This window comes from Dermacentor variabilis, unplaced genomic scaffold (assembly GCF_050947875.1).
Source record: "Dermacentor variabilis isolate Ectoservices unplaced genomic scaffold, ASM5094787v1 scaffold_12, whole genome shotgun sequence".
Lineage (NCBI taxonomy): Eukaryota > Metazoa > Arthropoda > Arachnida > Ixodida > Ixodidae > Dermacentor > Dermacentor variabilis.
The window spans coordinates 50,853,064-50,971,357 of record NW_027460280.1 but is presented as its reverse complement, the minus strand read 5'-3'; the positions used below and the strand labels follow the sequence as shown (position 1 = coordinate 50,971,357).

The 118,294-nt window shown below is 44.8% G+C and overlaps 2 protein-coding genes across 2 annotated transcripts; one reads left to right on the top strand and one right to left on the bottom strand.

Annotated features, from left to right (window-relative positions):
- Positions 1 to 19,026: 19,026 nt before the first annotated feature.
- Positions 19,027 to 69,088, bottom strand: nst (phosphoglucomutase 3-like protein nst). Its single transcript, XM_075676552.1, has 16 exons — positions 68,949 to 69,088; positions 67,905 to 67,975; positions 62,397 to 62,526; positions 58,236 to 58,405; positions 54,441 to 54,565; positions 40,831 to 40,983; positions 40,710 to 40,752; positions 40,517 to 40,641; positions 40,333 to 40,446; positions 32,314 to 32,415; positions 32,177 to 32,232; positions 32,044 to 32,107; positions 27,761 to 27,883; positions 27,549 to 27,670; positions 24,844 to 24,895; positions 19,027 to 24,433 (listed from the first exon to the last, which is right to left on the bottom strand). The coding sequence occupies exons 1-16, from the start codon at positions 69,047 to 69,049 to the stop codon at positions 24,344 to 24,346; spliced, it is 1,641 nt and encodes a 546-aa protein (XP_075532667.1). The 5' UTR covers positions 69,050 to 69,088; the 3' UTR covers positions 19,027 to 24,343.
- Positions 69,089 to 69,303: 215 nt separating this feature from the next.
- Positions 69,304 to 85,156, top strand: LOC142565931 (uncharacterized). Its single transcript, XM_075676553.1, has 8 exons — positions 69,304 to 69,638; positions 71,388 to 71,483; positions 73,715 to 73,787; positions 75,155 to 75,202; positions 77,385 to 77,452; positions 77,537 to 77,616; positions 83,360 to 83,421; positions 85,019 to 85,156. Exons 1-8 carry the CDS (start codon positions 69,602 to 69,604, stop codon positions 85,071 to 85,073), a joined length of 519 nt encoding a protein of 172 aa, XP_075532668.1. The 5' UTR covers positions 69,304 to 69,601; the 3' UTR covers positions 85,074 to 85,156.
- Positions 85,157 to 118,294: the final 33,138 nt, after the last annotated feature.

Genomic DNA, 118,294 nt, shown 5'->3' with positions numbered 1-118,294 from the left:
ATAAGCGGAAAGTTTTCATTTTTCCGGAGGGAGCTGGGGCCCGACCACTCGCACCATAAAGCAGCGCCCTCAAATAAGCTGATTGAAAGCAACTGCATTGCCCGACGCAAATCCGAAGATACAGCGCGTCACCTTGATAATGGCACGGAAGGAGCACTAACAGCAGGTTTCGCGGCTTCGAAGCTATTCCTCTCTTAAAGCCTACTGATCACATTGATCACGAAAGCCCTTGATAAGGCGACTGAAGCGCCACTCTGACCACACAAGAAGCGCGAAAAGCAATGGAATAGGGATAGAATGTTTCAAAATCCCGGCTGTGCTCGTACCGCGTCGAAAGAGCCCAGCTATAATTCGCGCCATAAACTTGCTTCGTAGCAAAGCCAAATTGAAGTGAGTTTTATTTTTCAAGAGAGTATATACGATCTGCAAAAGTAGGTTCGTGGCAAAAAAATAAAAGCGAAACAAATAGACCGAGTAGCGACCCACGTGTAGAGAAAAGACAAAACCGATGCGTTCAAGAAAGTAAATATACGACTTCTAAATGAGCCGAATTGGTAGTCGGGATGTCTGCACAAAAAAAAAAAACGAAGAAAGAAAAACAGATTTCAGTGTTCCCTTATTATCTATGATTTCGTAAGCGCCGTTCAACACCAGCTGCTGCCCAGAGGACGTGTTCGAATAGGTCTCCTTCTGAAGCTAATGCTAATGCTTAGAGGTCTAATGCTAATGCTCGCAGAGGTCAGGCAACCTAGCCGGCCAATTTACAGGCCGTGCCTTCCAATCTATTGCTCATGAGAAGTCGCATCCAGACAGTTTCGAGTGCCCCATCTTACTGATACCACAGAAGTGGACGATGTGACAGCGGGACTTCGCTGAGAAACTCATCCACCACTCCTTCAAGGATTTCGTCCACGTAATGTTGTCCAGTCTGTGTGTGGGACCAATTATAGCACCGCCGTAAATTTTGCACCACACATTGAACAACCACTGGTGTTGGTGCCGATTGCGCTTTACCCAGTGTGGACTGGAGTTACTCCAATAGTGTGCATTATGGAAATTTACCTTGACGTTTCTGGGAAAATTGGCTTCATCTGTGCACGTGATGTTGCTCAAAAAGTCCGGTGACTCATCGGCTCTTGTGAGGACCCATTAAAACTTCTTTCTGTGCGAGTTGGTGCATACTTGACTTAAGCATTGTGACAGCGCAAACATATGCATCCACAAAGTAACCAGGACGAGACAGAAGCGCTTCATCAAGCAGCCCTTCTGTCTCGTCCTTGTTACTTTGTGGATGCATGTGTTTGCGCTGTCACAATCTTTAAGTCATGTGAGGACCCAGTTCGAGAAATCTAGACGATTCTGCAGGCCCCTATCCTTTAAGCATTGGTGCTTGTTAAGGTGGTATGGGTGAAATGCCGAGTCAGATAGAATCTTCCAAACTGATGACTTGGAAATTGGTACCTGGGCGGCCACGCCCCCGCACACTAGCATGAGGATTTGAAGCCATAAATGCTAGAACATCCGTGCGTAGGCTAGGACTCAAAGATGAAGTCCTCCTCCGCTGCTTCTTCAAGCTGGCAGTTTATCTCAGGTTTTCATAATTTTTTACGATAGTCGATGCGTTTGGTCTACGATCACACTTCCATGACTGATGTATATTTGCGGCCTCCCTCTTCTTTCCATTTGCAGCTCCCAAGGCAAGGATCATTTTTACCTTCTGCTCATTAGATAAAGACATGGTGACTGGGACAAAACAAAACGCACCTTTAAACCTCTGCACTGATGTTGTCAATTCGCTTTTGTGGTGATAGGTTTCGTGGCAAAAAGAAAAAAAACAGAAAAGAACAACCGTGCACATTATCTACGCTAAGACAACAGCTATCACAGCTTGTTTCCAACTAACACCAAATCTGATGTGTTACTTCGGCCAGGGCGCTGGAGATAGGGCACTAACTCGATCACAGTGTTTTTCTTTATTTCCTTTATTTCTCTCTTGTTAACTCAGAGAGAGCCTGTTCGAGGGCGCTGTATTATGATGCGGGTTAAAAGGGACTTTAATGCGGGTGGGTGCGCAGTCACATGGTATTCTCCACATGTCGCGGGGTTTATTTATCAGTCGGAAAAAATTAGTACTTTGACAAAGAAGCAAGACACGGCTGTGGACGACACGAATGAGGCCGACTGGATGATGCAACAGCGTAGGCTTAGCCACTCACGCCAGGAACAACGTCTAGCCCGAGCCCCACTTGCGTAGCGCTGGCGATCCGGCTGCGGAGCTCTGCACGGCGCACTTCTTATTACATGTTCCCCCCTCGCTGAAGACGGAGCCACACAGGTTGCCTAAGGCGTCGTGAGTACGAAGGGCTCGTGATACGGCTTCAGGCGATCTACGTGCACAGTATCGCGGCCGCGGCGACGCAGGTCCGTGTAGGGGTGCCAGGGAAGAATAGAGTCTATGTGAGATGACGGTGAGCAGAAAGAAGGGAGAAAAGCCCGTCTTTGCCCGGTGATCCGTATTGTAGGCGTACGTGGTCCCAGTTGGTGTGGTTGGAGGCGACATACATCGAAAGCATGTCGCCAAGAGTTCAGTTAAAGCGCTCTGTCAAGCCGTTTGTTTGCGGGTGATATGCGGTGGTGCAGCGAAGAATAACGCGGCATTCAGTGAGAAGTTCTTGAATCACATCGGCGAGAAAGACGCGGCCTCGGTCGCTCAGGCGTTCGCGGGGAGCGCCGCGACGTAGAACGAAGCGTTGAAGCAGGAAGGAGGCAACGTCACGAGCTGTCGCGGCTGGCAGACCGGTCGTTTCTGCATACCTCGTGAGGTGGTGTATTGTCACAATGAACCAGCGATTACCAGCAGCTTTAGTACGGCAGAGGCCTGTACAGGTCTGTCCCAACCCAGTCAAAGGGTCGCGAAGGGCACGGCGAAGGTTGCATTGGTCCAGAAGAGCGGCAAGGATCAGGCTTGCGGCGTTCACATTCTGTGCCAGAGCGAATGTACTTTTGCACAAAGGTGTACGTACCACGCCGATAAAACCTATGACGTAGTCTGGTGTCGGTCTTGAGGATACCAGTGAGTGCGCGCTGAGGATGGGCGTGGAAAGCGACGCATACATCAGGGCGGAGATGCCGGGTTATGACTAGCAGTCATTTGCGGCTGTCAGAACGGCAGTTATGGCGATAGACGATTCCGTCACGAATCGTGAAATGCGAAGCTTGTCGGCGTAGCGCTCGGGATGGTGGGCCTGCACTGCTGTGGACGACACGAATGACGCCAACTGGAAGACGCAAAAGTCACACCAGGAACAACGTCTAGCCCGAGCCCCACTTGCGTAGCGCTGGCGATCCGGCTGCAGAGCTCTGCACGGCGCACTTCTTCATAACAGTACGCAATTAGTACATCGTTGGAAATACCTCAGTTAGATGTACCCTCGCTGTGCCTGTAAAAGCCTCATTGACACTTAGATCATTAGGATAGTATGTCTCGAGTTAGATCATTATTTACCATTAGCTACAGTAACGAAAAAGTTACTTGCAGCTACTAAACTGTACTGGAAACAATATGCACTAAGTTTTCTCCGAGCAACGTATTGCTCTTTCTTTTTTTAATCTTGGTGCATGATAGTTAATTGGGACACTCTGTATATATTTATGACCTCTGCATGCAAGTGATGATGTTTCCATCCCTAATAAATGTAGTAAGTTACTAGAAATATTTTTTTCGTGAGTCGTTAGCATTGTTTACTGGCAAGAGAAGCAATACTGAGACAGATATAATTGATGTGCATTTTACACGCCGTTGATAGAAGACTCCGCCGAAGGGGTCACTGAAGTCTATAGGTTTTTGTTTTTTCGGGGTCAAAAAAGCACGCAAAACAATTTGAAGCGAGGTGAATAAACAGTAACATGTTCGTTCTCTATGAATAGGCTATTCATACCTTTAGAAATATATGTTAACTGGCTACCTCCTCTTAAAAATATAACAAAATTTGTCCTGTCTATATATTTAAATATATGTGTATGCACATGGTGTTTATAGTGGAAATTCCAAACAATACTGCAGTGAGAAAATACGAATGAGGCAGCCGCCGCTGGTGCTGCTAATGCGATTGTCCTCCTATTGTCAGGATTTGCAAAAATAAAGCAAAACTATGAATTAAAAGCCGTTCACGTCCGTGCCAACAGTGATGCAGTAAGCTATTAGCCACAATAAAATTTTAAGTGAAAAGGTAGAGGAAAGTCAAACGAAACCTCAAATGATGCGGGTCACAAAACTCTGGTAATGACACTTTAGTTGTGTGGGGGGGGGGGGGGGAGAGACGCGGGGGCGGGGGGTAGGCGTCGGCATCGCCGGGGAGGGGGGCCATGCCGCCCTCCCCAGCTCAGACTGGTTAAGGACTTCAGCCTTTAACCAGTCGGAGAGTAACTTGTGCAGCTCTAGCGACACGTTAAAGATAATATTGAAATACTTAGCCACCCATCCCGCATAAAGCGTTAAAAACTTTTTCAGAAGGTTAACGGGACCAACAGATTTTTTTGCGCTAACCTCAGGCAATAGCGACACTATTTCTTACTCTGAGAAGGCAACATCGGGCATGCCGTCCGGTTCTCGAATACCTCCTGCTTAGGGGGTTGTGGTTTCAACTTGAGTACGTGCAAGCACAGAGTGAAAATACTCATTACACTTGTCAGCGATTGTCATGTAATCGGTAATAAAAAGGCCCTCTAAATCTATGCATTACATGCTCTACAATCTACAGTTCACCCCGACAGTTCGCCCCTAAAGAATGACGAGTGTCTTGGGATTTCTTGGCGTTCCAATTGCTTCTTTAAGAAACAGCTGTTTTATGCACTAAAGCACAAAAGCAACTGGAACACTAATGCATTTCGACGGACACTTTGAAAATTATGATTTCGGAACTGGTGCTGTCCAGAGAATTCATTCCAAGTGGATACGCCGTGCGAACTCAGCGGCTATAATTCGTAAATTGGAATATGTGGCTAAATTAATTAAACCGTTAATCAGCGTAATTACGTTAATTATTCGATTGATCATTTTTATTTCTAATAAAATTAATGGCCGCCTCATCGAGTAATTTAGGTTAAGAGTTAGAATTGTGCCATCTGCTATAGGCAATCATTAAAAAATTTGGTGCAGTTAAAAAAAAAAACACCCTGCATAATGCAGCAAAAGAGTGAATGCATTCTTGAAAAGTGAGGGGAATTTTACTTTTTCAAAGTCGATTTTCTTCTAGTAAATAGGAGCGAACACAAGCGCTGGCTCGAAGTCCGGTTGTTTCGCCGGTTTTGTTTAATGCGAGCTTTTGCGCAAACCATTTTTAGTCTTTGTTTAAAATTAAATTATGGGGTTTTACGTGCCAAAACCACTATCTGATTATGAGGCACGCCGTAGTGAGGGACTCCGGAAATTTGGACCACCTGGGGTTCTTTAACGTGCACCTAAATCTAAGTACACGGGTGTTTTTCGCATTTCGCCCGCATCGGAATGCGGCCGTCAAGGCCGCGACTGTTGGTCATCTATTGCGCTGTCAAGCATTCCCGTTTTCTTTTTTTCTTGAAGGCTGCAGCTTTTACATTCTAACCTACCACAAGTCGTTAACCTTCGTTTTCAGGAACAACAGTTCCTCGTACTCGTAACGTGACCTTCGGCAACTTTCCTTTATCTCCGAATTTTCTACGGACATCCGCCATACATCAGGCAGCTGACGCACTGTCGCGGATCGGCACTGTGCCTGCTGGCGCTGTGGATTTCCAAGTTCTAGCCTCCGCCTAGCAAAACGACTCTGAGCTGCGCCAATTTCGGGGAAAAAGCTCCTCGCTACAGCTTGCGGAGGTGCCGCTTCCTATACACAACAGCATTGGTCACGTGCGACACATCGCAGGCAGCTCCTTGCCCGTTCGTGCCCCATCAGTTTCGGCGGCTAATATTCGATTCACTGCACGGGCTAAGCCATCCCGGCATCAGGGCGACACAGAGGCTTATTATAGACCGCTTCGTCTGGCCAGGGATCAACAAAGATGTTCGAAGCTGGGCAAGAAGCTGCCAAGCCTGTCGAACCGTGAAAGCGACCTGGCACACGCGTTCAGTGGTGCAGCCGTTTCGACCACCAGAGAGCCGTTTCGATAACGTGCATTTAGACTTGGTGGGGCCTCTTCCGCCTTGCCAAGGTTCCAGGTACCTCCTCACCTGTGTCGACCGGTACTCAAGGTGGCCTGAGGCAACGCCTCTACAAGACATCACGGCCGAAACAGTGGCGGAAGCATTTGTTGCTACGTGGGTGTCGCGGTACGGTTGCGCTTTGCGAATAACTACTGATCGAGGCCGACAATTGCAAAGCTCGCTTTTTTTCTGCCCTGGCGAGAGTCCTCGACACGTGCCTTCATAACACCGCGGCTTAGCACCCACAGGGTAACGGCATGGTCGAGCGTCTCCGCTGACAACTGAAGGCGTCATCGACCATCACGCTCGACAGACAGCACTGGGTGGAAAGGCTACCCCTAGTACTACTGGGGCTGCGAACAACAATCAAGGATGAGCACGGAGTCATCGCAGCCGAGATGCCCTATGGTTCAGTAATCCGCGTTCCAGGCAGTTTTTCGGCACCCAGCAAGGCACATCGCCAGCGACAGCGCAGCATTTCGGCTACATTCCTGGCTCGACCAGCTACAACCTACACCCCCACGTATCGCCAACGGGCAGCCTGTGTTTAGTTTCCCGACAATGGACACGACCACGCACGTCTTTTTGCGACGCGACTCTATCAAGCCACCACTGACTCCTTCCTATGAAGGCCCGTTTCGTGTGGTTTCGCGTTCAGAAAAAACCTTGAAGACTGACGTTCGCGGCAAAGAAGAATGTCGTGCGAACGCGTGAAACCAGCCTATCTTCAACATAAACTCTCCATTCCTTCCGCCATTTACACCTAAGCCTCCAGCATTCTAGGAGGGAGGGACTCTTTTAGCGACCGTCCGTCACTTCGTTGTCCCCACCATGGGGGTCATTGCCCCTTGCTCCGGAAATCCAGTTTGCCTCGCCGTGGAGGTCATTGCGCCCTGCTCGAACTGAAACGGCTGCCCGACTGGGGCATCACCACTGCCACTCGGCAAACCTGCTTTTGCTTTTGAATAAAGCCAGTCGACTCCCTGTTCTTGAGCTATCAAAACGTGTGTCACTTGCCTCCACTAAGCCGAGCTCCCAACAGTTCCATCGCTATTTGCGCGGTCCTTAACTTGTTCTCGAGCTTCTTTGTCAACTTCCAAGTTTCTGCCCCATATGTTAGCACCGGTAGAATGCAGCGATTGAGCAACTTTCTTTTCAATGATAGTGGTAAGCTCCCAGTCAGGATCTGGCAATGCCTGTCGTATGCGCTCCAGCGTATTCTTATTCTTCTGTAAATTTGCTTCTCATGATCAGAGTCCCCTGTGAGTAAATGGCCTAGATAAACGTCCCCCTTCCCACACTCTAGAGACTGACTGGCGATCCTAAACTCTTGTTCCCTTGCGAGGCTATTGAACATTATCTTTGTCTTCTGCATACAAATCTTCAACCCCACTCTTACACTTTCTCTGTTAAGGTCCTCTATCCCTTGTTGTAATTCGTTCCCAGTGTTGCTGAACAGTATATGCGAGGTAAATTAATTAAGTTAATTAGTGATATTTCTAATTTATTTAATATGTGCTTCGATTTCTTGGGCTAAGTGTTCACCTATTCGAATAACCTAGCTCAATGAAAAGAATTATGCTATCTTCCACAGACGATGTTTAAAATTTGCGGAAAACTTAAATATGATCACCCCGAATACTTCGTAAGTACTATTGCTATCCATTTGATTTCTGTGGTCCGCGTAAGCTAATCGCTTACTTTGACAATTATCTTCGGTGGTTTCTGCGCTTGTTTTTTTTTTCTTTTTTTTTCATTTCCCCATTCTGCTTTTGCGGTGGATGCGTGGCTTTGCACGGAAGGGGAAAAACGTTCGGATAAAGAAGGGGACGGCCTCTGGAGTGAGTGGCAGTGATCGCGCTCGCCAAGGCATATGAACCACCTCATTCACATCACTTTTTGGTTACATTCAACCGCCAGTTTTCAACACAGAATTTTCACATCATGGACCGTAGTGCCAGACCTTGGTGGCTGGGAGAACCGTTGTATAGATTGCGTAAATGCTGAGCTCCCCCCCCCCCTTTCATTTTCCTTTGTGGGTTCCTCCTGCTGGCCCATTGTAGGGCAGGGACTTCGACCCCTGTGGAAAATGGTTTTGATATTTTGGTTGATATCTTAATTGCTAGTTGCAGCCAAACCCGTCCTTAGTGTGTTTCAAGCTTGGGCTCCCTGTTAGATATGGCAGACTTGGCTAGGGTCGTTCGGGGACCAGTGTCGGCCTTTGCTAGTTTTTACAGCGCGCTGTTAGAGGTTCCCGGGAACCTCTAACGTCAAGGCCTTGACGTTTCGATGTCTGCTGGTGGCAGTCATAAGATTTCCAAAGCATTGCCGACTGAGCGCCGGCCGACCCGTCTTCTCTTGAATTGTGGACTTTCCCGTGGTCTCCATCTCCGGCGAGCCCACCTGGCCGATGAGGCGCATCGCGCACTTTTATTACTTTCAACGCCTCGACAGGTATTGAGTGTCAGAGTCAAATTGCGTATTGCGGAGAGCAGTTGCACGTTTTTAATGCGATTAGCATTCTTAGCCTACTAATCCCACTTTTGTGTGCTGCTATTTAAACGCTTCCGCAGGACCCGAGCGGTACGCCCCGGGCACAACCCGCTGAGCAGCGGCTGTGCTGCGGTTGCCACTCGAGCCGTTCTTTTCTCCGCATCTCGTAGCCGAATGGGGCAAACGTCTGCGCCCGGGGCAACTGGATTGGGCCGATGAAGGGGCTGACGGAACAGCGTGCCCCTGAAGGCAGATGGAACAACGTGCCCATGAAGTGCTGATAGAACAGCGTACGTGGTGCAAGCTTTCACACACTTTATACGTGGCGCGAAACGTTTTTTTACAGAATTTCGCCATAGAGAAATGATTTCGCATTCACTAAACAAAATGTGTGTTAAGAAATAGGAGGAAGTGGCAAGAGGGAGGGGGTGAAATGCCGAGCAGCCGCACCGCGTGCCGGGAAGCCGAGTGACGCCACTGATTGGCAGCGAACCCGAAGCAGTGGAAATCTCAGAATGACCACTACAGATTGTCAATGAAAGTGTCTTCATCAATATGGTGTGTCGCTACGTTGGCCGAATGCTAACCGCATTAACGTCGACCGACAACGCGAGATGGCTTCCGTCAAAACTTCTTTTATTGCGATAGCAACTTTATGGACACACCAGGCGCATTTTCGCCGTCGCTGTCATGTTCTGTATAAAGTGCAAAGGCGATAAGACCATCGCCGCGTACCGTATGCTGCATGTGCGAGTGAAAGCTTTGGACACTCCAGGCGCATTTTTGCCGTCGCCGTCGCTGTGATGTTCCGTAGAAAATGCAAAGGCGATAAGACCGTCGCCGCGCGCTGCATGTGCGCGTGAAAGTTCGCGAGGGTGAGTCGACGATCGCGGCTCAATCTCGCGCGTGCAAGGGAGGAAAGCGGGTAGGAAGCCCACCGTCTTCCGTTGCGCACATGGAACCGGGGGGTGGGGAAGTAAGGGGCAGCGGGCGTTGTTCTTCGGCAGCAACTGCGTGTGGCGCGGGCTCTCTCTTGAAAGCGATCTGCTCTGGGGGCAGAGTCTATAGGTGGGCCGATGGCTCGTGGCTTTGCGCGTGCTGTGTTCTCGCCGCTCAGTTTGCGTTGAAGGGATAGACAGCACGAAGGTCACTTAATTCGCTCGCAAGCTGCTGCTGCCGCGCTTCCCCACGCCAGCGTTTTGACAGCGAGTGCCAGCGGTCATCGAATGTGATGCATGCATGTCTGCCTGTACGCGCATGACACTGTGCTAGTTGATTTAATTACCGTAGTGCGTGAATGTTTACAAGTTTATACGACGGATAAAGCTACTGTCCTTACTTAGTATGACTGTCTGCTAATTCGTTATCGCAATCGATGCCTCACCTTTCGGGCAAAACTGCGACATTTGCTTTTTTTTTCTTTTTGCTCTCCAGAGTTCGCGAGGTGCGCAGGCACTGTTTAAGACGAGACTGCGTATATACTTTCAACGCGTCACGTGCGCCCCGCTGATCGTGGAATTTGCGCGACCACTGTCACCGGGCCATTTATAGTTTTTTTTTCTACATCTCTTGCTATTGTCGACTTCTGACCGGTTGATGCTTCCGTGCACTTTAAATCCAAGCGCTCCTGGAAGGTGTACGTTAGCTACGGGTCCGACTGGGTAAATTCCTTCGCATTCCATTAGGACGTGCTGAGTTGTCCACGGATATTTGCTGTAGCATACACATGCCTCATTTTGGTGCGAATTTGCAGATGTAGAGCCCTAGACGTTAGTGGCACATACCCACTCTGGGGGATTGGCCAAGAACCGGGTAGTTCCACTTAACAATAAGAAAAAATAATTTAAAAATAACTAAACGAAATTGGTGAATAGGTATATGGGAAGTAATAGGTAGATTCTAGCTTATGAATTTAATATAATGTGGGAATAAATGAAAACATAAGTACAGCTAGTGTAAAACTGATTTTGTAAAACTATAACAAAACCTTAAGTTGTCATATATAGTCTAAATCTTTCGGACCCTGCAATAAAATCCTGGATGGTATCGCCAACCTTCCTGTCGCTGTGCCCAAGGGTCGAAGCCCACAAAGATAGTAAATTTTGAACATTTAAAGTCTAATCTAAGAAGACGGAACGGCGTTTCTAATGTTCTTTTTCGCAATTCAGAATACCTTTCATATTCAATGAGAAAATGATCTATTGTTTCATGTTTCCCGCAAGAGGGACAGTTCGGTGAGGGAGCCAGACTAGCTCTGTGTAGGTAAACATTTATAAATTGAATTCGGCAGCGTAGCTCTAGTGATTGCGGTTTCAAGTGCTCGCATTGGACAGATTTTAATATCCGAATAATGTGACAAGTGCTGAAAATCTCTAGAGTTCGTTAAAGAAGGGGCGCGAAATTTACGCAGCGTCGTTTTCCTCTGAAATCTCGCCCCTATGATGAAAGCTGATACGAGAAGGATTTCAATTACTTGGCCATTTAGGGACTCTTTGGCCAGCAAATCTGCCATTTCGTTTAGAATTAGGCCCTCATGTCCTGGTACCCAAACCAATCTAATCAAAGTTAAATGAGAGGGCACTAACAATTTGAAAGTTCGCAAAGCCTGGGAATCATCAGAAGCAGTGAGGGAGGAGCACAGAGACAGAGAATCCGTCACGACCACTGCGGGTCGTGTTGATGTATTTAGTTAACGAAGGGCTAGAATTACAGCTAAAAATTCTACTAGAAAAATCGGTACTAAGTCTGGAGGCGAAAAGAAAATTAGGACTCGAGAATAGAAAATATTCCGATTCCAAACTTTTCCTCATTCTGGGAAGCGTCAGTGGCAATAATTGTCTTGATTGGCGCGTGCAAAGAGTAATCATTTAACGTAGAGCTGAACAATCCAGGGTTCGGCGGAAACTCCTCTGGTCGGGAAAATTCATGGCGGGAAATATCGAGCGCCGACCAACTGTTGAAGACCAAAAAAAAAAAAAGAAAAAGAAGGACGTTTCGGCTTCACTACGGGAATTTTGTCCACAAGCCCAAGCTCAGACACGCAATGGTGACGGTGAAATACAGCTCGCAAAAGTTCCCTGGTGTTGTGTGCACGATTCCTTGCGCTGGTTGTGAACACGTGTACATCGGTGAAACGGGCGATTTCGGAAAGATTAAAAACAGCACAACTATGATGTCAACAGCAAGCACGAGACAACAAATGCGCTGGCCGAACAAGTCGTGTCCACGGGCCACGGCAGCGACTGGGATAGCGCGAAGATGGGTGGATGGATGAATGGAATAACTTTATTGATAGTCCCAAGATACGCGAAAGATAATTGGAAAAGAAGAAGACGGCAAGGCTTTACAGGGAATCCCTTCATATCCAGACGGCATCTCACACGCTCAATCGCAACTCAGGCAGCCTTCCCCCGATATACACCCGATGCTTACGTCACATCATGAAGCGTATATAACCAATCCTCGCTTCATTTCCTTCATTGCGAACAAGGCTCCCGTACTGGGGTCGAAACGCCTTCCTTTTCCTTTTTGTTTTCAACGATTGGTCGGCGCTCGATATTTTCCAGCATAGAGCTTAGCATGCGGCAAGACAGTACCTCTGCATTTTTAGGGAAAATATCATCTCACTGAACTTTAATGGAACTGATGTTGCAACAAACAGGGTCACCTCACGAATTTCGTCGTTTAACTGATCTAGTAGAGTTTGTATAAAAATAATTTGAGGTGTGCGGAATCGCAACCAGTACAAGCCAAAAAAACAAATCCGGCTGGGAGATAACTGTCTGTGAACGTCTTATAGGAGATTCATACGGCTTTAAATATGATTGTACAGCTAATAATCGAAACCGCGTTAAAAGTTACCTTAGCTTCCACATATAAAACTTCATTCGCTACAAATTTGAGTAGTCCTAAACAATGTTTAGAACAATGCCTGTCCAGAAGAACACAGGGCGCGAAGTTTATATGCAGGTGCTCCAGGGTACAATATGCGCCCAAATTCCAATACCGGGTGAATATACATGCAGTAAATTGATAACAGCGTTTTTCTTCGCATTCTTGATCGACTATTGCTCAGCCTACGTAGCAAACCAAGCGCAAGAACACCCTTTGCTGCAATATAGTCCCAGAACGTATCCCTCCAGAACATATCCATAATCTGCTTACTGCAACTAATAAATCCCTGGGATTCATAACACGGTCACTATCATCACCCCCTGCGATCCGTCAACTAACATATGTGACATTCATCCGTACTAAACTGGAATTCGCGTCGGCAATATGGAATCCCCACGAAGCGTACCTTGTTGAGCAACTTGAAGCCATCCAAACCGCGAAGCCCGGTTTATTACATTCCAGTACGACTATCGGCTAAGTGTTACAGGCATCAAATCATCTCTCCACATCGTATCATTAGCACATCGCCGAAAAATATTTCGCTTATGCCTCTTTCAAACGCTCTATTACAATTTTGCACATTTACGAGACACGCTTCTTTTGCCACCAAACCGTACTTCACGCCGTCTCTCAAACGACCTGTGTTCAATGTCTTCACGGCTCTAAATCCTTCAATAATGTTCTTGCCGGTAGCTATTGCACAATGGAATAGTTTACCTGACCGCGTAGTAATCGATCGTAACCCTACCAAGTTTCGAGATTTAATCTTCGTTTTCGATCTTCGTTAATCTTTAATCAATCGTTTTTGCCTAGCGTCATTATAGAGTGGAACAATTTACCGGATAGAGTTATCAATGAGCGCAACCCCATTATCTTCAAGCAGCTGCTTCTTACTGATCACCTTAAACCCTAAACTTATAATGACCGTACTGTGCGTTCATTCTTTGGCGATTGCCGTCTCACATTGTGGCTGTTCTGCCGATTTGCTTTTGCATTCTATTCAGTGCGCCTCCTGGCTTTCTTTTTTCTAATACGAATCCACAGGCTGAGTTTTGTAAAAAATTGTAACCATATCTTTGTTTCTATCCTTAGCTTCTGTAATTCTACCCCCTTATGTAATACCCCGACAGGGGTACTTAAGGAAAATAAATGATGATGATGATGATATGTGCTAACGAACTTTCCGAGTACTGGTGCGTAATGTATTTTGATTTATTTCTGCTGTTTAGCACCTTTTATGATTGCATTGGTTTTTACTTTGCGTGTATGACTGGCATTGCATTTCACCTTCTGTACCCTTGTGAATGTTATTAACGCGATAGCGTTAAGGAGCCCGTGTCGCAAGAAATCCGGCGATGGCGTCTCACGTCGGACGTCATTTCGGCAAAAAGATTTTCGAACCATCCATACCCAGGCCCTCCATATGACGCAAGGGATTTCCTGAACTAATTGACTTGCTTAAGCTAAAATACGTGGAAAAATCGTAAACTACGACTTACACACAACCTACAGACATGATAGCCCTCGAATTGTAATTTGACTATACGAGAAAACCTAATTCTGTTACGCGAAAACTCAAAGAAGCCCCTTCACACAAACAGACCGGCCGCGGCGTCCCCCATTTGCGTGCGCCGGTGTCTTGGGAGCCACGGAGCGGCGCGCCCGGTTCCTTGCAGTACCTCCAGCTGGCGCTCGCCTCCGTCGCATCGCGGCCCACACAAGAGGCCGCGTTTCTACCACAAAGCCCGCCTTCGTGCATAGCGTCGACGGCCAGCGTTTCCTGGCAAACATTACGGTTACATGCGCTCGTTGCCGGGAAGCGTGAGAAGCAGTCAGGGATCTTTGATTGCTATCGCGTGCCACTCTTAAAAACGAAGCTTAAGCGTCCTCCAAATTTTTGTTGTTCTTACTTCAGTTGACTGTTTCAATGAATATTTTCCTTAATTATGCTTCCCCCTTATGTAATACCCAAACAGGGGCTTTAAGGATAAATAAATGATGATGATGATGTGCGTCTTCCAAGACAGAGAACTGTCATATATAATGCCTCGATCCTTGACATTCTCTACTTGTGGGGTGATATAAAGATGATGAGAGAAATATACATGGGGCCCTTTAATGGAAATGCGAGCAATGAGCATTTGTTAACGTTGAGACAGAAATGCATCACATCAACCCAACCCATCTTTCTATAACAGACAAGTATGTCTGTAATATGTTGTAAAGATTTTGGATGTCATTTGCCAACGAGAAATACACTATGTCATCAGCATACACGTAAGTATGTACTGTCGGCCAAAAAATAAATGCACCACGGCTTAGGTGGACGGAGCGGCTGCGGGGCCACACCGGGACGCTGCTATCTCGCTCCGCGCGCTGACTGCGACAGTGCCCCGAGTGACGCCAGACTTCGCCCACACTCTCAAAGGGGTGCCTTATCACGCTTGATAAATTTCTAGTGCGCCGTTCGTTTGCTCTGGTGCTGACGGTTGGGACGAAGGGGACCGTGCATTGCCGATAGTCTAGAACATGACGCTGTGCACAGTAACGGACGGCAGCCGGGCATCAAACCGCGGCACTGAGAAGGAACGAAGACCCGTTCTGATTGTTGTTTTGCTTATATTCACCTTATCTTTCACATTAGTGCATCTCGCCAGCGTCCAACGCTGCGGCATTTTAGGCAACATAACGCAAGTAGCCACAACGGCGGCTACGGTGATGCGCGCTCTTTCACGCCGCTGTGACAAGTTACAGGCGCCAAGCTTCACTGAGGGCACGGCTTTTCTGTCGAGATTGCTTTCCGGCATTGCCTCCAGTAGTTCATTTAATATTTATATCAACGACGCCTCTGAAAACTGCTTTAATTAGCTACTACAATGCCTAAACCGTCATGAAACTTTACAAAAGTAAGGCCAGGAAGAGATAATTGGGACGACGAATCAGAATGACTAGTCAGTCGCGAAAGTTTATTGACGGAAGCATTCCATGGCTTGAAGGGGTGCTCAGTGCGATGAAATGTTGCCGCCGACCGCGATGACTTGGCTTAGTCGTCTTGGCATCGAGAGCGCCGCCGCTATAGCTTCGGACGTCCGTGTGTCCGTGCAGCGCTTCCCGCTCTACATAGCACGCCGACGTGAAAGAGCGCGCGCCACCGTAGCCGCCGTTGTGGCTACTTGCGCGATGTAGCCTAAAATTGAGCAGTGGTGGACGCCGGCGACATGCACTAATATGAAAGACAAGGTGAATATAAGCAAAACAACAATCAGAACGGGTCTTCGTTCCTTCACCGTTTCGCGGTTTGATGCCCTGCGGCCGCCCGCTACTGCACGACAGCGCCATGTCCTGGACTACTAGCGATGCACGGTCCCCTTCATCACGACCGTCAGCACCAGAGCAACCGAACGGTACACTAGAAATTTATCAAGCGTGATGAGGCCGCCCGTGAGAGTGAGGGCGAAGTCTGGAGTCACTCGGGGCACTCTCGCCGTCAGCGCGCCGAGCTTTACGCCGAGCGAGATAGCAGCGCCCCGGTGTGGCCCCGCAGCCGCTCCGGCCACGTGAGCCGCGGTCCGTTTACTATTTTGGCCGTTAGTACATCATCATAACATGGGATGGATATTATCAGAATATTAAATAAGACTGCAGAACGTACTGCCCCTTGTGAAACGCCTCTTGTCTGCGCGTACCTAGCCGAAGAAATGCTGCTTTGGAAGCAGTAACATTTTCTGTTCCTTAAAAATTCTGCAATCCATGCTTGAAGGTATTTTGGATATTCCGAAGCTGATTGAGCATTGTCACATGCTCAACACTATCATATGCTCTTGAGGTGTCTAGAGTGACTAATGCCACATACTGCCTTTGGTGCCATGCCAATTGAATACAGCTTTCAAGGTCAATATGGGCCTGCCATATTGAGCACTGTGATCTGAAACCAATTTGTTTTGGCCTCAAGATCGATTGATCATTAAGAAAATTTGTCACCCGGATATTTATAACTCTTTCAATCAATTTTAGGAAATAAATTTGTAGTTAACGCGATGGGCCTAATATTGTCTAATACATAACCGTGACCAGGATATTTAAGCAAGGGCATGACCTTGGCAATTTTCCACTCCGATGGAAGTCATGCCCTTCTGACTGAATAATTGATAATGTCTAATAAATTATCTCGTGATTCTTTATATAAAATTTTTAACATGGACGAAGCGATTCCACTGCGGCCTGGAGCCGCTGATGGAAAGCTTCGTAAAACTTCTGATAATTCAGAGATTTCCGTAACACCTTCCTCAGTTGGTGATATCAGTGAAGCTAATGGAAGTTGGGAAGAAAAGCGATGTTCTAACCCTCTAGCTATTGCCTCCAATGAATCCTTCATTTCGTCGAGAGACAAAACTGCGGATTCTGCATTTATCGGCCATGGAATCATTTTTTTGGCGTGCAGAAAGCTATACAGTGCACATTAATTTTTTTATTTAGAAAGAAATTCTAAATGCTGTATGTCACACTCATCATTTGCCTTCAACACTATGAATCTAAATGTACCAGCATAGAATTTGTAATCCATCCAGTTTTGAGAGCTCTCATTACGCAAGTTTCTTCCAAGCTGCCTTTTTTCGCCTGTAGTCATGGGAACAATCATCATTCCACCAAGGAAAAGAATTCAATTTAGCCCCTTGATTGTTCCACAAATTCGGATTTTTCCTGAGAATCTTTTAAAACAGAACAAATATTCAATGCTTTTGATTTGGGACAAGCATCAGTCAAAGAAGCCAATGAGGATAAGGAATTTTGAAGTTTACTGTAATGTACGAAAGTGCACACATTAGAAATTGAGAAGGTTAATTGACGTATAATATAAAAAATGACTGGTATGCGGTCACCATTTGTGGCGTAATCAACAGTCAACCAGGCGGACACGGAGAGGCTGGAGCTTTCAAAAGTCTAGGGCAGAGCAGTCCGACCTCAGACTAAAGTACGTCGCCCTGAATTTACACGATTAAGATTGTTGTCCTGGGACCAATTCCAGAAACAAGTGCCCTTCAGGTTTGTTGTTAAACCCCATGTAACATGATGGGAGTTAAAGACAATCAGCTCAGGCCTCAAATAGCAAGGCACTGCCCTTTGTGTTATCGTACATATTCTGCCTGCCAATTTCTTCCCATTCTTGTAGATCTCCATGGTCTTTTTTGTTTTCATTCTTTGCATCCAATTGTTTTTTTCCCTCACTTTCTTTCTGAAGATATCATGGTTGTCTGTCTACACTTTCAATTGACCTGTACTTGGTTGCCCACTTTCATTGACCTCTTTCTCCATTCTGTGTCCACGCTTTTAAAGTACAGATACTTGTGCACTTCAGTCACCCATTTATTTTTACCCATATTCCCGAATCTTTCTTCAAAACGTAATTTTGCTCTGCGCTTCTCCGACTTCAAAAGGGGCCCAAGCCATTTCACCCTGCACTGCCTGATTTGTGATTTTACCGTTGGCTAACAAATCCAACTGGGTCGTCAATCTTTGGTAAACTTCCAATCGCAACAAGGTATCCAATTTGGAGCACACAATGACATTTATGAACGCTGGCACTGGAACCATTACTCCTCTCCAGATTAAATGCACCACCTCTTATTTATTGCAGCCCCGACGTGCTTTGTTTCATTGCTGCATTCCGCTTCCCCTTTTTGGCGGGCCTCATAATCAGCCGGTGATTTTAGCATGTAAAATCCTATAATTTTTTTCCACTTCCCCTTTATTTTCAGGTTATATTGGTGGGTGCTTGAGTAAGTATTTCCTTCGTTTATGTATACGCCAGAGTATTTATATTGCTTGACTATGGGTACGACTTGCTGTTGAATTGACACCATGTAATTACTTGTCTCTTCATTAGAGATCATAATTCCCCATTTCCCGCGCTAAACTTAAGGCTTTAAGGCCCAAGGACACCTAGCTGGCCATTCTGACTATGCTCAGGTCGCCTGCATCTTACCTTCTACCTAACTCCACCAATCATTCCCCTCACTGCCACTCAGACATCAGGACAGCTTGAATTGTACACTAGTACTGGTACTATGGCCTCGGATTACAAACGGTGCAGATCACAGATGGTATCACCGATACCATCATAGCCATCTATCACCAATACACGTTTCTCATAAGGCAATGGGCAACATGGGTTGTAAGAATGATGCAGTAAAAGATGATAATTTGTGTTGTACCATCCTTCGAGTCCCAGGAATGTTTTCCTACTTCAACAAATTAAGTGGCAGAAAGGGTTTGATGAACATAGAAGCCCAGCAAGGGAGCTAAAAATTTGACACACAGTGCCAACTACTACGGACAAAGCAAGATGGCCTGATAGCCAAACGCACACTGCAGAGTTAACTTCAAGCTATTACTGCACTGATACACAGCTTCGTATGCAGTTCAGTGCAGCTATCACATTACTTGAATACACCAGCTCAAAAACTGCAATAAAAGTGTTTATTAATAAATCAAAATGTATAGAAGACATAACAAAGCTGAAATAAAATGTGGCAGAATAGAATGGCCACAATGGCAAGCCAAGTATAACAGGCAAAAATGTGCGCCATAGGAAAATAAATAAAACTATGCACCACCTTTGCCAACCACACAAAAACAGTCACCACATTGTGATTAGACCCCAGGGGATTTGAACACTTTCAATAAAAAGTGTGTCTTGGTATTATTTTTATAGTTAGACACAAACAAAGGGAGTATGCTGGAAGCTCAGTACAGGAGCTTAGTTGCTTGCAGCAGTTGATTTTTGCTCTCCTGTTCATGTTTCATATTCATGCATTTTTGCAGCGTGAAAGAAAAGACTCCAACTCACTCCCCATGCTACTGACAAAAGCAAACTGTAATGGGCAATTTAAAAGAAAACTAATAAATAAGCTTCAAAAGTATTTGCTCTCTATTAGCCCTGAGAATGGAATCCACTGCTAAAATATCACTAAACAGTTCTTTAATCGTACCTAGTTGTGATGCCAAGCTTTAAAACATCCAGCCAGAAATACCGGAGTTGCGGAGAGCAGACACACAGGTTCGTGGAAAACTCTACAAACAACCCCACATGTGCCACTCTGGTACTATTTATCAGAAATGCCCATTAACCTGTCTCCCAGAAAATTATAAAAGAATCTAATGCCCCAACATTTTAGTTAATTTGCATTCTATTTCGGTGGTGTAATTTCACAAATGGTATGATCAAAGAGCTCTATGGTTATTGAATACAGTCCATCAAACTGGACTATGCCATCACAAAACCAGAGGGATAAAAGAGCCTCCAGCAGCTCCACAAGCAAACACAAGAAACAAGGTTGGCACAAGTGAGGTCTGTCAAGAGCCACCACAAAGCATTATCACAGGGAAGGGATACAGGCAAAAATAGACCAATACCACTCTTAAGTATCTGCTTCAACAACCTACCCCCATTAAATATATATATATATATATATACATATACATACATGTATACATATACAACTCTTATTTGCCAAAGATTACTCTTTTGAAAGAAAAAGAAAAACACCTGGTGAATATTACCAAGGTAACATAAATGTCCAGGAGATATCCCACTTAGGTCACTTATGACTAAAGGTCAAGAAGGTATGAAAGCAACTGAAGAAAGACTGCCAAAGCCTACAAAAACCAACCTCAGCACTATATTCATGTACGTGGAAATACTGGAAGAAATGTGTGCATAATAGGACAGCCTCAAATCTCGATATATGTGAATGAAACCAGTGGTTAAGAGATTTCTTCAAGCACAAAAGTGGGCAAGCAGAATTTAGTAAGAGTTTCCACACTAGTTCATGCCTACTGTGCCGGCAATGTCATTATGAAAAAATAGGTTTATAAAAGAAAGAAATCCATTAAAAGTGCCATTTAATACACAGTTTAAGGTCTTGTGGATTGTCAATTCAAATGCTGCTCCTGAAGATTCATTGAAATGCACGTGTATTCAGTACAACAAAATATGTGCACACATTTGCAACACACGAGACCAAGTACTGTATGGTGTGGTGTATCATTAAAGGAACACTAAAGGCAAATATTAAGTCAAGTTAAAGTGATAGATTAGTGCTCGAGAATCTCTAAGGCAACAATATTATGACGAACAGAGCCTCAATAACCGAGAAATTGAGGTAGCTGCAGGACATAATTAGCGACTCCCCCAGGACATTCAAGTATTTGCCCAATGATGATGAAAACACTCCTCAATTAAATCACCCTTTAAAAAAATTGTTGGGTCCCAAAAGTGTGTACTCTGCAATTGTATACGTTATATAAGTTAATTAAACTTTCAAACTCATTGCACAAATTATCCTTGTATTGTATTATAAGACGAAAGAAAATGCTGCTTGTTCGGTTCTATTTCACATTTAGAAAAAAGAACTCATTGAAATCACCCTAATAACGATGCACGCGGTCAAAAGGTTTCGTTTTCGCTCGACTCCGTACCACCCACGCTTTTGCATTTCAGTAGTTATCGCGTAGTGCCGCACTGGTTTTGCTGGCTCGCGAAACTCGCACAAACTGCAAGTAGTGGAGAATTCAACTTCCGTGTGATGTCGCGGATGCCCGAACGGTCTACGTCCCTTGAACAAAAAGCAGCTGCAGCGGCAAATCCACCGCTCTTTCTTGCCTTGGTATCACTGTTTGTCGGGTGCCGTTTTACTCACCGAAGGCAGCAAAGGGTGGTGATGGCATACACTCTAAGAAAAGTTTGCATTCTTTGGGGTGTATATCTGCCACACAACAATTATCATCATCTGCCTTGATGCGTTTCCTTTCTTGAAAACGCCGCGCTCGGTACTTTCCTGTCGGAAATACTATGCTATGCTGATAACACGCATGCCGTTCGTTACTGGAAAGTATCGGGCTTGCAGTGTTACAGAAAGAAAACGCATCAAGGCAGATGACGATTACTGTTGTGTGGCAGATATACACTCCAAACGGTGCAAACATTTTTTAGAGTGTATGCAACGTCACCACTCCCCCGGTTGGGTGGTGGGAGATTTAAATTTCGATGAATATATTCAGGCCCTTCAGATGCAATTTTCTCGTAAATTAAGTATTTTCTTGGCATGGAACAAGCATTGCGAGGTTTCTGAAATGGTACTTGAACAGTCCATGCCGACTTATTAATATTTGCCTTTAGTGTCCCTTTAAGCACTGATAAAAAGACGTACCTCCTTAAACTTGTTTCACTCTGCTTAGCAATAAGAAATCTCACAAAATGTTCAAGTCTACAGTTTTTCTAGCTTTATCATGGCCATGAGTGAAAAATTGAAAATTTTTCTAGCCACTGAAGATTGCGCTGCAGACACTGCCGTGTTATCTGTGAATAGACATCAATCCAAGTGCATAAAGTGCACAGCTTGGTATGCAAGTAGAACAAGAAACTATATAAGTACAATGGAATCTCTTGATGAAAAAGAATATTCATAGTGCCACGAAATACTTCAACTCCCACGGGAATAAGCATCACTAAAACTTGAATTAAGCATCCAATAATCACTGTCTTGAGCCAACCTCATGCGCACTATATGTGATAATTTTCCAAATTTTGTTGCTAATTTTCTGATGCCACTAGCTAAGTCTTTTTTTTTTTCCCCACTTGGTATACACTCTGGCAGTCTACCACTGGTGGAGTGACCTGCCTTAATCTTATGTTCTGAGCATGCCCTCCCCAAAACTATTTATTCCACACTACAAGAGTCAAAGCACTTGTCCAAGTGTTCTCCTCAGCTTTTTTCAACACTTAACTGCTAATGATAAAAGATCAGTGCTAAGTAAAATATAACTCTAAAATAAATTAAGCAACAAATATACAACATTTAAAAACAGTGTACCAAGCTACATGAAGTGCTACTAAGAGTGCCAGACCTCCGAACTACCACTACAGACAAACCACTTTTTACTTTCCTTGCAAGTGAGGCGATTCTAACACGTACCTACCTAGTTCAACACGTGTTCGTCACAGACTTATCATAGGACCTAATCAGAACTTCTGCACTGAGGTTGCTTAACACCAGTAGCATGGCAATGGCATAAGATTCATAACAAACTTCTCCTCCAGCAGACCTTCTGCAATCTGCAATGGGCTGCTTAAGACTTCTGTGTCGTAGCAAGAAGAGGCTTTCCGATTACTTATAGCAAAAAGGGGAGGGCTTAGAATTCCAAGAAGGCCAAGTTGCTTGAGAAACTAGTGTGAAGGTGCTAACAAAGCTCACCAAAAGTTTGGGGACAAAATAGACTCCAAGAAAGTAAAGAGCACACAACACAGATCTGCTCCAACAGAGAGAATGTGAAGACAGCAGACACTTGTGCATTTGCATTCCTCATGCTTTCGTGTGCATTTGCATTCCTCATGCTTTGGTAAACTTAGCTTGAAAGATAGGTAGTGCACAAGGAAAGCAACAATTGGCCAAAGTCAGCAGCTAATGCAGAATTGAAGAGGCACAGCAAAGCAACAAATACGACCAAACAAGGTCACACCCTAAGCAACAAGCAGTTGGAATGACATGCACAACCTTAGTATCAGCACATTTCCAAGCTACTACGTGAGTATAAGAAATACCCAACGCTTGCAGCTGCCTACCTATACAAGTCACATCTATACTTTAGAAGAGATACAGCTGGAGGTAAGAACAAGCTTGACTGGCATTCAGCAAAGACATCACTCAGAGTAAAAATGACAAGATTGTGCTATGCCAAGGTATAAGGGCCTGCCTTTCATTCAGGCAGGTAAAGGTATGTCATGATAAAAGTACAAAAGGCACGCTTCCCGAAGAGGCATGCAATAGATTGGCCCGACAGGGCTGCAGAGCAAAACAGTTACATTAAGTATATCGTGTAAAAACTACTCCTCTACCTGCAACAAAATGTCACTTGTAGCTCGGCACCAGAATGCACCAAGCACCCAATGCGAAGAGCACCTATTACTGGATGAACAGAAAAGTAAAGCCACAAGGACGCAGAGTGCACAAGCTGCTGGCACAAGGGTAATGGAAGGTCGCTGCCACAATGCACAAAACACAAGTGGGACTTGTGTATTGCCTCACCAAAACAATTGCATCAGTGACACCAACAACTACTCAGGTCAGCCTCCCAAGCTAGTACACAGTCTTTTCCTATTACATAGAACAGGTGGTGACTTGCAGGAATACTGTAGCACATTTCATAACAGACATGCACACACACCCTCACACATGCTTACTTATGCTGTGGCAGCAGACCAGCTCAGAAACATCCAGAAGAACAGTTGATTATCACAAAAGCCACCAGCGAAATGCTATTAACTCGAAATGCTGAGTGGAAGCTTAGAACAGGATGAGAGATGGTTCCAATAACATGGCTGACCTCATGACATGTTTCTGGCACACAGACAGAAACAGAAACATGATCCATGGTCCCTTGGGGACAAAAGCTTGTGCAAGCCACAAAAGTAACTCTCTCAAACCAAGCCCGCCTACATCTGGAGGACATCTTGTTCACACTTCACTGAAACCCTCGCAGGAATAGCACAGTGCCAGGCAGAGATAACATAGTAAATGTCTGAGACAGACCACAGTGTGCCATTAAGATCAAATTTTCTTGCCCTTATTGAAAAATTTGCCTCCTCCCATAATTTCAGGTAAAAGTGTAACATTTACACTGATAGAAAAGGTGAACTTGGCTGGAGTGCTGTTGTCACTGTGGCCTCGCACGTGAAGGGCGGGTCCCTTTGAGTTCAATGGCCCCAAAAGTCACACTTCAGGCCAGCAGCTTGGGCTTTTCACCGATACCACCGGCGAGTTCATAAACCTTCATGCCAACTTCGTAGGCGAGCTTGTTGGCTCCGTCCTGAAATAAAGTGCGAACCATGTAAAACTAATTAGCTTACAGTAATGTTTGCCAGCAGTACAAAGGAATAGTAAGCAAAAGTCTGAGCAATACATAATTATTTTTGAATAGGGGAACCAATAAGTAATTCCTAAAAATGGTAAAAGCAGAACATAATCAGCCATCACAATAATAGTATACTATGAGCACTGCTAGAAGGCGTCACAGGATGGCACCACCAGTGCTCAGTACTCGTGTCTACATCTTTGGTAATCAGTGAATGGTAATAAATACGCAAACAGGCTACAACCCTCTCTTGTATTAACTCCAATAGCACTACTTGAATGGCCGATCACATGCAGACTTCACATAGCACAAGTGTACTCAGTGTACTGACAGTGCACCTGTAATAGGAAAGAGGCTAAACTCACCTGAGTGCTAGCCTCTGCATAAACACGGACAATATCTTCAGTTCCAGATGGCCTAGAGAAAGGTCAGAAGAACTCAGCATTCCATAGCAAATGTCAAGGAGTGAAGGATTTCAGAAACCCAATTTCTTAGCATATGTAACACCTAATCCTTTCAGGTCTGAATTCATCTGAATGAGGGAAAAAAATATGTTCGCAGTGAAGTTTTTTGTAATATGTAGAAGCCTTCACATAGCTTGTGACATCTCAAATCCCTAAATTTGCAGTCCTTAGTCTGTGAATTAGGGTCACAAATTATTTGAAGGATGTTTCAAGTAGCCAGTCTTATGTGGCAGGCTCCAGGAATGCGGCACAGAGCCCTAATAACAGTGTGCTGCAATGTGTATATATGTATGTGTATATATACATATCCACATACAATGTGTATATATGGATGCTGTATATAACATGTAAGCCCGTTTCTTGTACATGCAATAACAATAAACTTGAACTTGTGTGGACATTTTCGAAATTTCCATGCCACAAAGTCTAGATAAGTAACCAGAATTGCTAGAAATGTGATTTTTCACATCAGTTTTCACTACGATTTGCTCTTAATCAGACATAGCTCATAAGTCACTGTGACTCCTACAGGAATCATTAAACCAGAAAGAGTTTTAAGCTTGCACATTTTGTAAAGTTCAACCCCAACTTTTAAAATGTCTTTTAGATTCACTATATCTCATCCAGTTTATTTTATAACAGAAGAAGCATAATCACATTTGAAAGGTTTAAAAGATCCTTAAAACTTTCTTAAAATTGCTTCTTAGAGACCATGAATGAATGAATGTGTGGTTTTTATTGGCACAAGGGCCAGGTATGGCCAAAGAGTGCCATGCAAGTGTTAATGATTTTGCAGTGGAGTGATGGGTTCTATGGAGTTGATGTGACGTGGCTGTAAAGGGGCCTAAAATATAGTCGCTGTAAAGTGCGTAAAATGTACGTGTAATAAAATTATGGCGATGACAAATGACGCGTACTATGAGCATTGAGGTGCATTTCAATATAATGATACTGTGGCGACGAGCGACCACGTAGACCGGTCAAGTCTCGGGCTCTCGCAGGAGAGGAAGAACCGACACTCGATCTCTTAGCGTAGCATTCTTTTTAATTAATCTCCTTCGAAACGCTAGCCCGTGCCGGAGCGTGCCAGCCACTCGTGCCTCGTGTAGACGCGAGCGTCTGCGTCATCTCTCGTGCAACGCCGATGCTGCCGCCGCTACAATATGATATTAAACATTGCATAAGTTTCTAAAATTCACTAGAGCTTCTTAGAGACCACAGGGATGATAAAGCATAAAAATGGGCTTCAACCTGTGGCTTCAATAGACGAATTAAACTTTAGAGAAATAATAAAACACACAAACCGAATGTCTTCGTGTTCTTGTTTTACTTCGCACCACAGAGACAGAGATGTACACTTCCGTTTTGTCTGCTTGTTCCCACATCGTGCAGTCGCATGTGCAGACAATCAAAGTAGGTATGTCATTTTCTACCATACTCCAGCATGTGATCATGCACTACGAACCGCTTGTGTCTGCCTCAGTATTCGCGTAGTACTGACTTATACCGCTAGCCACGTATTCTTGTGCACAGCGCGCAAAATCGTGTACTGCGCAAAACAAGACAAAGGCAACAGCTCACATGCAACGTGCAACGCCGTCAGCAGAAATGCGCTGCGCAGCAAAAAAGCAAGGGAAAAAAAATGACGGGGCCCATGACGTATGCGTCCCGCGATCCTCAGGTTCCGGTAAGGGAGAACGCAGGGAAGGAGTTTTGCTTGTGGAGGCTAGACGGGGCAAGTGGAGAGAGCACCTCTCTTGGCAGTGGCCCTTGCCACCTGAAATCCTGGGTTTGCAGTACTGAAATGTTTATATCTCAACTATTAATGAACCAATATAAAAAGTCTTGCAGCAGAACACTCCCTAGAGGGCACGTAACAACTTCTAGCGCATTAGTAATATTTACTATGCCGCCTGATGAGGGGCCCTTCAAAGGGCCCCTACCAAGCCCCATCAGAAATTTTGGTTATACACTATAAATGTAAAATGCCATCTAGGCAGTACTATACCAAACTTTTTCAAACTGGCTCATTATTAGAGGGAATGGAAGAAATTAAAATGTTGCATTGCCATGCTACCAGGAGGAGAGCTTCACTGCCAACATAGACTTTCTCTCCCTTTGCCTCGATTGACGTCTGCAAGTGACGTTTCTTCTCTGCCTTCTCCCATACTGGAGCCCCAAAAAACTATGTGACATTAACATCTAAAGCCCCACTTCGTTTTTTTGCCTTCTCTTCTTTTTTTTTTTTTTTTATGCATGGCATACTTACTGTGGCGGTTCTGAGCATTTTGCAATTGACTGAAATCATATGCCATAATCTGCTACAAGTACAAGCGAGACTTGCTTGAATCTAAGGGCACAGGGGTTGCCATTTGGATTTTAAGCTGTTTTCCCTGCATACATCAGCGCAATAACTTGTAGACGCCACTGTTAACATGTTATCTACAGGCCACATTTGTCTGTGCAATTTCAAAGTCCAAACTTGTTAGGGCCCTTTAAGGTTCTTTTGGACAGTAATAGAAAAGCTTCAAGGTATAACATGGGGAAGAAATGAAAACTAAGAAGAAAAGGAACAGTGCTTAGATTAAGATGCATTATAACCTCACCTGACAAAAGCTCTTCCACTGTGGTAGCCTTGAACTAATTGATCTATTGCAGGCTGCAAGTCACTTGGTGACAGGCACCGGCGCTCTGCATTGGTGGTTGTAATTATGTTCCGATTTGCTACCTGGATAAAGATGACCATGTCTCTGTTAATACAAAGCAAGACTTCACAGGAAACAAAGTAAAGGCACTGTGTGTTTGCACAGTAACTTACATGAATTTTCAGTTGCCTATTCGGAAGTTCAGCGTAAAAGGAGTTCCACTCAGGGGCACAAATGCCCTTGGCATGAAGAACGGTCTCCACTAGTAGCATGTCTGAGATGGCATCCCCCACCGTCTGCATAAAGAATCCCATCCTTCAGTGCTACCTTGAATGCACAGTAAAAAATTAATGCATTCAATTTATTGTTTTTGCATTTAAATAATGTGACCACGAATATGGGTAACACGAGAGGGGACTTTCGGTCTGTTAGAAAAAGAAAAACAAACATTTATTACGAATATTATGAAAGAAAACAGGAAACAATGAACAAAAAAAAAAAACTGACACTCGAAAGACTTTAGTCATCATTACTGCGAACTGCCCTCGCAAAATAATGTGAAAGGACGAGTGCCGACATCTTTGTCACTATTGGCGTAGACGCAGTCATCCTTTGTGACACCTCCTTAAGACTAGTGACAAACGGCACTTTGTAAATGCCTGTGACACAATCAAACATGGCAAAGCCTTTCCCAGATTGGCGCGGGGCGCTGTGATCCACCACGCAATTTCGAAGACCAATCACTCTGCACGCCTGCACAACAGCGTCTAACATCTTGCTCAAAGTTGCAATTAATATGCTGTAACCGCATTGATGCAGCATTAACAGCATTCTAAATCAGAAAAAGAAAGACACTGCAAAATGCAGAGTGGCTACTCCCAGCTCGCCGCTCTTGCGCGAGGTGAAGTGGCTGTGAGCAGAGAGAGCACAGCGAGCAGGTGAAAATGAAATTTTTTAAAATATGAATTACATTGATGACACAAACCCGAATACTATAATGCGAGACACGATTCTGGGGGCAAAAATTTCAAGGAAAGGGGGTGGGGGGACGAAAGAAAGAAACTCGCATTATATTCGTGCAACTATAATAAATCATGTGAACAAGAAAAATGCGACGCTATAGTTGGACGATACAGCTGTGATGAGCTACCGAGTAAAATACAGAGGAACCTCGCTGTGTACACAAAAAACTCACTGTACTGTGCCACTTATGCCCTTTCTCTCAGTATGCTACAGTTCACAGACATTAAAACCTGGAACAGACTCCCAGCGGGAGTCATTAATTCCTCAAACTTCCCCAGTGCCCTGAAACAATATTTTCTTTCCTTGTTAACCCTTTACTGCACCTTGTTGCATTTATGCAACATTCCGATGAACGGCGTTAAAAACAGAAGCAAAGTCCGTTTGGAGCTGCCTGTACACGTTGTTGAATTTCCGCAACATACTTCTAAAAAACAGTGCCTTGTGCTGTCATCTGTGCTCATCCTTCGCATCTTCTAGCGAAACAAACGTGGCAGTGGCTGCACGCGCCCACGAGCACTGATACAAGTTTTGCCAATTGTAAATGCATTTCTCCATAAGATAAAGCGCAAAGAAAATTCTTACACTAAGCTCCACATCCTCCTGACTCTGTAGATTGAAAAAAACTTTATCTCGGAATAGTTTGTTGATCGCGACAGAACGTTGCTATGTTGCGCAAATGCAATGTGTACATGGTTTACTTTCTTCGGAAAAGTGAAATGGCTCCCAAACACTATTATGGCCGAGCAATTCCTCCTGACAGTGAAGGCAGCGACCACTCCACGAGTGACGACAACCAAGGGTGCAAGTCCGTCTTGATTCAATATGTGTGCAAGATGTTTTTTGGTCGAATTTCCGTTTTTTTTTTTTCGAAAGGATGTGGTACATCCGCACGCTGCCGTGTCCCGTTGTCACGGGCAAAACCTTACCTCTGTGCTTCAATGTTCTAAATTTTGACAATAATGCAAAAGCACTGCATTGTTTCCTGGCTGCACAGGGATCTGCATGACATACTGCACGAAGTGTGGGAACCACCTGTGCTGCACAAACAAAAACAATTGCTCCTTTTTATTCCACACTACAACATAAGTGCACCAGTGATCGTCACGTGCAAATAAACATCCGAGTATAAATCACACTAAGCCCACCCTATCTTTCATCTTCAACTTCTTTATTTGCACTTTGTTGCAGATATGCAACATACCCTTTTTCTGCAAATCCCAACCACATAAATTCACTAAAGTTGGTTTCCATGGGAGTGCAGCTACTTTTGTGCTTCCCTACAACTCCATGAATAATATTTTGAGCAAACAAAAAATTGTGCAGTAAAGGGTTAAAGACAGAGTAAATCATCAATTTCGTGATAGATCTGTACAAAGCAAGAATAATTATATTTTTTAGACTATTTTCTGCTTATTCTATGTAATTAGTAGGATGTGATTGCGTTTTGTTACGCGTTGAAATTCATTTTGCTCTCGTTTTTCTCATGTACGTATTGAATTTCATAAAGTGTATGCTTTACCAGCCAGTTCAGTACTAATTGATATTGTTTGCAATTTTTTGTGGGAGACGTAAAAGAAATCGACATCACAGAACACTTTCTTACATTGCGATATGTATTCTCCTGTATTTGAACTGTGCCCCTTACACTGTTCTTTGGTACTCTGATGTATTCACTTCCTTTTAGTTGACCTGTGAATTAACAATCAACACCTTTGTGTATACAATCACTTTTACTCTTTCTTTATTCCTGCTATGCTAGGATTTCCTTTATATTTTTTTTATCAGACCTTCAACTAGCCTTCGGCTACAGGTCCGACAAGTGATTGTTACTTGTGTATAATAATCTGGAAAAATATAAATGTCAAAGACTTAAGTCATGGTGGATGTGATGTGGCTGACCTGACAGCTTTTCACAAGCCCACTTGTTCCCACAGCACTCCGGCTCTCCCAGTAGCTATACTATACTTAGCGGTGGCAGTGGCATTTCTATGATGCTTATGCACAAAATAAAATGCTTTTTGGATGCCAGTTAGTGTGCAACATGCTGCTGCATAAAGCATGTGTGGCTTGCATCATGTGCACACAACAGTCTGTGTGATGCAGATGATGGCTTGTGTTTACATGATGCTGCATATCACACTTCAGTGCAAATGATACACACCAATACATGCTTAAGAGGAAACTTGAGCTCTGGCCCAACTCCGACGCGGCCTATTCAAATACATGTAAAACGCAAAAACGTTTTTCTGAGATAACCCCTGGACCGATTTTAATGAAATTTCTTGCATTTGAGAGAGAAAGTTGAATTCTAGTGACTGTTGGAAGCGGAATTTCAATTTAGGGCCTGCATTTTGTTTGAAATATTTTCAAATATTTGAAAGTTTGAAAAAAATAGAAGCATGAAGTTTACAAATTCATATCTCTGCATCAAGAACAGATATCGCGGTTCTGTAAACGGCATCCATTAGATCATTCAAAGCGGACAAATTCGATATGTCAGTTTACATCTTACGTGAATTTGTTACGTTGGTCACAAGGGTTCTGCGAAAGCTGTATTTCCATATTACTAAATTTTTTCATGTTCATGTGTAACATATCAATTTTGTCCGCTTTAGATGTACTATTAGATGAAATACACAGTATTGTATTATCCTTTTTCGTTGTTTAGTTAGTGTTGTAAACTTGATAGTTTCGTTTCTTGAAGATTTTCAATTTTTGCCGATTTTTAATTAAAAAATCTACGACCTAACTCAAAAATTTGAGACCAACAGTCACTAGATTTTAAGTTTTTCTTTTAAATGCAACAAACCTTGTCAAATTTGGTGCAGTGGTTGCCGAGAAAAACAAATTCTCCTTTTACATGTATTTAGATAGGAGCAGTCGAGCTTAAGCTTCCTCTTAAGACAGTTCGGTGGGTCTACGATGTTGCACACACTGCTGCTAATGAAACCATCAGTTTGCAGCTACTCGATGCTATATATTCTTGAACATGCAGCGTGCATGATTACAGGACATTATATAAGATGAGCACAGAATTCAGCTCGCACTACATAAACATCTCTCTCATGTACCAAATAAACAATATTTTGAACTATTTTTCTTTTCCCCCAAGTCCTACATATATGAACTTGACTATTACAGTATAAGGGATTTCTAAGACTTGCACAAATTAGTAAATTCAAAGAAATGCAGCACTGTATACACAGTAGCACCAGCTGCTCTGAAGCATTTGAAGCCATGGCAAATCCCAATACATACTATATGTTTACAAATAAAAGTGAGTATTTCTCTGGGTATTTATCTTTTTAAGAGGCATAAAAAGAGTTGCTTCCCTGTGAGAACTACTGCTCCTTAATTAATGATAATCAAAATAGATCACTCAATAAGCACTTGTGTTCAGCAGCTCATGCAGGCACAATGAAAGAAAACCTACCTGGTTTATGAGGTCCATCGTGTGCAGAAGCTTCTTGGCAGCCTGTTGCCTCTCAGCATATTGGCTGAAAGAAAAATAAGAAAAATCCCACATGACCATGAAGCATGGCAACAATGCAAGAAATCCAACATACTTGCTATCATTGGCCAATTCTTGGATGGCCTGCTGTGCCTTCTCGCTAAAGAGTACCTGTTTTTGCAGAAAAACGATGAACAGCATCACAACAAACAATTGGAAGAAAAAGCAAATAAAAGAAAAGCACAGCCTTACAGTGCCATGACCATTGGCTTCAAAGTAGATTCCAATATCTGCCTTCTGGGCCTCCCGGTGCAAATGCTTAATTCCTGTGGGTACACACTTCACAGGTAACTTCTGCAAAAGACAGTAAGAGCTGTCTAGCCGAAAAAGATTGTGAAAAAAAAATTGCAGATAGGTATTACACATTTGCATCACTTTAAGTCAATGGCATGTACGCTCATCAACAAATGAAGCCTGAATGTGAAAGAACAAGGCAGAACATCTCTTAAGAGCAAAAGTTTAAGAGTGTCACATTGATATGTAGCCATTTGCCAAGGTGGTGCTGGTCCAAACTAAGTGTGCCGCCAGTTCGAACCCATTGATAAGTTCTAGCTTGTTTCGAGAAGAGGGCTTCCAGGGAGCTTTCCAAAAAGGAAAAGGCACTAGGAAAAGTACATTGCTGTGGAAAAGCTTGAAGGAGAAAATGGTCAAACTTTGGTACAGCAGCTACCTTAAAACCTTGCCCGGTCTCAGAGTTTTATTATCATACCTGAGATAACAGCTGACTCTAGCTTCAGTTGAGCCACATGATGGCTTTTTAAAGGCAAACAAGTAAACTCTTTACAACGAAAAATACTTCCATATTAGTGGAAACACTTTGGAATAAACCTTGTACAGTTCAACCTCGTTAGCACGAAGTCGCATTGGACAAGAGAATACCTCTGTTATATCCTATATTTATTATAAACATAGAAGCAGATATCAGCAAAAATATATCCCGATCAGATCTATGCGAAAGAAACGCAAGTGGGATGCCTCCAACGGGCCAGCAATGGGTCTCCTGAGAATTTTGACGACTCATCAGCACTTGAACCTTGGCACAGGAACAACACTAAAATACATACACATGCTCTTGCACTGCAGCGAATATGCAAGTGCGCGATCGGTGTTATCGTGCGGGATCGGCAAGTTGGTTTGCCAGCTACTATCCAACCAAGTCAAGCCACTGGCCGAAATGCCAATGCCGTCAACAGACTTTTCGGACACAGAGGGGGCTGTCCACGGATCCGTACTCCATAAATCTGTACAAAGCGGGCTGCGCATGGATCCGTACTCTGCTACTACGGCCATCAGTCTAGCCCGTGCATCTGATTAGGCCGCGCTGCTTAAGCAACTAGGCCTAATGACACACAAGCCCAATTGTGGCTGCTTCGTCTAGTGTCAGCCACCAAAGTTGTCATAACTCTGGCGGCAACTTTGGTCATGGATGCCACGTTTTCAGCACTGCATGTGCAATCCACCTTTTTCATTTTCCTGTGCCCTCTGCTGCACGCCGCTGAAAACGTTTTGGAAGGGTGCCAGGGCTTTCGCCAGTTGACATGTCTACCTGCACCCATGTTGAGTGCACATCGGTCGTCCGTTTCGTGAATAGCGCATAATTATTAATGGCTTCTCTGGGGCAGCATGTCGGTCGTTTCCCAGAAGCCATGTAGCACTCACTGACTTCCGGGTAAACAGGCCTGAGTGCACTGTTGTGCTAACAGCGAGGCCAATAAAGGCACGCTGAGTTCCATTTGCCGACGTGGCTGCCTTTTTGTTGTCGCTGATTTCTGCACTTGCACCTCACTTTTTGTATTCTTTCTTGACATTCTTTAGACATTTTGCATATTCAAGAAATCTTCAAGCGCAGCCTTCCGTGTCAAATTTACCAAAGCGGTGCACTTGTTTACATCGACATTTACAGCCACAGATCATTGTTAGCGTCAAATACTCGGGAAAAGGTGCATCGCAGATATGAAATAATGTCAAAGCATAGCTAAACATACATAGCACATATAATTGCGCATATGAGCAGTGTTGTTCCACCCTGAGACAAGTCAATATGAATGGCCGAGCCGCCTAAACAACAGCAACTGTGATCCAGATACATGTCATGGGCTGTTAATTTATGACTGAGCCTCGCTTTTCCTTAACTTCATCATTCTTAGAGTTTATGTATGCCATATAGCGTTATTAGAGAAAACTATGCTTCCACAAGCACTAATTTATAGGCCATGTTGTTCTCTCACAAAAACGCGGATGCCATTGCTGACACCGTTAGTAATTGAGCCAGGTGGTTGTTTATGCTGCTGTACTGAATGCACCGTCTCGTTTCCCATTTGATGAAGAGGTAAACAGTGCATCTGTTGAATTAGGAAATGTCTCAACATAACAACACGTACAGACCTACCCATCTACGTAGGAAAAGTGACCAGCAGCCTGCGGGAACGGTGACATGCAGATGTTGGCACAGCAGCGTGTTGCCGCTTGCCGTTTAGTGTGTACGCACCATGCAAATTGAAGACAAGTTGATTTCAAACCGCTAAGGTCAGAACTGAACTATAAAAGCAGTTTCTGTCATCCTAACTGCTTACTTTTCAGTCGCGGTCCACCGGCAGTGGGTGCACGAACTTGACAGCGCCAGGCCTAGCCTTCGCTGAACATGACCAGCATTGGTTCAAACTTCATGTGCACAGCTTGAGAGAGTTGAAGCTTGTGCATTTCAATTTTGTAGACATGTAATGGCTTATTTCAAACACAATTAATTATATAGATAAGCGAAGGCGCTGTGGCTATCGCATTGTCGGTTTGACGGCCAATTGCGCCGAGTTCGATTGAACGATGGTGAGCATGCAGATTTTATTGGTGCCGTTGACAAGAAATTCCGTCACACTACGACAACTTGCACTCATCAGTTGCGTCGTCATCGGCCTGGTATGATAAAATGGCCTTAGCTACATAATACGCTGAACTGTCAGCAAACCATTGGCATTAGTGTCTTTTCAGTCTCATATCAACCAAGTGTTAAAGGGCCCCTGAAACTGTTCGGACCAATTTTGTAGATGCGTAGGGTACAGCTAAAGTTAATCATTTGCACCACAAGTTGTGTGAAACGTCTCACATTAAGAGAGCTACGGATCATTACAAGTTACCCTCCTCCATAGTCATGCATTTTTTCCTCAACTCGCTTGCCAAGTGATTGGGGTTAAGGTCCGCCTTCAATGACTCTGCATCTTGATGGCACGTTGTGTCGTCGACTTCTGGTTCTCTAGGAGCGAGCGCTTGAAGCCTCTCCAAACTCTCCGCCAGCTGCCTGGCAGTCGACCCCAAGCGAGAGCTATCGAAGCAGCGTGCGTCGCGAGCATTCTGTCGCAGCACCGAACGTGTCTGGTATTCCAGTAACCACAAGCTAGCTGGGTGTTTCGACGAAAAAGTGGAGGCATAAACTCAAGCTGATGAAGCAACTTTAGCGTGGACGTACGTGAGCTGCCTGATCGGTCTCCACGGTCCAGTCACCCGTTGGCACAGAGCTTAACCGGCGAAACAAAGCGCTAATATTGCTCTAACCAAATGTAAAACATTTTAAACATTTACAAAAACAATGTGTTAACGATTACACTCCTGTGAAAAATTTACATCAGCAGCAATGAATACATTTTGTTACTGCTACTGTGTGTAGTTGAGCTCTGTGCCACCAGGAGGCTGCACCGTACAGACCATTCACATATGCACTTCTGCTCATCCAGTGAAACGACACGCAAGGACACGGCCAGGCCATGTCCCCTTGCGCCTGCGTTTACCCTTATATCGGACTCGTGAAACGTTATTGCATTAGTAATCTTCCAGTTAAAGGGACGGCTGCAAATGCACAAATTCTGGCGCCGATGGGATAGCGGCAGTCCGATGCGCTGCAGGCAGTCCGCTCGTCTGCTGCCTTGCAGAGGGACATGATGTTGCAGCTTGACATATTGCCAGTTTCTACGTTTGCAGTCCACAATGCAACAAAGTCGAATCATAGTGCTCACGAAAAGACTGAGACCAACTCTGACCGCGGAGCTCTCGTCAAAATGGAGCACATTTTAACACAAGCAGACGACACTTACTGTGTGCCGGAAGTGCTTAAGTGTAGGGAGAAATTGTTCTTGTGCATTCTCTTTCTGTTACCTTTTCTTTATAGAAACAAATTAACTAACATTCCAACTATTATCAACATAATTTGTTCACCATAAAGGTGGAGAAATTATAGAAGATGCGCCCTGGGCAGCCAATCGGATAGCTCACCCACATGACGTCAATTGTGTGATTTATGTCATATGGGTAGGGGCGGCTAAAAATTCTGCCAAGCAGTGTGCTGCGATCGGCAGCCATCTACATTTTCAAAACCTTGTAATAAATTACACGCTTTACACGGAGCACTTAGATGCGTCAATTAATGATCAGAAGGACCTACTCTAACGAATCAGTACATTTGTACAAAATCGTCAAAATCGTTTCAGGGTCCCTTTAATTACTGTACCTTAAACAAGTACGTGAGGTCAGGCATGCGCTGCCACCACCAGCAAGTGTGGGCCAACGCTACAAGAAGACTTCATCAGCAACATGATGTATTTAAGCGTCACCCAAGCGTAACGCAGGGGTTTTTTGTTACATTTGCTAGCCATCAATGAAAGGCAGCAACTACGTGGCTCAAGATGTAGCCCGGACGAAGCCCTGGCCGCTTTTTGTTTTAAAGTGGAGTTCCAGTCTTACACTACACATGTTTCGGCACTGCACCGATATCGAGCTACCAGTGAAATTTCAACACCGTACATGGCACAAGTGTTTGCAGCAGCACGCGTCAGAGCACTTTTCTTTTGTGTGTGTGTTTGGGGGGGGGGGGGGGGGGTACTTTCCGCAGAGATCGGGCCGTGCTGCCATGCGCACAACCCTCCAAAACATTTCTCGATTAATCCACTAGGGTAAGGCGCATGTGCCATTGCGCCGTGAGAAAGGCGGATTCATGCCTGAAACACCATCCGCCATCAGAAATTTCGGTTATTACCGTTATACACCGATGCTAGGGGTAAGGGGCTGTGACGAAGGAATCGTGGAGGTAGAAAAATCGGGCGTATGAAAAATACCTTGACGAGTGTATTTGACATATTTCCTACAAGAATATCTATTGTGAGGCACATGCAAACAAAAAGTTGCTTCGTTATAATGAATACCCGTGTCGGTTACCTCATTCGCGATTTCACTATAGCAGTAGAATATTTCATTGAAATAAAGCATGACCAACTAGATTTTATGTTTTACTTCATTATATCGAGGTTCAACTGCATAACCTTCTTGAGTGACTAAGTGACCAAGGGCCATATACACATAGGCAGGGGGGCAGAAACACTGGGATTCCTGTGCGTTTATATACCAGCTGTGGATTGGACATGACAGACCAAATCCCTGATTCAGCATGCAGATGGAGCGTGAAATGATAATTAATGGAAACAAATCACTGTGTGAGCAGCCAGACTAAGGATGCCTTAAGTGCACTATGATTCGGTGCCGATGAGCCACTTGAGTCTACGGAAGGAACAGTTGGTTCAGTGTGTCATGCGAATCTACCTTTATTTGAAAATTCAGGAGCAGGAAAGCTGGCACCGTGTAGCATGAATCAGTGCAGTGTTTCAGGGACCAGCTCACTCTCTTTTGCCAGTGCAGCGACTCCAGTAGTGCCTGATAAAGTGCTACCATGGGGAAACTACATGTTTTATCCCCAGACTCGGTGGAAAGCCCTAAGCATATGCAATCCAAAATGCAAACTGAGTGATATGCCAAATATATAGAGGATGGAAGTGTGATGCGAAACACTAAACATGCAGCTGCACTAAGGATGCTATGGTGGAAGTGAAGTCTATTGCCTGAAGCTTCACATATGCACAACACAAAAGAGTGCATTTTGTGTGAGACTGTTGTGAACACCGAGAGCTTCTTGGATCCTTCTAAACAGCCATTAAGAAAGTCACCAATACATACAGCAGTGCAAAGTAGAGTAGCAACATGTTTGAATAGATGTGCATTGTACGAAACAAAATTCCGAATCCAGTTCCTTTTTATCACAGGTCACATATCAGAAAACTGGTTGGACAGTGAAACATTGACTGCAGCAAAAAAGCTTTGTTACAGTTTCTTAGAACATCGCTGGTAGATGGCATCGTGCCTGAAGCATTTGCGAACAGTACAACAAGAAAGTTGGCCAATGATTCCAGGATCATAAGCATTGGCACATACATTCTGAGATTTGCAGGCGCATGTATGCATGCGACAGCGATGGTGCCTACAGCAAGCAATCACCGTCGCAAGGTAAGGTGCAATGCTTTTGTTTTGCTAGCAACGAAAGCTACACGTACAATCAGTATGAAAAATTTATGATCCATGGGATTTGAGAAGACATTGAATACTTCAGCAGCCTGGTATTTGGACTTTCAGCATGTATTTAATAAGAAGGACATCCTTTGCCGTGTATTAAGACATACATCAAAGGAAGAAACATAGATGAGGCATGGGTGGCCCTTCCAACTGGTTTATTTCGGGTGCAGACCCAGGAATAAAAAGACAAATGGATGCATGCGCAGGCTATTCATAAACTTAGGATATCCAGTGGTCGAACAATCTCGTCTCCAATTGATAAAACATAACTAACGCATCACTAACACAGCTTGAGTTTTTCTTTTTTGTAAAGCTTCCATTAGCTCACGTGCTGTCTGATCTTTACTTCTACCAAGAATCTTAATATCTTGGAAACATGGTTGGCACATGCAGGCACTGCAGTGCGCGGGAACCGGGTCACACCATCTGAAATTAGATTTAGGTCGTGTTCCCTGGCTCGTTCATTTATATGAAGTCTGGTCTGTCCAATGTAGGTCTTGCCGCACGCAAGAGGAATTTCATAGACCACCCCCATGGCACATTTCCCATAAGTCGTGCAATGTTTCTTGCCAAAGCCTTGCCGGCCAGTTTCCTCTTGAGCAGTTCTGGAGCAGAGTTGGACCAGTTTGACAGAGGCAGAAAAGTCAATAGGTACCCAATACCAGCCTTCCACCGTCTTAAGGTTATGTATGGCTTTATGAACATCAGAGATCACTGGAAGTCTTAGGGTTCTAGTGCTTTCTTCCTCCCTTGTGGCACTTCTACCTTTACCTTTCGTAAAAGGGTTTCGATGAGTGATGTCAACAATGAGTCAGGGAACCATACTGCCTTAAGTGGCTGGATCTGATTATCGAATGAGGCCTGCATCATGTGTGTACATGATTTCCTGAGGGCAGACTCCAGGCAGAGCGTAGCAATTCCACGCTTCACAATTTTAAAATGGCAGCACCCCTTTCTTGGAACGTGGCAAATATTGCCAATAAGCTTGCCCGTCGTGAAAAGATAATCTTAAGTTAAAAAAATTGCAGGGTGTTGCACTGTGGTAGTTCACGTAAAACCGAAAGCGCTTTGCCGTGGTTCTTAAATATTTAAAATACCATTGCAGCTCTTCAAAGAGTCTTGTTTGTCAAAAAGAATAAAAAATTCATCCATATATCTAAAAACCTTTACAATATTTAACGTACTGTCTCATTTAAAAGCTAAATTGAGCAGACGATCAACATTAGATAAGAATACATTTCGCATCAGCGGTGCTATACATGAACCAATGCCAATGCTGCACTTTTCCTAGAAGTGCTGTCTGTTAAAAGACATAAACATACTAGTAAGATAGGCTTTCAATAAGGTTCTCAAGTTCTCAGTACATGTATGTGAACAAAATAGTGTTGTACGGTTTTGCTGGCTACAGTCACAAACTGCTCAGAAATTCAACATTTTCCCAGATTCAGCAGTCCGTAACCTTTTCATGCCAACAGTACATGCATATCATGTGCAGTCGAAACTGTGGAACAAATTTCTTTGCTAAGTTACAGGAAAAGAAAAATGAATGGTGTTCAATGAAACAAAGTAGGAAATAAATTATCCTATCTTAGTTCCATTAAGCACCATGTATAACAGCTTTAAATAAATGTTTAATACATCACAGATTTTATTATATCGAGGTTCATGATATGCATCTGGGCTATACTTTCAGAGATATTTCAGGCTGACCTCTGCCTCCTATAGTTGTAAGTCAGTCATATTCAAAATTATTCAATAAACTCACATTCAAAACTCAAGGTTTAACTCGCAAAAATATTGAATCAACTACCAGAGAAAGTTGCTTACCAGCACATTGGTGATGTAGTTTGTTGAGCTTCCATTGGCATAAGCTGTCTGAACAATGACCATATTCAAAGAAAGCATTGCTGCATCAAGCAACTCTTTCAGGTAGCTGGCCACCTGGAAAAAAGCATAAATAATTTAAATCTTTATACTCATGGCTAAAGGAACGCAGAGTAAGATGCCATACCAGAGTGGCAATCTTGTCGCCATCGAGAAGATGGAAGACGAAGTTTTCATCGTGATAAAAATAAATTACTCGGTCAGCATCACCGTCAAATGAAACGCACCTCACTCCAACATCAAGTGGAATTCCTAGACCATACGGAAAAGGCAAACTCAGTCAACTCAGGAAAGGGCCAAACATCAGAACTGTCACTCACCTTCGGGAGCTTTCTGGTAGACTTTCACGAAATCTGCACCACACTACAGGATAAATTAATGACATCAGTAAAACTATGGAGCTGCTTGTCAATATATTTTGATAAAAATATCACAATGTACCATGTGGTTTAAGCGGCCTTCTGAGCCGTCATTGTATGTTTCTATCTTCAGAAGGCCTCCCAAGTGCGGTAGCAGTGTTTTCATCTTCACAGCTCCCACTCCATTGGCACCATCAAGACGAATGAAGGGGACATAGTTTCGTACAGCTGACCCCTGAGGTAACAAATGTGCATCAAAACAACATGCATTACGCAACACACAAGAAATGTGACAAAAGCTGGAAAAATAATGCTAATTATAAGGCAGGGAACACAAGCTATAAGAGTGGCAACTCCAATGGCACAGAAAATTATGAGAAAAGGTGGTCCAAAGACCCTTACATACTGCAAATTATTAATATTATAGTTGTGTACTACCCTATCTATGGGCAAGCAAACCAAAGAATCTGCTCATTTTACGGCTGCTCAATCCAGACCCAAAATAACTTCCACTACTGAAAGCCATGCAATGAAAGCAAACATCTTTCACAAAGGATTCACTAACACCTCTGTACCAGTATGTGCAACACAACAAGGTTGATGTGTATCTTCTACCATTAAGAAAGCCCAACAGGACACTTTCTAATGCTTGCACATGTACTTTCAGCAACTACTTGCAAAATCACGGGTCCCAGGTCAAATGTGCATTCTCAGTACTACCCTCTGAGAATGCTCATATATATATTTAATTTATTTATAGGTTCAGGCCTGAGCCATTTTGGAGAGAAGTGGTACGGGTTTTATTTCCACATTTATACGGGATGTTGCAGGTAACTTGAACCACGAATTTTAAAGAAGTGGTTAACAAGATATGGTTTGGCGTCATGTGGCGCTTCTGAAAGTATATTTTATATTCTGCTTAATTAGCTAATGAGCTAAGATCAATTACGCAAAATTTTTAATATTCACTTTGGGCCAAGTGCGTTTCATTGCGCTGTAGTGGGGTTCAGGAACGGCCGATCCAATTTTTTGTGGGGACGTACATGCTGCGTGGTGATTTAATTGATACTTTACAGAAAGCCCACAAAATATGAAATAAACTCCCGCGACTGTGCACGTGCACTATCGTATTGCAGCGCTCTCAACCGTGCATTGAGCCTATTGTGTATCAGGGATGATGGCTCTTCCTTTCCGTGTGCCACCGCCAAAGATACTGGCGCACCGTGAAGCCAATTCCTAGAGCTGCGGCCACTCACTTCGCCACAGACAGCATGCACAGTTCTTTTGCCTAAAGCATGATTGAGAGTGCTACAATCCGATTGCACAAAGCGCAGTCACATGGTTTTATTTCATATTTCACAGGCTTTCTTTACACGCCGAAAAAATTTGCCACGGAGCATGTACGCAGCCACAAAAATTGGATTGGTCGTTTCTGAATCTCCTCTGCAAAGCAACAAAATGCACTTGGCTCTAAATTGAATATTAAAAATTTTGCATATTTCATTTTAGTTAATTAACTAAGTAAACAGAATATAAAAAATACTGAACTACATGAAGGCAAACTATACGCCATTGGTTTCATTCAGCTATGGCTACCCACTTTTTTAAAATCCTTGGTTCAAGTTATGTGAAACACCCTTTATAAGACAATTATATAAATTGCACCCCCACTACATTTCACGACTTTCGAAGAAAAAATTGGCATATTAGTCACAGCGGTGTAAAGGACGCATACATTTTTGCTCGGTCAGCATGATGAAATGTGGTTTTTCAGACTTGTACATTCATTGCAAAATGCAACACTCGCAAATTTCATGGCAGCAAATTTTTGTAAACATAACCTTGACTAGCCGCAAATCATGGCAGAAAAAAAAAAAAAAAGTTCACAGACAATTACAATACTCCCTAATCCAAAATTCGAGCGCAGTCCTATACGTGTTTTCATTTTGCAATAAATGGCTGGTGTGGACAATCTGTCTCGCACGGCACATTAAATTTGAGGCCCACTAGCTTACTCCCAGTATTATATAACATATTCACCAAGATAGCCTCCAATAGAATAAGGACAACACTGGACTTTAGTCAACCAAGGGAACAAGCAGGTTTCAGGAAGGGATACTCTACAATGGATCACATCCATGTCATCGAACAGGTAATCGAGAAATGCAGAGAGTACAATCAGCCTCTATATATCGCTTTCATAGATTACGAAAAGCATATGATCCAGTAGAGATACCAGCAGTCAGAGGCATTACGTAATCAAGGAGTACAGACCGCTTACTTAAATATCCTGGAAAATATCTACAGAGATTGCGCAGCTACCTTAATTCTCCACAAGTAGGAAGATAACTATAAAGAAAGGGGTCAGACAAGGAGACACAATCTCTCCAATGCTACTCACTGCGTGCTTGGAACAAGTATTCAAACTGTTAAATTGGGAAGGCTTAGGATTAACGATCGACAGCAAATACCCCAGCAACCTTCAGTTTGCCGATGACACCGTTCCATTCAGCAACACTGCAGACGAGTTACAACAAATGATTCAGGACCTTCAGGAGTGGGGTTTAAGATTAATATGCAGAAGAGAAAAATAATGATAAATAACCGGGCAAGTGAAAAAAAAATTAAATTATGGGGTTTTACGTGCCAAAACCACTTTCTGATTATGAGGCACGCCGTAGTGGAGGACTCCGGAAATTTCTACCACCTGGGGTTCTTTAACGTGCACCTAAATCTAAGTACACGGGTGTCATCGCATTTCGCCCCCATTGAAATGCGGCCACCGTGGCCGGGATTCGAACCTGCAACCTCGTGCTCAGCAGCCTAACACCATAGCCACTGAGCAACCACGGCGGGTGGGCAAGTGAACAAGAGTTCAGGATCGCCAGTCAGCCTCTAGAGTCTGTGAAGGAGTTTGTTTACCTAGGTCAATTACTGACAGGGAACACTGATCACGAGAAGGATATTCACAGAATAAAAATGGGTTGGAGCACATACGGCAGACTTTGTCAGCTCCTGACTGGAAGCTTACCATTATCATTGAAAAGGAAGGTGTACAATCAGTGCACTTTGCCGGTGCTGACATATGCGGCAGAAACTTGGAGACTGACAAAGAAGCTAGAGAACAAGTTAAGGACCACGCAAAGAGCATTGGAACGAATAATGCTAGGCATAACGTTACGAGACAGAAAGAGAACGGTTTGGATCAGAGAGCAGACGGGTATAGCCGATATTCTAATTGACATTAAGAGAAAGAAATGGGGCTGGGCAGGTCATGTAATGCGCAGGTTAGATAACCGTTGGACCATTAGGGTTACATAATGGATACCAAGAGAAGGGAAGCGCAGTAGAGGACGGCAGAAGACTAGGTGGTGCGATGAAATTGGGAAATTCGCGGGTGCTAGTTGGAATCGGTTGGCGCAGGACAGGGGTAATTGGTGATCGCAGGGAGAGGCCGTCATCCTGCAGTGGACATAAAATAGGCTGATGATGATGAAGATGTTGCACTGTTGTGCAAGACACACTGACAAAAGTTTGGGGAACAAACAGACTTGTAGTCCGGAAAATATGTTAACTAAGTGCTGCAGTAATGTGTTGATATTTTAAAAAACAAATTTTACAGCAATAAAGAATAAAGGAGTATTCAAGCAGACAACTACAGCTTTTATTGTTCAGTTCAATCCAAATGCCAACTTTATAGCCACGTCTAAGCACCCATAAATTTTATCCAAGTGCCATACAATTATCCATGGTGCCATGAAAATTTATCTTTGCACCAGGTATACTGATTGAAATGTAAGGGAAACTAATCTGAATGCATAAGAGTGCAATGCATATTACATTAAGAGGTTTTTCCCCTAGGATTTGTAATTAATGAGACAGCCTAATGGAACCCAAAATAAAAAATCATGCAATAGCAACAACACAGGTGTCATGTTACAATGATACCAGAGTACAGTCAATATAATTGTTATATACAATTTCATTGTTATACAGGGATGGAAGCGGCCAAGGGAGCTGCGGAGCAGTGCTGGGAGCAGTAAATTTGACACATCGGAGCAGGTATGGAGCCGGAATTGTTCGTTATAGAGCAGAAGATACACGTTTTGGAGAACGTTAGGTAAGGCTCAACATGAGTGAAATACAGACAAGTCAAGAAAAGATGCTCTCTATTTGACTTTGCAGGACCCTATTAGGTTACGGCAAATCAGTTCTGCAGAAGCCTGCAAGGTGGAGGAAAGTTCACTAGAGGAAAAAAATGTCATACACCCGACAAAGGAAACCCATATGTGTTCCTTGGAAACTGCTAATAAGTTACATACCAGACGTGCCAACTAATTGTGGCCAAGAAAAAAAAAATAACTGAGGGATCCACGCGAACCGCACCCATTGTATGTTGATAAGCTTTTGTTAATGCTAGTCAAAAGGTGTTTTTTTTTTGTGCCCAAGCAACTAATATTTAATTAGCTAACAATAATTAGCTCACTTATTGGGTAACGATAACTGATAATGCAAATCCAAGGGTGCTTTAAATCCTTTTATTGCTCATGTTTCTATATCCTCAACAACTTTCTTTACTGACATCTTGTCTATTAGGCGAGTTTATAAAGTTAGCTAATTAGACATATTCGTACACAACGAACAAGAAATACTGACTGTGACAACCATGAACAACACCCATCAACAAGTACATTCCGTTCACGTAATGCACTCAGTTATCTCTTTAGTCTTGGTGACATTAAGTTGGCATAGCAGAGTACCATAGAATGAATGCGAAGTTACTTTGTCGGTCATTGCATGTTTGCCAGTGTTCCACAAAATTTGACAGGAAGAAAGGAAAAACAAACTGACATTTATGAAAAGAATAAAGGGAAAAAAAATGTTCAGTGGCTTTCCAATCAGTGTTGCTGAACAATATTTTGCACAAGCTCGATTACTAGGGCTGCCCCAAAGTCAAAGCAAAACTGCGACCAATATCTTGAATGCCAAACAACAGTTTCTTAAAACTGCGCAAGTTGCGTCGTGAACATCACTGCCACAAAAGGCAATTCTGTCGTTCGCATATACTCCAACCCTTTACTACCGTCATCTGGCTGCTACGGTAGACTAAAACCGAAACTTTACATCCTCGGTTTGAGTATTGTGGCCACAAAAGGCTGATTTTGTATGTTGTGATTGTGCAGAATATAGGGTACCCGCAGTGTGAATTTGAGTCATGATTATGGCTGCTATTGGCTATTTCTGGTCAATAATTTTCACGAAAGCAAGCAGCTATTTTGTCAGCATGCCGCATCACCATCATAGTTACCAGACATTGTTCATGTGTGAAATATATTTTAATGTTATACGCATGGTTTAACATGTGACACATACTTAACAATAAGCCGTAGAAGCGAGCCCTAACTGTATGACAGTCCATACAACTTACTCATTCAGCTGAGAGCGTGGTTTTCTTTTCCGACTGCCCCATAAAGAGCTCCAGTTCAAATCATTTTTACACAGTGTCTACTAAGTTGACATTCCCAAATTCCTTCAGTTTTCCAGGTTTTCCTTGAGTGCCTTTGCAAAATTGCCTGAGTGACACATAACTTTGTTTTACGTTAAGACAGGCTGACACTACGTCGCCCGATGCTGTCACTCTCTAATAAGCATGCTATAAACAACTTAATCCAGTTTGAACAGTAGGGAGTAACATTTATTTTATTTTTTAAAAATCTGAAGTGAGGGGTTAGTAAAATGCACAGCGAATAAAATATCTTTGAAAAAAAAGGTAAAACTCATTGCAAATTGAGTGGAACATTTTCAAATACGAATAAAAACGAGATGCATACATAAACAAATGTTTTCGAATATCTACTTCAGTCATGAAGTATGATCGACTGTCGATACATGTGTGAAACATAGGTGGTGCTTGAGACTCCACTGAAAGCAAAGCAAGGTGATAGAACGACTCTGAGCATATTATGATGAGTCATTATACTTAGAGTAACTAAATTTTGAATATTGTAAAGTAAGTCATGCTACGTTTCTTCATAAGAAGGATTAAATCCACGCTCAAATTACATGCACAAGTTATTCATTAACCTCAAGCATTTCAAGAACGAAAAAAATGTATATATTTCAAGGTTGCTACCGACATGCCCAACATCAAGCATCACGTAAAACATGGTAGTGTCTTCACCAAAGCGATACTCTGTAATGACACATATCACTCAGAAGCAAAATGTAACTAATTTAGGTTATCAGAATCTTCAAATTTGCGTAAGCTTAATGTTCATGCTCTATTCCTTGCTATCACTGCGCAGAAATGGCAAAAACAGGTTGTGTCTACAAATGTGGATGCCGTGACTGAAGGTGATATGAGCTAGTTTTATCAATTTATAGCAAGCTCATTGGTGTGAGGCCCGAACTTTGTCACAAATGAGATTTTCAACAGCTGGTGTGTCGACCTCAACTCTCCTGACATACAGCCTGCGCACAACGCCTCAGCGTTGTGTTTCACTGCTTTAAAGAGTTTATTTCAGTTTGGATGAGGGGCACCTGCATGCCGGCGTCAGCCAACACTTTGTTTTTTGAGCACAAGCTCCTTGAAAAAAGCGGCAGCAGGCTTCCTTTCCCGTTCATTCCTCAATGCATAGTCTTTTCTTTTCTCACCCTCCTACCACCGCGCGTTTGCCCCACAGACCATTTGAAGCATTTTCTTCATCAGCTGTACAGTCAACCTACGATTTTTCGGACTCCCTAAGGGCCGCAAAAACGTCCGTAAAATCGGGCAGTTCGAAAAAAATGAATGCATGTCTTTACCTGCCCTTAAGAGGAAGCGTTAGCTCGGGTGCTCCTATCTGAATACATGTAAAAGGAGAATTCGTTTTTCTCGGCAACCACTGCACCATATTTAACAAGGTTTGTTGCATTTAAAAGAAAAGCTTAAAATCTAGTGCCTGAAGGTTGCGAATTTTTGAGTTAGGTCGTCAATTTTTTTATTAAACATTGGCAAAAATAGAAAATTTTCAAAAAATGAAACTATCAAGTTTACAACTCTGTAACTCAATAACGAAAAACGATAATAAGAATCTGTGAATTGCATCTAATAGTACACCTAAAGCGGACAAAATTGATATGTTACACATGAATATCAAAAATTTTGTAATATGAAAATGCTGCTTTTGCAGAACCCTTGTAAACATGATTACAAAGACGGCGCCGAATAAAACAATACACGAAGAAGGGGGACACGAGACAGCACATAGGCGCGTGTCCCCCTTCTTCGTGTGTTGTTTTATTCGGCGCCGTCTTTGTAATCATGCTTAACCAACTAGCCCACCAACACATGCTCTGTCCCATGCTTGTAAGCAACATAACAAATTCATGTAAGATGTAAAATGACATAAAGAGTGTGTCCGCTTTGAATGATGTAATAAATGCCGTTTACAGAACCGCGATATCTTTTTTGATGCAGAGTTATGAATTTGTAAACGTCGTACTTCTATTTTTTTCAAACGGTCGAATATTTGAAAATCTTTTTAACGAAATTCAAGCCTTAAATCGAAATTGCACTCCCAACAGTCACTATAATTTAACTTTCTCTCTCAAGTGCAACAAATTTCATTAAGATCGGTCCAGGGGTTATCTCAGAAAAACGTTTTTGCATTTTACATGTATTTGAATAGGCCGTGTCGGAGTTGGGCCCGAGCTAAAGCTTCCTCTTAAGGGTTAAAATTGCCACAGGCACGTCCGAAAAAGCTCTTAAGGCTTGCCAGTACACTTATCAGGCATATCGGTGCTTGTAGTGTGACAGGAGACGGGCGTGCACGCGTGTATAATTATGGAATACATAATGTGTCACGTGACAATTGCCCCTTCCCACGCTTGCAATTCTTCAACGCGTAACACTGCTGTACTGAGGCGAAGCTAACTTTCGGAGACTGGCATTACGCAACGCACTGTGCTCTGCGAGCTTCGAAGACAATCGCGAGTATTACAAAGGGGGAGTCAGTGCCATTGCTGACAGCGGTGAATTCTTTCAATGAAAAACAAAGCACCGCACGGCGAGAAGCTTAATAGCGAACACAGAAGCAGCTAGGCCTAACATTGACGCGATGGTGGCTGCGGCTGCCAGCGGATCTGCGTGCGAGAGTGCCGGTTCAAGGCGGCGAGATAATCAAAATGGCACGGTGGTGGCTTTGATTAATGCCATTTCAGACCTGCAGTCACGGCAATATACACTGACTATATGAAGTATGTGGTGGTGCTGCAAAGCCGCGTGAATTATCTGACATGTTCGAAAAATCAGGTGTATTGAAAATCGGTCGTTAACTACTCTGGCAATACCTCATGCCGATGACAAGGCGTCAATGACGATTCGTTGCAATTCCTCGGTTACTGGAGCCAGCCTTAACACGACTTTCGTTCCCTTTCAATAAAGTTACAGCTAATTTTCCCTGATAAAAGCACAAATTCCCTGAGTTTTCCCTGAGTATTTCCAGACTATTCAAATTCCCTGGGAATTCCCGGTTTTCCCCGTTGGTAGACACCCTGTTTTTAGCTGGACTGCACATTACACAAATGTGAAAGAATGATATAAGAAATTTGTAATGCATTGTATAGCATCAGAGATTTCTCTTTTCCAGCAGCCAAATTTTAATGCAGCACCAAACACCCACATTCCAAAGACACCGACACTCAGATTATTTTAGCTTGGCTTCTAGGGCTAAATGCTAGCCAACACATGGCTGTGTGGTTGTCACTGAACACAAACGTCCCACAAAATTCAGCGACTTCATCTGAAGTTAGTGTTTTGGTGCAAATTGGCGCAGCTTGGTGGTGTGGCGCAACGGGCGCAGCGCCTCCATCCTGGTTCCATCCTATAACATGACAATCTTTCTAGCCTCAAATGTGTATCCAAAACAAGAAGGTCTGTAAGAAGCAAGAACAACAAGCTAAAATAAAGCAGTCACTCGATCTAAGGAAAGTTATGTCAAGAGAGTGCACAAAATAATGTAGATCAAGCATTCCTTTCATAAATTTACTGTTACCATGGGAATAATAATATTTGGGGTTTTACGTGCCAAAACCACTTTCTGATTATGAGGCACGCCGTAGTGGAGGACTCCGGAAATTTTGACCACCTGGGGTTCTTTAACATGCACCTAAATCTAAGCACACGGGCGTTGTCGCATTTCGCCCCCATCGAAATGCGGCCGCCGTTGCCGGGATTCGATCCCGCGACCTCGTGCTCAGCAGCCCAACACCATAGCCACTGAGCAACCACGGCGGGTATGTTACCATGGGACACAGTGTTACTTTGGTACAAGCAAATGCCTTTATATTTTACTGTGAAAGACACATTCCTGGTTCTATTGACATGGATATGAAATAAATGAACCTTGACCTCAGCCACAATAGCCTCAAATGATCTGGTGAAGCGGCATGTCCCATGATCTGTAAATTTCCATTTGCAGAACTCACTTCTGATAGCAACGTCCGTATCAGAAGAACGAGCTCTGAACAAAGAATAAGGCAGTATGTACAAAACAGTTATATGATCAAATTAAGAGTTGAGTCACGTGACTTTGCATACATTTCATTTTTACAGGACTCACTTCTGAACCCATTGACATGGGCATCAGATGAATAGGCTCTGAATGAAAAATAGGCTGTACACACGAAGTAGTTGTGCGACCAAGCTAAGAGCAGCATATATTTAGCCGACATATGATCCATTAAGGTCCCTTCACACCAGGCCAACAATACACCGATTTTGGACTGTGAGCAGTCGGTGGCAGCATTTTCTGTCCTGACAGCGCCCCTGTCACACTGCACCGACGCCAACAATTGCTCACAGCCATGTCAGTGGAGCAACGGTGGGGACAGGCTCATGGGCAGAGAGTCAGGCATTTTTCTTGTCACATTGCAACTACACAACCATACAAGACTGAACATGGCAGCGCCTTCAAAGGTAAGCGAACCGCTTCGGATCTATCAGGTCGTCCTGCACTGTTTTGTCTTATCGCACCCAACAGGTACCTATATTTGCTTGTGATTTGAGTAAGATGCTTCGACAACAAACTATTAGCAACAACTGAGAGCTTTTCCCGAAATCCATCCTCAGTTTCTTGGCCAATTAGGCCTAACAAAGGCAGCTATAAAAGCTGGACATTGCCGCTGAGATTATATGTGCTATCAGATCCCAGAGGCAAATACATTATGAATGTTTGCTTGTTTCCTTGCTCTATAGATGGCCCTACAACTTCTTCATTCACTGCGGCACATGGCTATGGTGCACGGGGCCGCTGTGTACAGGGCACATTTGTTTATATTTGCCGCCATTTGTTTGCTTCAAATACAGTGGAAACTATACAGCCCTGACCAGAAATACCAAAGAAATGCTGCAAAACATACAGATTTGTGCATATAATTAGTGTCGCATCACACAGACGAGCTGATATGAGTGGCGAGGCTTCGCAAACAGCTCTCACTGCCCATTTTGGTAGCAAAACTTTGTTAATTCAGATTTCACATGACTGAAAAAAATGTCTGAATTATATGACTGTCGAATTATCGAGGGCATCAAGAAAACAATAAACAAGTGCTTACTACATCAACACGCTTTTATTTAACGAATCAGCAAATCCCGTTTCTATTTCGCACAAAAGCAGTGCAGAAGCTTCAATTCTCGTCATCTCCTGACTGAATAGCGCTCGCAGTAGCGAAGGCCTCGCGGCTTTCTTCACAACAGGGCCGTGGTGTGCTTCTTCATCTGAGACACGCTTCTCACTACCGCGTGCATATCACGATTATTTTTTAGTCAGTGAGCTGGTCACCAGCAGATCGTCCATCCATCGCAATGTAGCCAGAGCACTTCATCCTCGACAGCTGTGCACAGAGTTAATACCAAACTACTGTTTGCCACAACCGCTGTGGACGAAACCGCGGCGGCTAGCGACCCGATCATGGACGGCGATTACGCAGCTATGAAGGCACGCAGCCGACACGCGTATTGAGTCAAAGCGAAATTACTGCCGCAACCGCTGCACATGAAACCGCAGCCTCTATTGACGCGATCATGGAGGGAGACTACGCAATCAGGATGGCATGAAGTAAATGCAGTGCTATGCACAGCAGTAAATGCAATAATAAATGCTTTAAAGGCACAAATAGGCACAAAGCATTCCAGAGTTGCTGTCATTCACATATGATTTCCACTGATGACTATGACTATGTGAACTCTGCTGCTTCGTTTCGGTGGACGCTAACGCCGTTTTTGCTCTTTTGTGTCGCTCTGTGCTCGCCAAGTTCCGAGAATTGCCCGAATTAACCAATATGCAGCGAATATGTCCGAATTAATGAGTTTTATTACATTAAATAATGCATATGCCTGCCGGGACCAAACAAAGTGATAATTATCCAATTTTCTGAATTAATGATGTTTCAACTAACGAGGCTTTACTGTAGCAGATTCTCACTTCTGTGCCATGTTGCCACTTTTTGTATGCGGACTGCACGAAGTCAAAGGCAGTCTATCTCATGTCAATATGGGCAGAAGTGAACTAGCATAAACTTGAGACCAATATCAGCGCCACATCAGTCTAACAAGAAGGGGCCATTAGTTCAGGCCCGCAGGTAGTGAGTATACATGCACAAAACCCCTCGGCTGCAGGTAGGCTATCGGCTGAACTAAATTTGCACACCAGCTGTAGCTCGACACAGACTGCTGGCAAGAGCTGACAACCATTCATTTCAACTTCGGAAGCATGCATCCATTTATTTTGAGCGTGAATAAGTATAAATACAGGTGCAGTTACTGTAGTAATCCCATTATCCCTGCGATGTTTTCGCTCTGTGGCCGATTTCACGAAGAGTGGCCAACAGCAGCCTGCAGACTGGTTTTGTCGGTGTCGGTGTCACAAAATCCCGTTACACTGTGACGACTTGCTGTCATCGATCGCGTCGACAGTGTTGTCAGTCTAATGTGAAAGAATGCTTCTCAGTGACAGTCTGCCAAGTAGTCAGTCGATGATCAGCGTCAGTGTCAAGTCGGCTGAGTGTGACCAAGCCTTTGCAGACTGTAGAGTCACAGATATGAAACTAAAGGACTTTGAATCAGGAATAAATGCTGCAAGCCCGAAATAGCCATGCAATTATTTAGGTTACGAGCCATGTCACGATACCTCACCTAAATTTTGGTATCATTTCGGACCCCACCAACACAGATATCAAACAAACGGGTTTTGAATTAAGAGTATGACATTAGAGAAGAAGAAAAAGTTATTCATCCAGGCTACAAGACACATCACGTGACTTGGACAATTTCACAGTGACAACCATTTATTGATCGAATTGTCATGGTATTGTCATCATGACCCTTGAAACAGTACAGAATTGTTCCTCGCATTTTATTAATTCATCTAGCTTGTACCATAAGTATCATTCTTAAAAGCAGAATCTGTTCTATCTACTCTTGCCATTATCTCCAATTTGCCACTCTAGCCCTGTTCCACAAGTTCCTTACAGCACTAATGACTGTACAGATTTTTTCACCCCATAAGAACACAAATCTCCTTGCACCGGACATGCCCTTTAAGTCAGACAGCTATATACCCACAATGCTACTTTCTCAGCCTCTTTATTTCCATGTGCAGCTTCAGAATGGAACGACCTTTCCCATAGTACATATTACCGAAATTCCCCACCCATCACCCTTTTTGCGAAAAGTAGCAAATGGCCTGCCATGTTGAAAACATGTGGTTAACAACTAATTATTTGTTATCCACCCTTCATGTAATAGCCCTTAAATGGGTCCACAATAAAGTGAAGTAATGAAATGCATGGGACTGGAATAAGCCAAGCCGTCTCTACTGAACACTCAAGCAAGCAGCTGGTAGCTAGAAATCGCAATAATCGGGCTGTTTTGAGAGTGCAAGACTTGTTTCTGCAAGTTCACAAGAGCTCTCAGTAGTGGAGCCAGCTATTTGGTGCCATTATTGGCTTTCAAAAGAACAGCTAGGTCTCTACAATTTTAGGAAGTACAACTGTCCAAAGAATGTTGTAACATTACAGTTGATCTGATCTTTACACAGAAGCACACCCTTCAGTTTCTCATTCTTCTTAACTGTACTAAAAAGAGTCCACCAGTCCAGCCAGATTTAGTGTTACATCAGTGTTTCTTTAACCTTCAAAAATGCTGCAAATATAGGTATGGCGCTATAAGAATAAATAAAGAAACAGTGTGCTAAAAGAATGATGGTGACCCTAACAAACCAAGCATCATGAAGTGGAGCCAAACAAGTGCATAGATACAAGAAGTAAAAAGCACAAAATATTCAGCATTTACATACAACATTCCAAAAGCACAAACAATATACATGTATAGTATTACTATCAATATGGAATGGTTGTGAAATTCAATAGCTTGTAGGAAGTGTTCTATGTCAACAGCTAAGTCACCAGTTAAAAGATTTCACTGCCAGCTGAGATAAAGGTAGCTTAACTTGGCAACTAACAGGCAAATTTGGCAATGTTGCTTTATATCTTGTCAATGAAACTAGGAAACTTCAATTTTAGGAATCATGTGATATAAAAGAACACCGAAATAAGAAAATAATATGAAACATTTTTTGTTGTGCTGTGTCCAACACTGTAATCAAAAAGATGCACAAACTTTTTTTGCTAGTGATAATGTCCCAGACTTACATTGGCTCTAATCTGCATAAAGGCCTTCGTTATCTTGTTAAAGTAGCCTTCTTCTGTGGGTTCCCCATAGCTTGGGTCATTGCTGCAGCGTACAATATAGTGCAGTTGGGGTGTGGTCAAATGGCCTGTGAAGTAGAACCAAGAAGCATTCAAACTCAGTGTCTAAGAAGCAGTCACAAAAGAAAGGTTAATATAAAGAAGCACTCCACAAGAACCATCAAATTTGATACTCAGCACTGAGGGATAAAACAGGAGAAGAAAAAAGAATTGACATATAAAGCAGAGGCAGGACGTGGGGAAGCAAACACTGCAAAAGAAGCTATGGGGTTGATGACAAGCCCCTTTGTCCAAATTTGGCTCCAGCTACATTCCATGTTCAACCACAGCTAATCACTTCAAGATCGTCAATGATACGCTCTATAATAACAATAATAAATAAAAATAAAGCAGCTCCCTATTATAGCATTACTTTAGCAAAATTCTACAAGTATAAAGTGTGAGTAAGCAAGCATCATGGTATCATCTACAAAGAGAAAATGAAGCAATGGGCCTTCAAAAACATTTTAAATAGCTGCACATTTATTTTTCTCTAGTTTTATGCACAGCAAATGATGGTGACACTGAAAAAGATGAATTGGGATAATTTCAAAGTATGGTGAGTACACGCTCTCCTCATGCAATGTAAACTAAGGCATATACTATTAATTTCGATAGAAAACAAACGCTGCTAATGAAATGATGCTTGAGATGTTCTTGCTTTACCAAATTTGTAATAAGACTTCTTGAGCTTCTACAGAAATAAAGTAAGTGGGTGAGCACTTTTTACAACGTACAAGAGGTTACCTTCTACATCCTTAAAAATCATGCTAGCAGCACAAAGCATTCAATTATCAGATGTACTGAATCACTTCAAAGTCCAGAAATTACACCAACTATGGAACATTCTTGTTTACTGCAGATGCATACCTGGTAGCAGGGAGTAAGAGTTTCACACTTTAACAATGAAATAAAATGCCAGCATGCACAATAGCTTTGTATCATTCAGCAAGCATAAACGAAGAGAGAGGAAGAAGATCGCGAGACGCTGGCTGCTGCGTGTTGTTACTAGTCAGCCATCTTAACCCCATTGACTCTGCTTGTATATACATTATAAATATAGTCTTATACTCCCAACATCCCCGTAACAATAGGAAGCAAGCTGAGACAGGGCAAAATATTTACTAGAGCAAGTTTTTACTACGAAGGGAATGACTATGAAGACTTGAAAGAGCTACTAAACCGCTCTATCACAAAACTGTTTATTAACCCATCAACAGATGGTCAAAATGCACAAACATCAATTATGTTGCAGTAAGTAAAGCAGTTAAAGGTCTGTCACCACCACACGAGTACTTCTACAAGAACCGAAATTTGCACGAGTTTGTAAGAATTCATATTTGACTTAAAGCACACGAAAACAAAGACAAGTTTAACAGAATAGAATTTTAGAACACATAAAAGAGCCCTGTGTACTAAAAATTAAGCCTACACGGGGCTCTTTTATGCTTTCTAAACTTCTTTTCTCTTAAACTAGTGTCTTTGTATTTGTGCGCTTTTAAGTCAAATATGAATTCTTACAATCTAATCCAAATTTCAGTTCTTGTAGGCCTAATTTCTAGTACACAGGGCTGTTTTATGTGTTCTAAACTTCTATTCTTCTTTTAAACTTTAGTTTGAAGTAGCGCCCATCTTGTTTGGTCTTCCTTTTTTATGTCCTTTTGTGCGCTTTAAGTCAAACATGAGTACGTCAACAGTTGTAATAAAAGGTGATGCATGCAAAGATTAACCAAAATTCCACCGCCAACTAAGTGGGACATCAGCAGATTACAAGTAAAACTGGAATATTAACCAAGTGATCTCACAGAGAGGACATGTTTTCACTGCATCACTCAGGTCATTAGCATTTAATATAATCAATTTCTACGGCTTTCAATTTTATCATATATTATACATGGATGAGTGAGGTCACACAGGCGAGCGATCCGTTTGGCTACCCTCACATCATCGAGATTGCTAAAAAGATGTCGCTTCATGAAGTTTATATTTAAAATCATACGTGTGCTTAGAAATTTGCGTGCCCTTAAAAAAATATGCAAATGTAATAAACGTATACGTTCAATTAGCCCAATTCCACCTGACAATGCGGATCATCTGCTACAGCTATGGCGACGGCAGCCAATGGGGCGCAGAGTAGTTCTCAATGAAAATATGTGCAGCAATGTCATTGTTGGCGGCAAGAACATGAATGGTACCAGTCCTGTAAAACACTCATATAGCACTGCAGGTGTGTGTGTGTGTAGAGAGCAAACTGCAGTGGCTGCACACTGTAGAAGATGCAGCGTTGCATGTCAATGTCAACATCAACCTCCTTGGTCAACATAGTGATCACCCGCAGTTCTTAAAAGAAAGGCACCTTCAGCAGCAACCGCAGGTTCTGCATTTGTCAGAGAGCTAAGTTTTGTGTATAATTTGCCTAGAATGGTACCAGGAAATATCTTGACAAGCCAATACCTGGAAAAAAAAAGGAACTGCAAAGGCAACTGAATGTACCTTACTATGAGTCGAAAACGTCCGCCAGAAAGCCGCCATCTTGAGTTCGACTGTAGCAGAGTCTCTGCCTCCCACTCAAGAAGTGTGGGCTTGATGCCCGATGTCAATGTATTATTTCTTTTTCCCAATTCACTCTCTCTTTCTTATTCTACAGTAGTAAAAACGTCATAAATAGCCCACTTCACCGTATTCACAAGTTAGTGGCAACTCTAGCCCAACGGTGGCAGCACTTGTTTTCACCACTGATGGCTACAAATAAATCTTTCTAGCATGTCAGAGACAATCGTAAACATAAATGTCAAATATCTGCATGTTATCAGGCTATTATCACGCCAAAATAGTACTGCTAACAGCTACTTTGAAGTTTGTACATTGGATATATACTCGCAGCAACACGGTGAATGCCCAGTGTAATCCACCTCTTTTTTTCTTTATGTAGCGCAAGCAAGCAAACATTGCTTGTTGTGCTGTCGCGTCTCCATTCACTGTGTGAAGTTCGTTGTGAAGGTTTACTCTTTGTAGCATGGCTTAACATGAAGAACTATGTAGGAAAGAGATGTGGGAACACACTTTGTTCAAATGAACAGGAAGTAGACAACACTTCCATCGCCAGATGATATTATGGTCAAGAAGGCGGGACCTAGCGATGGCCGCATGGTGTAAAGGTTGAGGGGGGAATGCCACAGCTTGAGAGGAGGGTAATGTCTAACCACTCGTACCTGTTTTATTATAGCGCAATGACATAAAACTCTTGAGAAAGCATTCCTAGAGAGATATCCTCTATGTCTAGGCGTGCGACTAAAATGGTTTTGGGGACCCTTTAAAACACTGTTATTGAACTTGCAAATACAGATGTAAGATTCTAGTAAACCTTTCAGTAAGAATTAAAAAAGTTTCTAAAGATCTTACATATTGTGAGCACCCAATAAAATAGGACTGCAACTTGAGTTTCAGAGCTTTAACATCACACCAATTCATGTTACAGGTAGTCAAATGATGGCACATATTTTGGGATGTGTGAAAATGCATATTACATGACAGTGACAGGGCAGTAGATGAAGATCTGAGAATTATGTTCTCAAATTGCAAATATCTGATTTTACAGACAGAGGGTGAGAATATGTTCACTTTATTCACAAATGTTCATCTATCATTTGTGTTTGCAAATGTGTACACAAAACCAATGAAAGGCTTGTCAGTGCTTACCAAATGCCTTGACGACACCATCAACAGACTTGACACCATCAATGACAGCCTGTGCGAGTCTAGGACTGCTCACTCGTGTGTCGTGAGCTAGGTACACAGTGGAGGACTCCTGAAGACTGATGTTTGTCGCTGCCACTATTCGATCCAGGACTGACTCCAACGAGCTATCCCTGGTGACACAAACACAATCAGCTTCATTCACAGTGTGGTTTTCATTATTTAGCACTAACCAGCATACAGCAATCAAAATTATAAAGACTAAGAAAAAGGAGGAAAGCGAAATGATGGCCAGTTTTGAGGCACTATAGCATTGTACAAAGAATTTAGGCTCAAGACAATTGCAGTGTTACAATGTATGTTTGATAGGCTTCTTAACAATACCCTTTATAAAAAAAGAAAATAGTTGCTCCAGCTTCAAAAAAGGGAGGGGGAGCAAGCTGAAAACTAACCAAATGTCCCAACTAGTCTCTAGTTGGGACATTTCGTTCTTACTGTCTACACCATGCATTCTGTCCTGTTCTAAAGTTTTTATTACACAAGAAACCACTCTGCACAGACACTAATTCCAGCTTGTGACCACTGTTACTTGAAAACTTTGCTACAAGAATGTGCAGTCACATGTTTATCCTTACTATACTACAGACATCTGATAAGCTTTCTTTTTTTTTATATACCATTTCTCTTATTTTTGAAGGCAGGTTTACAGAACTTTCCAGCTCTCCTAGGGCTTCACTTAGGTAAATGCCACCTGTTGGAAATTAGTCTGCCGAACAATGATCACTGCATTGTGAAACCATTTTAGTCTGAAACAGCCCTCAAGGCTTACATTTATTTGTTTTTGTGTATTTCCGTACATAGGAGTACAAAAATAATCACTTATGTGAGCAAAATTGCACAAAATGTAAGTGAATACCATTACTGCAACAAAAAGCATCCTTTGCTTCTAGGTTTCAAAGCAGACTTGTCAGTGACAGCAAAAATCATTCAGCGAGTTTCTTCCTCCTTTGCAAGTTATTATTATTTTTTTTAAGTGCGAGTGAATCACAAAAGGAATCATAGGTTGAAACAATTCCTATGTTACTGGCCAGTGCAGGATGAAACAAAAGCTGTACCAAGAAGCTTACATATGGAGAATGATCAATTGTGATATTTTGTGGCAAAGAACCTCACAAGCCAATTCTCTTGGTGAGCACATGATGAATAACATCGACTTCGATAAAACTGGGACAAACATTTCACATATATTTGGGTAAAAAACATCTAAGCAACATTTTACAGCAATATGAAGACTCCCATCCTAAGATCTCACATTCTGATAGTGTGGCAAAAAATACTCGGCCCAAGCGAGACGCAAGGCATTTAGTTCTCATGCAGAAGGCATATTTTAAAGATACTGATGTGGCTGTTGGTGAGGCTGTCAGTGAAAAAAGTAGCTTCAATAATTCTAATGTAAACAGCAGGAGGTGCCTATATTTTATGCTTAGCTCCTCGATAGCAAGATATGCTTGGCTTTTGAAATTATGTCCACTAAAAGCCATGTTACTACCTACTCTTCTTTCTTTACTTTTTTTTGGCAGGCAGAAAAATACCCCAAAATATATCTTACATGCAAGAATGTTTCCAAGAAGCCTTCCTACAATAAAAAAACCATGCTGAGCCCTTATAGCAAAAATGAAGGACCTGCATGAATCCGATTTTTTTCATATTCCTGGGCTGCCCTCTACCACACACCGGCAGAAACATTTTGGAAGGGTGCCAGGGCTTTCGGCGGTTGACTTGTGTACCTGTGGCCATGTTGAGTGTGTGTTGGTTGTGCGTTTTGTGGATCTCAATTAATTATTAATGCCTTCTCTAGGGTAGCATGTCGTTCCTGCAAGTCATGCAGCACTGACCGACTGCTTGGGCAGGCCTCAGTGCGCTGTTGTGCTAACGGTGCAGCCGATAAAGGCATGCTGAATCCTGTCTGCTGGTGTGGCTGCCTTGCAGTTTGTTGTCGCTGATGTATGCTCTTGCACCTCAATTTTTGTATTCCTTTTACACATTCTTTAGACATTTTGCACATTCAAGAAGTCTTCAAGTGCAGCCTTCCGCAGTGAATTTGCCAAAGCAGTGCATTTGTTTACATCAATATCTACAGCCACAGCTCGTTGTTAGCCTCGACTATTGTGAAAATAATGCATTGCTGATATGAAGTAATGTTAAAACGTAGCAAAACATACATATCTGCGCATAAGAACCGGGTTATTCCACCCCGAGACGAGTCAATATAAACAGCCGAGCCACTCAAACAGCAGCAACCGTGATCCAGACATAAATTACGGGCTGTTATTACTGATTCTCGCTTCATAACTTCATAATGCATACAGTTTACGCTATAATGCATACAGTTACGCTAGACACATTTTTGGCACGGCAATGACGTAGAGCTACCAGTAGAGTTCCAACATGGTACACGGCACAAGTGTTTGCTGTAGTGTGTGTCAGAATGGAACGACCTTTCCCATAGTACATATTACCGAAATTCCCCACCCATCACCCTTTTTGCGAAAAGTAGCAAATGGCCTGCCATGTTGAAAACATGTGGTTAACAACTAATTATTTGTTATCCACCCTTCATGTAATAGCCCTTAAATGGGTCCACAATAAAGTGAAGTAATGAAATGCATGGGACTGGAATAAGCCAAGCCGTCTCTACTGAACACTCAAGCAAGCAGCTGGTAGCTAGAAATCGCAATAATCGGGCAGTTTTTTTTTCTTTCCCCATTCCACCCTACCCCCGAGGGACTTTCTCCCAATTTCACGCCACGCACGTGTCCCTTCCAAAATGTTTCGCAACTAATCTGCTAGGGCGTCTGCATGTGCCAATCTGCATGCGCCATCGAGCCATGAAAAATGTGGATTGACTCTTCCAACTAAAATTAGCCAAACAATCCCAGAACGTCTGTGCACTCTGGGATGCTCTAAAGGCAGGCACCAGGGTCAAAATTGCACTTTACTCCTTCCTGCGTACCTGGCAACCTGTGAACTTTAATGTTAATAAAATTACGCAAACACGACACTGTGTTGGCACCACAAATTCCTTTTTTAAGCTTGCCCTGAACACAAATCTCCTCAGGGATACATACGGACTTACAATTTGCCTTTAGAAGCAGCACAAAAGCAGCAACATACTTGGCACAGAGAATAGTGACAACCAACACACTGTTTTTACATTACAAAGACTTTTCAGCAACTTTGGTGCTGCTGATAATGCTAACTTGTCTGTATAAACTTGCTTAAAACAAAAACACCCGTTGCTTTCTTTCACCATCACAAGACTTCCAATAGAAGGTTCTGACATGAATGAGCGAAACTTTTTTGTAAGCAGAATTCATTTTTTGTAAAAGTTGATACATTAATAATATCCAAATATCAGCCCATAATTGAAGCCTTTAAGGAATATTTGGAAGAGTTGGCAGGTATCATTAAAGCAAGTGCAGAGCAAGACAACAGATGACAAAAATTAATGTATGTGCAGTACAAAGCTTTGCTTCAGTGCCCCTCAGCAACAAATAATCTGCCAGCCACATTGTAACAGGTTTGTCTGAACTTGATCATCAGACAGAAGGTGTTTGCACTTCAAGAATGCAACAAGCACACTAAGTTTATTATCAACTGCCAAGGAACTGTAGAAGATACTGAGGGAGTTGCACATAACTCTCTCTTTCTGAGCTCGCAACATCCATGTAGTGCTCCAGGTTTGATTTACACAGCTTTGCACATAACATCCTTGATCCGCTTTTAAGGCTGTAGAGATTTCTCATTTTGACATGGCACAGCAGGCAATATACACAGGATATTTGGATACAATGGTATGTACCCAATGCAGTAATGTTAAGACACCTATAGGCACCTAAAGTAAACCTGGCAAAGTTCAATCATCTATCCTTTGATGTTTAAGACTAACGTTCAAAATATGTTTACTGCACTTCAGTTTATAGCCACAAATTTGAATATAAACAGCTAGTGCAGCGATTCTGAACGAGCTAAACTGTAGTCACATCAATGACCATGTTTGTGCACTGACGATTTTATAATTTACACAAATAAGACTTAAATAATACACTGTTGAAAAACAGCACAAAAATGAACCAAACAAAGTAGAAAAAAAGAGCAGCTTACTGAGCATTTGCCAGCTCAGTTGCCAAAATTTCCCAGTCCGTTTCCATCATTTCACCCATAGGGTCAATAAGCTTGATGCCATTGTCATCTTCCGGATTGTGGGATGCAGTGATCATGACGCCAATCATAGCTGAAATTCAGTATGCACATGCGAGTACTTAAGTGCAAGATAACAAAGGCAGAGAAGTTCTCATACAGCTCAAAACTTCATCTCAGACAACTGGCTGACTTTCCTTTTAAGTATTACATTTCCAATGTTCACCATCATCATGACCAGCCTGATTAAATCTTTTCGTGCCAAGGAAGAACTTCTTTCTTTTCTCTTTTTCTATGTCTATGGTTTTCTTTTATATATTCCATTTCCAAAGTTCACCATCATCCTCACCGACCTGGTTAACCCTCCCCACACCAAGGACAAGTATCACTTGTCCAGGGTATCCTTTCATCTATTGAGTGCCACAGACAAGTGGTAGTCGTTTTATCATTTTGGTATGAATGCTGCACTATTAAATGGCACCAGCTTCCCAGAATTTTTTTTTTTTAACGAGCAGTTGGCACAAACGAAGCGGAAGTATAGTTTCCCCCGAGATTTAAAATGGCAGTGCAAAGTGAGGCGGCTGCAGTGACGACAGCCTCTCTTTCAGTGCTGGAATTGGTGTTTATGGATGTTTATTCACCTCAAGTGAACAATTTGACCTGGAAAGCTCTTCAGAGTTATGTTTATGGAGTCAACTTGGTACTAATGATTGCCAACATTTAGAGCCTCTGCTGGCCTCTCTCGCATGGACGCAGTTTGACAAAAAACACTTTGCCGCCGGCTCCTCTGCGATTTCCTTTCCCCGCTTTGCCACCAACAATGTGTTGCATGGAAAATAACAAAAGCACACTTGAATTATGTTTTAAGAAAGTTTACACTTCATATAGACTATGGCCTTGCCTATCTGCAACTCAAAAACATGAATATGTAATTGCCAGTAAAAGACAACACCAAAACTCAGTGGCCTTCCACTCTGTGAAGAAGGATAACCAGCGAAGCTGTGTATGTGGGCCCTTTAATGGCGAACTGCACCTCCGCCGCGGGTCGGCCCGACATTGCACTATCTTTGGGATTGGCCGACTTATGGGGAGTGCTTAATGCCTGCTTCACCTCTGCCGCGGGGCGGGCTGGTATTGCACTACCTTCGGGATCGGCCCACGTATGGGGAGCGCTTAACGCCTGCTTCACCTAAGCCGCGGGTCGGGCCAGCACTGCACTATTTTCGGGATCGGCCCACGTACGGTGGGTGCTTAACGCCTGCATTACCTCCGCCACGGGTCGGCCTAGCATTGCACTATCTTTGGGATTGGCCCACATATGGGGAGTGCTTAATGCTTGCTTCACCTCTGCCGCGGGGCGGGTTGGTATTGCACTACCTTCAGGATCGGCCGACGTATGGGGAGCGCTTAACGCCTGCTTCACCTAAGCCACGGGTCAGGCCAGCATTGCACTATTTTCGGTATCGGCCCACGTACGGTGAGTGCTTAATGCCTGCTTCACCTCCGCCACGGGTCGGCCCGGCAATGCACTATCTTTGGGATCGGCCCACATATGGGGAGTGCGTAATGCTTGGTTCACTTCTGCCGTGGGGAGGTCTGGTATTGCACTACCTTCGGGATCTGCCCACGTATGGGGAGCACTTAACGCCTGCTTCACCTCAGCGCGGGTCAGCCCGGCATTGCACTATCTCCGAGATCGGCCCACGTATAGGGAGTGCTTAATGCCTGCTTCACCTCTGCCGCGAGTCGGCCTGGCATTGCACTATCTCCAGGATCGGCCCACGTATGGGGTGTTCTTTGCTTGCGACACGAAAATTTCCTTCGACGGTAGAGGTATACAGCTTCGCTGTAAAATAACAAATGAACTGTGGATATTGCAATACTGAAACTGTTCACAATAAATCATTCATAAAAAAATCTCAAAAATTTTGATGCCTTTCTGCTAAAAAATTGGGCACGAAAAGGGTCAAGTCAAAAGCCTCTGTCATGTTTGAAATTACTCTTCTCACATCAAGACAAACAAGCCTGAACTCACAAATTTTTCATCTACCCGCCATGGCTGCTTAGTGGCTATGATGTTGGGCTGCTAAGCACGAGGTCGCGGGATCAAATCCTGGCTACGGCGGTCGCATTTCGATGGGGTCGAAATGCGAAAACACCCGTGTACTTAAATTTAGATGCATGTTAAAGAACCCCAGGGGGTCCAAATTTCCGGAGTCCTCCAATACGGCATGCCTCATAATCATATCATGGTTTTTGCACGTAAAACCCCATAATTTAATTTTTTATTTAAAAATTTTCATCTCATCACTATACATCTTTCTTTGTTTCCCTCAACTGTGTTTCCTTTGTCTTGGTACCCATTCTGTTGCTCCATTAAACCCCTAATTATCTGCCCTACATATTGCTAGATCTGCCCAACTCAAATCTGTCTTAATACCATCTACTTGTGTATGATCCATAGTCCATATGACTGTTTCACTTACAGTCACACCTATCACTTTGCTTTTCAAAGATCACTAATAAATAAACACGTTACATAGTGTACAACACAGGCAAGGTGCTGTGCATCAAAATGTGACACAAATGTCCAAGTTTAGGCCATATTTCAGATCGAATGAAAGGAAGCAGGGATGAAAAAGAAAAAGCACAAAAAGCACAGCATCTAAACACACATTCGTACCAATTTGCATTATGATCACATTAGTGATTTCCTTTCTGTTTTACCTTTCAAATGAGCTATGATGCAAAACATGTGCATCTGTTGCAATTGAATGCAATGTTTCTTGGCACATTAACCAAAGGCAAGTGACAATGAAGTACAGATTTTACTTGCTGCTGCGCTTTTTCTTGTTCTTTAGCTGTTTTCTATTTCTTGATGCTGGCATCAGTTTATATATACCAGGTATTTTTGCAAATACTGCCAAAGGTTTCTAAAATCCTGTATGGCAGATAGCATAATTCTAGTGCTTGAGCTGGATTACTCAGAGGCCACCATTACTTGTATGCAAAATCAAAATGGATAGTGAACTAATTAAGCTTTAACTAATATTTTATGGCAGATATAGCAACTTTCCAATTGTACCAGGTGAGTTGACCAGGCATATGCGCATGAAACAAATTCCGAGTATGACACCAATTCTGATATGCATTGTCAAACTTGTGGCAAAATGCATTGTTGCTCCACTTACTTTTTCAATGAAACACTATTTTACCCATTGAAGCACAAAAATGACTCGCATGCCAATGTATACTGCTGCACACTTTGGAACCAGCCCGCCCCGCGGCAGAGGTGAAGCAGGTGTTAAGCAGTCCCCATACGTGGACCAATCCCAAAGATAGTGCAATGTCAGGCCGACCTGCGGCGGAGGCGCAGTTCGCCATTAAAGGGCCCACATACACAGCTTCGCTGGTTATCCTTCTTCACAGAGTGGAAGGCCACTGAGTTTTGGTGTTGTCTTTTACTGGCAATTACATTTTCATGTTTTTGAGTTGCAGAGGTATATATATATGAAGTAATTCAGCTCAAGTGCTAGAATTGCGCTGTCACAGATTATTTGAAAAAAAAATTTGGCAGTCTTTGCGAGGCTTGCGAACTCACGGCTACAATTTGCAAATAGCAATATATACCAAAAAGTAATTACTAAAATTTTAATTGGTGAAATTTCGTTGATTACACGATTATGCAATTTGATTTCTCATGCACATAATGTTCACCTCTTTGAATAATGCAGAGTCCACTACAGTAGCTCAGTGGCTATATTGTGCTGCTGAGCATGAAGATGCAGGTTCAATACCAACTGCGGCTGTATTCTAACGGGGGTGGAATCAAAAACCCTCATGTACCATGCACTGGGTGCACTTAAAGAACCCCAGGTGGGCAAAATTAATCAACAGTCCTCGCTGCACAGTTCCTCATAATCAGATTGAGGTTTTGGCTTGGAAGACCAAAGAATTTATATATCAAGTAATCCAGCTCAAGTGCTAGAATTGTGCTGTCACAGATTATTTGAAAAAAAATTTAGGCTGTCTTCGCGAGAACACCCAGTATAACTTCATTATAAATAGTTGCTAGCATGTTTTGTCCTTATGTTTCTTCTGTGCACCCTTTCTTCCTATTATAGCCAGATATCAGTCAACATGTCAACAGCCCCCCGCTATAATGCTCTTGGAGCGAATGCGGGTTTATGTAATAAATAAATAAATGTACAACCAACTTGTCAGAAACGTCCACTCTTCTATACATTTAGACTAGCTAGAAAAGTGGGACTTATAAAGAGGAGAACATGAAGTCAAGCAGTCGGATGCAAGAGCAGGCTCTGTGCAAGAGATATATAAAAAAGCAGTACTACAGAGGGATGTAGAAACTACATAAAGCTGTATACTGCATTACAAAGCATGCAAAGCAAATTTTTAAGCATATTACACATGTGGCTTATATCAACTTGAATGTGGCAATTAGATGACAGCAGCATTAGTATTTTTCCAAATGCAAAGTTTTGAAGAAACACTAGATTAAAGATATGCTGTGAAATGTCCCTGTACGAGATTTTGCATGTCTATTCTGTTGGCTTTTCATAGCATAGTTGCTGTTATAACAATAACCTTGCTAATACCTGTGCCACACGGGCACAAAAATGACATTTGTTTGTTAAGGACTTAAGTTCACAAATGACATTTTTTTCAGTGGAGCTGCCACACATTCAAACTTAATTACATTTGATGTGGTGATGTCAATGACAGGATCCTCTGAAGTGAGCAATTTTACGGTACTAAATAAAGAGTAAATATGTATTTACAAGTTTACTTTGTGCCTTCACAAACAATGAATCATAAAAGCAAGCATACTATAGTGCCGTTAGCTTGAGTTTCTTGCCATCTTTTACAATGTCGCAACCAACCACAGCAATTTCGGCCACTCAAAGTCAAATTCGAACCCCAAAATCAAAATGGCACTTGGCTTGTCCAAGCCATTCCAATGCTGATCTGAGGAAGTTCGCCAAGTACAATTCCTTGCAGGAGCATCATAGCTGAAAGTTACGCATAAATTATTTTTTAAGGTAGAGGCTGTTTCAAATACTTCAGTTGTACTGCACTACGCAAGCTATGGAGTCGAGGGTATGCATTTCTCAGTCAACTTAGTTCTGGTGAACGCATTAGACAAAGAATGACATTAAGACAAATGGCATTAGGTTTGTCTGTGTGGCATCACAAAAATGGTATTAAAATTTAAGGCATTAGCAAGTTAATGTCATTTTATGTTTCCATGTGGCAACGGGTGTGATATCCGTGCCACACGGACAAGAGCTTTCTTTTTTTCTTTTTTAACTTTTTGCCAGAATTTAATCAAGGCTGACATTTATGTTTACTATGAGCACAGTTCTACTCTGTATGAAGTTGCCGCCACTGGGTTGCACTGTACCAATAATGAGAGCTTCTGTGGGTACAGAATTGTGAAGAACAGCTTCCTACCTTTTTTGTACTTCGAGCGCAATGCAGCGAGAATACCCATGCGAAACATGCATGAGCCCAAGATTTCTCCTCTGTAAAAATAATGAGGCGTTTAGCACCAGTGTACCCATTTGCTTCAAAGTAAAAACATTAATGACAGAAACAGAAAAAATAAGACCATAGTCAAATTAGTATTCCCTGCAGGTATCGAGAACGAAAGCGCTACACCTGACCCAATTTTACATCCCAGTTCTAACAATACCGCTCATCAGAGTATGCTCACAAGTTGAGGTTTGCACTCGGCCCATACAATATATATATATATATTTCAAGAAGAGAGCAGCAGAACAACAAGAACACTATTTAGCCGGCGACAAAGCGAGGTTTGCGGATACATCTGGTTTAGCTGCGCGAAAATTACAGAAGAAAAAAGAATGCAAGAGAGCGAACAAATATGGTGCCTGGGCCACCGGACCGAGTGCTCAAGATATGTCGTGTAATGCAAGCTGATCACCGCTGAGCCAAGTAGTAAATTAAAAACAGCTGATCTACTCTGACTATAATGTGGGCGAACCTGCGGCATTAGTTTGCGTAAACCCAGGGTGGAAGGTGAAAAAAATGCCGTCCACTACGTATCAGCCCGCTTTCTCAATTAGCCGGCTGAAAACGATATCGGCCTCTGTATGATGACAACCGCACCTTTAGAGGTGTGGCTCAAATAAGGTATAAAAACTTCAGAGATGCGAGAATGTTAATAAGAGCAAATCACTTCCCTAGGCACAGTAATCCTGGGGATTCGGAACACACATACGATTAGCTTGAAAGGACATATATTCTCGAAATGGTGCCAAAAAGTTATGTATTGTGCTACTGTACAACAAATTGTCATTTGGCATGTGTTGCGGCCGTTTAAGGCACATTTATTACAGCGAAATCGCCCATTGACGACAATGTTCTGCCACGTCTATTCGAGGGACCGGTTCTCAAGATCCACAGCAACCGCCGGAACATGAAACGCTCCTTCCTGCAAGCTGCCAAATTATAAAGCCCCGGGCTTGAACTTACTTGTCTCGAATTCCGGCAGTCCCATAGTGAAGAGGCTTTGCAACGGACTTTGGGTAATTTTGCAGAGCAATTTTGACAGCTTGCTCGAAGAAGAGCGCCATCTTGACGTCAACGTGATTCCCTAGCGGGAAATCCTGCAGGAGAAAAAAATAGCTGATAGACGGAGAGATTGGCAGCGAGATGAGCGCGGATGGGCAAAGGCAACACACGAGAAATCCACAAATCAGTAACGAAATGTCTGATAAATGTACAAACAATAAATACTTAAATAAGTAATGGAAGCAATTTAAGATTTGAGTAGTATTAACAAACGGCCTGCACTGTCGTACCATAGTCGAATTTGTGTTCGCGAACGGCCAACACTGGGAAACGGATCGAATGCGTTTGTTGTCATTCGTCTTGTAGGTCTTGTGCTCAAGGCTGGGTAGGGGACCTAAACGAATTTTTAGTTGAAAAATTGAAACAAAAACTTGTTTACTTGCAGTAAGTTATCTTGCGCGTTTTACATGTTTCCACTTGAAGTGTAAGTGTACAGCTTGTGGCTGCTTCGTCTTTTTGCGTCGTCCATTTATGGCGTGAATGTCATTTGTGTGAAGACGTCGAAGCTTGAACTGCGAAAGTGTATTTCAGCCTAGAATTATTTCTGCTTCTCTATGGGCCGAAGCCGTTCTCGTTCGCCGCAGAGAAGAGGTAAGCAACCTAGCATGCTACATTTAAATCCTATTGAACCTTTCTACCTCTTTTGTAGTATGAAAAGCCACCACTGTCGAATTTTGTGTTGAAGTGGAAGGTTGTAGTGGAAGCATCTTGGTCGCTTCACACCTGCATGCAATTGTGTTCGATAGTCAATGCTAAGGAGCCCCAACTATTTTGACGACAAAGCTTAGCTACTATTGATAGTGCGCGTATGACACGAGCGGGCATCACTAATTGAGGCTATGGTGGGCCTTCCTGTTTTCCGATTCATTTGGCAATCTGGCCAGCTCCACTTTCGCCACCTGGGGACTCGAAAAAGTTGCACATGGCACAGGGAGCAATAGAACTGCCGTAAAAGTGCTCAAATGTTGTCCATGTTGACAGGACACTTATCCAAGCATTTTCACAGAGGCCTCTTCTTATTTACATGCCTGCGGGCATCGCAGAAAATGCGCTGTTTACCACAGTTTTAGCACAAAGCCAAGTATTATAGTTCACGTCCATACCAGACCTCACCTTTCTGCTGATTCTCTCTTTTTAAGTGTTGTGACCCACCAGTTAATTGAACGTCCTTATTACGAATATTGAAGAAAAGGGGTTAACCGAGGGGCCCGATTTTTATTAATCATGTGATGAGAAGCCAACAAAGGCACCAAGGACAACAGAGGGGAAATTACTTGTACTTACTAATTGAATTAAAGAAATTATAAATTAATGGCAATGAAAGTGGATGAAAAAACAACTTGCCGCAGGTTGGAAACGACCCCACGTCTTCGCATTACGCTCACGTATCGACATCTCACGCAAGTTGTTTTTTCATCCACTTTCATTGCCACTCATTCATCATTTCATTAATTCAGTTAGTAAGTACAAGTAATTTCCCCTATGTTGGCCATGGTGTCTTTGTTTATTGCCTTCTCATCATCTTGTTACAAATAGCAATTTCCCCTATGTTGGCCTTGATGTCTGTTTATTGCCTTCTCATCATCTTGTTACAAATATTGTGCGACTGTTTGCAGGGACCAGCCATCACTGTTTCGACTACTGTTAAATGTGGTGAATAACACTGATTAATTTCGCGCTTTTCTGTTGCTCCGGTTAGAAAAACGCGTTCCTTTCACTGCTTCACTGTGTGGTCACATGTTTAGCTGTTAAGGCAACCTGAAGAATATCTATTAGACCCAGCAAATGAAATGTGTTATCTTGCTCTAAATCCGCTAAATGAACATGCATTCACGTGTACAGAGCAAAGAGTACGCTATATTGACATTCACGGGTGGCATTTATGCTTTCATAAAGCATTGGTATTATGTTACTGGGTGAAGGATTTCTGCCGCAGGCGTCACAAGTATGTGATCTTCCTGGGTGAAGTTAGTAGCAATTACTAGGACTCCCATGGTTAGTTCTAGTAGTAACACATAAATACCCAAGAAAGTGGATGGGGAAACCGCACCGCGGTAGCTCGATTGGTCAAGGCATCGCACGCGTAATGTGAAGACGTTGGATCGTTCCCCACCTGCGGCAAGTTGTCCTTTAATCCACTTTCATTGCCACTAATTTATCATTTCTTTAATTCCCCTATGTTTTCCTTGGTGTCTTTGTTTGTTGGCTTCTCATAATATGGTATTATGTTGTGAGATTAAATTTTTTTCCATTGCATTTTCAGTCTGCAAACACCTAGTCAGTGCTTGACATAATTTTTCACATCTCTGTCTTTCTATGATCCATCTCTCTGTTCATCAGAGCGAGATAGGGGTAGATCTCGATCCCGTGAGAGGGATGGCCTTCGGGACCCACTGCGCGAGCGAGATCTTGATCGAGAACGTAGGCTACCAAGAGGTATGTGTTGCATTGCCTTCACCATAAGCATTCCTTCTCTTATTCAGGTAGAATTTGTTTGTGAATGTGTTGACTGATTTCTACGTTTTTCTTGTCTTGTTTCATAGCAGCTTCTCAAACAAAAGGGCAAACATGCTAAGATAACTATCAGAAGAGGGGCAAAAATTAACATGAATACACAGAGGATGGTGGTGGTAGAAGGCCAGACAAGACAAGCACTCTGCTATCCATCTGTGCCGATTGGTGCCCCTCTTCTAATAGCTGTTTTTCACCAATTAGCTCACTAAATACTGCTATGCTAGAACAAGTGGTAATGACATGTTGTTTCAGTGCTTCATTTTATTATGCATTCGCACAAGGAAATGAAAGATGCTCACACTTATTCACCTTTTGGCTTTGATAAAGCCAGGTGCATTGCACATTTCTAAGTGGAAATTGCTACCAACTTGATTGTGCCAGCTGACAATTGCATTGATTTAAGGGATTCTATTTTTTGCCACATGCATCTACCCATTACAAGCTTTTACATCTGACTTCTATGTCATCATTTTATGGCCTGTGAAATGCTGCACAGTTATTGTCATCTGCTGATATTTCAAGATTTTAAATTTCTACCTGATAAATCTGACGTGTTGCTTCACATTTTCTGTCCTGCTTTTTGGTGTGTTTTATCAATTCTTATCAAGACAGATCAATGCATGTTTAAAATAATCAGTGCTTTGCGTGATAGCTTCATGTCTGCAGTCATGTGATGGGTCCCATAGAAATTCGGTCCCATACTGTGTGTGCAGTCTCCATTACTTCCATGTCTCTGGTAATTCCTATAGGTTGTACAGAGCTCAAGAAAAACCATGGTAACATGGTACTTTCCATGTATGCTAGGTTAGCTGCATTTTGGAGCAATGTATAGATGTCACAACGTGGAACATAGGGCAGGAATAAGCACACTTTATGTTGTGTGTTTATCATTCTTTGTATATTTTGATATATTATATTTGTCCGCTGCATCACTGTGCATGCAAATTTTTACTGCTTGCTGGTGTGTGCATTATTTATTTATTTTAAAGTACTGAGTACTAAATGGGAGGGGGGACAGTAAATAAATTACACCTATAGCAACAAATAGTTAAAAGAACACAAGCAAAGTGCAGACAGAATAAACACAAATATACATAACATTATTGAGCACTGGCAGTAGTTATTGACACGTCAGTGAAGAAAATCATAATAAAATGCAATTCATTTCCACAAAAACAACTTCAGTAATCACAAGAGCAGCTGCAGCAATGACAAAAATTCATATGGCAGCTCTCTTGCGAAAATTATGTAAAAGAAGAATAAAAATGTGTTGTGCTTTAGAGGTGCGGTGCAAAAGGGTATGGAATTTATCCATATCAGTTTCAGTGACCATGTCTTTGGCAGGTTATTCCAATCTTGATGTTCATGGAACGGAAGACCAGGCAAAATTCTCGGTCAATCACTTTCAGCTATACTACCATCTTTGCATGACATAGGGCTCAACCAGCCAATCAGCTCATTTGATTTTGCTCACCGAAGCTTTGATGGCTGAGGCGATAGTACCGCCGAAAGTGATCGTCCCAGAATATGTCCCATGGTGTGAGCAACACATGGAAAGCCTGAGTTCGCACATGTGATAGCCTCAAGAAAAAATTACTGTCAGCATTTTAAAGAAATCATGAAGTGAAGAGATATAGCTTATATGAAGTAGTCATATACTAGACAGAGTTAGATATTAGTTATATTAGCTATGATAACGTTTTTGAATGGTAGCCATTGATGTGGTGGCAATATGACAAATCCTTGATTTTGGCGTGTCCTTTTAGTGCTGTTGTGCTGGAGTAATTGGAAAAGATTAATCGAGCAGCATACTTTTGCAGGGATTCAATGCTGTTAGCTAAATGCACGTGATTGGGGATCCAAATAACAGAAGCATATTCGAGCTTAGGCGGAATTAGTGTCACATAATCTAGCTTGTGCCGGTAAAAGGGGCCATGCTTACATTGCATTCGAGTAGACTGAATGACTGGTTAGCGGAAGCTAGGGTCCATTCAATGTATGTTTTTCTTGTTAGATCATATTTTAAGTAAACATCAAGGTACCTCTCGGTAGAAGCCCCCTCCCCCCCCCCCCACCATATTTGGCTGGCCTTGGCAACATAATTGTTTGCTTGTGTCATGTGTAATTTTCTAATTTTTTTTTTAACTTTTCAGAACGACATAGAAGCCGGTCCCGCTCTTTGTCTCCTAGACTCCGCAATCGTTCACCGAGGCGCCGACGAAGCCGGTAATGGGTTGTGCTTTTCACTGCGGCCAAATCCATTTACAAAAGTACTGTAGGCTCATGAGGATTCATTAAATATATCCAGGCTGTTAATATAGTTAAACCCGCATTGAGCAAACTTGCAAGTTGTCATCTGCAGTTGCAAGGATTCCTCCGGGGCCTTCAGTAGTCATGAAAGCAGTAATTAAATGCCCACATTCTGAGGTGTCCATGACGTGTGTTTATAAGTTAAAAACAAACGAGACTTAATATAGAAGCACTTTCTAACTATATTAAAATAACTTTTGTAAGAAATGTCTTCCATTTGCAAGTAATAAAAAATGGAATCCCGTGTACTTAGATTTCGGTGCACGTTAAAGAATCCCAGGTCGTCCAAATTTCCGGAGTCCCCCACTACGGCTTGCCTCATACTCAGATGGTGGTTTTGGCATGTAAACCCCATAATTAAAATTTTTTAAATAGTAAATGGAATCATGCAAAACCCACAAGTTGCAAGAAAGTCACATTTTTCCCTCCTTGTTAAAACCATATATGGCTTTCTTTCTCTTTGTATTGCCTGTTTGCCAAGTTGCAGGGCATGTTTACAATTGCATGACTTGCATTTGATTGGTGTGAGGTCAAGCACGGTATTTGTTGTGGTGAAAGAGCACTTATCTATTGCTAAAACTTCCACTAGGTGCTGTGTAAGAACAGGTATGGCATTCTGTGGTCGAAAGTGAGGGGAGAACAGGCCAGGTAACAGTGTTGGCCAGATGCCATGTTCTAGAAAGATCACTTTCAACAATGTCTTCACTTTCTCATTCTCGTGTTATGCAAAATCCATAATGGTGCCCCACTTCAGTGAAGGGTAGTTGTCGATGCCAGTAAGTTTCTGCTGCTGTGCTCCATCAAACTAATGCGAAGTAATACTGTTGGAAAGGGTGCTTCCCAGTAATTTTTGCCACACTTGCTTGTGTTCCTTGTGCCATAGGCAATCTTCGAGAATAATATATTCTCAGGGATGATAGTTCTACAGTGAGACTCCAGTCACCCCATGCCATTATTTGTGCAGTGCGTTTTCCATCTGTCGGCACGTTTCACTGGCCGTAGTGGCAAGTTACAGTATTCAGCTTTTGAAATTGCACCTTTAGGGTTCATACGTAAAATTGTCACATTATTTTGCCCATTTCATGTTCACCTTTGCTTTGGAAACAGCTGGCCCCATTTTGACGATAAAGAATGAAGAAATGGCATTGTTGAGAGTTTGCATCATGGGAAGTTATGGCAGTGCTCTTGAGTGCATTGCTGTGTGCTCTCTGCCATGCGAATGGGCACTCTGTAATATTGTCTGTGGCAGGCATTAACAGTGTTTGTTGTTGCTTTTACGGTAGATCTCCCAGAAGGCGCTCTCGCTCCCCAAGGCGGAGGTCTAGGAGCAGGTGAGACAGCAATGTTTTTTACCTCTTCTAGAACCATACCCTGAGCTTCAGTAATTTGTCACTTTACGCCAAGCCTTTTCTTTAGGCTTTGATTGGTTGTGAGGTAATATTGTAGTGGCCACAAGGGCTTCAGACTGTTGACTGACTGCATGACATTTTTAGACACCCAACAAGCATCGAAATAATCAGTGGTGGCCAAAAAGGTGCTGCTTGCAGAAGTTCAGAAATAAAGATTGGAATGTTGCCTTTGTGAGGGAAATGATAGTTACTGCTACTTTAAATGTGTGCTCTGTCTTGTTAATACAGTTAATTTATTTACATTCCAACATACATTCTGAAACCCTCAGCCACAGTACTTGTGAAGGCTGCATTTGCATGTTTGTTGTGTGTGTCCTGTGCATTCAGAATTCGTTACTTTATTGTTAAATAGCAACATGGCCTTGGGTGGATACCTTGGTTTCTGTTACAAATTTTTGTTGCTCTGAATTGTGGATTAGCTTCAAATGCCACTATCTTCACTGACGATGGCTGCACCAATAAGGGGGGGGATAAAGTCACGGAAGTGCCAGATAATCATTGCTGCATAGAAGCTAAATATGATAAAAAAATAAAAATATGATAGGCAGTATCGTCGAAACTAGCCTCCAGTGCTCCTAGCACTTCCCCATGCGAGCAATGCAAAGTATGCACTTTCGTCAATTTTAAATTTTAGATTGCAGCAGCTGTGACAACACTAAAGCTTCTGTTAGCTTGTCTAATTTTCTGATCCAACCACTATGCTGTTTTAACGATGCCTCATACATTGGTACATGCTCAGGAGTGTGTGTTGTTTTGATTGCATACGACTCATCAAATGCAACTTGATTTTTTTTTTTTTTTTCATACAGTGGATTGCGTTTACCCATCAGTGTTTCCACAGTGAATGTACAACTTATTACAAGTAATCCTTGTCATGTGGAGTTTTCACTCTCACAAGAGCACGCATTTGATTTGAGAATGGCCTTCAGCAGAAACTCGACTACACTCTAATCTCTTACTTTTTTAAACACCGCCTGTGCAAATACTCTATTACTGTACAATACTCTGCAGCACTGTACATTAGGGTACAGTACATGTACTCTGCAAAGCACATGAAAGCTCCAGTGCCGGTTCAAGATGCACGACTAGACCAGCTTGCTTGCAAATAAAAGCTCATCAAGCACATTAATCAAATATGTATGAGGAGGCTTGTGCATGCCACCACCCTGACAACCATTGCTTCAAGAGCCTAAAAAATGCAGTAAAGAATAAAGCAGGTTCTTGCTGCAATCAGTAAATGCAAATGCTCCCTGCACCATAGGCACTTACCTGTTCTCACATTTGTGAAGCCATGGCTTTCCTGCATAGCATGGGCATCACTATGGCTCACATTCAAGCCACCAAATGGCTTATTTTTTTACAGCGAAGCTGCATACCTTTATCATCCAAGGAAATTTTCATGTCATTGTTGTAAGCAAAAGACTGCTCATACATGGGCCGGTCCAGGAGATACTGCAATGCCGGGCCAACCCGCGGAGGAGGTTAAGCAGGCGTTAAGCACTCCCCATACGTGGGCCGATCCCAAAGATAGTGCAATGTCGGGCCGACCCGCTGCAGAGGTGCAGTTCGCCATTAGGGGGCCCACATACACAGCTTCACTGGTCATCCTTCTTCACAGAGTGGAAAGGCACCGAGTTTTTTTTTATATATATTTCTTTTTCTGTGATATAACTTCCATAAGTTGGGAACTAGGAGCAAGGTTCCTTTCTTTTTTTAACTCTGAGCACTTATACTAAACAGAAACAATTATTACTTCCATTCAGGCTTCTTGAGATGCCTCTTTGAAATTTCACATAAGAATTCTCAAAAGCTCTCTAAGCAATTATTTCTGCTCCCATTCGAAACTCCAATGATCAGGATACAATTTAATGTATCACGGTATGCATTACGACTAAAACATCTTGAAGTAAAATGTTAGAACATAAATGTACCGAACATGAGTACATTTCTAGCGGTAAGGAATGAGTTTACAGTCCAGGAAGAACTCTTGAACTGGTGCACGGTGGACAGTGTGCAGAAGGCGTGCATATGGTTTATTGTTTTTCGATCTGTTGCCTTAAATGGATTGTGAAGAACTGTAGGTTCTTGTCTTTTATCCATTTAGGGAGCGCAAAGAAAAGGAAACTCCTGGAGCACTCCCCAAATTCCTGTTGGAGCGGCCACCCATCACGGGTAACACAGCTTTATTTCAGTCAGTGAACTGCTTTCAGCATGGAGGCACATTCTTGAATCCAATTTATTTTTATTCTTTTGCAGCTAAAGACCTGGAAGGAAAAACGGAAGAGGAGAAAGAGATGATTAAATTGATGGGATTTGCAAACTTTGACTCGTCCAAGGTGCGTCTTAGTGCTTTTACATATATGTCAGTTCACTCAGGCTATAAGCTCTTCCCAGGGATGGGCATTCCATATTGTATGGTAGCATCTATACCTTTTCTTTTCTCCCTATATCTGTAACATGTACAGCTACATTCGATTGGCACTGGCTTATATTCCATTTGTGTTAGTACTTTGTTATCAACATAACTATCATAACAGTGTACTGACTTTCCGGATGCCCAATAATTCGGACCGCTTCGCGGCACCACCACGTACCCCGTAGAGTCAGCGTATAGGAATATCTGAAATTTCGGACTATTTCAGACTAATTTCGGACCGTGGCCACACCCGTCACTGGCTCGAAAAGCGATACGTGCACTAGTGCAGTACTTGAAGTGCACCGGCTTAAGAGACCGTTTATAGTGTCCTTGTGTATGGTGTCCCTCCCACATGTACTCAGTGCTTACTCTCTCCCTCTTTCTATTCTCCTTTCCCCCACCCCCAGTGTAGGGTAGCAAACCGGATGCTGTTCTTTTTGACCTCCCTGCCTTTCCTATCCTTGTTTTCTCTCTCTCTCTCGGACTATCTGAAATTTCGGACGCAAGAACCCTTCGCCGTCCGATTTTCCGGACTTTTTGCTGTGACCGCAGGCCCGAACTGGCATTAGTCAAAGCCACCACTGCCTCTGTTTTGATTACCTCGCCGCCGCGGTAAACGCTAGGCCTAGCTGCTTCAACGTTCGCTATTAAGCTTTTTGCCGCTGTAAGCAGTGGCACCGACTCCATCTTTGTGGTCCTCGCGATTGGCTTCGAAGCACGGAAAGCACGGCGCATAACATAGGTAATGCTGGTTCCCGAAAGTCAGCTTCGCCTCAATACAGAAGTGTTACGCGGTGAAGCATAACAAGCGTGGGAAGGGGCAATTGTCACGGGACACAGTATCCTTAAGTATACACGCGTCCACCCGCCATCTCCCGTCACAGTACGAGCACCGATATGCCTAACAAATGTACTGGTAGGCCTTTTCGGATGTGCCTGTGGCGATTTGAGCCCATAACGGCAGTAAAAGACGTGCATTCATCCGAAAACATTCGTTTCAGTATGCATCTCCTTTTTATTCATATTTGAGTATGTTCGGCTCGATTTGCAACGAGTTCTACCTTTCTTTTTCAAATATATTGAATTCGCTGTGCATTTTACTAACCCCTCCCTTCTGATTTCTTTTTGAATAAAATAAATGCTACTCCTTACTATTCAAACTGGGTTAAGTCATTTTTTTTTTAACATGCTTACTAGAGAGTGACAGCATCAGGCGACATGGTGTCAGCCTGTTTTGACATAAAGTTCTTTGTCAATCAGGAAATTTTGCAAACACACTCGGAGAAAACCTGGAAAACTTGGGCATTTTGGAAATGTCAACTTGGCAGACACCCTGAACAAACTCCACATCGTGGCAATGCCATGGACAGTATCAGAAAGCAGACCTATATAGTCTCTTCTAAGAATTTTGCTATGCGATTGGAGTCTGGCATGTCCACAGGCACTGACATGTTTAAATCGCCATTGTATTATGGTTCTAGACGAAGCCAGATCAAGCAAAAACCTGTACCACCATTTTTGTCATTTTGCTAGTTGGTTTACATTTGCAGCCATCGTGGCTATGTTTTTGAGGCCTGGGCTCTAGAATGCCTGGAGGAAGGCAAGTTCCACCCGCCGTGGTTGCTCAGTGGCTATGGTGTTGGGCTGTTGAGCACGAGGTCGCGGGATCGAATCCCGGCCACGGCGGCCGCATTTCGATGGGGGCGAAATGCGAAAACACCCGTGTGCTTAGATTTAGGTGCACGTTAAAGAACCCCAGGTGGTCAAAATTTCCGGAGTCCTCCACTACGGCGTGCCTCATAATCAGAAAGTGGTTTTGGCACGTAAAACCCCAAATATTATTAGGAAGGCAAGTTCCAGCCATTTTGCTTTGACTTGGCGCATATGTTTGAGTGAAGCCAGACACCACTAACCCTCATCGAGCGGAGTGTGTGATGTGCCACAAGGCAATGCAAGGTGTGCAATTCAGTAGCTGCTGAGCTGTAAAGAATTGCAGTTAAGATGGAGATTTGGAATCTTTTTTAGTTTGTATGTATGGCAAGTTTGTTTCAACCTCCTTGAATTTTGGCCTTCAGCAACCTGGAAATCCTTCAATAGTCCTTAAATTTGGCGTCGTATGTTCTGCACGAACCATGCTTTGAATTTTTGATAGGCAGACATCTTTTTTGAGTGGATAATTATGATCATTAGTGACTCTTTTACTTTGCTGTCTAGACACATCAATTCGTCATGCGTGTATTGCCTGCCCCCACACAAAGAGTTATAATTACAGTAATGGTGCCATGCGATTTCTAAATATACTATCAGTCTGAACTAAAAAAACAGGGGCTATATGAGTACTGTAGTGTGGTTTAATTTCATTTAGGAGGTGTTCGAACACGTTTGATTGCTGTCTTTAGTATATTGACGCCTGGACATTTTCCTTTTTTGCCAAACTGAATTGAACTTGAAAAATGTGGTCTCCTGAAAAAGGATAAACAAGTACATGTGTCACTGTTAACTTACATTGTGTTACCCTATGATTCTGGGGAAATTGCCAAGGACGAAGAATCATGGCGAGACTGTAGAGTCTGATGAAAAATGGTAACATTGATAGCCACAAGGCCAGCATAACCTAACTTCAGCTTTTTTTTTTATTTATTTTTTCCTTTTTCAACATGTTACCCAACACAAGTGAATGTACATTTCCAAGGGGTCAGTTCTTGTAGCAGTTTCTCTAATGAAACAATGGCATTGAATTAGTCAAACACTGCTTCTATGTAGAGCTTACAATTCAAAGGAAAATAAGAGAACTTTTTTCTTTCTCTTTTGCTTGCCACTTTCTTACTTTTTATAATAATGCCCATTTAACAGTCATCCCTATTTGGTTCATGTTTTTTCTCCCACGTTCACTTCTCAAAACTTGGGCTCCCTTCTATCCACATTTAAAAAAAAAATCATATGAGGTGCCTTTTTCTTCTTTTAAACTCTTTGCAGCAACACCCACGAGTTACCTTCATATCTGCCATCCCACTATCCAGCCTTTTTTGTTACCAGTTACTTTCTCTTTTGAAAGGAACAGTCTTTGCCTTCAGTGTTCCCGTTATGGTTTTTTTCTCCTGGCTCTCGTCCTACCCTGGTGCTTTTTTCTTCTTTGCCTCCATTTGCCTGCTTCTACTTCATTTTCTTGTTTTGCTGGCTGCTGCTTTTTCTCCCTTCACCTTTGTAGATAAGCAAACTCACACTCCACTTTCCAGACCCACGTTCACCATAGCGGCCTCTGGGTAAAGAAACATTGTAGGCGTCTCACTTTCTCAACTACTGCAGTCCTTCATGAAGAACCCCTGAATACTTTTTTTGCGAGACGTGAGGCGTGTTTGAGTAAATCTGTGCACCTTAAGAAGTATATCCCGTGACGAATTGTTTACGGGAACTTAATATGAAAGTAGGTAATATTAGGAGCTTAATGTTTACTTCCTTCCAGGCACGCACGCAGGATTTTTTTCAAGGGGGGGGGGAAGGGGGGCAACCCAAGGCAACTTTTCTATGCAAATGAGGGAGAGGGTACTTTTAATAGTACAAATGTGAATTATGCCGTCCATTTAGCCATAAAGACGCGTAACGCCGAAAAAAGAGAATTAAAATAACATGTATCTCACAGCTACGCCTGTGAGATACACCTCTTCTTTACTTGGCAAACAAATAACCTTATCAAATGGACTCGTGCATGAAAGATGCGCAGGAAGAACCTTGCCAAGAACAAGTTGATAAGCAAAAGTGCAAAATAAAGATTTCTAGTAACATTTTTTGAATTAGCTCTGGAAGAATTATAGAGAAATGTATATTTGCGGAACAATGACAGTTCTTTTGGATTCCTCGTTTACTTCTCTACCAAGTAGCAAAACCGACTCATGTTCTTATTTGGGAAGTTGCGTAACGATGCGTGGTCATCAGTCCCGTACAACCGTGTGGAACGCAGGACGCTGCGATTCTAGATGCACTGCGCCCACCGTGGAAGATTAGAAACCTCCGCCCCCCCCCCCCCCCCCCCCCCCCATTAGCACAGCAGGGAAGTGGCTACATCTGGCGGCTCGATTGATAACTGTAGAAGCGTCATTCAAAACACACGGAATTATTCTCCACTTGGCGGCATTTTCTGTCTACTTCCTTATTAAATAAAAAGATATTGATCCATAAATATTTCCACAAACAATTTTCGCTTTTCATCCCTGTTTGGCTGCTGCCTCGCTTTCTCCCTTAGTAGGTCGCTTAATTTCTCATCTCCTTGCGACTTTTGTTTCCAGTTGCCAATTTTGCAGAAAAGTGCTGTACAAAAAGGGAAAAACCAGACGAGGTAACAGGTGACAGTCATATTGCTTATCGGTTGAACGGTTATTGCATGGTCTGATGATGGACACTGTTTCGCAATATTTTACTTTCCGCCTTATCTAACCCATATCGCGCATATATGGTTCAGAGCATCTGCCAGCGTCGTGGCGTGCCATCACTTGAGGAAATAATGAAGCAAAAGGAAAAGTTAAACGCAACTGGCGTTTTCTCCCGCCACAACTCGTTCCACGAGCACACAGACCAGCCGACTATGAACTGAATCCCTTTCCTGGCCCCCGGATCAGTCTAAACAAAGAAGGTTGAACTTACGAAGCAACAGGGATGCGAGTGATCGATGAATAGATGGTGACATTAAAATTGTGTTGGGCATTATAAATAAAATATTATAATTAAAACAATAAACTACATCCTGCCTTCTGCAATAGATGGTGACAACTGAATTTATATTCAATTAATCGCGCGGTCACCAAATCGATGAGAAAACTGGCCTCCACACCCCAGGAGATGCCAATAACTACTGCCATCCGAAAGGAGTGAAACAATTGACAACCATTCCACTCTGTGAAGATGGTATGGCAGTGAAAGCTGACAACAAAGGTCCCAAACGAAAAGCAAAGTGCTTCACCTCCGCTGCGGGTCGGCCTGAAGATAGTGCAATATCGGGCCGAACCTCGGCAGAGATGAAGCAGGCGTTAAGCACTCCCCACACATGGGTCCATACCAAAGGTAGTCCAATGCTGGACCGACCCATGGTGGGGGTGAAGCAGGCATTAAGAACTCCCATAAATAGGCTGATCTCAAAGATATTGTAATACCGGGTCCACCCGCGGCAGAGGTGAAGCAGGCGTACGTGCCTGCTTCCTTCATTCCCCATTAACTTGTCCATAACCTCTCTATGCGGGTAGTGCTAGTAGCAGTGCCTCATCTATAGCACCTTTATTGCCCATCTTCAAGGTATTTTTCTTTCTGTGGGACGTTTATGGTGCCCTAGTTTCTTATCCTCATCAAAAGTAAATATTTTATTTTATTTATTATTTATTTTATATATTTAGCCCTGATCTCTGAGAAATAAGTTTTGAGTCACCTTTAGACAGGATGCCTGGTTTTCAGTCGCAGCTTTGCCGAATTTTTTATATTGAATAAAGGGTACTTGGCCAAGTTTTACTGCAGAGAAGTTGAGCAACAGAAGGAATTTGAAAGTGTAGTTATTATTTCTCATATTGCAAAAGTGAGAGTTTAAATATTTTCTAATCATTTTAGTCAACATTCGTTTGCAATAGGCAGCCTTGGAAAAAGATATATATATGTATATAATTTTTCTATGCATTTTCTAGGGAAAGCATATACCTGGTAACAATGTCGGCGCCGTGCATGTCATTCACAAGCGAAAGTACCGGTGAGTAGGACGAAGTTATTGTTTGTCACAATTCTGTTGTTTCCCTAACACTTTCTTTCTTTTTTTTGTGAAAGGGAGTGCTAAAATTCTACAGAAGAAAAAAAAAAAAGGTGGGGAGTAGAAAGGTATCAAGACAGATGCGAAAACTTTTTTCTATTGTAGCTAGATGGCACCACTGGCATCACAGTTGGCACTAGCGAGAAAAACTGAAGGAAAGGACAAGACGCACTGAAATATAGACCGTTAGTCAGGAACAGTAATTCCTTGTCCATCAGGTGCACAGACGGTACACTGATGCAGACATCTGCTTATGCACCCCCTCCTTTCCTTCCGGTTTTTTGCTCATGCTGACCATGATGCCACTGGTGTCATCTAGCTACAATAGAAGAAAGTTATTGCATCTATCTTGATACCTTTATCGCCCTTCCCTTTTTGTCATTTTAATTTTGTTAAAAAGAAAGCATTCTCACCGAGTGCGCAGCAAATATTGTGGGTAAATGTTTCTTCAATAAACCTCAGTTGCAATTGATACCCCTGCCACACGGGCACAGAAAATGACATTAACTGGCTAATGCCTTAAACTTTAATGTCATTTGTGGGGTGCCACATGGACATGCTTAATGGCATTGAAGCTTAATGCCATTCGCGATGTAGTGCATTTTCATAACTCACTTCGCCGTCAAATGCGTACTCTCGTTCCCAATGTCTCCAGGTTGTGACGTGACTAAACGAATTATTAGTGAATAACAATTAATATATTCTTCACTTTCTTTGAAAAATTGCTCTTTCTCGCAGCATAGTGCGTTCTTATAATTATTACAAGTCACTTGGCCATCGAATGCGTACTCTCGTTTACAATGTCTCTGCCGTGGCCGTATAGTGACCATATTCTCACGATATTAAGCAAACTTGTAGATAAAAACAACTAATATACTCTTCACGTTTTTAAAAGGAGCTCTTTATTTTCGTAGGGATCAGCAGGCGACCTTACCGCTACTCACGGCTAGAGCATTAATCGTGAGCGTGTTAGCCAGCAGAAGCTGTTCGATTGCACAGCGGCGGCTCCTTGCTTTGTTGGCCTCATACTGAAGCCTTCGAATTTCTCGACGATGCTTGACTTGAAGAACATACGCCAGAACAAACTGGAGCACACGGTCAAATTCTTCAGGATCGCTGCTTGAGAGCTTTGAAGCTGTGTGCGCTATTTTTCCAATCTCAATGCTTTGGCTTCAAAAAGTTTACAGCTAGGTGCAACAATGACATTCCTGAAGTAAACTACATACAGTACGCCTATTAATGTTTCTCATGCCATTTCTTAAACATCTGCTCCCTAGATAACTGTTCTTTATTGTATTACGATTGGCAAGCAAACTTAACCATTTCACTGCAGCTATCGCCATCGCAACGCTTAATGTCATTAAGTATGCACATGTAGCAGTGATCGAAACATAATGGCATTAAGAAATTTAAGGTCCTCAACTTTTAATGGCATTAACCTCGCCCGTGTGGCACAGATATGAGTGTCCTTTCTGTTCATGTACTCTTCTTTTCTATCCTGAAGTATATTTCTTCCTTCTTTTGCCTGTCCTCCTTTCAGCCAGTACATGAATCGGAAGGGAGGATTCAATCGCCCACTTGACTTTGTTGTATAACATCATCATCAGATGTGCTTGTCCGGTCTATCCCAGCATGTTCTGTATAGGAGCTTCAATAAACTTGGTTGTCTGTGTCTTCAGTGGTGTCAGTTGCAAGTCTTCATACACACCGGACTTGAAATAGGTCGTTTGGGGCATAGAGTATCATGCAATAATTACTAGAGTGAACTCTGGAGCTAGTGTCTATGGGACCTGTAAGCGGGTTAGTTCAGCCGGCATGTGAACGATGGATAGTGCCTAAACTTCGTCCTTCTGGCTTCAAACGGCTTTGTGACTTTGTAAACTCATCATTTTCAACAAAATACTGTGTAATAAATAATGTAGCATTATTAAAATAGTCCGATGGCAGGATTCGAACACAGGACCTCTAGCACAGAAGCACGATGGTGAAACTATTACGGCACAGGTGCATGCGTTGACAAGCAGCATAAAATGCCCTTATGAATTTCTCGTGGGCAAGCCAGCACGTTGAGACACTTGGTGCATTTCAACTTGTGCACCGCGACAGGCTGTAGTGGCAATTGTCGGTAGGATCCTCTGCATTTATACAAGTATAGATGGCTTTAAATTTAGGACAGTGGTAGTGTGTAAAGTGTAATAAACAAAGCCACACGAATGTCTCAATCCACAACTGCAAAGATCAAACAAATCCTTGTACTAACCATCATTCCCATGGTGGCTGAACAATTTGCAGTGCCATTTCACTCTAGTAATTATCGTAGGAAGCTCTGATTTGGAGGATAATTGAGTTATTGTGGTGTTACAAGATTGGACAGACTACATTTATCGTGGAGTGTGCCAGCACTGTACTCATTGATGTTTTTGGCTAGAGTGGCCCTCATTCTTGGTACCAATGAAGGCCAGGAACTGTAGCTCCAAACCTGCCATAGTGGCTCGGTGTAAAGATGCAAAATTCCTGAAAATTTGAATTACATAAACGAACTCGTTTTTGTTTCAGGAACAATCAGAACTAAACCAAGTTTCACACTGCCCACTGCAAATATTTGTTGTGGAGAGATTCTGTATGCTTTACAGGTAAAAAAAATATAGGACTGTCAATATATTCTTGCGCGCTATTCCCGGGCACTGAAGCACGCATCCTGCCGAGCATGGTAGAATGCACCGGAAAGACTGTGAAGACGACAATCAGAGTAGCGCTCGTGTTGTTGTTCTACCATCTAGCCTGCAGCTGTCTCTCTCTATATATATTTTGTAAATACAATTTCCTATCCCTTTTGGCAACTCTCATCCCCATGCATTTTGGTGGAAGTGGAGGACAAGACCACATTTGTTACGCCCGATGGACTTTACCAGTTTAAGGTAATGCCCTTTGGTCTGTGTAATGCCCCAGCCACATTTAAAAGGATGATGGACTCCCTCCTTCGTGGTTACAAATGATCAACATGCCTCTGTTACCTTGACAATGTCATTGTCTTCTCGCCAACATTTGAAAACCACCTTAGCCGCTTGTCGGCAGTTCTTGAAGTTTTCCGGCAAGCAGGCCTTCAGCTCAACTCTGCCAAATGCCGCTTTGGCCGCCGCAAAATCACTGTGCTTGGCGACCTTGTAAGTGCTGAAGGCGTGCAACCTGACCCAGACATAAAATTGCATTGTCAAAGACTTCCCTATGCCACGTTCCACTAAAGACGTACAGAGCTTTGTCGGCTTGTGCTCCTATTTTCGACGTTCTGTCAAGAACTTCGCTGATGTTGCCCGTCCACTCGCGCAACTCTTGAAGAAAAAAACATCATTTTCTTGGGGTCCTGAACAGGCCACTGCGTTTCAGACGCTCACGACTTTACTTACGTCACCACCCATCTTGGCCCATTTTGACCCGTCAACCCCCACTGAACTTCGCATGGACACCAGTGGACGTGGCATAAGTGCTGTTGTTGCCCAGCAGCAACAAGGATGAGACCGCGTCATCGCCTATGCCAGTCACCTTCTTTCCACTTCAGAGTGCAAATTTTCTATCACTGAGCGCGAGTGCCTCAGACTAATTTGGGCTGTCGGCAAATTTCGACCATACTTGTTCGGCCACACCTTTTCGGTCATCACTGACCACCATGCACTTTGCTGGTTGGCTTCCCTCAAAGTTCTGACTGGACGACTTGGTCGCTTGGCACTGAAACTGTAAGAATACAGCTTTGACGTCACAAGTCTGGACGCCTGTGTCTTCGCGATATCCGATTTAACTGGCATACACAGTGAACAGCTCCATGATGCCAATTTGCGATCAATTATCCACCGTCCACGCTCTCATCACTCTGCCATATCCCTACAATTATTCGTGCTTTGTGACTGAATCTTATACAAACACAACACCAGCTCCGATGGCCCAGAGCTTCTCCTGGTTGTTCCCGAAACACTCCATTCCACTGTTATCGAACAGCTTCATTACACCCCAACCGCTGGACATCTCGGAACAACTCACACGTACAATTGCATTTGGCATCGGTTCTTTTGGCCAGGCCTCTACTGCTCTGTGTGCCGGTACGTTGCTGCTTTTGAATCCTACCAGCGCCGCAAGCATCCATCCTTGTTGCCAGCCGGCCCTCTTCAGCCCATAGACATTCCCGGTGTCCCGTTCTACCGCAACAGCCTTGATCTCATTGGGCCACTCCCAACATCTCTGACTGGAAACAAGTGGATTGCTGTAGCTATGGACTACGCGACACAATATGCAATCATGCGGGCACTGCCAACAAGCTGTGCCACTGACGTTGCGGAATTTCTCCTCTACGACGTTATTCTCCACCACGGCGCTCCTCAACAGCTGCTGACTGACCGTGGTCGTTCATTTCTGTCGCAAGTCGTCAAAGATATTCTTCGTTCGTGTTCCATACGTCACAAGCTAACCGCTGCCTACCATCTGCAAACCAAAGGGCTTACTGAGCGCCTCAACTGAACGCTGACCACAATGCTCTCTATTTACGTTTCCTCAGACCAGCGTGATTGAGACAGCACCTTGCCTTATGCGACTTTTGCCTACAACTCGTCATGCCATGACACTGCTGGCTTTTCCCCCTTTTATCTCTTGTTTGGCCACCATCCCACATTGCGCTTCAAGACTCTTTTACCATCACCTGTGCACCCTGTTAGACTACGCCCACGATGCAGCTTCTCGGGCCGCAGCAGGTTGCCAGATTGCAAGGGATCGTCTTTATGCCTCCCAGCTGTCCCAGAAGGCCTGCTATGATCACCATCACAGAGTCGTGAATTACTCTCCAGGTTTTTGGTCCTCCTCTGGACACCTTGCCACCACATTGACTTGTCAAAATGTCTTTCCCGCGAATCTGGACCCTACAAGATCTTACGCCAGATCACTGCCGTCACGTACGAGATAGCTCTATTGGACAGTCGATCATCTGCCGCGTCCCTCACTGATATCGTGCACGTCTTCCGACTTAAACCTTATGTTGTCGGGCACAATCCTAGTCCTCCTGAAGCACTCTCGCCGGCGGGAGTTCCATGTTACGCGCTATTCCCGCGCACTGAAGCACGCATCCTGCCAAGCATGGAAGAATGTGTCAGAAAGACAGTGAAGACGACGATCAGAGTAGCACTCTTGTTGTTATTCTGCCATCTAGCCTGCAGCCGTCTCTCTCTGTATATATTTTGTAAACACTATTTCCTATCCCTTTTGGCTACTCTCATCCCCATCGCAATATTTTATTTGCTTGACAAGATTAAGCAAGCCTGCTGTAGTCAACGTGACACCAAACAATCTTTCTATGAACACAGTTGTTTCAAAACAAGCTGTTCTGTTCTACTGCACGGTTTCGGTTTCACCGTTCGTACCCGTTTAGCAGAAAGTTCAAATTTTATGTTATTTTAGGGCGCTGGAAATTTTTGGCAGTTATATAATTTCTGAAGAAAAAAAATTCGAGGACAGCTAAGTACTTATGAGTTGTGAATGCGAAAGCACCGATGTCCAATTGAACGCCACTGAGGGGTCAGAGTTTTACGTTGTGAGTAATGTTTGCTTTAATGTTTGTTCCACCTGCTGTGTATTGGGAGAGTTGACGATGATGTTGGATTTCGCTGCCTTACTTCGTATGTGGTGTACTGGCATGGATGGCCAAAATTCACTATTACAATGGATGCAGCCGCCTACAATGTAGATGCTTCAGACTCCATAGCGGTATATGCTGCCCAAGCCAGCAAGTGCAAGCCAGTGTTACAGACACTGCTGGCTTTTTCACTCAATGAGCCATTTGACACTTTCGCGTCATATTTCCCCCAATATTGTTCTCTCTCCCTCTCTCTCTTTTAAATCATGACCATTTGCGTCGTGACTACGGCATTGTGCTTCAGACCAGGTCTCAGGTTTGATCTCTGGCTGCATCCCAATGGGGGCAGAATACAAAATCTACTCTCTGCTGTGGTTTGGGTGCACATTGAATAATCCTAGAAAAATTTATCCAGAGCCTTCTACTACGCCGTCTCTCATAACCCACTGTGCAGTTTCTGGACGTTGAATGCAATTACATGCTCAGTATCTTCAGGATGCCAGTATACTTGTCGTAGTCTCGCACCACTTGGTACTGTGTTTCTCTGCATTCACATGCGACCATATGCAGCACTCCATCAGCGTTTCCACAAACCCATGCTCGTCTTCTGTCAAGGACCTACTTCAACGTCATATGAGGTGCACACGCTTATTTGAATTCTACCACACCTGTCCGTAGACCAGATGAACTGTGTGATGTTCCGGCTAGGGCTTCAGTACTAGGGTAACTTTGTCTAGTGACTACTCGGTACTAGGACACAGCGCCTTCCTGGCGAGAGCAGTAAGCGCAGAGGATGCAAGGAGTTTGTGCACTCGGCTGCCCTCAGCCAAGCATCTGATTCAGTTTGAATGGGCCAAGAGGAGGAGGGAGCGACAGACAGCATTCACTGTCGATTCACCTTCCCTGTTGAATCGGCATGCTTTTCTGACAATAACAGCTGTTATGCGTCCCATTCTTTTACAAACACTGCTGTTCCAAGACTGCGGAATACCTTGTGCTGTAAATGTGTTTGCAGAGATGATGAGCAGAAAGGAGATAAATTTATGGTAAATTTCCTTCTTGAGGAGTGGTGTTTGGGTTTTCTGCTGTTCTTAGATTTCCCCTAGGTACAACTGTTACATAACGAAACTCAACATATGCAATAAACCGACCGTTACTAGTCATGCATATCATCGACATTATATTGAATCGATTGTGAAAGAAAGCAGCATTTTTACCTTGTGGCATCCTCAGCATATCAGACCGGTGCGATGATAATTGGATAAAAGAACGCACGAGGGCGTCCCAGTGCAATTTATCAAAGATGCCATTAATGATACCCACAGCGGCAACTTGGCAGCATCAAAGCGGTTGCACAAAGTATAACTGTTTGTGAGAGCAGATCTCAACCAACCGGTACATATGACATATTGCAGTCTAAGATCGTTAGAATGGACCCGTGTACAACTGTCTTTCGGATATAACAGGCCATATTTTAGCCTTAGTTTGTTCTACCTATTTTCTTAATGCAACGAAGTTCACTTTTAACGGACTGCACTACAACGGACTATCGGCTGCATTGGACGAAATTAGCGGCAATTTTTTCAGAAATCAGGCATATAAAGCATACTTTGGCCGTGTCAACATGGGCTGACAACTGACTTGCTAGGGTCAGCCGACAATCGCGGCTCAACATCGCACGCGGGAGGAAGGAAGGCGAGGCGGAAATGCGATATCTTTTTTCACGCGCAAGGCACGGGGAGGGAGAAGGGGGTTCTCCGCCGGCAGCTGCTGCTGCTTACGGCGCGACCGCCCTATCTTGAAAGCAAGCGATCTGCGATGTGGACAAAGTGCGCCCAGTGCTGGTAGCTTCGTATGTGCTGTGCTTTCAACGTTCTTGTTGCAACGAGAGACAGCACAAAGGTCAATTCGCTCGCTGCTGCTGCCGTGCTTATCTTGCTTAATTTGCTATCGCAATGGATGCTTTGCCTTTCAGGCAAAACGGTGACTTTGTTGTTTGTTTTTTACTTTGGAAGTTCATCACTTACTCTTTGCAATAATGTTGTTAGACATCATGCCGAAAGTTTCGGAAGTGAGGCATTTCGGATATTACCAACGTCGGATAAAACGGATGTTTTTTGTCGGATTATCAGCGTCCGTTGTAATGAGAGTCGACTATTAGCAAAGAAGCCTGGCAAATCGTAAACAGCTCTTACTGAAAAAAAAAAGGAAGAAAAAAGCTTGCGAGATTGGCTTCTGTTTATTTGGATTGTGCTGATGTAAGCACACATACTTTCCTATGCCTGACAGGTCAGGAGGAAGAACTGCAGGCTGTGTGAGTATGCTCAGCTGGACTGGTTGGTGCGGTTTGGGAAGGTAATCAAACAGCGCTTCAAACAGGACGAAAATGGCAGACTGACTAACAACTAGTGTTTATTTAGCTTGAACAGCAATGGGTGCAGAGACAAGGATGTGCACAGGGAAGACGAACAATCACAAAATCATCTCAAGCTATTATTTTCAGCAGGCAGTTGCACATTCGATATTAGTTCGCAGCTGTGAAGAGATATCGAGGGCATGCTAATACAAGAATCAACCCAATTGGTGTATCGAATTCTTCGCTTATCTCTCGGATATGTTGCTCTTGGTAGCGTCCTAAAAGTGCACACATTTCGAAAATTGGTTTACCTGGCAATGCCTTGTTGGATTTTACCTACAGTAGATGCTTGCCGTCCTGCCGATTGTAGACCCATGTTTAATAAAGAGCCCGATCAACGTCGCTGAGTGCCCAAAGCTAGTAATTAAGCACCTTCTCTGTAAACATTACGTACTTGCACTATTCCTTGCCAAGCGACCTTCTATGTAATGAAGGACTTGTGGTATACCTTGCCACGCGACCTTCTGTGTGATGAAGTCAGCCAATGCATTATCACAGTTAGATGTCCCTTGGCTGTGCCTACAAATGCGTCATTGACACTTTGATGATTAGGATAGTACATCTATAGTTAGATAATTACTACATAATTAAATCTCGGTAAAGAAAAAAATCACTGGCAGGTAAGCAATATGCACCAGGTTTTCTTCGAGTAATGCATTGCTCTTTTTGAAAATCGTGGTGCATGATAGTTAATTGGGACACCTGTAATATTTGATCTTTGCATGCAACTGATGTTTCCATCCCTAATAAATATGAAAAAAGGAAAAATTTCTAATTCACGAGTCGTTAGCATTGCTTACTGGAAAGAGAAGCAATGATGAGACACACAATATGCACGTGCATTTCATAAAAGACTTTGCCGAAGGGTTCACTGAAGTCTGCAGGTTGTTTTTTTTTTTTTTCAGGGTAAAAAAAAAAAGCATGCAAAGCAATTTGAAACGAGGTGAACAGGCAGCAACATATTCATTCTCCAAGCATAGGCTATCCATACCTTTAGAAATAATTTGTAATTGGCTACCTCCTTTTCCCTAAAACTGTAATAGCCTTTGTCGTGTGTATGTATTTAAATATATTGTATATGTGCAAGGTGTTTACAGTGGAGATTTAAAACAATGTTGACGTGAGAAAATATGGATGAGGCAGCCGCCGCTGGTACTTTTAATGTGGTTGTTCTCCTATTGTCAGGGTTTGCAGAAATAAAGCAAACCATGAATTAAGATCCATGCACGTGTGCACCAACAATGATACAGTACGCTATTAGCCACAATAAAATTTTAAGTGAAAAGGTCGAGGCAAGTCAAAAGAAAGCTCAAATAATGTGGGTGACAAAACTGGCGATGACACGTTAAATGTGAGGGGGGGAGCCCCCCCCCGCCACCCCGTAGTCGATGCCTATGAGTATAGCCCCACTCGGTCTCGGCATCTTTTGCCGGTGTCAGGTGCCACTCGAAGCCTGGACATGTAGAGATTAGTAAGAGACGATTGGTGGAACTAGGGAAATGACAAACAACGGAGGCATACAAAAACAGAGTTCACAATAGGGGTTCAGGAAGTTTGGTTATGCGAATTCATTGTGGCTTTTTCCTTTCCCGTTTCTTTTTTAACTTAGGTAGGACAATAACAAGAGCATGGAGGCACAGCCCACCACTCTATTCGAAAGGGGATGCTCATAGCATCCATCCACCCGTTTATATTTGCCCCCGTTAGTGGTTCGCCTCAAATACACTGGAAACCAACGTTGTTGTGGGAACTATGCAGTACTGACCTCAAATACTGACGAAATGCTGCAAAACATTGAGACAGTGATACAGATTCGCACTTACTATCAGCGTCGCGTCACACATGGACAAGCTTATGCGAGTTATGTGACCGGCCGGGCTCTCACTGCCGATTTTGTACCATGTTCTCGTTTTCCGGGTGTGTTGGTCGCTTCTCTCTTGTGAGCTGATTGTACGAAGTCAAAAGCGGTCCATTTCATGTTGCTATGGGCAGAAATGAACTACACTGAACTCGAGAGACCAAAAATTCAAGAACACTTTGTAAATTCCAAAGTGTGTTCGGCAAAAGCCTGTGCACATTCGACTGACTATGTCATGTAGATTATGTGACGAGGGACTGCGCCCCTCCTGTCCTGCCGCCTGCATTCGCTGGACGCCATGCTCATTGGTGTTAGTCGGGCACCCGGAGAAATCTTTCGCGCTTGTCCGAGGTAGATTTGTGGGAACGACAGTTCCTCTGCGTGCTCGTCAAAGACAATGTTTAGCGGCCGCTACTCCTTGCCTGGTGCCATAACCAAACTGGAGCTGTCGTCAATGATCGTCTCTTGCCCCAGGGTCATGGCGGCTGTGACTGCCAATGGTTCATGTCTGTCTTCCAAGTCTGAGGTAATGATTTCTACACTATCCCCAGACACCAGCGCAGCATTTGCACAGATGTCATCGATCTGTTGCATATCGACTGTGATCCCGTAGAAGCAGTATAGTTGCGTGCCCATCAGGTAGTTGAGCCACAGCACTAGATCCTCCTTGACCATTCCTTGCACATATGAAGTCTTGTAGATCATACGTCGCTTGATCTTTACATGCAGTGTGACATCATTCGCATGCTTGTTGGGTAGGATGGCGATGGTCTTGGGGACGCTGATTGGGATGTTGACTATGGGGCCTGTGATCGACAGCTGCCCCAAAGTATGGTATAGTAGTCGCTTAATCTTCATGAAAGGAATCCTAGATGCAATCAGCCTCTCGCTAACTGCATTAAGCCGAGGCAGGTATGATGGCTTGGGTAGGTACACATACTCGTTGCTAGTCGCGTAGTTGGGGATAATCACTTCATTGAGCAAGGTGCGGCAGGTTCGGCACACCCTGAACATGCTGTCTCTGGGAAATGCTCCGTGAGAATGCCATGGCTTTGTTGTGGGGCCTTGCTAAGATCGTTGGCAAACCACAAGCGATCAGACACTGAACACGCTGCTCCAAACGGGTTCTGCACGAAATGCTTCTGGAAGTAGTTTGTGGCAGCCGTGTGCAGTATGCTGAGTGCTGTCGAGGAGTGTTGTTGTCACTAGATGTACTGGGTCTGTTGCTGTAGTCAGTGCTTGAACCCGGTTGCGACGACAGCCACTACTGCCGCTTTCATTTCGCTTCCCTGGTTTTGGTGCCCGTGGCGCGGCCACTCGCTGCTGCCGTCTACGCACCGCTTCCTTGGCCTTGGTGCCCGGTGACGCGGTCACTCGCTGCTGCCGCTTTCAGCTTCCCTGGCCTTGGTGCCCGGTGACATGTCAGCCCGCCATATGCGCATTCGCCCATTTTTCTTCTGGCGTTTGGTATCGTGGGAATCCAGATTCTTGGGGCGCTTCTCCGAACCGCATGCCGTGGAGAGGCCACAGCTGTGGCGGTGCAACTGTTCCTATGCGCCGCTGTGCCATCACGTGATTGCTGAGAGTGTGGAGAGGCCACAGCTGACACCGTTCCAGGGCACGGACGGACTCCGCGATTATGAGCCATTAACGGCTTAGGATTAAAATTAACGTCGTATCGGCGCAGGGTGACCGGGCCGTTAGTTCAGCACCGCCCTCGGCTGCAGGTAGGTTTTCCGCTGAACTACAAGATGGGTCGCTTAAGAGCAAGCTGCGGATCTTTTGAGGCGCTCTTTTTAAAGAACTAGTGGGCCGCGGTTCAGTATAAGTGAGCGGTAGTTCTTTTGGAGAGTGGAAGCCGCTTCGCTCGTTCAGTGAGCCGTGCCGGACCGTTCAGTCGGTGCAATGCTGGGTTTCGTGGTTTCGTTTTCTGGCCGACGAATGTTGGCCGATGTATGCAGGCTCGCGCTACTCGTACTCGCTCGCTGTGTGCGGTGTGCGCGGCAGTCCCTGTGGTTTTGTGCGAGTCCTATAGTGTGGCACCCGATGCAACCGAAAGGAAAAGAAACCGTAATTGGCAAAGGATGGCGCCGTTCTTTCCCTGCCGCTGTTCGATGTCTGGCGACTCGCCTATCGCGCATCGTGCCCTAGTGCAGCGACACTTCGAGTACGAATTCTTCCGTGTCTTGAAAGACAGTAGGTGAACGTACAGTTTATGTCCTATACTTCATCTGTGCTAATTAGTGTAGTCATGAAAATGTCGCCCCTGTCATCCACTTCTGTGCATTTTGTGAGCTTGTGTCACTAGCACGTCAATAAATTGTAGCCAATGATGGTGTGTTGTAATATTTTTTTTTCCTGTAGTACGCCTGCGCTCTTGAAAAAAGAAGAGAAAAACGAAAGGTACGCGCGGCAGGGAGGGGCGAGCCGGTATAGGAAAACGAGACAGCGTGGAGGCGCCGCGCGGATAACACAGGTTAGATTTAAGTGAACCGGTACATTCCAGTGAACTACGGTACCGTTGTCAGATGGGAAGAGGACTTGGCACCTTTGAAGGCGCCGCGTCCATGAGCTTTCGTGTACTCATCAACCCAGCATCATTCGATACATTGACCCCGGTTCCCCCCCCTCAACCCTGGTTGACTGGGCGGGGGGCTTTGGTTCGGGCCAACGGTCCTTTCCGGACAAGGGGGCTGTTGTGGTGCAGCAACACAGTTACTGCACTCAACACAAAAACAGCCATGTCGGTCTTACAGGACTCAAGCCTGACTGACCCTCGGACTGTCTCGGCGCAAAAGAGGCCATGGCATACAACCATGGAGAGCACCAAAGCCGTCCGCGGAGCAGCGCGACCAACCAAGGGTGCACCACCACCGGTTCCAGCTCTGGGTTCCATTGAACCAAACAAAACCCCGTAGATCGACTGGCACACACGGCCGAGTCGAGCGACCTTAGGAGCATGCATCTTAACTTAATGGATAGCTTTCCACCTGACTCATCAAAAATCACTGCAGGACGGGCCCACACTTCGAGAAACTTCTCGCCTAAGCGGTGCCGCTCCCGAGTGAGATGGAACCAGACCTCATTCCGTGCTTTCGCAAGCACTTCGTGAAGGCCCGGTGCCCTCCCCCTAAAACTGCATCGCGGCGTGCCAACCAAACTTGGTAGGAGCACTCGGCGAGGAGAAGCACGAACTGGATAAAGAACGCCTGGCAGATTAAAAAGACTAGCAATCCTACGGAGAAGAGCTGCAGGAAGCAAACACTGCGCAAAAGCATGAACCGAGTTCTCACGAGCGCCACAGAACGGGCTGTTGGGAACTCAGCGCTGACGCCCGTTGTTGCAGCTGGGTCGCAAGCCCCAAGGGTAGCGTTGGCCTGGCGGCCTGGGCACAACTGGAAGCATCCGAAGGTCCCGGCAAAGCATGAGTCGACTGGTAACAGAACAACTTGTTTATTCTAACATCGCAAAGAGTGGGCGGTCAGGTCGACCGAAGTGGAGAGACTGCAGAGCACGTTACTCAACAGAAGAAATCGGAGCCTCTCTTGGCGTCCAGGGGTAGCTGCTTTTATACTCTCGCAGTTGAGGGCAAGAAGGAACGCCTCTATAGACGCGCACGTGACTGTGCCGCTCGGGAACGTTGGGATGAGTAGGTGGCGCATTCGCCGGGCCGGCGCCGCTCGGGAACGTTGGGACGAGTAGGTGACGCATCCGCCGGGCCGGCGCCGCTCGGAAACGTTGGGAAGAATAGGTGACGCATCCGCCGGGCCGGCGCCGCTCGGGAACGTTGGGAAGAATAGGTGACGCATCCGCCGGGCCGGCGCCGCTCGGACCTCCTCGCTTCACAGTTGGGGGAGCTCCTCTCCCCGGCTTCCGCGCTTTGACAAGCGTGGGCACCAACATGCACACACACGCACACCGAAGACATGTGGCATTGGAACATGCCTGGACGCGCTTGGCGGGGAGGCGTAGCAGCGGCGCCGAACGGGCCAAAATGTCTGCCGCTTTGACCGAAGCCCCGGCGTCCGTTGCATCCGCGCCGGCTTTACCGCGCGTCGTAGGCGAAACGTAACAGACCGCCCCGCCGGGGGAAGGAGATCCCGATGGACAGGGGACTGCATCCGCTGTCCGGAGGGATGTCGCTCGATGATGCTCATAACCGAAGTCGGGCGTCCCTCGACGTTTCTTGAGCGCAGCGCACAGAGAAGGCCTCGTTCTCTCGTTCAGGTTCACACAGGTCACTGCAAAGTGACTTCGGGAGAGTTCACATTTTTGTTCTCGTTCCCGGCAAGCGTTAGAACTACGCCGAAACTCAACCGCTCAGTCAGCAAGCACGGCACAACCCTCACTAAGCCCTGCCAGGCTCTTTCCCCTTCTATACCACTGCCTAGTTCCTTACAGTAGTCTAGCAGCACTCAGACCGCGTCCACAAATTGGAAAATTGCACTAGAAAGCACGTCATCACTTTGAAACACTAAACGAAAGCAATATGTTAAAAATCCTGCCTCAGGAAGAAAAACATCAGTAACAAACAATTTTGAGGCTGATTCCTACGTTAGGGGCTTCGACTTAAGCCATCGGCGTTACCGTTGAGACTCCCCTTTTTGTAACGCACCTCAAAGGAATATTGTTGCAAAGCGAGGCTCCAGCGCAGGAGGCGGCCATTTTTGGGAGAGATGGTCTGCAGCCATTGGAGAGGGCAGTGATCCGTTTCAATGATAAACCTGGAGCCGGCTAGATAGCATGACAATTTCTGAACGGCCCACACGAGACACGCACACTCTTTCTCGGTGGCGCTGTACGCCTGCTCACGACTGGTCAGCTTACGACTAGCATACAGGACGGGGTGTTCTACTTCTCCATTTTCCCGTTGGCACAGTACAACGCCCATGCCTCGCTCACTAGCATCGCACTGAACAACGAACCCTTTTGTATAGTCTGGCGATCGTAGCACAGGCTGGCTTGTTAAGGCACTCTTTAGGGCGCTAAAAGCTCTTTCCTTTGTCTCGTCCCAGACGACTGTTTGCGGCTCTGTCTTTCTTAGAGCATCCGTCAGGGGAGCCGCGATATCAGAGTACCTGGGGATGTACCTCTGATAGTAGCCGGCGACACCTAAGAACGACCGAATATCGGTCTTCGTGCGCGGTTGCGGGAAGTCTCGCACAGCGGCCACCTTTATTTCAGAGGGGCGGCGACGACCCCGTCCAATCACGTGACCGAGGTAGACAACCTCGGCCTGTGCTAACTGGCACTTGGGAGCCTTGACTGTCAAGCCCGCTTCGCGCAGGCGGGTTAGCACTGCCCGCAAGTGTGCCATATGCTCAGACCAGGATGCGGAGAATATCGCTACGTCGTCTAGATACGGTAAAGCGAATTCTTGCTGTCCCCGCAACACTTTATCCATGAGGCTTGAAAAGCAGTATGGCGCGTTCTTCCAACCAAAACTCAACACTTTAGGACGGAATGTTCCCATTGGTGAAATGAACGCCGCATACCTACTAGCCTCTTCTGTAAGTGGAACCTGCCAATAACCCCTTACAAGATCTAGGGTGGAAATAAACTGAGCGCTACTAACTTTCTCAAGGCGTTCCTCGATGTTAGGGATCGGATAAATTTGATCCTTAGTGATGGAATTAAGCCTGCGGTAGTCGACGCAAGGACGAGGTTCCTTGCCCGGTACCTCAACTAAAATCAAAGAGGAGGTATAATCACTCTCACCAGCCTCAATAACACCGAGCTGTAGCATTTTCTTTACCTCAGCCTCCATAATATCGTGCTGGCGGGGTGACACCCGGTACGCCTTGGATCGTACTGGCTCTGGGGAGGTAAGTTCTATATCATGAGTAAGGACAGAAGTCCTACCAGGCCTCTCAGAGAACAGACCTTGAAACTCTTGTAAGAGCTGGTGTAGTTCGATTTTCTGCTCAGGCGACAGCGGTGCTTTACTGATAAGGTCACTAATGACTTGACCGGTGTCTTCCCTGTTCGTCACTGAGCCTAGTCCCGGAAGCTCGACCGGAAGCTCTTCAGGAACGTTTACCATCATGCACACCACTGCTTCCCTTTGTCTATAAGGTTTGAGCAGATTACAGTGGTAAACTTGCTGTGCTTTCCGCTTTCCTGGCAGACTCACCACGTAGTTAACGTCCGACAGTTTTTGAACAATCCGTGCTGGGCCCTCCCACTGCACGTCGAGTTTGTTTTTTAGCGATGTGCGCAATATCATGACCTCATCGCCCACCTCTAAACGACGGGCCCTGGCTGTCCGATCGTAATAAACCTTGGCCCTCTGCTGGGCCTATACTTTTTTAGCAGACTCGATTTCACTTTGTCGAAATCCTCTGCCTCCTCTCTATTCAAGCGAGCGACTACGTCGGCCGCCTCGCCGGGTAACAAAGTGAGCAAGCGCTGTGGCCTCGTTTCCCGAGAGAACCCCTGCTTCTCTCACGTTCGCTCAAAGTTAACCAGGAACAAACCAATGTCCTGTCCAAGCTTAAACGGCCGCATCAGGTCAGTCATTTTGAACAATACGCGTTCTCCTGCACCGTGTGCCTGACTTCCATTACGAGCGCGTTCCGTCTCTAACTCGAGACGCTTCATTTTCAGAGCGTGTTGACGGTCGCGCTCTTGTTGCTCTCGCTCTTTCTGTTCTTTACGTTCACGCTCTTCTCTTTTTGCCGTCTCCCTCTCCTCAATGGTCTCAAGGCATTCCGACAGCTCGTCATCCTCAGCTTCTAACTCAAGAATAGCCCTTAGCAGTTCTGGTTTTCTGAGTTTGTCTGAGACATCCAGACCCAACTCTCTTGCAAGCTCCAGCAATTTCGGTTTGCGCAACGACTTCAAATCCATGGCTGCTTTGAATGCTGCTTTCTCTACTGCCTATTATTGTCTTGCCGCAAACTAACCCGGCAGCAACGACAACCACAATTACCAGCTCTGTTTCTTACACTAACAAAAGCCTGGCAAAACTCAGAAGAAGAAAGTCCCGCACTCACCAAACCTCGCAGCCAAGAATTCAGCGCAGTCGTTCCGCTGCAGGCAACCAGTCATCACACAGGGCTCGTTGCACTGCTCCCGGATGGTCGTTGTGCTGCTCAGCATACAGTCAACTGCATATCTTCGCTGCTGGCCTCCGTTGTCGCGATCCCACCGCTGGCAGACAGTTGTTGGGAACTCAGCGCTGACGCCCGTTGTTGCAGCTGGGTCGCAAGCCCCAAGGGTAGCGTTGGCCTGGCGGCCTGGGCACAACTGGAAGCATCCGAAGGTCCCGGCAAAGCATGAGTCGACTGGTAACAGAACAACTTGTTTATTCTAACATCGCAAAGAGTGGGCGGTCAGGTCGACCGAAGTGGAGAGACTGCAGAGCACGTTACTCAACAGAAGAAATCGGAGCCTCTCTTGGCGTCCAGGGGTAGCTGCTTTTATACTCTCGCAGTTGAGGGCAAGAAGGAACGCCTCTATAGACGCGCACGTGACTGTGCCGCTCGGGAACGTTGGGATGAGTAGGTGGCGCATTCGCCGGGCCGGCGCCGCTCGGACATGTTGGGACGAGTAGGTGACGCATCCGCCGGGCCGGCGCCGCTCGGGAACGTTGGGAAGAATAGGTGACGCATCCGCCGGGCCGGCGCCGCTCGGGCACGTTGGGAAGAATAGGTGACGCATCCGCCGGGCCGGCGCCGCTCGGACCTCCTCGCTTCACAGTTGGGGAGCTCCTCTCCCCGGCTTCCGCGCTTTGACAAGCGTGGGCACCAACATGCACACACACACACACGCACACCGAAGACACGTGGCTTTGGAACATGCCTGGACGCGCTTGGCGGGGAGGCGTAGCAGCGGCGCCGAACGGGCCAAAATGTCTGCCGCTTTGACCGAAGCCCCGGCGTCCGTTGCATCCGCGTCGGCTTTACCGCGCGTCGTAGGCGAAACGTAACAGGGCACACTCCACTAGCCGGGACGGCTGTGAAGGGCCTGTAGCCCAACGGCAGGCACCCTCGCGCCAGGCGATACATGAACGTGGCTCGCCTAGCGTCGAGGAAACTGGCCGTGATGAGCTTCCAGTTTGGCCTGTGAATGGACAGGTCATACATTTGGCAATGCGGGGGGAGGCCTGGGGCAAGGATGTCTATTAATTCTTGGAGTGGAGTTGAAACTACGTCGATGTCGGGGTGAACCGTGCGGAGGCTTACCAAAGAGTTGGCAGCCGCCGCATAAATGGTGGACGGGGTACCTGAGCGAGGAACACAGTGGGAAAATGAGCTCGGCGAAAACAAGCGGAGTCGGGTGATAAGGAATAACGAGGTAAAAAAAAGTGAGTCAGGAGCATATCCGAGTTAAGAGCGACCTGGGTCCATCTGACGTGTAGTGCAGTAGCCACGATGCCCAGGTCGGGAATTCCGAGTCCTCCCTTATCCCTGGGCAACTTGAGCACCCGCCTATAGCTACACAACCATTTGTACCCTTCCAAAGGAAGCGAAAGAGCACCCTCTCCAAGATAAGCTTGGTTCGGGTTGGAACAGGAGACACACACGCCACATACGTCAGGAACGAAAACAAAATGGAGCGCAGGATTGTCGCTCGAGCAGTCAATGGGCATGACAACGCGCTGAACTCCTGAATTCTGGTTTCAAGCTTCTCCTTAGCCTGTTGCCTGTTTTCAAGAGACAGACCATCTGGTTCGAATTGGAAGCCTAGAATGCGCAGCCGCGTTTTCACGGGGAGACCATGAACGGGCTGCGGACTGGGCGGAGTGGAGTTCAAGTACATGGCTGCACTTTTCGACCTATTCAACCTTGCACCGCTCGCCCTGCAGTAACTGTCCATGACCTCCAAGACGCCGCAAGCTGATGCTTCGTCCGGGACGACAATGGACAAGTCATCCGCGTAGGCAAAAAGTGCAACCGGAGGGGAACCTGGTGGGAGGAGGAACCTGCCAATTCTGCTGTCACTGGACAACCTCTGCAGAAGCGGTTCAAAAGCGAGCACATAGAGGGCAGGTGAGAGGGGGTACCCCTGCAGTACACCACGTCCACAATGAACGCCTCCGAGACGCGGTCCCGTATGACAACAGCAGAAGTCGGTCGAGAATCCAAAGCTTGGACCATCTGCCGAAAACCCACACTAAAACCAGCCTCTTCCAAAACACGGAAAAGGTACCTATGGCCAGTGGCGTAGCAACAGGGGGGGCCGGGGGGCCGTGGGCCCCGGGTGCACGGGGCCAGTAGGGGGGAGGGGGGTGTCATATACGTCGCAAGACACCCGAAAATTGTCGATATCCTCGCCTTCCTCGACTACACTCGGGGGGGGGGGGGAGGGGGGTGTTTGACAGAAGCGCTAAGGGCCCCGGGTGCCAGACGACCTAGCTACGCCACTGCCTATGGCTAATGATGTCGAAAGCCTTCTCCTGATCAAAGGAGCAAAGAATACCTGGAAGTTTCCTGGTGTTTGCCCACAGGAGAAGGTCCCTCACTGCTAAACCGTGAAGCTGAGTGGAGCGCCCCTGGACACTACATGCCTGGTACGGACCCAAAACAGTGCTGAGCGCTGGTATGAGTCGCGTACACAAGCACTTTGCTATGAGCTTATAATCGCAGTTCAGAAGCGTGATTGGACGCCATGCTCTCAGATCGGTGCACCTCGACTCGTCCTTACAAAGGAGAGTGATTAGCCCCTCTCGTTGAGACGCTGACAAAGTCCCTTCACTGAGTAGCCCGTTCACCAGTGATGTGAACGGCTTCCCTAACTCTGTCCAAAATTTAACATAAAACTCAACTGTAAGACCATCGGATCCTGGGGCCGAATCTTATAACGGTTCGGAATACGAACCGTTCGCTTCGCCGCTTACGTCACTAAATGTGCCACTCCAAGCCGGTGGTGGAAAAAGGGGAGGACGCGACCAATAGATGAGAGGGTACCACCTCTGAAGTGTACGTCATTATATGACGCGCTAATCGAGGAATTGCAGAATGTTTCTGCTTGCTAAATAAATGTAAAATATAAATTAAATATTATACGCCAAGTTCTGAAGTACAAACGTGTGGTGCCTGGCGTTTACGCAATGCAGAAGTAATCTATTAATGCCATTCTTTTTCACTCTCAGCCGACAGGCGGTATAGCAAGCGTAAATACGTTAGGCTTGCAACGCTATGTCGTCTGCTACCAGGAGCTCGCACGATGCACGCAACAGGAGCGCACTGCCAGTACTTTCGAGTAGCGAACGCGACAAAACCGTGAACTGGTTCTAAGGGACACCTTTACTTGCCGACTATATCAATTTTCCTTCTTTTTTCGCCCTTCGTCATCGGCTCGGACATGACTCGCTCGCCGCCGCGCTGCCGCTATCCCTGCGATCTGTGCGCCACGGCGCGTCGCGTGATAAAAACAATGGAACTTGAAATCGAACATTACGATACACGGGCCCTGCATTGCCTGCGCGAAGTAAAATCGAAGAGTGTGGTGCTGACGGTGCGCCCTGTGCCGTGAAATTGAGGAACAAAGTGTTGCATGCGCTACCGAACTAGAAAAAGAATGGCAGCCAAATAAGATATCTCCACAATATCTTCCCATCCTGACTGTATGGTTTTATCAGCCGAACGAAGGAAGCGTTGAACCAGCCTAGTTTGGCCCATTCTGGTTGCTGAACGGCGATCTGCGAGCTATTCACGCTGGCGATAGCACGGGGAATTCGATCTCACCTTGCAAATATCCCCTTGGCACTGGCTTTGAAGCGGAGGTCATGGGAAAGCTGACTCAGCCCTTCTACCGGCCAACACAGTAAGTGCGAGAGCAACTTTGTGGACAGTGTCGGCAGCAGAGATATAGGTCATTCCGATGAGTGCTTCACGTCCGACCAACCTCTGGGAGCTGCAGGCCGGTGGCGATGAACCGCAGCGCGCAATATTCTTTCCTTTGCGTGGAATGACCACTGGTACGCTTGCACCCGAGTCTCTTCCATTTGATAGCGTAGCCTGCAAAAGGTCTACTTAGAAAGCCGGCAGGGGCGGTGCAACTCATTATTCTTCATTCCTTCGAACGCGTATCGCACTCCCAGCTGTGGTTGATACTGAAAGAGCAACGCCGCAACGCCAAGCAGACGACGAAGGCAAGTAATAGCCTCCGAAGCAACCAACGCACGCGCGCGCTACGACCGTGTGTGTCCGGGGTCGCGCGACCGGCGCGCGCGCGGCCAGGTTCGCAAGCCCACAGCCAAGCCACAGCAACGGAACCCAAAGCGCACTACCCCTTCGCCGGTTCCTACGACCGGTTCGCTTTAAAGATGATTGACAGATGCGTGACGTATTCAAAAATTGTGATACCGCCCCGCTGCCTCTGACGACCTGTGACGTAATCAAAATTTTGGCCAATCAGGTGAGGCCAAAGGGACGGTTCCCCAACCGAACCGTTATAAGATTCGGCCCCTGGACTGCGATTACTCTTCATAGACTTCAAGGCTGAAAATAGCTCGTCCTCATCTATGGCTGAGTTGCACACTTGCGGCGGCTCAGCTGGTAAAGCAAACGGAAAGACAGCTGGAGAGGCAACTGGTTCGGCATACAAGGACATGTAAAACTGCCTCGCCAGTGCAAGAACTCCATCTGGGGAGTCGACTATGCTACCATCGCTTTGATCTGTTAGGGAAGTGAGAGTTGTGCTCTTCCTTGAAAGATGTTTACGTAGGACGTTTCTGCTGCACCACGTTTCCATTTCCCACAGCTCTGCTCGGGTTGTGGCCCTCAAGTCATCCCAGCGTCGTAGCAGGAGAATCCGAAGTTCCTTTCGGAGTGAGGCCAGCGCCGAAGCAACACCGGGCCCGCCGGACAGTGGCCTCGAGAGCAGGAGGATCCCGTCGGAGACGATTTTAATCTCCTCACGCTCCTCGCGCGCTCGACGCTTGCCCCAAGAGCTGAAGCATTTACGCACCCTGACCTTCACGTCATCCCATTCCGTGCCACTTAGATTCGATGTGTTATGAAGCGATCGAAATAGAATGGATGATACCTCTGCGGTTGCCTGCCTGTCTTTTAGGAGACGTGGATTTAAGCGCCACGGTCTCTTTGCTCTCGACACTATGCTAGAATCGGCGAACCGTAGAATTAGGAAGCTGTGGTCGCTAAGAGCAGAAGGAATTAACCACGAAGAATGCATACTGGGAGCCAGTGACGACGAGGTGTAAAAGCGGTCGATGCGGCTCTGCATGCCCCTCCCTGTCCATGTCATTCCTGACTGTCCAGGGCGAAGCACGCGCCAAGCATCGATCAGTCCCAGACCATCGATGAGCTTCGCAGTATAGCATTTCCACGCTTATCTTTAGATATTGGAGTCCCTCTACGCGAGAGGCGGTCAACCAGTTCTAACACACAGTTGAAGTCGCCTACTAGAATTAGTCGAGAGGGACCGACCAAATAGGGTTCTTATGTATCGAAAAACTCTCTCTGCTTTCTAGCCCGGGTTGGAGCATACACATTAACAATTCGAATGCCACGATCAAGATCCACCGACAAGACGCGGTCCTCGGAATCCCCGGCATGGCGAATAACAAGGCCGTCGAAATTCGGCATCAAAACGATGGCCGTACCTCGGCTGCCCGTCGCACCATAACTCCAGAAAGACCGAGTGCGAAAAATCCGGTCGAAGTGGCTGATCTGGCCTAGCCTATGAATGTAAGTTTCCTGAAGTACGAGAATATCTACCTTTTTGGATTTAGCCAAATTAACTATCCCTAACTGCTTTGAAGCGCGCGACAAACCACGACAATTAAAGGTAGCTATAGTGAGAGAAGAAGCCATTTTAAGGGAGATAGAGTTTCTCACAAAGGCCAACTTTACACGATGGTGACCAAAGCAATACGAGGGTGCCGGGTGCAAAATGGACATCACGGTGACGGAGGTCGTAGCGTCGCTTCTGTTTGTCTTGAGAGACTTGTAGACGAACGCGCGCAAGTTGACGAGCATGGTCAGCACGGGCGATTGCATCACGGGCATAAGCGCTAATTGAAGCTGTGGTGGACGGAAGCACGGTGTCTAGTAGTAGCGTCGGTTCGCGGCCATACAAGAGGTAAAACGGGGAAAAGCCGGCAGTTTCGAGACGGGAAGAGTTGTATGCAAATGTAATGTAGGGTAGAGCCAGGTCCCAGTCACGGTGGTCGTCTGAAACGTATTTGGATAGCATGTCTTTAAGGGTGCGGTTCAAACGCTCAGTGAGGCCGTTCGTTTGAGGGTGGTAGGAGGTAGTAAATTTATGCTGAATGGAGCAGGCCCGCATGATGTCAATGACTTTCGCCAAAAGCGTACGGCCACGGTCTGTTAGCAATTGACGCGGAGCACCATGCATCAAAATGATATCATGTAGAAGGAAGTCCGCAACGTCAGTTGCGCAACTGGTCGGAATAGCGCGGGTTACGGCGTAGCGGGTCGCGTAGTCAGCCGCGACTGCAACCCACTTGTTTCCTTATGTAGATTCCGGAAATGGGCCGAGAAGGTCTAAGCCAACACGATGGAAGGGCTCGGCAGGGATGTCGAGCGGCTGCAGGTAACCAGCGGGGGGCTGGGAAGGCTTCTTGCGTCGTTGGCAAAGTTCACAAGCGGCGACGTAAAGTCGTACGGAACGGGCAAGGCCCGGCCAGAAAAAACGGCGACGTACACGGTCATAGGTTCGAGATACGCCGAGGTGTCCTGCCGTTGGTGCGTCGTGGAGCTCTTCTAGAACGGTTGAGCGGAGGTGTTTAGGTATGACAAGTAGGAACTCAGAGCCGTCCTGATGAAGGTTACGACGGTACAGAGTACCGTCGCGGAGGACGAAGAGGCGTAGAGTGGCGTCGGCCGGAGAGTGTTCAAAACGGTCGATGAGTCCTCTGATGTTGGCGTCACGACGTTGCTCGTCGGCGAAATGAAGCAGCTGCGACACAGAGAATACACAAGCAGCACTGGTAATATTGGAGGAGTCAGGGTCGTCAACAGGGTAACGCGATAGGCTGTCAGCGTCTTGGTGCAGGCGGCCAGACTTGTAGACGACAGAATACGAAAATTCTTGTAGTCTCAAAGCCCATCGACCAAGCCGGCCTGTAGGATCTTTTAGGGATGAGAGCCAGCAGAGAGCATGATGGTCGGTGACTACGGAAAAAGGGCGACCGTAGAGGTAAGGACGGAACTTCGCAACCGCCCAGACTACAGCAAGGCATTCTCGTTCCGTGATGGAATAGTTGCGCTCCGATGGTGTGAGTAGGCGGCTTGCATAAGCAATAACGCGATCCTGGCCACGCTGACGCTGGGCTAAGACGGCACCTACGCCATGACCGCTGGCATCTGTACGCAATTCTGTAGGGGCATCAGGGTCGAAGTGAGCGAGAATGGGTGGTGAGGAGAGAAGAGTGACGAGACGAGAGAAGGCGGCGGCTTCTGCAGTACCCCACGAGAATTGTACGCCTTTCTTCAAAAGATTAGTGAGGGGTCTAGCAATTGCCGCAAAATCTTGAACAAAACGACGAAAGTACGAGCATAGCCCGACAATTCTTCGAACGTCTGCGGCTGTCTTCGGAACCGGAAAGTCTCGGACAGCGCGAGTTTTGTCGGGATCAGGCTGTACTCCGGAAGCATCAACAAGGTGGCCCAGAACAGTAATTTTGCGGTGGCCGAAACGACATTTTGACGAGTTAAGTTGCAGCTTCGCCTTTCGATATACATCAAGTATAGCTAGCTGTTAGACGCTCAAGGTGAGTGTCGAACGTGGGCGAGAAGACGATGACGGTCGTCGAGGTAGCAGAGGCATGTGGACCATATGAAACCTTGGAGCAAGGATTCCATCATATGCTCAAAGATGGCAGGGGCGTTGCATAATCCAAACGGCATTACGTTAAATTGGTATAGGCCATCAGGTGTGATGAACGCGTTTTTTTTTCTGTCCATATCGTCAACAGCAATCTGCCAGTATCCAGAACGAAGATCGATAGAAGAGAAATAGCTGGAACCGTGGAGGCAGTCAAGGGCGTCGTCTATACGTGGGAGCGGGTAATAATAATAATATAATATTTGGGGTTTTACGTGCCAAAACCACTTTCTGATTATGAGACACGCCGTAGTGGAGGACTCCGGAAATTTTGACCACCTGTGGTTCTTTAACGTGCGCCTAAATCTAAGCACACGGGTGTTTTCGCATTTCGCCCCCATCGAAATGCGGCCGCCGTGGCCGGGATTCGATCCCGCGACCTCGTGCTCAGCAGCCCAACACCATAGCCACTGAGCAACCACGGCGGGTATGTGGGAGCGGGTAGACGTCCTTCTTAGTAATGTTGTACAGATGGCGGTAGTCTACGCAGAAGCGCCACGTGCCATCCTTCTTCTTAACCAACACTACAGGTGACGCCCAGCGACTCGAAGAGGCTCAATGATGTTTTTGTCTAGCATTTTGTTGACTTCGCTTTGAATTACTCGGCGTTCCGACGCAGAAACTCGATACGGTCGTCGGTGAATAGGAGTAGCATCGCCAGTAAGAATCCGATAGTTGACCGCGAGCGTCTGTCCTAAAGGGCGATCGTCGAAGTCGAAAATATCTCTGTAGGACGATAATACTTGGTAAAGGTCTTCAGCCTGCGCAGAAGACAGGTCCGTCGCAACCATTTTCTGTATCTTGGGATCGGCGGCCGAGGCTGGCACGATGGGCCTGCTAAGCTCGCAAGAAGCATCGGTTGATAACGCTGCCACGTGATGGTCGCCGAGACAATCAACGTTGGCAAGGCAAATACCTTGCGGTAGAATTTGCTTTGCCAATCCAAAGTTAAAGATAGGTATGCGAGTGCGGTTCGCAGTAATAGTAAGTATACTGTGAGGCACGGTAACGTCATACTGTAGTGGAATGTCGGGCAGAGGAGTGACGAGGTACTCGCCATCAGGAACTGGTGGGGAAGACAAGAGTTCAATATAGGCTATTGATTTTGGCGGCAGGCGAATAAAGCCGGTGGAGCGTAGGCGGCACTGGGGTGCGTCAGAAGGTTCTGCGAGAATCGGCAACTCAAGGCGAAGGGTACTGGCAGAGCAGTCAACAAGAGCAGAATGCGCGGAGAGAAAATCGAGGCCGAGAATGAGGTCATGGGGGCAATGAGCAATCACGGTGAAGAGGACAGGAGTGTGGTGGCCGGCGATGCTAACACGTGCCGTACACATTCCGATAATAGGCACAGTACCGCCATCAGTAACGCGGACGACGCGTGCCGACGCTGGTGTGAGGAGCTTGTTCAGTCGTCGTCGGAAGGCAGCACTCATAATAGAAAGATGTGCCCCTGTATCGATGAGTGCCGTGACAGGATAACCATCAACGTCAACGTCAAGAAGGTTTTGGTTCGTGTTTAACGTGAGCAGAGGATTTGAGGGCAGGGTCGACAACGCAGCTTCACCTCCAGAAGCTGCAGTGCCTAGTTTTCCGGCTGGGCCCAGGAGGCGATAGGCGGCGAAGAGACGCGGCGGGGTTGGTGCGAACGAGACTGACGGCGTCGAGGTGAGGGCGAGCGGCTGTAGCGGCGGTTCGGAGCAGGGGCATAAGCGGCAGTGGGTTCATGGCGGGTGGCATAGGGAACAGAAGGTCCAAAGGTGCGGGAATAAGTGGCGGCGTATGTCCGAGGAGGCGGTGGCCATCGGTTGCGGCAGTGACGAGCGACGTGGCCGATGCGTCAGCAGTGGAAGCAGATTGGTCTGTCATCAGGGGTACGCCATTCGGACGGGTTGCGGCGAGATGTGGTAGAAAAGGACTGTCGGGGACGAGGAGGGCCGGTAGAGAACTGGGGAACGTTGGGTGTAGATGTTGAACGCACGGAGTTCAGACCCATGTTCTCAAATTCCTGCCTGACTACGGCCTGAATCATGGCAATCGTGGTTGCTGGCGGATCGGGAGGCGTCGTGGAGAAAGTTGGCGAGCAGGCGGCCTCGAGCTCGCGGCCAACAATACGGGTGACGTCGTCACAAGTGGTGGCTTGACGCGGTCGACCCTCATATGTCGACGTAGCAGCGGTGTTGGGTAGCCGCGTGATGTGGTGCGTGATACGGCGGCTCTTGGCTTGTTCAAGGCGACGGCATTCTTTAATGATGGCGTCGATTGTCGAGACGTTGCCGAAAACAAGCAAATTGAAAGCGTCGTCGGCGATGCTTTTTGGACCATGGGACACTTTATCTGATTCAGACATAGCATCGTCAGCTTTGCGACATATAGCCAAGACGTCGAAGATGTATGAAACGCACGGCTCTGAACACGAGACGCAAGAGCCTTTCTCACGGCAACCTAGCGGCCAATGGGGTCGCCAAACAGTTCCCGTAGCTTTTCTTTGAAAGTGTCCCAACAGCTTATCTCGTCGTCATGCGTCTGGTACCACACGCGTGGGGAGCCGCCAAGATAAGAGATGACATTGGCGAGCTTAATTGTTGGGTCCCACCTGTTATTAGCGCTGGCATGTTCATATAGCTTGATCCATTCGTCAACGTCCTGTCCCTCCAGGCCAGAGAACACACCAGGGTCGCGATGTTGGGCAACCGTGACGATTGGCGCAGTCGAACCAGCCGAAGCCGTTGCAGGAGCGGGCTCGTCACCGACAGGCATGGCGACAAGCTCGATGTACCGACCACTCCGGAGTTCCGTGGCGAGGACGGGGATCGCTGACCTCGACCAGAATGTTACGTGTAGAAAGACACAGACGAAAGAGGCTATTTACAGGCTATTTACACTGGACTGGAGCCAGAGCGCCAGGCCGACATTCACTCGCGCCAAGGTTGTTGTTGTTGTCCTGAGTGGCCGTGGCACATACCCACAGTGGGGGATTGGTCAAAAATCGGGTGGTGTAATTAGGTGCATAAAAATAATAATGATAACAAGGGAGTTAACAATTTGAGCGTGTGAGTTTAAAAGTAAACGTTTTGTGTTTGGAGAAAAAAGGAAATAATCAGATGAAAACCGGGTATAAAATAATAATAATAATAATAATAATAATAATAATAATAATAATAATAATAATAATAATGCTATGGTTGAGAGGGAGAACGATCAATCTAACATGGAAATCGATTGGTTTCAATGAGGTAATTTTGATCGCCAAGCAAACATTTCTGTGGCTGAACCCAACAATGGAGGCTCCAAAAGATAGGATCACAGGCACTGTTAAAGTTAGACCAATAGAGCGAAGCGGGATTTCGAGTAGTCGTTTTCTTATAACAGAAAAACGTCTGCAAGACAACAAGAAATGGTCGATTGTCTCCGCTTCGCCACAGAATGAGCATAATGGTGAGGGGACCAGAGCAGACCTGTGGAGGTAGAAGTTCAATGCAGGTATACGGCAGCGCAGCTTCGTGATGGACACTTCAATTTTCCGTGTTCGGCAAAAATATCTGTTCCGAGGGTGTAGGAGGTGTCCGTAATCCACAGAGTTAGTAATTGCGGAGCCTGATACTGACTGTATAATGATACTCCTGCGAAATCTAGCAGCAGTAACATAAGCAGTCAAAGGGCAGCAAGGGAGAATCGGGCCACTTATCGATGCCTTGGCTAGAGAGTCTGCAATTTCATTAATGATTAGTCCTTTATGGCCAGGCACCCAAATCAAACGCACGCTTCTCAAGTAACCAAGTACCAATGATTGAAATGTCCTCATCACGCGAGAATCACTAGAAGTAGTAAGGGATGAGCACAATGATAACGAATCAGTGACTATCACGGCTGACGTAATTGATGGTCCTAATTTGCGTAATGCCAGGACCACGGCCATGAATTCGGCTAAAAAGATCGGTATAAAATCTGGCAGCCGAAGAGACCAATCGAGAATCGGGGAAAATATTCCTACACCTGACTTTTCTTCACACTGTGAAGCATCTGTAGCAATTACAACGTTTGTTTGAAGGTTTTTCAGGTGATTTTGTAATATACCGTCTAGAATACGGTGTGGAAGTAATTTTGCATTATTAGAAAAGACGTCATCGAATTGAATATCTGTGGCAACAGCTCTGTCGGGAATAGGAAGTACATCGCATATGCGCACGCCCAAAGAGTCAAGTAATTTTTGCACGAATATAATTTGCGGATTATGTAGTCGCGGCCAGATGACACCGAAAAACAATGCAGGTTGTGAAATAAAGACTATTTGGGTATGACGCAGTGGTGATTTATAAATCCCTAAGAAAGTCTGCACCGTCAAAAGCCGGAACCTGCACGAAAGTGGCGGAACACGGAATTCTAGATAAAGAATAGAATTTGCAACAAATTTAGGAAGACCTAAACACAGACGTAATGCTTCTCTTTCTAAGAGGATTAGAGGACGGGACATGTAGGCTGGAGCTCCAGAGAAGAGCACGCAACCAAATTCTAATACAGGGCGAACGTACATACGATATTTCACTACGAGTGTATCTCTCCTCAATCCTATTCGACGACTGCTCAGCCTACGCAATATGCCAATTGCACGGGTACCTTTCCCAGTCACATGATCTATGTGTAAGCGTCAGTTGAGAGAGGCATTATAAATAATTCCGAGGTATTTAACAGATTCCACCTGTGGTATGTCTTGAAGGTGGTAAGGCAATGAAATGTGCACTATGTCACGTATCGGAAAAACGAGAACAGCACATTTTCTGGCATTGAGTGTGAAGTGACAAGCATCTAACCACGCGCCAAGGGCACAGACCCACTTCGTCGTCGTTCTCGCGGCGGCTCGTCTCTCGGGTATCTACCGATAATATCGTAATAATATAACAAGCTGTCGCGATAGTCGCGCCGCAGCTATCGCTCTAGCGGCGATGATAACACAACACTGCTGAACATTGCCACGCTTGTCTTTGGGGCTGGAATACTTGTGCCAAACAGTGCCACGCACGTTTTTTAATATAACGAAGCTTTTGGGAGACTTGTTGGGCTGCTGCCTATTTGCATGTTGTCGGATGTATGTTATTATGATGGTAATAAGATGAAGCTGTTGCGTACTCCAGGCTAGCGTATCGTACTGCTGCCGAGTTGTAGCGGCGCCTGCCTATCGAAGCTCGACCGACGTTACTTATTGGGTAGCGTGGCGTTGTCGGCGTGCTGCAGGCATCTGGTAGACCATGGCGACCAAGCAAGGGCGAGACGATTTCTAGTGTGGAACTTGCACAGTTTATTCAAAGGTAGATGAAAGAAAATGAGAAGAGCATGAAGTGATCAAAAGTACATTTCGGAGCCCCTTAGATAGGCTTTCTAGAATTGTGGGCGGGATCTTGCTTCCTCGACGCCACGTGACCGGCACAGAAAGAGGGCCCCTCCTCCTCTGGTTATACCGAGTCTGCTGCAAGGAGGAGGTTGTCCCGCCTCCGGGAATTGTAGACGCCTGTCCGTCTCTTCTGCTCGTTGCGGGTTCGTGGAACTTCTCCTGTAGTTTGTTCGAGGAAAGGGTCTTTATAAACTCGCACGCACGCACGCACGCACGCACGCACGCACGCACACACACACACACACACACACACACACACACACACACACACACACACACACACACACACACGTACACACACACACGCACACACACACACACAAAAGAGGCCTGTACACTGCGGGGCTCCCGCCAGTCCGGCAGACACTCGAAATGGTCATGGCAAATTAGGAAGTCACGCTTCATTTCGACAAGGCCTGGTGGAAGAAGGTCGGGTGAGAGAAAGTTCTTTCTGCACGTTGTGCGGGACGCCAACCATCGCAGGAAAAGTGACGCCTCATTTCGACGAACAAGGTCGCGTGAGAGATGGTCGGTTGAAATTCCTTTCAACACGTGGTGCCAGACGCCAACCCTAACAAAGCTCAGTTGTCAGCTTCCTGTAACGATCGAAACATTTACACCCTGCTTGGTCGTATTGTTTAGCATTAGTAATTTGGGCAACGTTTGTCGATCTTTGCCGACTTCTAAATGTGTGTCACGTGCCCGCCCCCACTGATTAGCTGTGTCGCTTGGGCTTCGTCTACCGTTTGAGATTTCTTTGCGTAACCGCGATTGCCAAAGAGATCGTAAAACGGCGTACGGTTGAACTAACTAAACATTTGTGGATATAAAAAAAGTGGCGCTGGGCAAGTCATGTAATGCGCAGGTTAGGTAACCGTTGGACCATTAGGGTTACAGAATCGGTACCAAGAGAAGGGAAGCGCAGTAGAGGAAGGCAGAAAACTAGGCGGTGCGATGAAATTAGGAAATTCGCGGGTGCTAGTTGGAATCGGTTGGCGCAGGACAGGGGTAATTGGAGATCGCAGGGAGATGCCTTCGTCCTGCAGTGGACATAAAATAGATTGATGATGATAATGCTGTATCGCGATAGCAGCACTTGTTGCACGTGATGGTTGGCCGGCGGCGCTGCTGAATTCTCCCACGCGTTTCCGTCAAATAATGCCATACCCGTTCCTTTCTGGGAATAACAAAACTGGGCCCGTATTCTGAAACGTTCGCCTTCCGCGAAACTATTGCCTTAGCCACGCCTCCGCCAACGGCGCGCCTTGATTTGCTGTTTTAGCAAAATCAGAAAATAAACAGCGCCGTCTAGTAGTTCCGGCCCACGTCATTTTAACTTCATGGTGTGGATGGGTCCTCTCGCCATAAATTGAATAAACGAACACGTCCTTTGGCGTTCGGTTGGTGGTGGAGCGTACTAGAAGATAGGTTGTAGTTTATAGTAGTCATCTTGGTGGCGTCTTACACGCATTGTTTCGCGCGATATTTGTTGATTCATTTAAAATAAAATATTTCACACTTCTTTATTCAACTTATTTTACCTAAAGCGGCCGTAGCCAACCGTAGCCAATGCGCAGAACCCGTACTGCGGTCACTACACTCGAAAACAATACACCCGAGGCGCTCTGCACTCGCACGGTGCGCTCCCTCATACGATGTGAAGCGTTCAACAGCGCGTGTTGGTAGTGCACGCTGACGTCACGGGTAAGCAGTCACTTGATTTATATTGAACGTGACTATCGCGGCGGCGAAACTCGCGGAAGGCGAACGTTTCAGAATACGGCCCCTGTTGGGCGACTTGTGAACTGCTACTCATTTACACGTAGGATGCATGGTAATATGATTGTGAGGTTAAGCTTACGTCTCAGCTGTCACGATCGAAACGTTTACGCTACTTATTAGAGTATTACTCGTTCGCCCGCTGTCATATATTTATTAAGGAGGAACGTTTGTCTCTTTTGACCGTGAGCCACGCAGTCACGCGACTGCCTGTCGCTTAAGCTTCGTCTGCTGTTTGAGTGTCTTTTGCGTAACCGCGCGATTGCGATTACAAGAGCAATTGTAAAATCGCGGAATAACCGAATAACGGAACCATTGTAGCCACTTGTATTTAATTGGAAGCTCGTGCACCTCTCACATAGAGCGGCTGACCAATCGTCCTACTAAACGCAAGACGTTTCGAAGACGTCTTAGACCAGCCAAAATGAACTAAAACGTCTACAAATATTTAGGACGGCTACAAGATGTCTTTTTGTGCACATCTGGAAGACGTGCTGCGAAAGGCGGCTAGGAGACGTTTTGTTAAGATGTCTTCTGCTTACATCTTGCTAGGACGTTTTTAAAACGTTTGAAGACGGCTTGAGAACGTTTCGCGTAAGCGTATAGACGGTGTCTGTGCTAATCTGTTTTTAGATATGTATAAGGAGAGACATTTCAGTGCTATTCTCGGCTTACACGGCTGTTACATATCGTCCCAAAATTATTATACCTAGTATAAATACGTGCACTTCTTAGCACCCTGTCATGGCGTCTACTCGTACGTCACGGAAAGAGCACGGATAAAAGCATGGTAAAATTAATAGCGTTAAACGCTGTTGTCAACGTGTACATCCATAGGCTAATATTAGTCAAAACTTTATTAAATACGCAATTTGGTACAGATTAAATACAAATACATGTGTAAATGCACGTGAAACGCATACGGGCTCAAATACCGCTCTGAACATAGTTCGACGCATAGCTATCGCAGTGCATCAATGATTTTTTGAAGAGAGATACCTATAAGTGGCTGGCTTTTGTGTTTGTACTTTTTCATAACGTGAAATAATTCTATGTCGATGCTATACCCGCATTTTTCGACAGTACAGCTCTTGCTGCATGAAGCGCAAGAATACACACGGACCTGGATATCGAACAGTCCTCGCTTCCGTCGGCGGACGGCAGACTAGCCAATTTTGTAGTGTCCATACAATGGTCCCATGCGTACTGAGATATGCCGAGATCGTATTGCCGTGTTTAACACTGTAATGTCTTTAAAACTCTTATGCGTAGCCATAGAAAGTAATGGCTATATATATATATATATATATATATATATATATATATATATATAGTTTTAACCTTATAGGATTTGATCAGTGATTGTTTTAACAGCGGAGCTGTTTAGGCATTTAGTTCTGCCGTGGTGCGTTACCAAAAAACTCAGCCCAGTTGTGCGCCACCACGAGTAGAGGTGTGCGCCGTGTCGGTTTCGGCCACCGGCGGCGTCATCGCCTGCGGCGCAAGGCCATTTTTCGTTGGCGGCGCCGGCAGCGTGAAAACCGAAACCACAAATTTAAAAAGCCGTTTCGCTACATTCGTCTTTGCTAAACTGGTTGACATTCTCGCCTTTTCACACTAAGGTCTGAGACGACCGAATATAGAGGTGATGAAAGTGAGAGAACTACAAAACGTTCCTGCTCTTCAGCCGACATATTTGAAAAAAAAATGGGCACATATCTAAAAGCGTCTATGTTGAGTGTGTTTGCATAAGTCCTTTCCCAACAATTGTGCAGAGCCTTGCTGTTGCGTCGTAGTCGCAATTGTGTTTTCTTTTTATGCTATGCCTTGGTTTACATGATATATTTTTCCGTTGAGCAAAGAGTCAGTGAATTCGTCTAGAGTTGCTAAGCCAGCACCTACGCCAGTGACACTCTCTAAGTATGTTAACCTTACTTTCCACATGTTCTGAATTGTATTGTGTTTATACAGTAAGCTTTAGCATAAAAAACAGACCTTTTCTATGACCGACTTTTGCTGCGTTCAGCGCTTAAGCTGTCAACCAATCAGCAGATGTTATAACGCACCTTAGCGACTAGATTATAAGTGAAATCACTTGTTCTGAATATTATTCACCCTTTGTGTGTGTAACTTTCCTATAATGTCCTTTTTCCCTGAAGAAAAAAGAATCAAAATAGTTTTTTGTGCACAGCAGGTGAACATTTTTTTTCAGCTGGGACATGATGCAGTAGAAAACAAATTTGCCCAATTTGATAATTTGCATTACAAGGTTGAATGAACGAAGTGTTGATTAGTATAAACGCAGGCATTGCTTGGATGCACAATTATTTCAAAAAAAAAAGTTTTTTTAACCTGTACGTTGAAACTGCTTTATAGTTCCTTGCACCTGGTCGATGTCAGTTGCATTCAATTTTTTTGTATGAAAGCTACAAAGAAACAGCACCAAGCAGTAGACATGTAAAAATATAGAAAAACTCCTTCGAATACAACGGCCGGAATAATGCGAAAACTTCCAACCGACATCTTAAAGGGCCCCTCACCAGGTCTGGCCATTTTGAGCTGACAAGCGCAGAGCACACATTGAGCGATAACGATCCTGTGTGCAAAGTATTCCATCGCTAAGCGCCGCGGAATGATATGAAATTTCAAACCGAACGCTGGTTTTTCTTCTCCTCGCGGCCGCCGCGCTCCAAGCCGGAGGATGACGTACTCGCGTCCCTGCGCCTACGTACTCGAGTCCGCAGTGTGACGTCGCTCGTGGTGACACGTGACTTCGAGAATTATTCAAGACAACATATGCTATCTGTGCGATTTGTGGCTTGAATTGACGAATTGAAGTTCAAAGAAATAATAAAACACAGAAACGCAATGTCTGCGCGTTTTTTTTTTTACTTCGCACCAAAGCAAGAGAGATGTACTTCCGCTTCGTCTGGTTGTTCCCACGGTCGT

What these genes read in the sequence shown, in the direction of transcription:
- nst (XM_075676552.1), bottom strand. Translation starts at nt 69,049, where the DNA reads ATGGCGCTCTTCTTCGAGCAAGCTGTCAAAATTGCTCTGCAAAATTAC. An exon ending in ACTGCCGGAATTCGAGACAA is followed by an intron (nt 67,976 to 68,948) that starts GTAAGTTCAAGC and finishes TTATTTTTACAG; the next exon opens with AGGAGAAATCTTGGGCTCAT. An exon ending in ACTACATCACCAATGTGCTG is followed by an intron (nt 32,416 to 40,332) that starts GTAAGCAACTTT and finishes TGTCTTTTGCAG; the next exon opens with AAGTTACCTGTGAAGTGTGT.
- LOC142565931 (XM_075676553.1), top strand. Translation starts at nt 69,602, where the DNA reads ATGGGCCGAAGCCGTTCTCGTTCGCCGCAGAGAAGAG. An exon ending in TCGTTCGCCGCAGAGAAGAG is followed by an intron (nt 69,639 to 71,387) that starts GTAAGCAACCTA and finishes TCTGTTCATCAG; the next exon opens with AGCGAGATAGGGGTAGATCT. An exon ending in AGAACGTAGGCTACCAAGAG is followed by an intron (nt 71,484 to 73,714) that starts GTATGTGTTGCA and finishes TTAACTTTTCAG; the next exon opens with AACGACATAGAAGCCGGTCC.